We start from the raw sequence: 108,865 nt of genomic DNA, 5'->3' as shown, positions 1-108,865 counted from the left end.
TTTTAGACAGCATGTTGTTAGTCTTCCCATTAAGCATTTGTAAATAGTGTCAAAATACTTCATACATGTTTATAACAAACTGGATATGAGAATTTTAAAATGTTAAATAAGTGAATACTATTTGTCAGTGATTGCAACTTCATATATTAAAACACTGTATATTATTAAAACTGTGTTTTACTATATTGTTATTCAGACTGCTGTATAAACAGATCACTTATTTATTACCAAATACAACAATGAACGCTTATATGTGCTTACATGTTACTGTAAAGTGAAACACACAAACCTTAGTCTGCAGTCCAAAATCTCATTACTGACCAGTGCATGGAAACACAGTATATTTCCCTCTAATGTGTTGCATTAAAGTCTTGGTGGCAGTCAATGGTGGTTGGTCCAAAAATATGGGCAAGAGTGAGAAATTTGGGGTGTTCAGGGCATTTATCATCCATCCTCAGATTCTGAATCTGTTTGACTTTATAAATCCCATGACTGTTCCCTTAGTGCCACCAGCTGATCATTATTTATTCTTTTCTAAACTAAATGGTAGATTATTTGCCTCATAACAAGTCAAACATTTCATAAACCCAAGCTGATGTCATGAAAGCTCTTCTTTGTCTTAGCAACAGTCAAAAACAACAGTGTTCAGTGTGTCATCCAACTTGACAATCAGCTGCCTCACACAACTGAAAAAATGGCATATTTGCTGGAAAGTTTGCCTCAAAGAATAACTAACTCTTAAATATTTGATTAATCTTCTGTCAGTCAGTTTTGTGGTTAATCAGTTAATTGTGTCAGCTGTAATATTTGGTATTGTGGTGCTGAGGCACTTTGTGAAGGTGGTGGAAAACTGTATTCATTATACCTGCTGAACATTCAGGGCCAGTTTCATGAGATTTGAAACTTCTGAAGCGTGACTTCCAAATTTCCAAGTGTCAGTCATTTATGAAGCAGGGTAGTGGCAACACTTGTGTTTTAGTAGTGCTCCAAAAATCACTTTCAGCACACTGGCTTTTATTTAAAGCATGAACAACACGGAGCTACTTGCATGACAGGGACTAATACCAATTTATACTTTTTCACTGTCTTATTTCATTTATTTTTTCGGCTGTATTGACAGGACAGAAGTGAGAGAGAGGACAGGAAAGTGAGGAGAGTGGGTCACCAGCTCAACCTGATCAGCTAGCAGACCACCCTTTAATGTCTCATTTAGCTCTTCAACCACTTTCTGGATGTTTTGTTGGAACAACAGTGTATTAATTTATTGTCATGTATGTTAAGAACCACCAATACTGCAAACATACACTCTCTGCATAAATAACTATTATATTCCCTAAACTAAAGAAACAACAAGTCATTATGATACAAATGATGGGAATTGTTGCATCACAGCCTGTTCACACCTTGCTGATAGATAATGATGTCTCAGCCACAGGGGTGCTGCCCCAATCAAGGTGTTACGAAACACAAGTTTCACAGAAACACGTGACACATTCTCATCTCATCAACACATGATGCAATATTAGTTTGGAAGCTCAGAGGGTCGTATTCCCAAGCAGTGGGCTGTTTTGTCCATCAGACACTTTGGATGTAACACTGAAATCAGGGATCAAAGCAAAGCATGTGGAAAACAAAACACTGTGAACATGGTCCAGGTATGACGACATGATTGAGATTTTTAATGCACATAATATGAAAACTGCAGATTGATTTGGTTACATCTTAAAATACTGTGTCAAATGACTACCCAGTTTCAGGGTAGGATGCACTGGATGGGAAAAACTAACCAGTGATATGTTGGCGTGGCTCTAAGTGCCCAGGAAATGAATATTTTTTCTCTCTTTTTATGTAAACTATAAACTCTAGAACATCAAATCACCTTGTGCAACCACGTTACTGCAGCACTGTAGGCTTCAGTTTCATTGATAATAATGGATACGTTAGCATTTTGTGTAACCAGTGACATCAAACAGACATGCCAGGGAAGATGTTATTAATGACAAATTGAAGGCAAAACCAACAAAAGTGTTTTAGGAAGGTCTTATGCCGCCACATGCTGCCAGATTCTCTAAGTCTCTGGAACCGTACTGGAGGGATCAAACACCATCCTTCCAGAAGATGTTATCTTTTGTTTTGAAGATAGTGTGGGAGAGAAATCTATCATAGGTGTTTCACTGGGTTGAAATATGTTAACTATAAAGGCCATAATATATGACTAACATCATTTTTATGAAGCCATTCAGTGACCCCTTGTGCCCTGTGGATGGAACATTGTCATCCTGGAAGAGGCCACTTACATCAGTATAGAAGCGTTTCACAATAGGATCAATTTGGTCACTTTGTGTTGGTTTGCAGTGACTCTTCCTTGAAAACAATCACATCCCTTTGTCACATGGAGACAATTTACAATGACTTCTGTGTATTTGTAAGGCGATGGTTTCTATTTCAGGAAAGAAAACACCAAAGGCTGTCTGATATCTTTAAACATCACAGTAGGAAAAGTGCAATCGTAACTATTAGAGGAAATCATGACTGAATTTCATTTAGCTGTTAACTTCAGGATCCTGGTACTGTGTATGCAGGCTCACTGTCACACTGTCAGAACTCACTGGGAATCTATCAATCTATCAATCTATATATATACATTTTGTAATTGATAATATGATATTTGACAGCTTGGATGTAAACAGTGTAAATGAAGGCAAATACAATGTGTAGATCCCACTTGTGTATTCTTGGAATGTCTGAAATGAGGAAATACTGCAATGGAATAACGTCTATTATCTAGGACCTGTGTGGTGAAGACTGATACCTGATAAAAGTTGTTTTAGCAGCAGAATTGGTGTAAAAAAAAGGCCCCTACTGATAAACTGAGTGGACACAGATGAAGAGATACAATACAGAAAGACTCACACAGTCAACAAGATAACAATCGCCATTTAATGAAACATGGGCGAAATGGACTGCCTAAACAACCCATCATAAAGGCACTACAAAAACATACAACATATATAATATACAATATACAGGACTCTGACTATGTTGTATCATTAACTTGTATAGCCTCCCCTCTGGTATCAGTGTTTTGTGTTTTTTCTCTAATGAAAAGCTACATGAACTCACGTCTATCTAAAAACCCCAACATAATGGAAGTGAATAAAATTTAATTTAACCTACTCACAGCTTTGAAAAACTTCATTTCAAGGGTTGATTTGATATCTGAGTTAGTTAGAACACAGACCATATGGGCACATTCAGCCTGAGCAGCAGATCCTTGACCCAATTCCCAGCCGCCAGCAGCACCATAACATGTAAGTCATTCCTCCACTTTCTCTCCTCGGCTCTTCTCTCTCTTCACTGTCCCTGTCAAATCTGCATTATAAAAGCCAAAGATAAACCAATCAGGCATAACATTATGACCACCTGCCTAATATTGTGTTGGTTCCACTTTTCCTGCCAAAACAGCCCTGACCCATCAAGGCATGGACTCTACTAGACCCCTGAAGGTGTGCTGTGGTATCTGGAACCAACATGTTTGCAGCACATCCATGAAGTCCTGCAAGTTGCGAGGTGGGGCATCCCTGGATTGGACTTATTTGTCCAGCACACCCCACAGATGCTCCATTGCAAGTCAACACCTTAAACTCATTGTTGTGCTCCTCAAACCATTCCTGAACCATTTTTGTTTTGTGACACTGCACATTATCCTGCTGAAAGAGGTCACAGTCATCAGGGAATACCATTTCCATGAAAGGGTGTACATGGTCTACAACAATGCTTAGATAGGTGGTACATGTCAAAGTAACATCCACATGGATGTCAGGACCCAATGTTTCCCAGAGGAACATTGTTCAAAGTATCACATTCCCTTTGCTGGCTTGCCTTCTTTCCATAGTGCATCCTGGTGCCATGTGTTCCCCAGGGAAGTGAGGCACACACACTCAGCCAGACACGTGACGTAAAAGAAAACATGATTCATCAGAGCAGGCCACCTTCTTCCATTGCTCCATGGCCCAGTTCTGATTCTCACATTGTTGGTCTGTTGGTGGTGCACAGGGGTCAGCATGGACACCCTGACTGGTTTCCAGCTATGCAGCCCCATATGCAACAAACTGTGATGGACTGTGTATTCTGACACCTTTCTATCAGAACCAGCATCAACTTCTTCAGCAATATGAGCAACAGTAGCTGGTCTGTTGGATCAGACCACACAGTCCAGCCTTCACTCCCCCGTGCATCAAAGAGCCTTGGTCGCCCATGACCCTGTTGTCGATTCACCACTGTTCCTTCCTTGGACCACTTTTGATAGATACTGACCAATGCAGACCAGGAACACCCCACAAGAGCTGCAGTTCTGGAGATGCTCTGACCCAGTCCTCTAGCCATCACAATTTGGTCCTTGTCAAATTCACTCAGATCCTTAAACTTGCCCATTTTTCCTGTTTCAAACACATCAACTTAGAGGACAAAATGTTCACTTGCTGCCTGATATATCCAACCTACTAACAGGAGCCATGATGGAGAGATAATAAATGTTATTCACTTCATCTATCAGTGATCGGAATGTTATGCCTGGTTGGTGTAAATCTGCAATTTATCTTTGGCATGACAGTTAAAATGATCAAGGATAACGTCCCTTTACAATGTCTGCATCACTCCAGATATCCCAGAAAATGCTCTCAGCACAGACTTCACTTTCCCAAATGAGTTTTGTGTATCTTTTCAAATGATATCAATGTCCAGACTAAAACATTTCATAGTGCATCATACGGATTATTATGACATTTTGTGCAGATATTCATAGTGCCCTGATGAATTATTCATCTGATTTTCAGTCATTTATATGTCTTCAATTTTTGACACCAAAGTCTGGCTTTAGAAAGAGTACAGATAGTCCTGCTCTGAGTCATTTCTAAAGGTTTACTGTTGGCCTTTTTCATGTTTAGTTTTTCCTTCTCATGAAACGAGCAACAACTACAAAATAAATAATTACAAGGACAGTGAGTAAAGAAGGATGTGAGAGGTGAGGCATAATGTAGATGATAAAGACAGAGGATGAGAATGGAGTGGAGAGGTGAATGACGCAACTGGAATAGAAAAGTTACTGAGCAGCAGGTCAGCAGAAAAAAACAAGCTGATGAGAGGAAGTGTGTGACGAGGTAGACGAGGGAGAGAGAGGGAGGACAACAGGGGAGGGGATGGAAGTGGACGTGGTAAGAGATAAATATCTAATCTCATGAAAACACTGATCAGAGGGCTGCCAGTGCTCCACACCTGTCTGCTCAGACCTGAAGTCAGTGTCTGTAAAGATGGTGGAGACACTGGAGAGAGCTGCTCTCTGCATCCCCCACCTCAACGCCTCCTGTCAGGTGATGCCTGCTCCTCCCAAAGTGACGCTGATCAAATCTGTACTGTGCTGCATCGCTCTGCTCACTGTGATACTCAACTTGCTGGTTGTCATCTCCATCTCCCACTTCAGGCACGGACACTTTTCTTTACATCTTACAGTAAATTGTGTGTTGGGGTGTCAGATATGTCTGGAAGCTTTGTCACAGGACTACAGTTGGTTACTTTGTTCAATATGTTTTGATTGTGTTTTTAAAAAGACAAGTCAGAGAGTGCATGTAGTTGCAAAAGCACATGACCTTCTCAGGGTTTTCTGTGTAATTGTGTCACAATAAGCAGTATGTAGCATATAACTGTATTTAACATGTATTTTTACATTTACATCTGTGTGTATTCTCATAGTAACTGCTCTTATCTTAAACCTTTTGCATTGAATGTTAGGGACATGAAGAAAAAATCATTAATTCTAATCTCACTCTCAAGGCAGCTCCACACACCCACAAACTTCCTCATCCTCTCCCTGGCTGTGTCTGATTTGCTTGTGGGTGCCACAGTGATGCCGATCGCAGTCCACCTGCAGTTCTGCCGGTTTACGAGTAAAATCACATGTGATCTTTTCTGCCTGCTGTCCTTCATCCTCACCTCTGCCTCTGTGGGAAGCATGGTTCTCATATCAGTGGACCGTTATGTGGCGATATGTAAACCTCTGCTCTATTCCTCCCTGATAACAATAAGCAGAGTTACAATCTGTGTGTGTCTCTGTTGGATCTGCTCTGTTTTTTACTGCTTTGTCATCCTGAAAGACTACTTCACACTAACAGATATGTCCAATTCCTGCTATCAAAAATGTGCAATTAAGATACATTTCATTTCAGGGGCAGTAGACCTGATTGTCACCTTTGTTGTCCCTGTTGTTGTAATCATAGTTCTCTATATGAGAGTGTTTGTGGTGGCTGTGTCACATGCACGTGTAATACGATCTCAGATTGGATCTGTCAACTCAAAAGCAGTAGTTATTAAGAAATCTGAGCTGAGGGCAGCCACATCTCTTGGAATTGTCCTTCTTATATTTGTATTGTGTATTGTTCCATATTACTTAATTTCTCTGGCAGAACCAGACAGTTTCAGTACTAATCCATCACCTCAAAACTGGGTGTTCTGTTGTAACTCCACTTTCAATCCTCTGATCTATGCCTTGTTCTACCCCTGGTTCAGGAGAGCTGTTTCATTCACTGTCAGTCTTCAGATACTGCAGGCCAGCTCTCGTGACACCAGAATAATGAAGAGTTAAGCAACACATTGTTCATTAACTGTCTTATGTGATAAAGATGAACTCAGTCTAATTGAAGGTGAAGTAAACTCCTCAGTTTTACTGCCAGGCCTCAACACATTTTAATGAACAAAGTAAAAAGTTGAACATAGTTGATCTTTTACTTTGGTAGGACAGTAGAGAAAAATATATGCAGAATTTAAGCTGCTACACTTTCAAAACAAACTGTCAAAGCTCTTTCCCTACATGTGTCCCTTCAGTGTTACATTACAGTAGAATTAAACTGTAATGTTTGAAAGAAAGTAATCATGAAAGGTGTACATTTGTGTTTACATGATTCAACATACGTCTGTTGCCCCGTCCAAATCAGGTATGTAAGGTTTTATTTTCGATGTCTTAATTGTTGTAAATAATATTGTGCTTTATTTAATAACCAGCTGTATTGTGCGTTCATTCTGCTGAAGAAAGAACATGAAACTCTTCATGTTAAGGTCTTAAAAAGCAAAAAATCATATTTACAAAAAGTGTGCAGATACTCTGTGCTGTGTTCTACAGCAGCTTTTTGGTGTTTTAACAGGCTGCTGTAGATTGTATGATGAGATTCTTATGATAAAAGACAAATCAGTAATGAGCATTTAGTTTGCATAGTTCAGTCTGTTTAAACATCTGACTGAAAATCATTCTGCATGATATAAAGTTTATGTCTATATTTAATAAAAGAACTTTTGCGTGACTTTAAATTCTGACTGTTTTTTAACATTTCTGAAACTCACACCAGTCTGCACATTGATGAATTTCAGACAATAAAAAGTTCATATAAAATGACACTTTTTACCTTGAGTTAAATGAAGCCCTGCAAACTCAATAACTAATCCATGACCACATGGATGTATCAGATACACACACAGACTTTAAAAAGGACGGTTTTCCACACTGCATTTTATACAGGGGGTGTTTTAATGTTTCACAGATATTATTTTATTGCTTTTATCTGGAATAGTTAAAAAGATCTGTCAAAGCGTTCACAAAATGAGAAGTCATAGTACATCATAAAGAAAATATACTGCATGGTTTTAAAAATATTGCTTGATAAATTATCACTTTATTAGTTTACACTACATTTTTGGGCTTAAAAATCATCCAGAGAATCTAATAACCAATCTCAAAAATATAACCATTTTAGATAAATATAATCTCAGCAATACTTTATTACACAGCTATAATGTCACATGCTGCTATGATGTCAGTCACAATTATGAAAATGTATACAAATTATTGCTAACAAAGATTCATAAGCATTTAAATCTAAAGGTTCTCAAGAGGCTTGATCAGTATTTGTGTGTGACATGTAAGTGGTTCCCCGAATCAGAAGAATTTCATTATTGCTTTGTAGTTGTGATTACTGTGTTTTTGCAGTTATCCTGCTAAAGTTCTTAGAGATCAAACCAGCAACAATTCTGTTATGGCAGCTAATGAGTGGAGAAGACAAAGAAAGAACCCATATGATGGTATTTCTCTTTAGTCCAGTGTCAGTGTAAGTGATGCTGTGTTGATTTCATTAAGAGGCCGTAGTGTTTGTGCACTTGTGAGAGTAGTTGCTTTGGTTGAGGACATTTTTGGCTGCCACCTTAACACAGTATCTAGTCCAGGGTTTGAGGCCAGTCTCTCTGTGAGAGGTACCTTCCACACTTCTCACTACAGGTGTCAGGCTGCTCTGCTCCTCTCTCAGCTTCTCATTAATGACGAGTGTGTACTCAGTTGCGCCTTTCACTGCCTTCCATTTCACATACAAGGAAACTCCTTTTGCTGTTACCATCAGCTCTTCTGGCATTTCAAGATCTAACAGAGACAGAGATGAGAGAGAAACAGTTGATTGATAAAATGTATAAAACCATCTTCAAGTTGTGCAACACACTAACAAACCTACACTTACTTTCTTCTAAATGAGCAAAGACCTGAGTGGTCCGTAGATCTCTTCTTCTGCGAGCTCCCATTGGACCTAAGGAAGATGACACAACTTCACATTAGACATTTTCAGAAACTGCACTTGACTGGATGCATTCTGCAGTAGTGGAACGTAACATTTAATCAAGCTCTGTACTAAAGTAGATGTGGGAGGCCCTTGACTGCACATTGTTGTTCTGTGTCTGACCTGTTATATTTCCGTTGGGGTTGCTCTCCCCTACATCATTGCTAGCTGTCACTTCAGTGGCATTAGGACTGAAGTCGGAGACAACACAGGAGATCTCGGTGGTGTTGCAAAGCGTCCCATGGACTCCGTCCACTACGGAGGTGACTGTGTACCATGTGGCAAACACTGATGGATCCCAGGACAGCACAGCAGACTGTCTGTCACCAGTGTATCTTATGTTCTGTGGAGGGCAGTGAGGGATGTTATACTCAAAACATTTGTTATGAAGCAAAAATATGTTCAGCTAATTTTTAGACAGCATGTTGTTAGTCTTCCCATTACGCATTTGTAAATAGTGTCAAAATACTTCATACATGTTTATAACAAACTAGATATGAGAATTTTAAAATGTTAAATAAGTGAATACTATTTGTCAGTGATTACAACTTCATATATTAAAACACTATATTATTAAAACTGTGTTTTACTATATTGTTATTCAGACTGCTGTATAAAAAGATCACTTATTTATTACCAAATACAACAATGAACACTTATATGTGCTTACATGTTACTGTAAATTGAAACACACAAACCTTAGTCTGCAGTCCAAAATCTCATTACTGACCAGTGCATGGAAACACAGTATATTTCCCTCTAATGTGTTGCATTAAAGTCTTGGTGGCAGTCAATGGTGGTTGGTCCAAAAATATGGGCAAGAGTGAGAAATCTGGGGTGTTCAGGGCATTTATCATCCTCAGATTCTGAATCTGTCTGACTTTATAAATCCCATGACTTTTCCCTTAGTGCCACCAGCTGATCATTATTTATTCTTTTCTAAACTAAATGGTAGATTTTTTGCCTTATATCAGGTCAAACATTTCATAAACCCAAGCTGATGTCATGAAAGCTCTTCTTTGTCTTAGCAACAGTCAAAAACAACAGTGTTCAGTGTGTCATCCAACTTGACAATCAGCTGCCTCACACAACTGAAAAAATGGCATATTTGCTGGAAAGTTTGCCTCAAAGAATAACTAACTGTTAAATATTTGATTAATCTTCTGTCAGTCAATTTTGTGGTTAATCAGTTAATTGTGTCAGCTGTAATATTTGGTATTTGGTGCTGAGGCACTTTGTGAAGGTGGTGAAAACTGTATTCATTATACCTGCTGAACATCAGGGGTCAGTTTCATGAGATTTGAAACTTCTGAGCCGTGACTTCCAAATTTCCAAGTGTCAGTCATTTATGAAGCAGGGTAGTGGCAACACTTGTGTTTTAGTAGTGCTCCAAAATCACTTTCAGCACACTGGCTTTTATTTAAAGCATGAACATCACGGAGCTACTGGCATGACAGGGACTAATACCAATTTATACTTTTTCACTGTCTTATTTCATTTATTTTTTTGGCTGTATTGACAGGACAGAAGTGAGAGAGAGACAGGAAAGTGGGGAGAAGTGGGTCACCAGCTCAACCTGATCAGCTACCAGACCACCCTTTAATGTCTCATTTAGCTCTTCAACCACTTTCTGGATGTTTTGTTGGAACAACAGTGTATTAATTTATTGTCATGTATATTAAGAACACCGTACTGCAAACATACACTCTCTGCATAAATAACTATTATATCCCCTAAACTAAAGAACAACAAGTCATCATGATACAAATGATGGGAATTGTTGCATCACAGCCTGTTCACACCTTGCTGATAGATAATGATGTCTCAGCCACAGGGGTGCTGCCCCAATCAAAGGTGTTACGAAAACACAAGTTTCACAGAAACACGTGACACATTCTCATCTCATCAACACATGATGCAATATTAGTTTGGAAGCTCAGAGGGTCGTATTCCCCAAGCAGTGGGCTGTTTTGTCCATCAGACACTTTGGATGTAACACTGAAATCAGGGATCAAAGCAAAGCATGTGGAAAACAAAACACTGTGAACATGGTCCAGGTATGACGACATGATTGAGATTTTTAATGCACATAATATGAAAACTGCAGATTGATTTGGTTACATCTTTAAAATACTGTGTCAAATGACTAACCCAGTTTCAGGGTAGGATGCAGTGGATGGGAAAAACTCACCAGTGATATGTTGGCATGGTTCTAAGTGCCCAGGAAATGAATATTTTTTCTCTCTTTTTATGTAAACTATAAACTCTAGAACATAAAATCACCTTGTGCAACCACATGTTACTGCAGCACTGTAGGCTTCAGTTTCATTGATAATAATAGATACGTTAGCATTTTGTGTAACCAGTGACGTCAAACAGACATGCCAGAGAAGATGTTATTAATGACAGATTGAAGGCAAAACCAACAAAAGTGTTTTAGGAAGGTCTTATGCCGCCACATGCTGCCAGATTCTCTAAGTCTCTGGAACCGTACTGGAGGGATCAAACACCATCCTTCCAGAAGATGTTATCTTTTGTTTTGAAGATAGTGTGGGAGAGAAATCTATCATAGGTGTTTCACTGGGTTGAAATATGTTAACTATAAAGGCCATAATATATGACTAACATCATTTTTATGAAGCCATTCAGTGACCCCTTGTGCCCTGTGGATGGAACATTGTCATCCTGGAAGAGGCCACTTACATCAGTATAGAAGCGTTTCACAATAGGATCAATTTGGTCACTTTGTGTTGGTTTGCAGTGACTCTTCCATGAAAACAATCACATCCCTTTGTCACATGGAGACAATTTACAATGACTTATGTGTATTTGTAAGGCGATGGTTTCTATTTCAGGAAAGAAAACACCAAAGGCTGTCTGATATCTTTAAACATCACAGTAGGAAAAGTGCAATCGTAACTATTAGAGGAAATCATGACTGAATTTCATTTAGCTGTTAACTTCAAGATCCTGGTACTGTGCATGCAGGCTCACTGCCACACTATCAAAACTCACTGGGACAATCAATCAATCTATATATATACATTTTGTAATTGATAATATGATATTTGACAGCTTGGATGCAAACAGTGTAAATGAAGGCAAATACAATGTGTAGATCCCACTTGTGTATATTTGGAATGTTTGAAATGAGGAAATACTGCAATGGAATAACGTCTATTATCTAGGACCTGTGTGGTGAAGACTGATACCTGATAAAAGTTGTTTTAGCAGCAGAATTGGTGTAAAAAAAAGGCCCCTACTGATAAACTGAGTGGACACAGATGAAGAGATACAATACAGAAAGACTCACACAGTCAACAAGATAACAATCGCCATTTAATGAAACATGGGCGAAATGGACTGCCTAAACAACCCATCATAAAGGCACTACAAAAACATACAACATATATGATATACAATATACAGGACTCTGACTATGTTGTATCATTAACTTGTATAGCCTCCCCTCTGGTATCAGTGTTTTGTGTTTTTTCTCTAATGAAAAGCTACATGAACTCACGTCTATCTAAAAACCCCAACATAATGGAAGTGAATAAAATTTAATTTAACCTACTCACAGCTTTGAAAAACTTCATTTCAAGGGTTGATTTGATATCTGAGTTAGTTAGAACACAGACCATATGGGCACATTCAGCCTGAGCAGCAGATCCTTGACCCAATTCCCAGCCGCCAGCAGCACCATAACATGTAAGTCATTCCTCCACTTTCTCTCCTCGGCTCTTCTCTCTCTTCACTGTCCCTGTCAAATCTGCATTATAAAAGCCAAAGATAAACCAATCAGGCATAACATTATGATCACCTGCCTAATATTGTGTTGGTTCCACTTTTCCTGCCAAAACAGCCCTGACCCATCAAGGCATGGACTCTACTAGACCCCTGAAGGTGTGCTGTGGTATCTGGAACCAACATGTTTGCAGCACATCCATGAAGTCCTGCAAGTTGCGAGGTGGGGCATCCCTGGATTGGACTTATTTGTCCAGCACACCCCACAGATGCTCCATTGCAAGTCAACACCTTAAACTCATTGTTGTGCTCCTCAAACCATTCCTGAACCATTTTTGTTTTGTGACACTGCACATTATCCTGCTGAAAGAGGTCACAGTCATCAGGGAATACCATTTCCATGAAAGGGTGTACATGGTCTACAACAATGCTTAGATAGGTGGTACATGTCAAAGTAACATCCACATGGATGTCAGGACCCAATGTTTCCCAGAGGAACATTGTTCAAAGTATCACATTCCCTTTGCTGGCTTGCCTTCTTTCCATAGTGCATCCTGGTGCCATGTGTTCCCCAGGGAAGTGAGGCACACACACTCAGCCAGACACGTGACGTAAAAGAAAACATGATTCATCAGAGCAGGCCACCTTCTTCCATTGCTCCATGGCCCAGTTCTGATTCTCACATTGTTGGTCTGTTGGTGGTGCACAGGGGTCAGCATGGACACCCTGACTGGTTTCCAGCTATGCAGCCCCATATGCAACAAACTGTGATGGACTGTGTATTCTGACACCTTTCTATCAGAACCAGCATCAACTTCTTCAGCAATATGAGCAACAGTAGCTGGTCTGTTGGATCAGACCACACAGTCCAGCCTTCACTCCCCCGTGCATCAAAGAGCCTTGGTCGCCCATGACCCTGTTGTCGATTCACCACTGTTCCTTCCTTGGACCACTTTTGATAGATACTGACCAATGCAGACCAGGAACACCCCACAAGAGCTGCAGTTCTGGAGATGCTCTGACCCAGTCCTCTAGCCATCACAATTTGGTCCTTGTCAAATTCACTCAGATCCTTAAACTTGCCCATTTTTCCTGTTTCAAACACATCAACTTAGAGGACAAAATGTTCACTTGCTGCCTGATATATCCAACCTACTAACAGGAGCCATGATGGAGAGATAATAAATGTTATTCACTTCATCTATCAGTGATCGGAATGTTATGCCTGGTTGGTGTAAATCTGCAATTTATCTTTGGCATGACAGTTAAAATGATCAAGGATAACGTCCCTTTACAATGTCTGCATCACTCCAGATATCCCAGAAAATGCTCTCAGCACAGACTTCACTTTCCCAAATGAGTTTTGTGTATCTTTTCAAATGATATCAATGTCCAGACTAAAACATTTCATAGTGCATCATACGGATTATTATGACATTTTGTGCAGATATTCATAGTGCCCTGATGAATTATTCATCTGATTTTCAGTCATTTATATGTCTTCAATTTTTGACACCAAAGTCTGGCTTTAGAAAGAGTACAGATAGTCCTGCTCTGAGTCATTTCTAAAGGTTTACTGTTGGCCTTTTTCATGTTTAGTTTTTCCTTCTCATGAAACGAGCAACAACTACAAAATAAATAATTACAAGGACAGTGAGTAAAGAAGGATGTGAGAGGTGAGGCATAATGTAGATGATAAAGACAGAGGATGAGAATGGAGTGGAGAGGTGAATGACGCAACTGGAATAGAAAAGTTACTGAGCAGCAGGTCAGCAGAAAAAAACAAGCTGACGAGAGGAAGTGTGTGACGAGGTAGACGAGGGAGAGAGAGGGAGGACAACAGGGGAGGGGATGGAAGTGGACGTGGTAAGAGATAAATATCTAATCTCATGAAAACACTGATCAGAGGGCTGCCAGTGCTCCACACCTGTCTGCTCAGACCTGAAGTGAGTGTCTGTAAAGATGGTGGAGACACTGGAGAGAGCTGCTCTCTGCATCCCCCACCTCAACGCCTCCTGTCAGGTGATGCCTGCTCCTCCCAAAGTGACGCTGATCAAATCTGTACTGTGCTGCATCGCTCTGCTCACTGTGATACTCAACTTGCTGGTTGTCATCTCCATCTCCCACTTCAGGCACGGACACTTTTCTTTACATCTTACAGTAAATTGTGTGTTGGGGTGTCAGATATGTCTGGAAGCTTTGTCACAGGTCTACAGTTGGTTACTTTGTTCAATATGTTTTGATTGTGTTTTTAAAAAGACAAGTCAGAGAGTGCATGTAGTTGCAAAAGCACATGACCTTCTCAGGGTTTTCTGTGTAATTGTGTCACAATAAGCAGTATGTAGCATATAACTGTATTTAACATGTATTTTTACATTTACATCTGTGTGTATTCTCACAGTAACTGCTTTTATCTTAAACCTTTTGCATTGAATGTTAGGGACATGAAGAAAAAATCATTAATTCTAATCTCACTCTCAAGGCAGCTCCACACACCCACAAACTTCCTCATCCTCTCCCTGGCTGTGTCTGATTTGCTTGTGGGTGCCACAGTGATGCCGATCGCAGTCGACCTGCAGTTCTGCCGGTTTACGAGTAAAATCACATGTGATCTTTTCTGCCTGCTGTCCTTCATCCTCACCTCTGCCTCTGTGGGAAGCATGGTTCTCATATCAGTGGACCGTTATGTGGCGATATGTAAACCTCTGCTCTACTCCTCCCTGATAACAATAAGCAGAGTTACAATCTGTGTGTGTCTCTGTTGGATCTGCTCTGTTTTTTACTGCTTTGTCATCCTGAAAGACCACTTCACACTAACAGATATGTCCAATTCCTGCTATCAAAAATGTGCAATTAAGATACATTTCATTTCAGGGGCAGTAGACCTGATTGTCACCTTTGTTGTCCCTGTTGTTGTAATCATAGTTCTCTATATGAGAGTGTTTGTGGTGGCTGTGTCACATGCACGTGTAATACGATCTCAGATTGGATCTGTCAACTCAAAAGCAGTAGTTATTAAGAAATCTGAGCTGAGGGCAGCCACATCTCTTGGAATTGTCCTTCTTATATTTGTATTGTGTATTGTTCCGTACTACTTCATTTCTCTGGTAGAACCGGACAGCTTCAGTACTCCATACTGGGTGTTCTGTTGTAACTCCACTTTCAATCCTCTGATCTATGCCTTGTTCTACCCCTGGTTCAGGAGAGCTGTTTCATTCACTGTCAGTCTTCAGATACTGCAGCCCAGCTCTCGTGACACCAGAATAATGAAGAGTTAAGCAACACATTGTTCATTAACTGTCTTATGTGATAAAGATGAACTCAGTCTAATTGAAGGTGAAGTAAACGCCTCAGTTTTACTGCCAGGCCTCAACACATTTTAATGAACAAAGTAAAAAGTTGAACATAGTTGATCTTTTACTTTGGTAGGACAGTAGAGAAAAATATATGCAGAATTTAAGCTGCTACACTTTCAAAACAAACTGTCAAAGCTCTTTCCCTACATGTGTCCCTTCAGTGTTACATTACAGTAGAATTAAACTGTAATGTTTGAAAGAAAGTAATCATGAAAGGTGTACATTTGTGTTTACATGATTCAACATACGTCTGTTGCCCCGTCCAAATCAGGTATGTAAGGTTTTATTTTCGATGTCTTAATTGTTGTAAATAATATTGTGCTTTATTTAATAACCAGCTGTATTGTGCGTTCATTCTGCTGAAGAAAGAACATGAAACTCTTCATGTTAAGGTCTTAAAAAGCAAAAAATCATATTTACAAAAAGTGTGCAGATACTCTGTGCTGTGTTCTACAGCAGCTTTTTGGTGTTTTAACAGGCTGCTGTAGATTGTATGATGAGATTCTTATGATAAAAGACAAATCAGTAATGAGCATTTAGTTTGCATAGTTCAGTCTGTTTAAACATCTGACTGAAAATCATTCTGCATGATATAAAGTTTATGTCTATATTTAATAAAAGAACTTTTGCGTGACTTTAAATTCTGACTGTTTTTTAACATTTCTGAAACTCACACCAGTCTGCACATTGATGAATTTCAGACAATAAAAAGTTCATATAAAATGACACTTTTTACCTTGAGTTAAATGAAGCCCTGCAAACTCAATAACTAATCCATGACCACATGGATGTATCAGATACACACACAGACTTTAAAAAGGACGGTTTTCCACACTGCATTTTATACAGGGGGTGTTTTAATGTTTCACAGATATTATTTTATTGCTTTTATCTGGAATAGTTAAAAAGATCTGTCAAAGCGTTCACAAAATGAGAAGTCATAGTACATCATAAAGAAAATATACTGCATGGTTTTAAAAATATTGCTTGATAAATTATCACTTTATTAGTTTACACTACATTTTTGGGCTTAAAAATCATCCAGAGAATCTAATAACCAATCTCAAAAATATAACCATTTTAGATAAATATAATCTCAGCAATACTTTATTACACAGCTATAATGTCACATGCTGCTACGATGTCAGTCACAATTATGAAAATGTATACAAACTATTGCTAACAAAGATTCATAAGCATTTAAATCTAAAGGTTCTCAAGAGGCTTGATCAGTATTTGTGTGTGACATATAAGTGGTTCCCCGAATCAGAAGAATTTCATTATTGCTTTGTAGTTGTGATTACTGTGTTTTTGCAATTATCCTGCTAAAGTTCTTAGAGATCAAACCAGCAACAATTCTGTTATGGCAGCTAATGAGTGGAGAAGACAAAGAAAGAACCCATATGATGGTATTTCTCTTTAGTCCAGTGTCAGTGTAAGTGATGCTGTGTTGATTTCATTAAGAGGCCGTAGTGTTTGTGCACTTGTGAGAGTAGTTGCTTTGGTTGAGGACATTTTTGGCTGCCACCTTAACACAGTATCTAGTCCAGGGTTTGAGGCCAGTCTCTCTGTGAGAGGTACCTTCCACACTTCTCACTACAGGTGTCAGGCTGCTCTGCTCCTCTCTCAGCTTCTCATTAATGACGAGTGTGTACTCAGTTGCGCCTTTCACTGCCTTCCATTTCACATACAAGGAAACTCCTTTTGCTGTTACTCTCAGCTCTTCTGGCATTTCAAGATCTAACAGAGACAGAGATGAGAGAGAAACAGTTGATTGATAAAATGTATAAAACCATCTTCAAGTTGTGCAACACACTAACAAACCTACACTTACTTTCTTCTAAACGAGCAAAGACCTGAGTGGTCCGTAGATCTCTTCTTCTGCGAGCTCCCATTGGACCTAAGGAAGATGACACAACTTCACATTAGACATTTTCAGAAACTGCACTTGACTGGATGCATTCTGCAGTAGTGGAACGTAACATTTAATCAACCACTGTACTAAAGTAGATGTGGGAGGCCCTTGACTGCACATTGTTGTTCTGTGTCTGACCTGTTATATTTCCATTGGGGTTGCTCTCCCCTACATCATTACTAGCTGTCACTTCAGTGGCATTAGGACTGAAGTCGGAGACAACACAGGAGATCTCGGTGGTGTTGCAAAGCGTCCCATGGACTCCGTCCACTACGGAGGTGACCGTGTACCATGTGGCAAACACTGATGGATCCCAGGACAGCACAGCAGACTGTCTGTCACCAGTGTATCTTATGTTCTGTGGAGGGCAGGGGACTGGGAAAGGAAAAGTTAAAATACTGAGGGATGTTCTATTCAAAACATTTATTATGAGGCAAAAAAAATTTTCAGCTAATTTTTAGACATGTCATTCAAGTTTGCCTATTATGCATTTGTAAGTACTGTCTAAATACTTCATACATGTTAATAACATACTAGATATGGGAATTTTAATTTTTAGGGAAAAAAAAGAAAAGGCAATTTTCATGCTGTTATGTAAAGGTTAGTAATAACACTCCTTTATAAATAAAGTCAAGAATGAGTACCTGTGACTCCACTGAACACACTGGATGGCTTGCTGACCCCAGCTGAGTTTTTGGAGCGTACAGTCACGTTATAAGCTGTGCTACAAGGCATCGGAAACTCAAAGTACGGCAATGGCAGCCAATAGGAAGAGATGTTCATCAAGGTTTGTTGGTTGTTGTTGATTCGTCCAATTAATTCCACCAAGTATTGGACATCAGAACAATTGACTCTGTCCCACGATATCATGGCCCAGAACGTTTCGTCTATCCTCTGCATCCGGACATTCAGATAACTTGGAGGGCATGGAGCTGAAGAGGAAGGACACAGTATTTTATCAGTGAAACTAGAAATTTGCATTATGTAGGATTAGAAATAAGACATAAGCAGTGATTTTTTCTACAAAATCTGCTCCTTTATAAGTCACAGTGAAGAAATAGGAGCATTGTTATTCGACAGTTGCATGTGCGTATGATTCACTGTGTAATTAGAAATTACCTGCTCCCATCTGCAGAGGTGGACTAAATGAGCTGTTGCAGATGCCGTTTGAGGCTTGAACAGAGAAATTGTAAATGTCACCACACTCAAGGCCATCGAAGGTACAGGAAGTATTACTGCTGCCACAGTAGAGGGCGTCTCCCTCCATAGGCTGTGCACAGCTAAAATACTCCATGGCGCCTTCACTGGCATTCCAAGACAGCATGGCAGAGTTTGTGTGACAGTCGAGATCCACTGCGAGACCAAAGGGTGCACAGGGTACTGAGAGGAAAGAGAGGGAAGGATCTCTGTCAGGGAATCAAGCACGTAACCAGTCTGCAGTTTCTAAATTTAATTATCAAGGAAACCCGATGCATGTTTTCTGAACAGAACCAAAACAATGAGTAGCTATCCATTCAGAAAATCTAATCAGAAGTGTGAGTGCTTTAGTGATAACTCCAATGAGACACATACAATATGACACACTAGCTGTATATCATACCAGACCTACAGTATGTTGTCACACCCTCCCTCTCTCTCTTTTAGTTTCCTTTCTGCCACTATACTATCAGGTTTCCATTGATGAAGAACATACCACACCTTTTGCTCCAGATACTTAGCGTCACATGTCACTCCTTCACTCCATTTCCCAGGGTTATCCACAATTATTTTATCTTTTGTTATGTGCTACTGTCTGCCAGATCCCCCTCTTACCTTTTGTTGTCACACCTTTGCTATTTGCAATTATACAGCCCCCTCCCTACCCTTTGATCCATCCTCTGACATCCCTATAATATGTGTACCCTGAAAATGCTCTGGGTTGACTTTCCTTTGCAGACCCATACTCCGGGTCGGTAATTTCACCGTGTTACCGGAAATACCAAGAAAACACACCACTACAGCAAATTTCGAACGACTAAGAGTGAAATTTCTTCAACACCATCAAACGCAAAATATCAAAAACATTATCTTTAAATATGAAAACTACCTGTGCTCCAAATACATCATTTCATTCAGTATTAATACAGCAAGTAGCAGTAATGAAGATTATTACACAGAACAATAAAGGACACCAAGCTTCTAGGAAATCAATACAAACTGGTACCATATTACAGGATAAAATTAAACAAAAAGAGCATCATGGTACTTGCTGTCTTTGCACAGTTTCCCGGAAGGTTAAAATTAGAACTTTATTAGGGTGGCAACTAATAGGTATTGTCATTATGAATTTATCTACCAACTATTGGCAGTTAGTCATCTGATTGATTGCCACTGACTATACAAGGTGATTAATACAGAAAAATGCTCACCTTCAGAATTGTTGGCGAGTAATTTTCTATCAAATTATTAATTACTGTTGCAGCTGTGGTGTTTTTTTATCCATTACCATTCGTAGACTAATCTACAGTCAATACCCACTGAAAGCGCTGCTAGTTAAATTCATGGTACTATAGAAACCACTGAAAGTTAGAAGGAACCTTAAGCCTCCTGGTGTTTCTTCCAACAGAAAAAACTGAATTAAGAACACCAGAAAATAACTGATCACCACTGTCTTACCTGTTCTGAAGGATGAAGTGCTGGGATAGCTGGTGCAGTCGTCTCCCGTGGCAGTGATGCTAAAGTTGTACATCTGGCCACAGTGAAGATCAGCCAAGGAGCAGTTGTTCACTGAACTGCTGCAGTTCACGACGTGTCCATCTTCTCCTGTGGCTGTCAGGTGATAGGATAAGGCCACAGGCGACTTTGCCCATGTCACTGCCGCCCCATTCTCCTCACATGATGGCACTGCTGTCACATTTCCTGGGGCACAGGGCGCTAAAGAAGACAGAGTAACCTTAAATTTCTCAACAGCACTTAGCATCTACTGCGGTTTTTCCTCTCAGTGAGTAATTAAGAAGATAAGACAACACCAGTGAACTGAGAAATACCTGTTTTAATCTTCTTTGGAGGGCTTCTGAGGGTGCTGCACTTATCAGAAGAAGCTGACACTATGATGCTGTAGTGCGTGCCACAGACCACATTCTCGAGTAAACATTTATTTGAAGTGCTTTTACAGGAAATGGTGGTTTGGTCGTCGGCCTCAGCGGTCACCAGGTAGAGGGGCATGTCCACTGTATTCTCCCATTCAACCAGGATGGTGTCATTGTGGCACTCAGTCGTTGCATTGACGGATGTTAGAGCACAAGGCCCTAAGGGAAAGAGTGTATACAGAAAATAATATGAAAAACTGCTTCAGAAAATATGAGAAAAATAACATAACTAAAATGATTCCTAATCTTCCATAAAGGCTGACTTTCTAAAAGGCTTCACAGGTGCTTTCTAGCAGTAGTTCTTTACAAACTGCAGTCACAAGATGCTACACTACAATACCCTCGATGCTCACTGCTTTTGACTCTTCCAGTCAGCTGATGGAAGCACAAATATCAATTTGTAAGACACAAAGTTTCTGGAATTTTTAGCCTGCTATTGTGTTCTAATTACAATGTGATTACAAATGATCAATTGTTCACCTAAAACATCACCCAGCTCTAACCAGCTGAGGGGTGAGAAATATTGCGGGTGGTCACTGGATGAATTTGAAGGGTCACAGGTAAATTATTGCTTGACTGCAGAAACTGTAATACATTTTTTGGCAGGGGCTGCACAGTAGCTTGGTGGTTAGCATTGTCTCTTTGCAGCTAGAAGATCCCTGGTTCGCGTCCCGGCCTGGACCTGGGATCTTTCTGCATGGAGTTGGCATTCCTCACACAGTCCACAAACATGCTGAGGTTAATTGATTATTCTAAATTGTCCGTAGGTGTGAATGTGAGTGTGATTATTTGTCTCTATGTGTAGAACTGTGATAGACTGGTGACTTGTCCAGGGTGTCTCCTGCCTTCACCCTAAGTCAGCTGGGATAGACTCCAGCCCCCTGCGACCCTAATGAGGATGAAGTGGTGCATAGATGATGGATGGATGGATTTTGGACAGTTTATTCGCATCCTTGTTTTTTGTTATATAATAATAGTGAACAATTATTCAACTACAAAAGAGGTTAGTCGCTGATAAAAAATGTTTGCTGTGATACACGGAGCTACACACTGTTAGGGGTCACAACCCAAAGACGTCGATGCAGCAGTGTCGGTGTGCCAGAAAAGATTTATTGCTTTACTTTAGTCTTACTTAAGTTTTGATGCTCTGATCTGACAAAATACAAGAATTTTTCCAAGCAACCTAAGAAATGCACAAAACTACACAACATTTCACATAGCTGGTATTTTGAGAATAGAGATTCTTGTTGCATACCTGTCTCAATCTCAAAGGTGGCGCTGTGATTACTGCTGCAGTGCTTGTTCATAGCAGTGACATGGAAGGTGTAAAGTGTCCCACATTTCAGGTCTGGGACATTACAGTGGGAGGACGAGGCGGTGCAGTTGGAGCTGTGACCGCCGGCTGACTGAGCCAGCACGAAGTAACTGGTTGCTCCTTTTGAGTCGTCCCAGACTACCCAGGCAGAGTTTGATACGCAGTCCAGATCACCCTTAGAATTCATGGGCACACATGGGACTGTTGAGAGTGAAAGGCAAGACAATGAGCATGCAGTTTGAGAGAAAATCTACATTTCAGAGAGACAGTTGGGCAATTTGTTGGAAAAAAATGGGATAAAATTTGAAAAGGAAAAAGAAGAGTTTGTGTAAGTTATGCTTCTCCCTAAAGGAAACCAAGTGTAGTGTGATTCCTCTGCCCTTTCAACAATGTAGACTTCTAACATTCTGAATATAGTGAGAACAACAAGCTTGGATGATCACAAACAAGGAAATGTGTATTTTTATGGGACTTTAGTTTTATTTAATGCTTAGTCACATAGTTGTTGCGCTTCTCTCTATAATATATTGTCTTTTTACTTATAATTTACAAAATGATTTGTTGAAATATATCCAACACTGCCTTAAACTGAGCATACATACGAGCTTGTGAGTGCTGTTTTACCTAAACTTAAAAAAAAGATTCCATTAATGTGTACAAACATGAATAAAATGCATCATGTCTTCAAGACATCAATGTGTATCAGTTTGATATTTGAGAAAATGGTTGACTGTTTGAAGTTTACCTGAAGAGGTCTCTACCACTCGACTTGGTTTGCTCTCACAGTCATCTCTAACAGACAGCACAGTAACGTTGTAGCTCTGTCCACAAGGTAGATTGTTCAGAGTGCACATAGTGCCGCTGGAGTTGCAGTAGAGTCTCGCTATCGTGTTGCTCACTGCCGCCACATGGAAATACCTGGCATCAGGGTTGGGGGACCAAGACACAACCATGGTGCCTTCATCACATTGTGCATCAACGGTCACATTCTGAGGTGCACAGGGAGCTGAGAGAGGAGAAGGGGGACATAGAGGTAATATTAGTGGTTAGTAGCAGGGTCAATATACAACTGAGGGACTTTTGAAGTCCATGGGATATATCTTGCATACATTTTTATTAAAAGTAAAAAAAAAAAAAATGTTTTTTTAATGTTCATTATGATCATGTCTTTACAAATTCCATAATTATTTGTTATGGAAACAATTTAATTCAATTCAATTCAATTTTATTTATATAGCGCCAATTACAGTCAAATTGTCTCGAGACGCTTTACAGAACCCATATGCCTGACCCCCAGAGCAAGTCAATTATTAATAAGAAATGACTGGATGTCACTAAAATGTCAACTAAATAACCATCCAAATGTAATAACAACCACTTTCTAATTAGCTAAACAATAATAAAATGAGCTTATTCAAAAATAGTTTTGATTGTGTTCTTTTTATTAAGTTGAGATAATCATGACAGATATTTCTTTTTTGGCAAAATCAAAAATTTTATGCAGAAAATAACAAATTGTATCTGTGTCCGAGAAATCACTTTCAACTAAGTTCCCCATTACAAAAACACCTCTCAAGGAAGTGTGTTGATTCCAGATCGCATGACCTGCTCCACATGATGTCATTTCCTCCTGAAGAAAAGACTGGCCAGACTCCAAGGCTTTCTGAGTTATTTAATATAAAGTAGTGTGTGAGTCAAGTGTGGATTTATTGCATGTCAACAGGTTTACTACAATATCTTTATAAATAACTTTTAATTTCAATTTTACTCAATTGTGTAATAGAATATTTTAGAAGAATCTTCCATGTGGTGTTTGGTTATAGGCGGCCATGTTGATTTTAGAGCTTAAAACAACAAAAATGTCAACTATGATACCCGTCAACTATGCTGCGAAAAGTCCCACAATTATATATTGACCCAACTAGTCTTTAAAGTGGGTTCACATATGCCTCCCACAGTGTTTACAATACCTGTCCGTACGTAAGACCTGTCACTAGCCACGCTGGAACAGGACTCATCCTGGGAGAACACGCTTATGTTGTAGGTCTGTCCACACTGCAGGTCGGTTAGATCACAGTACGTCATAGTGTTGTTACACTCAGTCTGGTGACTTCCATCTGCTGCAACAGCCACTGCAACATAGGAGCCTCCTCCGCTGCCTTGCTCCCATGTGACTACAACAGAGTTTGAGTGGCAGCGTAGGGAAGCTTTGACACTGGTTGGCTTACAAGGCACTGGAAGAGGGGAAAAAGAAAATACAAAAAGTAAGATGTGTGGACTGTAGTTTATTAATGTGCATATATGACAAGTTAAGACAATCCATGTTACTAACATGTAATTATCCATAACAGGTCAACTTAATAGACTTCTCAGACACACTGTAAATATGTGATACTGTATGAGTCATACTTTTTGTCAATTAGGAGAAACTTTCATACATGTTAGAAGACTATTCATTTCTATCTGGATTGTTTTTCATTTTAGACTGGGCAAAAACCTTCACACACTGCATTAGATATGTTCTCAAAGACAATTAAAATCAAGGGGCTTCAAGGTTGGAGGAGAGGAAGAGGTCCGACCCACGTGGTGATAAAAGTGTTCAGAGAGATCTTGACTGAATTGGTTAAAATGTAAAAGTAGCCCTACATTCAATCTTGACGGTTTAGGCAGTATGAGGGATGGAAAATGAAATTAATTTTAAAAGTGGTCACAATTTTGACTATAGAAACATAACTGACTGTGATATTAAACAATAAAATGCGCTCCGCTCATGGAAAGGTCAGCTCTACTAATAGAAAATGCTGGGACCTGGGAAGGTTCACCACTGTTCCATGTTTCTCCATTTGTGGATAATGTGTCTCACTGTGGTTCTCTGGAGTCGCAGAGCCTTAGAAATGGCTTTGTAAGTCTTTCAGACTGATGAATGCTAATGAGCTTGTTTCACATATGTATCTGTTTTGAACGTGGCATCATGTGCTGCTTTTTGAGATCTTTCAGCTACTTCATAATACCAGACAGGTTTTATTTAAATGATGTTTACATTCAACAAGCCTGTCTGTAATCATATGTGAGTGTGGATGGTGAAAATGAACCCAATTGCCAAATGAATTTAATCAGTTGGTAGACTGGTACCTAAGAGGGCAACTTTTTCACACAGAGCAAGGTGGGACTGGACAGAACTTTTCCTTTTAAATGTGACAAATATGCAAAAATAGAAGAGATTTGTAGGATGGCAAATACTTTTTTAGAGGACTGGTATGTCACTACTCTTGAGACAGGACTGCAATGTTAGCTGTCAGCCTCCTGAATTCAATTTTTCAAATATTATTTTTTGGTCTTTTTAGGCTTCATTATATAGGACAGTGGAGAGAAGAATGGAGGGAGAGCCTGCAGTAAATGGCCATGGGCTACATTCAAACCCATGACTACTGCATTGGGGACTATAGCCCCAGTTTATAGGTCACCTGCTCAACCAGTTGGGCTACCAGGTCACCCTGAGCCTTCTGAATAACAATTAACAAAAGTAATAAAATCAGCCTCACAGTCCTGTGTGAAGGCAGCCATGACTGAAGGCAATGTTCTCATGAGCACCCGTATTTACCTGACTGCAGGGTGAGATAGGCGTGGCTGTTATCGCAGCGTCCATCCTGAGCTGTCACTGTCAGATTGTAGAGCTGGCCACAGTGCATGCTGGGGAGCTGACAACTGCCTTCAGTGCTGTGGCACTCAACTTTGTGACCATCTGGTCCAAAAGCTTGCACCTTGTAGGAAGAGACACCCTCCCCTTGTTCCCACGACACCACGCCTGTGTCACTGCTGCACATCATCTCTGCTGTTACGTTCTGTGGTACACATGGCACTGCAGACAGACAGGTATGAATAAAGAAGGGTATTAATACTGCTGCAGTGCAGAATACAGTGTCTGTTTATGTCTATCAAAGGTTCCACATTATATATTGTACGTTACATCTTGATTCTACCTGTGTCAATATCCACAGCAGAGCTTTCTGCACTGCTGCACATGCCATTTGAAGCACTAACAGTGATAGAGTAGTTGAGGCCGCACAGCAAATCATGAAACAGGCAAGTTGTTTCACTGCTGTTGCATGTAGAAGCATAGCCGCCGTTGCCCTGGGCGACTGAGGTGTAGTGTGTTCCCCCTTTACTTCGTTCCCAAGAAACTGCCACTCCACCAGATTCACAATCCACCCGGGCCTCCACCCGCTGAGGTATGCAGGGTGCTGAAAGAACACAGGGGGACAAATATCAGTGCTGAATAAAACAGATCCAGTAATTAGCTATACATGGAGATCGATCAGCATCATGAAAATACTTTATTGTGAAGCAGTACGTAAAACATCACAAAGATGGCATTTCTCTTTTTATAAATACTATGAATACTGGGTATATTATGCATAGATACTCCAATTCTGACCAAGCATACAAATATTTACAGAATGGCTTTAAATTGAGCTTTGTCTGTAACCCTAGTTGTCCATCATGCTGTTAGGCCCCATACGGTCACTTATCCTTACCTGTTTTGAGCTGTTTCACTTCACTTTGCGACACATTGCACATGTGATTAACAGCAATCACACTGATGTTGTAGGTGAAGCCACACTTGAGGTCTGAGAGGACGCAGGACTCTGTGACTGTCTCACAGCCAGTCATGTGTTCCTCCACACCGATGGCTTGGACAATGTAGTGGTCTGCATCGTCTCTGCGCTGCCATTGTATGTGCGCTGTGTTAGTAGCGCAGTCCAGTACAGGCATAACATCCTCAGGAGGACATGGCACTGGATGGGAGAGAGACAGTGGGAGTTGGAAAAAAAATCACTATGGAGGTTCTAGAGTAATGCAAGGATGTTGCAGCTACAGATGTAAAGAGGAGATGACAGGAGGCCCGTTGATAAACTATGATTGAACAGAACTCTAAAGTGATACTTCACATGACACCAAGCATAAATAAATTAATGACTGACATCCTCTAGCAGAGGGTCTCAAGTCTAATGTATCTCTAACCAAACTAAGCAGTTTGTCTGACTATGTAAGACTTGGGACTTTTGTTGATAACATCACAATCTTTCACAAGAATGCATATTAACTGAAATGTATGTTTGTCTTCACAAATATTTTCTTTCTTGTTAGGAAAAACATTCATGTTCACTATAGCTTACAGTATATAAGGCTTCATAACATTATTATAAATACTTCAGGCAACATTTGGTAAGGACAAAGAGAAAATAACACGAGTGACCTGTCAAATGTCTGAGTATCTAAACTGTAACAGTATTGTTTGCACTAATAATAAAAAAAGAAACAAGTTAAATGATATCCACTGTCATATTAGTACAATTTAAAATTCTGACCCGTTCTTATTTTGCACTGGTCACTGTTCGTATATTGTTAGACCTGTTGTGTGACCAGATGGTATATCTGATATGAAGAGCCACACAAAGGCAAAGTGAAAAGCTGGCTGTCACAGAAAGGGGAGTAGAAGCAATATTGTTTAAGTATGGGCATATTTAAACATTTTCAGTCATTTAGCTAAAAAGTCAAAGAAACACTTGTGTTATGTATGAAAAAGTTCCAAAGAGAAATGCTCAGGTGCTGGTTCCTTTACCACATCCACACTGCTGACTGAACACTATGTGAGGTGGATATTAGATTGTTGGTTTCAGAAATGTGTAGGAATAATCACAGACCATTCCTAATTTGATGTCGGAAAGATGTTGGGGGGAAGTAGGCTTTAGAAGCTACTCAACCATTTGACAAGCAGTTTAGACAAAGCGTTTTGACCTCTTAACGGCGATGTTAGGTATCGTATTTACTGATGCCCTCTAGCAAGTTTCTGCTGAAAACTTCAGTCGGTAGAGTTTGGAAAAAAGAAGAATTTCTGCTGGTGCTAAATTAAAGACGCCAAAGAAGTGGTACACCTTAGCAAATTGTTGCCTCATAACTTGCAGTCTGTTTTCAATGCTTAAAAGTGGGCTTTTTTTTTTTTTTTTTTTTTTTACCTGATTCCAATTGCAAACTCATGCTGTGAGGGCTGCTGCACTGGTCATTTGAGGCCACAGTGAACAGATTATAGGTCTCGCCACACTGCAGGCCCGGCAGCTCACAGAAGGTGAAGTTGGTCCTGCAGGTGGAAACGTGGCCACTAGAGGACCTGGCGGTTGCGTTGTAGGACATGGCGCCCTCAGAGTAGGCCCAGTCCAAGAGAGCCGAGTTTGTGTAGCAATCCAAAATCACTGAGCCGATGTCTGGTGTGCAGGGAACTGAGAAAGGGAGGGAGGAAGGACTGTAGTAAGATTTTCATTGCATGCACATGTTAAGAGCAGTACATCAGTAGCACGTGCAGATGTAAATATCTTGACATCCTGTTATTCTACCTGAATAGAAGTACACAGTTGGACTGGGCAAGCTTGAGCAGATATCATCCTGCGCCACCACCTGGACAGAGTAGTGGTGTCCGCAGGTCAGGTTGGTCAAAGTACACATTCTGTCTGTAGTTTCACAAAAGGACACAGATCCTTGTGTGCTCTGAGCCACCACTTTGTAAGACAGAGCCCCGTCGCCAGCACTCCAGTACACGGCAACCTCATTTTTGGAGCAATCAATCTGGACGTCCACATCAGTAGGAACACAAGGCACTGAAGAAAAGTGTGACAAGAGCAGGATGAAGTCGATGTAATCATCCAGTGACATCTCAACAAGCTTCAGTAATAGAAAGCCTCCCTTTTAAATATATCACATGTATCAGGTGAACCGAGCACAGAAAGGAATTACACACAAGGCAACAAAAAGAGAACAGTGGGACCATTTTACAGATAAATTGTGTACTTCTTAACATGGTTGACATTATGTGAATATTTATTGCCCATTTGACATTGACTCCTATCAGTTTTTTAAATGTAAAATATCACTAACTGTCACCAATATCCAAAAGTCAAATGAGCAAAGTGAAACGACACTGTGTTCTCTGAGTCTATGCACAATAAAATTGAGAAGAAAAACCCACACATATAACAAATATGGTTTGCAAATAATGAATATGGTTGTTGCGAAGACGAAAAAGCCCAAGAAGTGTTTGCCTTTGAAGTATTAGCACACCTTCTGTTTAAAAAATAAAAATACACTGGGAATGAGAATAAAACACAAAAAGAAGCACTGATTAACTCTCACCCGATTGCAGGTTGTCGGGCTCACTGGGATCAGAGTCGCAATTCATGTCTGAGGCAACGACAGTCACTGTATAGTTCTGTCCACACTGGACACTGGGCAGGCTACACTGTTGGCCGTCAGACATGCAGCTGTATGGCTGGCCATCTTCTGGTGTTAACGTGGCGGTGTAATACTTCCCTCCAGCTGAGCCAGTCCACGACACCATGGCAATGTTGGACATGCAGTTCATGAAGCTGGAGACGTCCGTGGGCGGACAGGGCTCTGAGGGCAGTATGGAGATCCGGCTCAATGAAAAGGGCATCACAACGACTATGTGACCTGTTTGCAAAGGCTGGGGCACAATTCACATGTTTGTGGATGTCTCGCTCTGTTCTGGTCTGCCTGCAGTTGTTCTCACTGAGATAAACGGATTATAGATTGTACAGATTTTATATCATTCTGATTTGATGATGGGACACAATGTCTACCAGCAAAAATTGTGAACCAAGTGTTGTCAATTGTAGTTTGTCTGTATATCTGAGCTAAGTGCAGGACTTTCACATATAATTATACTCAAGCCCTTGCAAAACGAGGCTGTCAGCACCAGGTAAATCTGTATGCATTTTGCAGAATACCAGAGTTTTGAATTTTGTATCTGTGGCTACATGACAATGATAAGTTTGTCCAGAAGAAATTTCTGATGCTACAGATGAACAAATGCAGCATAGAGGAAGGATAACAGTCTACAAGCATATGTCATAAGTAAAGGGTGGCAGTGTCTGTGTAATTATTCTCACTGCCAGAAGGGCCATACAAAAGCTCCTACATGCAGGTTTAAAGAGATAATTGCATTCAGATTAACACAGTTTTCCAGTGACAACATATATAGTAAGTTTAAAATTTGAAACCTTAAAAGATATATCTATTTTGAGAGCAAGTCTGTACTTGTTTTTTAGAAATACATATGTTCTCCCTTTTTTTTTAGAAAATAAAAACTCACTTCACAAAACTGAAGAAAAAGGACTCTACCTGACTGAAGCACTGAGGGCGGACTGGAGCGGCTCGTACACACAAAATCTGTTGCCTGAACAGAGAGGAAGTACTCCTGACCACACCTGAACTCAGAAATGTAAGTCCAAGTTTCGTTGGTGCTGAGTGACACTTTATGGCCATCGATGTTCTCTGCAGTCACAATGTATGACTTTGCAGTTTCAGTGGCATTCCAGGACAGCGATCCCACCTGACAAGAAGATTACAGAATAATTTGTACAGTCCGGCTGAAATTTACTAAATGCTTCACAGAGCAAAAATGATGAAAGACTAGATTGATCAATATTTACTGAGTAGAAACTTTTGAAAAACAGTTTAAAAAGTTAAAGTATTCACCTTCATACTGCAGTTAAAAGATGACATCAGGTTCTGGGGTATGCAAGGTGCTGAGAAAAGAGAAGACAAAAGTTCATATGGGATAGAGATCATTTTCATATTCTATTAATCATTTAAAAATAGTGTAAAATGTCTGTTATAATGTCCCAGAGCCTGCGATGATGCCATGTCTTGTTTTGTTCTACTGTAACAGTTCAAAATCAACACATAAGTTTACACATAAATAAAACTGAAAAATTGCCGTGAAGCTGCTTACTTTGGGGACGCTAGACTAATGACTGACTAATAGTTTAATCAGCTAATAGTACTGCCTCTATACTGTTACTTTTCACAGAGCAACACTAATCACCTGACATATTTGCTCTTTGTCCTACGGGACCTCTCTTAAATCTCTCATTTTGCATAATTACAATATATTATATTCTGCAGTGAATTTATTGATTTTCATGTCAGACCAACAAAAATCCCGCCAGAAATTTGCTTTCGCATAAAGCTCTAGGGTAGTTTGACTTGCTGACATGTACAGTTCAAAAGCTAGTTTACCCATCCGTATGGAGGTGCTGTTGCTCGGCATGCTGTTGCACAGGTAGTCGATGGCAATGACGTGAACGGTGTACACCTCGCCACAGTGCAGGTCATCAAAGAAGCAGGTGCTGGTGTTTGTGGTGCACATGTGAGTGTGGCCGTCCTGCCCCGTCGCCACGGCCACATATGACTCTGCTCCGGGACTCGTGGCGAAGCTGACCGCACCCACACTGTCCTCACACCGTGTAAAGCTCTGCACATGCTCAGGGATGCAGGGACCTGAAGAGAGGGACAACTGTTTAATAATCACCCATAATACATTGTACAGAATGAGACACAAAAGTACAAATGAAACACAAACCTGTCTTGTATTGTTCGGGTATGCTCGCAGCACTGTCACATCGGTTATCTTGTGCTACTACGATGAAAGTATATACTTGTCCACAGGGTAGATCAGCCTCTATAACTGTTTCATTGGTTTGGAAAGCCGTGTTAAATCCCAGGTCTCCGGAGGCTGTCAACACGTAGAGTAATGCACCTGGAGCATCAAACCATTCCACCTTCACTGTCTGCGTAGCATTGTAGCACGACCCACTGACCGTCAGGCCTGTTGGCTGGCAGGGCTCTGGTGAAGGAGGAGTTCAACACAAATATCACTTTAGAAACCTTAGAAAAAATCTGTTGTAGCTCAGATATGGTTTGTGCTGTTAATTAACTTGTCCCAAAATGTTTTAGTACCCCAAATTTTGGAAAAATGATATGTACACGTTTAAACAATTCATTAAGTATTATTATTTACAAAGTTTAAAGTAATCTGACAAAGGTATCTTCTTTATTTATTTCATAAATAGTTTCCTTGAATAATCAGTTAATAATTTTCTTAATAAACTGCTAGAAAAAGGTGAAAAGTGCCCATCACAGTTCTCTTAACTCCAGCAGTTCAGCAGCCAGAAATCCAAAGGTTTTCAGGCTACTGTCACAGAAAAGTGCATAAAAAACTGCATATATTCAAATTTTACAAGCTATAACAAGAGATTTTCAGTGATTTTTCTTTAAAAGGCATGCAGGATTAATAGGGATTTGTATATTATTAAAATAGTTGTAAATTAATTTGGAATTGTTGAAGCTTTTGTGTCATTGACTGTTTCAGTGCAGTAGTGATTCCCTCACAGAAGGGAAAGTTTAAGAAAATTAATAATGCTGGATAAATGCATTATAAAGTAACTGCACAAATTGGCGTGACAGACGCTAACTTAATTATCTAATTATGATGCATATTTTGAAAAGATAAATGAGAATCATGGAAGTGTGAAATTCTTGAAAATGCAACTTGTAACCACTTATTTTGGTTGCATAGTTTGTATGAAATAACACTGATCTAACTAGTTACAAAGAAAAGGATGAGGGAGAAAACCAATTCCTTCTTTATGTACAGGATACCCAACAGACAGGCAAATTAATAAGTAAAGAGGGCTATTAATCCCCCCCAATCAAAAACTAAAAACCAAATCTCTCAAAGAATCCATCTGAGCAGGCAGTTTGTTCATGATAATGTCTCCTACCGGTCTGAATCTCCACAGTGCTGCTGGTTTCACTGTAGCACATGTTGCTGTATGCAGTTACAGAGAACTCATAGGTTTCGGCACAGTTCAGGTCAGAGAACAGGCAGGTGGAGTTGGTGGAGTTGCACTGCAGAGTCATTCCATTACTGCAGGTTGCAGTCGCCATGTAGAGCTCCACTCCCTCTTTCTCCTCCCAGTACAAGTTGGCGGTACTCGTCCCACACTGCAGGTCCACTCCAACATACATCGGTCTACAGGGGCCTGGATATCATGTTCAGTTCAGTATTACAAAGAAGCAACACATGATTCTAGTTGTCATTATAGAATAGATTTGGGATCAGTGGTTCCAACCCCTCTGTTGTTAGATGCTGCTCAACTCACGTGTGGTGAAGGTGACCTCAGTGTGTGTCTCAGTCTGGCAGTGGTCACCAGTGCTTGTAATTGTGATGTAGTACGTTTGTCCACAATGCAGCTCTGTCAGATCACACTGGAGATCAAGATCGTCGGCCTCACATGACGCCTGGTAACCTTCTCTTGACACAGCAGTTACCATGTAGGAGATTCCTCCCCTGGCTGAGTTCCAGGAGACCAGAGCTGTGTTGTTGTAGCAGTCCAGTTCAGCTGCCACGTTTCCGGCTGCACAGGGAGCTACAGACAGAAGGGAATGCTGGTATTAGGGGTGAAACGATTCCTCAAGTTATTCCAGTAATTTGATCAGTAAAATTTTTCGAGGCGAAATTCTCTGAATCGAGGCTTTGTTTAATCCACTACATACTAGACCCCAGGCCACTAACTAGACCAGAACCAGACTCCATCCTATACGGACCCAGACCTATAACCAATAAATTATAAGGGGATTTTAAATTTGATGGGATGCTTCTGTTTTAACCGTCGCAGCTTTTCTAGTGTTTACGGCGTTTAGCAGATCAGAGGACTGAATTATGAAGGCAGTTCAACATAGTCAGGCTTTCTCTGTGTGAGTCGACTCGACAAAAACTAAAACCTCAGTCAGACGTAACAGATATGAAGGTGGTTTTCAGCTTTCTTTGTTAACTCAAACATACATATTCACTGAGCAGAACAGTAGAGATTCTCTTAATGGAAGACTAGCTGATGTCTAGTTTGTGTTTTGCTCTTCAAGTTAACTTCTTAGGTGCCCAGATTGCTGAACTGGTTGAGCAGGTGACCCATAAACAGCGGCTTGATTCCCTGATGCCTGGGTTACATTCCAGCTCCTGGCCCTTTGCTGCAGGTCTTCCCCCTATTCTTCTCACGACTTTTTCTGTCTGTGTCTCAACTTAGCCTTGTCAAATTAAGCTAAAAATGCCCCAAAAATAACTTTAAGAAAAAATAAGTTAATTTCTTATGGGCATAGACATTCTTATACCTATTATCAGAGTAAATATAGTTAAAAAAGACTATTCAATATGTTCTTAATCCGCAGCCTGCAATTTAAGATTATTCTAGCATTTTCTAAAGTTAGAGCCCTTCTTAGAGAACTCAACTCAAGAGAGATGTACAAGACAAAATTCAGTATGTTTTCTAAAATTAATGTGGTTTATACGGAATAACCTGCCTGAGGAGATAAGGCTTGTGGAGTCAGTAATTTCTTTTAAATCACTTCTAAAAAACCCACTTTCATAGACTTGCTTTTATTTGAAGTTTACTTTTAGCTCTATTTGGTTTTAGTGTTTTATTCTGTACTATGTCCTGTTTATTTTATATGTTCTCCCTTGTTTTATTTTAATTTTAGCTGCCTGGTTCTTTGGTGTGATGTCGTCTCTCTAATTCTTTTATTCTCAAATTTTTGGACTTTTAATTTTAACCCTCAATCTTATCCTTTAATCTTCAAATTGCCTAGTTCCCTTGCTTGATATGAGTGCTAATCTAGCTAATTTTTCATTTAATGTATTGTCATTTTTACTATTTATTTTAACTGACTGCTCTGACTTGTCTCCTGTATCTTGCTTCATTGTGTGTGTTGCACGTTTTAACTGTCAAAGCACCTTGTGAATAATGTTCTTAAGGGTGTTATATAAATAAAGTTATTATTATTATTATATCATCCTAATCTAATATATCTCAACCGTGATAAAACAGTTAAAAAAACTGCAGGTATAATGGTGTAGGAAAGAGGATTCAGCATACTACTCTAATAAAATAGCCAATAAAAGCCAGTGTGTGAGTGTATCGTACCTGCAACCAGCAGAACGGTGTCAGAGACGAAGCTGTTGAGTCTCTCTGAAGCAGCAACGACATTGGTGAGGTAGGTAACTCCACAGTGGAGGCCTTCTATGTCACAGTAGGTGTTGTTAGTGAGACAGGTCAGCACGTGGCCATCGCGCCCAGCGAGCGTAACCTCGTAAGTCACAGCACCGATACTGGCCTCCCATGACACGGTTCCCTGGTTCTCCTGACAGTTAACAGTTGTCTGCACATTGTCGGGCGGGCAAGGCTCTGAGTGCAGGAAAAGAGACAGAAAAGGTTGAATGATGCAAAGTGGATTCTGGAGTTTTCTGCTTAATGAAAACTTAAATACACAATAATATCTGAGAGTTTACATTTTTTATTTTAAAAATGACATACTGAGACTCAAGGTTCTTAATTATTTGACCATTCTGGCTCTAAAAAAATCCTGTTACAATTTCTCAAACTTAGCATGATGCTCCCAAAAGTTGTTTTGTCAACCCAAAGCCTACAGATGCTCAGGTTACTATACGACAAGAGGAAAGCAACAAAACCCTGATAAAAGACAGTTTGGTATTTAAATGACTATCAACAAAGTTTATGTTGCTTCAATTGAGACGGAACCAAAAAGTAATGTCAGTGTGTTTTACCTGTCAGTATTGTGACTGCTTCAGTAGAGGTGGACACGCCTTTGCACACATGGTTGTTTGCTGTGACTTCAACACTGTACATTTGGCTACACTTCATGTTATTCAATGCACAGGAAGTGTCATTAGTAATACAGGTGGATGCGAGACCCTCATCAGTTTCTGCGTTGACCGTGTAGTATTTAGCACCAAGGGTCATGTCCCACTGCACCTGGCCGATTGTTAGGCTATATTGATAGGTGATGTGTTCAGGGATGCAAGGCGCTAAAAGAGAGGATGGAGGAAAATTTGAATGAGACACATTCTTTACATTTTTGGATAGGTAAAAAACAAAATACAGTGAAATTCAGTTGATAATTAAATCATATCATTTCTGTATGACGGGTATGTTAAATCCTTAAAATGACTAATACACTAAAAATAAGTGAGGATATGTCACAAGCAGGAAAAATATAAAGCATGGTGTTACTAAAAATAATGTCCTGTGCTTGTTTGGTAATTATGAAGATTGAAGGTAAAAGTCTATAAAATAAAAAAAAGAAATCCTCTGACTAAGTCATATTTGAGGAGTACTAAACTTAAAAACTGATGAATAAAAACAGCACTTGCGTAAACATTATAAAATACTGACATTCATGTCTAGAAAATTCTTTAAAAATTAAGATTTGGAGAGGAAAAGGGTGAAAATAGAATTATTAATAAAAAATTGTAATTTGAAAAAAAGACGTTTTAGATTTGGAAATTATTTGATAAGGTGGAAGATGCTATATATTTAATTGACTTGATAAGCCTGTAATGTGCTGCTCACCAGTGACCAGCTGTTCCATCATGTCAGCCATGCTGCTGCAGCTCTCTCCTACAGCTTTGACGGACACAGTGTAGCTCTGACCGCAGCGCAGTCCTTTCAGCTCGCAGTAGGTCATGTTCGTCTGACAGGTGACAGTGTGACCTGACGCTGTGGTGGCCGTGACCACGTACCACAGAGCTCCATAACTCAGGTACCACTCCACCAGGGCTGAGTCCATGTAGCAGTCTATCACCGCCTTGATATGTCTCGGTTTACAGGGGACTGAAAGAGGGACAAGCAAGGCAGTCAAATTTGGCGTTAAATTTCTACTTATTTAATACGTAAGTACGTAATAAAGAAAGACAAGTCTATTGAATGTCAGGTGTGTAGGATTTAGTGAACTCTAGTGGGGAAGTGGCAGATTACAACCAACTAAATACCCCTCATCTCATCCTCACCTTCCAAGCATGCCAAAGCACCTATGATAGCCACTAAAAACTGTGAAAATGCAAAAGGCGCTCCCTAGAGCAAGTGCTTGGTTTGTCTGTTCTGGGCTTCTGTAGAAACCCAGCAGTGCATCACAGCGGACCTCATGGAAGAGGACACACTCCGTCTGTGGATTTAAAGAGCTCATCCTACAGTACATTATTCTTCATCCCTGCCAATACATCCCTCTAAATCTTACAAACTGGACCCTAAATGATGATAACAATTTTACATTGTTAACATTTACACGTAAAAGCAGCACAAATACAAAATAGAGAGAGGCCTCACTTTACAGAAAATTTAAATACAAATAGCATCAGTTGATGGTGAAAAAATGTGAAAAGAAACATTTATCACACTGTGGTACACAGCAAAAGTTACAATATAAACACACATTTCCATTGAAAAACCAGTGGTTTTTACCAAGAATAAATATTGATACTATGGAACACAGAAATAGATTTTTACATAATGCATGATTTTAAAAGGCTTTCATACTGTATAAATACATGACAACAAGATATGGCAACTTCAACTTAATTTAAAGCTCACTACACTTTAGTTTATGTGACTCAGTGCATCCATTTCCTCTTCATTACTGTTTTAACATGCATTCTTAATATACCTGTCTGTCACTTTAGTCCTACCTGAAGGTGTGTCAGTCACAGGAGTAGGCGGGCTGTTGCAGTATCCATCAGAGGAGACCACAGAGACGTGGTAGATCTGACCACAGGCAAGTCCTGTCACATTGCAGGAGCCCTCTGTTGTGCCCTGACAGGTTGTACCCCGACCAGTGCTGTCCTCCAACCTGGCCAAGTAGGAATCAGCTCCTGGACTATCGGACCAGTAAATAATCAGAGAATTGGTCTCACAGTCCATCATAGAGGAGGCGTTGGCCGGAGTGCATGGCACTGGTGAGGAGACATAAAGGTGAAGGTTTAAAGTGCGGCTAAAAGAAGTTTTTATTATTTTAAAGAGTTTGAAACTGGAACTCTGGAGAATATATCTGTTGCAAAGTTAGAGCAATGTTTTTTTTACTGGGAGTTAGAGGAGAAGAGCATGACCACACTCTGTCTGCACAACATATACAGTGGTGGAAAAAAGTTTTCGGACACCCCATACATTTACATGTACATTGCATTAAGAATCCCTCTTAGGTGCACTCTTCAAGTGCCGTTTCATTTAGTACAATCACAGCCTTAATACTAAACAAATCCAAAAACTTATTGATTGGTAACATAAAAATAAGAAACTTTGAGTATTGGGTCATTTTGGTAAAATTTAGTTTTGTTAGTTTTTCTCATAAACAATAAACAAAAAGATATAATTTGTATTTGTTTGTCTGTCTAACGCAGCCACACCTTTTGACAACACAAAAACGATTTTTCCACAAAATTTCATGAATATTTGAGATTGTGTAAAATTTTAAGGGTGTTCGAAAACTTTTTTCCACCACTGCATGAAGTTGGAGCCAGCAATCAATTAGCTTAGCTTAGCATGAACACATGTGAAGGCACCTAACCTAGTTCTGTCTGAAGGCAACAAATCCCTACCAAAAATGTTGCATAAAAACTGCAATTATGTGGTTTTAAAGGAGCTTATGAACATAGACTCACCAGATTTCCTGGTCTCTGCTGCTAAATTATTAGCTACAACTTGTTTTCAAGAGATTCAACAAACTGCACGTAACTTATCTTTATATGTGCCATAAATATTTACATACATATTTTCTCATCTAGCTCTCTGCAAGGAAAAAATGCTCATATTTCCCAAAATATCAAGTAGACAAATATTCAGTGTAACAAGATTTATGAAAAACAAGTCATTTCTTTCTTTTACAAAATGAAAGTATTCCAGATTTAACCATTTCAAAGTGCATACCTGTCTTGATCATCACACTGTCACTTGGTTTGCTCTTGCATTCACTGTCCTCAGCAGTCACAGTAGCTGTATAGTACTCTCCACAGTGCAGATCTGTCAGATCACACTGGTTCTCATGCGAACTACACTCGTGCATGTGGCCATCATCAGCCACTGCTTTCACCCTGTAGAGCTGCCCTCCATTGCTGTTGCTCCAAGACATGGAGGCCACATTGTTGCTGCAGCTCAGATTGGCTTTTAGGTCCTCAGGAACACATGGAGCTGAAGAGGAGATACATTTAGTTCTGCATTTGTTTTTCATTTCAGCCATTTCATCTGAAATTCTGGACACTGTAGCTATAATAATTTTATTCTCAGTTCTCAATTATTTAATAGTTTCTAAAATAGCTGAATGTGTACTGTAATGTATGTATCGTACCCGTCCTGGTGATGAGGCTTTCACTCTCTGAACTATTGCAGGTTCGTCCCTCAGCTGTGACATGCAGGATGTACATTCCTCCACATGGCAGATCTGTGATATTACAGCCAGAGCCCGATGTGGTGCAGCAGGTGGTATCACTTCCAGAGACCTCCTCCAGCGTGGCAGTGTACGTTATCGCACCGGGAACATCCGACCAGGTGACGGATATTGTTCCGTTCTCACAGTCCACAGATTCTCTAATGTTTATAGGAGGACAGGGAGCTGTGGAGAGAGCAATGCTTTGAGGTACAATTTAAAAAGAGCCGATTGAACATGTGTCCTAAAAATTTCTATTTATCACTACAAAAACAAAATAACAAACACATCCCCTTATTTATGCATGAATTAGAGGAAGGTACAAAACAACACACGAAGCTGTAAATACCGAAAAACATAAGGTGATAACTAGTAAGAAAAAAAGAACACAGCTCACATAAAAACCCTCATGACCAAGAAAAACTATTCTAAACTAAATTAAAAACCAAACAATTCTCTAAAAATACCAAACTTGGCTGTGTTTTCTATTAGAACAGACAATGCATCCTAAAAGTAGCTGATTTCTCGACCGATCCTACAGATCGAAAAAGAAAAGAGTGAATCTGAGGTACATTGTTACTATGAATGAATGTAACATATTTTAGGTTCTTCAGATGAAACTGAAGTTGATGCAGTTAAACAGTCATTGAAGTCAAATATGAAGGAAGTAAGAAGCTCTCGAAAAAATAGCCTATTTATTCATTAAAACATGTCATTTCAAATTAATTAAAATATGGAATTCAGATCACATCATAAAATAATTCAGTCAAATAAGTAAATAGATGTGAATTTTAATACAGTGCAGGTTTGTTAATTTTTATTCTTGAGGATCAGTTTTCGTTGTCAGCAAGCGCCCTTTGAATATTGTTTTAAAATAATTTTAACAAAGCAAAATGTATTTGTAAATATTGAGTCAATTTACAACCACAGTGCAGTTGGACATTGACAATATTACAATAGCACGAAAAATGTGTTTAAAAATTATTCCCTGGTTGACTGTTATTGACATTAGAATTTTTATCTCCACATTCATTGTTTTTTTTTCATTTACCTGTCTCAGTTGTGATGGCGTTGCTCGGTGCACTGGTGCACTGTTGGTCCTGAGCCTTCAGGGTGAAGGTGAGATTCTTGCTGCACATCAGCGGTGGCAGAGCACACATCCAGTCTGATGTGGAGTTACACTCGAATGTCTGGACGTTACCCTGGCTGTCTGTCGCCATAACAATGTAGTCTTTAGCCCCGGCAGAGTAATTATACATCACCCATGCAGAGTTTGCCAAGCAGTCGATCTCCACGTCTGACAGGTGAGGTACACAGGGAACTGGAGAGGAAATCAGAAAATGAGTTCCATATAGACCTCACAGTCTTTGAGTGAACAGATTATATAACTGGAAACTGTAAAGTTAAAAAAAAAAAAGAAGTTCAACATTTTTGGATATATTATTAGAAAGTTAGATGGGAAGATGGATACACTTTCACAAACAAGCACAAGCTGCTCCCATAGTAGGTAGCCTACATGGAGAAAAACAGAGACAAGTGCTGAATATATTACATATATTTGTCAATAATGACAAATTTGGAATTGCTGGTATAAATTTGCAGGTTTTGTTTAAAGAAAAATGACCTTATACCTTCACAGTGACATTTATTAATCTTCAATATTGTCAGAAGGTTGTAGGAGTGCATTAAACCTCTACAAATTAATTGTTAAAATTCTTTTCATTTTTCAGAACATCAAGAAATTATTGGCAACTCTGTGTTTGGGTAACACGTTCTGTTAAGATATTGACTGTGCATTTAAACAGCTGCTTAGTAAGAATGTTGGGTAGACGAAGAGTTACTTCAACAGTTCCTGCCACTGTGTATGAATTGTTAATCGTGAACTGCAGTTATATCAGGGGTTAATTTTAAGCTAAAATTACAAAAAATGAAAAATCTTTACATTGTGACAAATATTCTCAAATGAACAGGAGGTGAAAATACAGGTGACAAGGCACATGAATGCTGCATGAAAGACATACAGATGCATTAAGATATGTAAAATAAAACGCACACAAGGCAGTATAAAAAGACGTAAACAGTGTTTCAAGAAGTTAAAATATAACAGATGATTAAACAAATATAAATGAGTGTCAAAGAACAGTACGTCTCCCTCTTCATTTTAGTAAGATATAAGTATTTCTTGCCTGTCATGATCATTTTTGTTTGGCTGTCTCTGCCAACACAATCGCCTCTGGACGGTGTGATGGTGACATTGTACTCTGTCCCACACTTCAGTGTGCTAAGAGTACAGCCGCTGTTTGTATCACTGCAGTTGTGTCTGTAACCCATGGCATCGATGGCAAACACTGTGTACATAACCCCTGGCATGCTGTTGTTCCAGGTGACAGATACATCTCCGCTGCTGCAGTTCACCACAGGATGGAATGATGGGAGAGGGCAGGGAGCTGAAGGGGAAGGGATGGTGAGATTAAGATAAAAACAATGATGATGAGACAAAAGTAAACCAATTGTCACATAAAAAAACAAGAAAAGCACTCAGAGAGTGCAGTACTCCACCAAGGCTGCTCAGTCTTTGTATCCGACAGATGAAATCATTAATAAAACATAGACTTGTGCTGAGCACAGGCGTATGTTATGCATGTGTACGTTCAGTACAGATACTGAATCGCATGACCTATATAAACCTAAATAAGTGGCGGGAATTGATGGGACTCGGAAACACCCACACAATTTAATCAACTGTTCCTTGTATCATTTCCGACGGATAAGTCCTGATAAGTCTGCAGCGATTCATTTGTAGTCGGATCGCAATCGTGTGATCGTCAGCAGGCAGCTGACGTAGTGTTCACTTGTCATGGACAGAGAAATCTTTAACAAATCCGTGGATCCAGACTATAAGCCACATCACTGTCAAAATCTAATCAGGTGGTCCTTTTGTCATTTCTGACCTTCCCTGAAAATTTTATCCAAATCCGTTAGTCCACTTTTGAGTATTGTTACGTACAGACAGACGGACAGACAAACGTATGTCGACTGTCACATAACTCCGCCGTGTTCCTTGGTGGAGTAAATATCATGAATATCAAACACATATCTTCAAAAAGTCTCATGGTCTGCTGGTTTTCTAAAGGTCAAGACAGACTCTTTGACTTTCAGTCTTCTGGATGAACTCACAAATGTATGGTGATCAAAAACATGCTACTTTTTGTTTTCAGTGTTGTCACACAGCAGCCCCAGCTATACCTGTCTATGCTGCTATGTACATGTAATCAGATGCACTATAACTACCAACTGGAGCTTCTCCCTTACCTGAGGAGATCTGCTTTACAGGGCTGTGGGAGCTGTTGCAGTTCTCATCTTGAGCCACCACTGTAACGTTGTAGGTCAGCCCACACTGCAAGTTGCGTACTACGCAGTGGTGCTTATTTGTAGTGCAGATGCTGACGTGACCTCTGCTGCTCATCACTGAGGCGCGGAACTTTAGGTAGTGACCAGTCGACTGCCAGGTAACATTGAGGACACCAGACAGACAGTCAAGATGGTTCTGTACGTTCTCTGGTACACAAGGTGCTGGAGAGAGAGCAAAGAGAGCGGTTGGAGACAACTTTACTGTGACTGTGCAGTGATAGTAAGGAAGATGGTATGAAAGGAACTGGACACAGTATAATGACAGCATATACTGCCAGGAAACTATGTATCACACCACCAAAAAAAAAAAAAGAAAAAAAAGTGAATTTGGACTTGTGTTTCATTCCATTTGATTAGTGTTGCCTGTTTGTGACATTACAGTGTTTATATATTTTAGGAAAATATCAATTAATAAAGCCATGAAAAATTGTAAATTCTATGCAGATGTTTGGAAATACACACAACTCTACAAATGTATCGAAAAGTCCGTGATTCCCTGCGTGTAGAGATTGGAATGAGGCCACAGTCTTGTCTCTCCCTCCTTTAGCTGTCAGCTTCCCATCTATCTGGTAACCTTCCCTGTGTTTCCTGCCTATGTAAATGACCAGGAGTACTTCAGTCATACCTTCCAATTCTTTTGTGCCTTATTCAGTTTTTACTCTTGTTCTGGTATTTTGTATTGTAAGGGCAGACAGCACAAGAATAAAACAGAAATGTGTAAAATCTGAATGAGAAAATTCAATAAATTTATAAACAAAAATCCAGGTCTTAGTTTGATCTTGTTAAATAGACTGTAGTACTATTAATCTAATTACAAATTCATCTGTCACCCAATAAATGGTACCAGAATGAGATCTTGTTTTTGGTGAAACTTCTATGTTCATTGACTCAGTTCTACACCTCATTTTAAGACCTGACAAGGATTGCTTTCCCACACATTTATATGTATGAAGGCTAAATATAAAAAACTGCAAAAACAATGTGTGTATTTTCTAAAATACTGGAATTATAATACAAGTTTTTATGTGAATATAGCATCCAATTATTCTGATGTAATAAATAGAGTATACTGAAATGTATGGCAGTATGTGCTACTGTATGTCTCTTTTCAGATACCTGAAGAAGCAAAGTAAATAAAATAAAAATATCTCACGATCAAGTTGTTACTCATAAACAGTAATTGTGAAATTAAATACATTATAACTGCTGAAGCAATCCGTATTCAACCCCTTTCCTTTGAGAATAAATATTATATTCTGCTTTTCACAGTGAAAATCCATTTTCAATTGATCGATACCTACCGGTGCGAATCATTTTCATTTCACTCTTGGCTCCTGTGCACATTTCATCAATACCAACAACGTAGACCTTGTACTCCTGTCCACAGAGCAGACCAGACATGTCGCAGCTGGTGCCGGTAGTGTTACAGGTCCACCGGTCGCCCTGCGCATTTTCCACCACAGTCATGTAGGAGACGGAGCCCTGCGAGGCGTCCCATGACACCGAGATGTTGTTTGATTCACAGGAAGAGTTGATCTTCAGCTGGGTGGGAGGACAGGGAGCTGGAGGGAAAAGAAGAACAGTGTGTCAGGTCATTTACAGGCATCATTAGGGGCATACAAAGAGTAAAATACACCTTGGCTTTATTTTTAGACATAAGTGCTGATTTTTTAAATTAAATGGGATTGAATAACTGTTGGCACTGCTTTTAAATTATTTTCACTACTTTTCTTTGTTGTCAGTTTTACAGCTTGCAGCTTAATACAATAATAAAAAAACTCCTACCTGATAAGCGGAATTTTGACACTGATCAGCAAGCTGGCATTGCAGCTGAAACAGTTATCTATAGCTGTGAAATAGTTTTATTTCTGGATAGATTAAATAAATTGATATGAGGTGGGACAAGAGTGGCTGCAGTAGTTTATACATATAAATTATAGTTTGGATAGCTATCTAAAAGTTCTGTATAAACAGATGAAGGATTCACCATGTTTAAAGTAATGATTTTAAATGACTGAAATAAATGTAATACACATAGCTGCAATAATTTACTAACCTAAAGTAAGAGACGGTGTTAAGTGTGTGAAAATATGACTTCTTACGACTGCAAATTTTGCCACTGTACAGTAGCAATGCCAGTTTTCATGACCCAATTCAGCTAGATTAAAATATGAAATAAAAACTTTAGCAACATGAAATGAAGGTTATTTTAATTCATTCTCATTAATCTCTTGGTTGTTTTACATATCAGCTATATCTTAACTCAAAACTAGGGCTGTCAAAATGAACGCAGATTAATTCATCATCATGATTAATATGATTAAAAATTTTAATGCAGTTAATGCATCTGCAGCACAGAATGAATCCCTGGAACATCTCTGGCAACGCATTTCGTCACGCATGTGCAAATGGGCAGTTGAGCCGACCGGTAGTGGCAGAACCATAGGCCGTTTCTCAATATGTGTACTTGTCCATACTTGCGTTCTCGCATACTTTTGAAACGTCATCAGTCGGAGACCAAGTACTGTTCCAATTCAAAGTACGCATCTGGCCGAGAACGGATGAAAAACCCGGATGTGTTCTCACTCCGCCCACATTATCGAGGATGCATCAGACCAAACTTGTGTGAACTCGGGGCAGCTAAATAACCCATAATGCATTTCAGAATAAATAGTGCAAATGGCACACATATTGTTTAAAGGTGAATCAATGTCCTTTTTCCATGTCTTTTCTGATTGGTTGCTAAACAATATATCTGCACCATGTTGCAGTCAGATGGAGTACCTAGTATGACCTACTGGCCTTTTTTAGTATTACTATAATCTGAAGTTTGAGTTTGTGAAGGCAGATATCTTAGTTTCTTATTAGTTAACGAGATTGTACCCCGACCCCACCCAAAAGCAAAAAAGTTCAGGCTCAGGAATATTTTTCACTTTAAGCCCTGTAAACAGCACATTGGCCCTCTCAGTGGGAAGTCTGAAAACAAAAAACCAAGATGGAACAGTCGACCGACATACAGTAATATGCACACTCTGCAGGAATGAGTTTTCTTTTCACCGGAGCACAGGTGTTGAATAAACACCATAAGTGCATATATATTCCCTTCTTTCTTGAGTCTGTTTGCTCATGCAAAATGAAACGTGACTAATAAGGATTAAAAACAAATTATGTTCAATCGTGATGAATTGAAATTAATCCACACCAACTCTGTGATTAATCTGATTAAACATTTTAATTGTTTTACAGCACTACTCAAAACATAATGAACCTACCCGTGTTGACTCTGTCAAAATAATGAGCAGGACTGGGGCAGGTCAGTCCCTGTCCAGAGACCCTCACTGTGTAGCTTTGTCCACAGTGCAGAGAGGTGATATTGCAGGTGGATCCATTAGTTGTGCAGGTCCAGTGGTGTGCAATGGCAAAGGAATCCGCTGAGGCGTTATAGTAGAGGATGCCGCTTCCAGGAGTCCAAGAAACCTCAACTGTGTTGGTGGAACAGTGTAGTTTTGTCTTTAGATCAGTCTGTGGACAAGGACCTAAAGGGATAGAGAAGGGAAAGTAGATGTACAGGGAGAGAGAAGGACATGTTGGTATTCACTGTGGAAAATACATTTTATTACAATATTCTATTAATGAATTGTAAACGTAATTTTTAACCATTTGCCTAGACTTTCTAATGCACCCTGAGATGAAAACTATGTCAAGTGTGGGTAATTTCACTGATATCTATTGTAATCTAAATGGCTTTTATGAGAACTTTGCACCACCTAGTGACAGCAATAAAAACTACAAAATAAGCCATTTTTGAAAAGTTTCAATTCATCATTCAAAGGGTAAAGGTTTCTGCCTATTTTTTTTTTTTTTTTTACTTATTTACTGTTAGTTTTGCATTTAATATCAAATAAACCAAGGAAATGTTTGTGCAAAATAAATTCCTCTTAGGAAAACAACAGATCAACTAGCCTGGATAAGTTGGTCTAGCTAGTGTTTTTATTTAGTCTATTGAAAACTATTGATTTTTCATTTTTAAAAAGATGCCCATCTTCTCTATTGTCTGACATACTTCTCGTATTTTTTCTAGCAAAAATATTAACTTAACTATTAGCTTAGCTGCTAATATCAACAAAAGACAAGCTAGAGCTTTTAGTTAGCGCTAGTTATTATAGATATTTAACGGACCTACTGGCTAACGTACTGTTCCGGTGGAAGGAACCATGTAGCCTAAACAGAGAGGGGTGTTTCTGTGGGCTAGTCAGACTTAGCTATGAATGTATAAACACGCAGAAAAGCTTTTGGTTTGTAAATTTGACTTTGTTCTTACTTATTGGGATGACTACCTTCAAGACCTTGAAATTTTTGTACGTGAGAAGATAAGGTCGTTTTCGTAACTGTGTTAAACAGCTTGTCGGGCTGTATTTTGTTACCTGTGGACTCTGTGATGGTCTTGCTGTCCAAGCTGTCGCAGGTGTCATGGCGGGCCACCACTGTGAAGTTGTAGTCCTGCCCACACGCCAGGGCCGGGAAAGCGCAGGTGGTGTCGCTACCGTCCCAATGATCGTTGTGACCGAGACTGCCCCGAGCATAGACGGTGTAAGATGTGGCACCAAGTGATCCGTCCCACGTAACCGACGTGATACCAGAGCCACAGTCCACCCGTGCTGTGGGTTGTGTGGGGACACATGGAGCTGGAGGGGAACAGTCAGGTGAGTGAGTGGTTTGTTGTGACAGTTGTTTCCGGCACCACACAGGCTTAAAATGCACTACAATGCCCCCTTTAAAAAGGAACCCCATTATGAATTATATATTACACTTAAGTAAATCAATATTTATGTAAAAGTTTGACTGCACAATTAAGTATTTATATTTCTCAGTATAGCACCTGGATGCTTGATTATGATTGTGTGTACAAATTTATTGTTGTGCATTTTAATTTACATTAACAACCTAAAAAGCAGCACCTTGTGTAGACTGCAAATAATTACTTTCCTAACCAAGTTTATGAAATGGAGGATCGTTTTTATGTTTAAATAATTACTTATAAGTACTGTAGTTTGCATTTTTGTGATTCTTAAAACTATGCTATTGTTCAGTGTTTATCAACCGTATTCACATTTAAAATAAAGCTTTCTTTAAAACAAAAAATGTCATTTAATGCAAGTAGAAATACTCATGCTAAAATAGATTATTTACAATAGAATCTATAAAATCCCAGACTCCAGAGACACGCAGGTTAAGTTGCCTGGTGACAGTAAATTCTCCGCAGGTGTGAATGTGAACGTGAATGGTTATCTGTTTAGATGTCAGCCCTGTGATTACTATTCCTTGCAGGTATAGTTAAAGGATGGATGTTTTCATTTGTGCCACATTGTAGACCAGTTCATCTGTTACTAAATGTGTTTGGAAAATCACATTTAAACCTGTGGAAACGTCACTAATCAGTAGCCGTGTAACTAATACTACGATTCTGAGCAGCTCGCTGTACTTCTGCTAAATTAAAGTACCTGTCTTGAGCGGGTCGGCCAAAGCTGGTTCACTTCTGCACGTCTCTGTGAAGCCGACCACACTGACGATGTATGTCCGTCCACATTCCAGCTGGTCGAAGGTGCAGTTGGAGCTGTTGGAGTTGCAGGTGAACATGGTTTCGCTGCTGTCCACCGCTAACACCTGCTGGCTCTGGTCTGGGCCTGAGTTTTGCCAGGTGACCAACGCCACGTTAGTGCTGCACTGCAAATCCACCATCACCATGTCTGGTTTACAGGGGGCTGGTGATGAAGAGGAGGATAAATTGGAGAGGTGGGGTGTTATAGTTATTAAAAGTAATGACAAGAAAGGCCTTAAAAACAGAATTTAAAATGATTAATGTTCTTGTTCAACCATTTGCAGAGGAAAACACCATTTAAATGATTCCTTTTTGACAATAATCAAGACATGCAAGAATATTAGTTTCTGATTGAATTCTATTTCAAAGAATAGTTAAAGCACATAGCCCAAATATAACCACAATTTGTTGTATTTACATGATTTTGTAAGGACGATAAAACTAAATATGAAATGTCAATTACTGAGCTGTCAAGTGATGGTAGGTGGGTTTTATGATTCCAGCAGTTTCTGCCTGTTTCCACTCTTTGTGCTAAACTAAACTTAGCAGATGGCTGTTGCTTCATATTTATCAGACACTAGCATATTAGCTTGCTTGGTCTCTGGAACAATCCCAGAGCAAGAAAGCAAATATACATCATGCCCTGGTGGCTTCATGGTTTCAGGTAAATACTATGTAACCACAACATCCACAGGACTTTAGTTGTATGTATACGCCCCACTACGTCTCGCTGTTTAACACTGCTTTTATTCCATCTCTACTCTGACTGTTAGATTACATTTAAAAAGAAAATTATTCTGCAGTTTTCCAAAAATTTCAAACAATTCCTTGACTCCTGAAAATACAGATGCATATTGCATTTTACAGTGCATCAAGAAAAATGACACCATCTGATTTGCAGTGTAATGAAACAGGTTGATATATCATTCTATGTGCCTATAATACCTGCAGACACTTTCCTTTTCACTGATGGCCGTGTGCACTCAAATCAGCAACTTCACCTTCCTGTTAGTAATTATTCTGTTTGTTGTGCAGTAATTGAAGGGAAAACCGCCATTGAACGTTTGCTACCTGACTGCAGCTTGTAGTTGGAGCCACTGATGGTGCCACAATTGACCGACGACATCGTGACGACGATGCTGTAAATGAGGCCACATTTTAGGTTGTTTATGGTGCAGTTAGTGCTCGCGCTGTCACAAGTCTCACGTGACCCGTCACTGCCGATGGCGATTGCAGTGTACATGCCACCATCGTCAAGGGTCCTCCACTGCACCGCAAAGGAGTTGGCGTTGCAGTCCAGCTGTGCCTGCACACTGTCAGGCAGACATGGAGCTGTTGGAGGAGAAAAGAAATAATTGAGCGTTATTAGCTTTGAATGGCAAAACAGAAAGACACATTGAGAGCAGGTAAGGTGTCATTTACCTGAGTCAAAAGCTAAAGAGGCTGAAGCGCTGCTGTTGCATGTTGCACTGGAAGCAACCACGACTGCTGTGTACTGATGCCCACATTCCACGTGCACTGAGCAGGTTGTTGTGTTGGACGAACAGGAAGCTACGTCTCCGTGGTCACCGGTCACTGTGACTGTGTAGGAGATGGCGAGTGCACTCGGTGCCCAGGTGAACACTGCCATGTTGGTGGCACATTCAGTTTTGACAGTCAGGTTGGTTGGAGGACACGGAGCTGGAAGAGGAGAGAATAAGAACAAATCGTGATGGGACAACAAACAAAATCAGCTGCATTATTATTAGTACAGATCAAGCTGGAGAAAGTTACTGCAAATTGTACAAGACGGAAGATGAAAGATTTTCAAAGATACAGACATAAATAAGGACTACTAATAATGAGCTGGAATTTAAAATATAGTGAACTACTATCAATTAGATAAAAGGTTCTAATGCATAATTTTGATGAATAAAAAAAAACATGGAAGAAAAATATATAATTTTCAAGTGATCACATGGAAAGATTTTAAATGTTTTTCATATTGGCCAGAGCAGATTTTGACTTGTGTCCTGCAGTAGTGCAGCTGAGGACATTATGAATATTAATGCTAATAATTAAAATGTTTAAATAGCTTGCATTTGACATGTGATTAAATAAAGGTAGTGGCAGTTATACAATATTTTCTACATTCTTTGACAATGCTTCGAAACCATATGTAGACCATAATGCAGTGAGGCAAAATTTACTATAAAACATTACCCTGAAATGAATAAATATTGTATTCCCATCAAACAGGAAGATTACTTGTTTGTCATGTAACTATCCACTTATGAACTTAAGTAACAACAAGATAATGTCAAACGACCTGAAACATTAGTTATTTAATTAAATAACTAGCTGACAAATATGCTGATTATTAATTCATTAAGTCATTTTTGAACTAAACAGTCTAAGAATTATAGTGTGTATTGCTTCTTAAATGTGATAGAATCTTGAGAAAATTGAGAAAATAATTATTTAGCTTAGCTCAGAAGGACCAATAACTGTTGGTACTGTCAGAATAACTTTTGTCACTGTAGCAGCTCTGGGTTTCTACTGGTGATCAACAGTTCTATGACCAACGTTAACCTGTTTCAGTTTGTATCTGTTGGCTGAAGATGCTGGAGCACTCAGAGTCCCTGGCAGCGACTTTGATAGAATAACGTTGGCCACACTGCAGCCCACTGATCACATGGGATGTCTGCGTAGTGGAGACGTTTGCAACGGGCCCACTGTCTTCTTTGGAGTAGATGAAGTAGTCGACTCCGCTTTCTGGACTTGGCTCCCAGCCCACTGTGATGTCATTACTGGTGCAGTTTGTCACTCCAGTCACATTAGTGGGAGGACAGATGACTGAGGACAAGAGAGACACAGAGACGGTGTTGTCAATGAACTGGTTTGAATAAAGATTTTTGCTAATTAAAACCAACATACCAACCAATAACGAATATTATTAGGGCCCTATGATTATTACACTGCTTTGGAAAACATTATGTACAACATTAATTACAGATTAAAATTCTTAAATGAATTCCTCAATACTTTGGGAATTACAGTCATACTACTTTACTGTTTATGAAGCTCTATTCAGACATGAAATATGGAAACATTGTTGGATTCATCAGTCTGGTACAGTGACAGCATTCTATTTGTATAGTAATATAGAGCTTAAGCCAAGGGGTGTTTAACTCAGCATAAAAACAGGAAACAGGGAAAACAACCACAACTCAGGAGTGTTCTGCATTATTCCTAGACTGTTAACATGTTTCCAACCATGCAGTCACACCTGATAATTAGCCTATATTAGCTTCTTTTGTTGTGTTACATATCTGTAATAGTTTGTTATAGACAAATGCTGTAGTATTTGCTACACTTAAACTGACTGTATAATTGTAAAAAGTAATTAAGAGGATGTGTAGGGTTATGGTTAAGATTTAAGTTACAAACATTATTGTGATAATGATAATGTTGGTAATTGCATCAACTTATTACTGTGTGAACTTTAAACCCAAATTTCTGCATTAGTTGATTCAAGTTCAGGGAACGAATCCTCACTCCTCCTTACTGAACACTGGAGCAACTTTATTTTTAAAAAAATCGTCCAGCTTGAAAACTGTTCTTCATAATTATGGCAAATGAAGTACATAACAAGTTACTTTTAACATCATCGAAATACTGCTTGAAGCAGCTTAATTTCTGTGAACAATAAACATATAATGTTGTGTTTAAGCTACCGATCACTAATTACGTTGTAATTAATAATATCTTTAAATGGGGAAGAAACTGCCCTAACACAATGTAGTTTCTTAGTCAAAAAGATTAATGCAAGAGGTTGCATTAATTATTTTTGTTGAGTCCAAACATTATTTTCAGTAACAGCTGTAAGCAGCAGTGATGGGGGCTTTGCAGCCATTCAGAGGGAGGTATTACAACTGTCAGGATTTCACAATATCTCTGACTTATAACAATAATAACAGAAGCTTTGTATTAGTGTAAGGCTACTGCACAGAATTTGCTGGGCAGATGGAGGAGCTGTAAAGAAACAGCACATAAGTCCATCTGAACCCATCATTTGTGTTTGGGTGTAGATTAGAAAAACATTGCATTTAATGAAGTTAAAAGAGCTTAGGAGGTGTTTGTTTGAACACTAAAAAGAGTCATGCTGGCTGTTTCCTTCAGCTTCCAGTCATAAAGCCCGCTGTGAGTAGTATCAAAAACATCAAACCAATCCTTTAGTTTCTGTATTTCAGTGCTCTGACCTGATTGGAAAGTGTACGGCATGCTGGGTTCACTCCTGCAGCCTCTCTCTATGGTGACCACGCTGATGCTGACCGTCTTGCCGCAGTAGAGGTCAGTGAGGGAGCAGTTTGTTCCGCTGGAGGAGCATCTGTGGTCATGTTGGTCCATGACAGAAGGCACAGCTGTGGCCTCATACATATCAGCCATCGGGGCAGCGGTCCAGGTCACGTGTCCGACGTTACCGACACACTGCAGAGTGGCGTGGACGTCGGTGGGAGGACAGGGACCTGCAAGAAAGATGGCAGAAAGAGTTTATGGGAAGAGGGTTCAGAGGAGAGTGAAGAAAAATGAACATGCAGGCAATATCTGGGTGTGCATATGAATCCCTTTCTGCACCAATCCAGCCGTGTGTTGGTGTCTACAATTTGTTTAGATGTAAAACAAGCTTGTCATGACCAAAGTGAAGATCTGTATCAAATAAATGTAGCCTTCGGGATTTGTAGAGGCTTATTACCTATGCTTGGGGTTTGGGGTCACTTAAAAATGTCCTTATTTTTGAAAGAAAAGCTGTTTTTTCTCAATGAAGATAACATTAAATGAATCAGAAATCCAGTCCAGACATTGATAATGTGGTAAATGACTATTCTAGCTGGAAACAGCTGATTTTTAATAGAATATCTACATAGAGGTACAGAGGAACATTTCCAGCAACCATCACTCCTGTGTTCTAATGCTACATTGTGTTAGTTAATGGTGTTGAAAGACTAATTGATGATTAGAAAACCCTTGTGCAGTTAACACATGAATAAAAGTGTGAGCTTTCATGGAAAACATGAAATTGCCTGAGTGACCCCAAACTTTTCAACGATAGTGTATATTTACAAGATTTGCTGTGTATCAAATAAAATAGCTCCCTTCTGTTCCTGCCAAGTGTACCAGATGTACATTTAATGCCATTCAAAAGCACATAAAATAATTTTTCTTCAGTTTAAGCCATTAACTGCAGGACTGATGGTTACATGAGATGTTATTAAGCATTTATGAAATCCGGTGGAAACTTCTACTGTAAGAAACGGTAAAAATAGCAAATTTTGTAAGTGTAACAACTACTTTATTATATTTACACTCAAAATCAACTATATGACACACATTAGATATAAAATTAGAGCCTCTAGTGGTAGGTGGATGAAATGCACCAACATTTAGTCATGATAACTGGCCTAACGAGAACACCGGCACACTATTGTCAAAGGCCTTTATTGTTATTTTTCTTCTCTGTATTTGTTACATTTACTTTGATAAAAAGGCAGTATTAATAATATATTCTATATTATATGTGAATATATAAAATGACAATGGGTATTTTATTGAGGATGAAGTCAATCAGTGCGTTTTTAAAGTTCCTTCTCACCTGCAGTGTATGCGTGTGTGCTGCTCTCATCGCCTTGGCACCACTTAGAGGAGGGGGTGACGGTGATGAAGTAGACCTGAGCGCAGTGCATGTTGGGTAGAGGACAACTTGTGCCGTTTGTGGTGCACTGCTTGACGTCGCCGTCTCTGCCTCTTGCCATCACAGTGTAGGACACTGCTCCGGGACTGTGCTGCCAGCTCACCGCCGCTGTGTTGTTGTCACACACCAGGTATGTGCTGACATTCTTGGGAGCACAGGGGGCTGATGGGAAAATGAAGGAGAAACAGCGTTAGTCGTATGGTGATTACAGGAAGTCACAATAAGCATTTAATTAATCCTGTAAAATCCAAATGTAGAAATAAATCGGGGGAAAAAATTCACCCCTCAGATATAGGAAGCCTCTAATGTAGAAATTAGAGGGTTTTCAATGTTTTTACATTTGAGAAGTACATTTAGGGAATTGTAATATTGTAAAGTTGACCTCAGTTGGGAACAGAATTTCTGCACTTCTATTCACATGGTCTGAACAAATAAACAGGGCCATTTAGAGATTCTTTGTTACCTTTGTAGCCCCTAACAGTATGTATCATGGATAATAATGTGTCTTCATCCCAGAACACTTAACATGGCCGTGCCAAAGACAGTTGTTTTCCTCTGAAAACTGTCAATTTTGTCTGGTTCCACCTCAAAATCACAATTGCTGCTCATTCCTTGTTTGAGGATCAAACTGGCTGTTGGACAGGCATTATGCAAATGTGTTACATGCTGACATAGACAAGTAACAGAAGAAAAGACTGGACTTAAAATGAGGCATTTCAGACAGATAATTAACTTGCTTTAATACTAATAATTATAATAATACCTTTAATTTATAATGCACTTTACATATAAAATCTCAAAGTGCTTTGTTGTGGACTTGGGACTTCGTAAGTTTGCTGACCTTTCATATGCATAAAATAGCTATAATACACTAAAAAAAAACCCCAGAAAGCATAACATGGGCTCTTTAATTATGTCCCTACATACATAAGTGAAGGGAGACCAAAGGATGCAGAAATGGTGAAAAACACACATACTAAGGCAAAGATATCAACATGTATTGCTTCGATTCAATAAGGTCAGATTTGTAGTCAAAAAATAAACTAATCTTCCAAGCATTTTAATTCTATCTACTAAGCGAGATGGAGAGTAAACCCACAGAGCCTTCAGGTGACGCTCCCTTCACCTGTATCTACACCTCGTAGACCGTCCACCTCTTACCGGTCTGTATCTGGGTCACACCCGGCTTGCTGCTGTCGCAGTGATCAGCCACCGCTGTCACTTCTACTTCATACAGCTGACCACAGAGCAGCGAGGGCAGGGAACAGTCGGTCTGCTGGGCGTGGCAGGAGGCCGTGTGGTTCCCAGAGTGGGCGTAGACGTGGAAACTCTTCCTGCCCAGAGTCTCATCCCAGCTCACAAAGGCGATGCCAGTTCCACAGGAGTATGTGTGGTCCACGTTGGCAGGCGTACAGGGGGCTGTGTGGGAGAGATGTACAGTCAGTTTATGAACATGCTACCTAAACCTTAGTTTATCCTGAGCTCTGCAGTAGCAGGGATGTCCTCGCTTTCTACTGATGTATTGACATTTGGTCCTCAGTGGAAAGAAAAACGTCCTTCTCTGAATAGCAACTATCCAATCATAGTCTAGTGACTATCCAGGCACAGCAGGGTAACCGAGCTTTGGATATCATTTGCTGTGTTTTGTGAAACACACTGATAAGTTCTCATCCTGAAAGTTGCTCTCTTATGCTTAATAAAATTCCAATAAGTCTGTAAGCTTAGCAGCCACACAAGGAAATAACAGTCTGATGTTATTTGTCCTAGTCTTTATCATATTTATACTACTGTCTATTTCTGCATTGCAATACAGGAATAATGCTCCTTAATCTCCATGTCTTTTACATGGATTGTCACTTGATGAGGATGCAAACTTTAGCGTGCAATTTTAGCCTCAGTTTTTAGCACATTTGCTCATTTGTGCATATTTGAGAGACTTTTACCGTATTTTCATTTTAGTATTCGCCAGCTGCAAAGTTGCAATTTGTCCGCTGTCAAATGAGCCTGCAAAATGAACTGGTTAACACCACGAACTAAATACAAAATACTGAACTTAACACATACCTGTGACAATCTGAAAATCAGAGCTGGGTTTGCTCAAACACTGGACTCCATGTGCCACAGCGTGGGCGGTGTAGGTGTGTCCACACTTCAATTTGTCCATTACACAGCTGTTGTTGATGGAGGAGCTGCAGGACTGCGAGTCTCCCAGGGTGGAGGTTGCAGTGACTGTGACATTCATGGCATCCTCATCCTTATCCCAGCTGACCCAGGCGTGGTTGGAGGCACAATCGAGCGAGTGGTTGTGGATCATCGGAGCACATGGGGCTGGACACAATAAGTCAATATTTAAGCACATCTTTTTTAGAATTGTATTCATGGCAGTACAGAGATTACTTAGACTTATGTTTTAGGAAATATACATATTTAATTATATAATTAAAAAAATAGAATTATATATTCTTAAAATGATTATTTATCTGAATTTATCAGACATTAAAACCAAAGAAATGAAAGATTTTTAGAGATTTTCAGAAGTTGTTTGGGGTGTGTGTTTAGCGCATTTGTTTTGTCCATGTTTTTAAAATCCTGACTGACCTCCACACATGAATACACACTTGCACAGCTGAATTCACTGTTTTCAACACATAAACCACTTTTGCTCTTAACTGTCTTAAAATGAGTTACTGAGTTTAACCTACAATCATCTTCATTGTGCTTCTAAGTAAACTAAAAAACAGAATCTGCTCTCTACCGGTTGTTAGATTGGTTCTGGCGAGGAGGGAGCTGTTGCACTTTCCATCTCCTGCCAGCACCGTCACAGTGTAGTCCTCCCCACACTGCAGCTGGCTCAGCTCACAGGAAGTGCCGGGGGAATGACAAGAGTCCATGTGTCCGCTGGCCTCGGCAATGACGGTGTAGTTATTCGCTCCAGCGCTGGCTCTCCAGGTCACCGTCGCCACACCAGAGAGGCAGTTCAGTGAAGCAGTCACATTTGTCGGGTCACAAGGAGCTGCAGGTTAATAGAGAAAATCGGGATTGTGACTCGATTAACTCAGTAGAAAGCATTATTTTCGACTTCAGTTGTTGCCAGGTTTGGCCTCATTGCAGCGGTGACTTTAGATTTATTGGCTGTACTTTGAGCTGGATGCTGTCAGTGTTTGCCAACTCATGAAACATGCAGCAACTACATCGAAGCTTTAAAATGTTTTAAACTCATCTTCATCCTCAACAGAAGGTTCACAAAAAAACTGAATAAAATTTTCATTGTATTTGATTGGAAACCAAAAACAGCGCTTAATTACTACAGAGATAAAATGTTATACAAAAGAAATAATCTGAAATTAAGTAAACAAAAGTTTGTTCTGTTTTTAGCGTTTTACTGACATTAATTTATGTTTTAAATATTGTCAACAATCCCATAAAAAGACCAAAACCAACGATGTTAGTCCGTCTCTGGTTGCTCCCCAATGTCTGCAGCAATCTGCCTGAAGCCCCCTGATTTCTACTAAAGATACAAATCTTTAAAAACAAGTCACAAATATGTAGTGTTATTTGATTATTTCAAAAAAAGGCTTAATTAAAAAAAAAAAGGACACTATAGTTTGATGCACTCAAACAGGACTAAAGAGGGCATAAATTGGATCAAGACAGTGAATGAACATATCACCGGGTGCAACATGTGGTTAGTGATATGTTTTTAGTATTTTTGAGCAGCAGTGGAGCTCAATGACACATTTCATCACTGGTTTTGGTCCTTCTATGAGGTTCAATGACAATGACAAAAACACAGCCTTACGCTGCTGTCCAAAATATACCAGCTGCATATTTACCGGTTGTTGCTGTCATCATGGCGCTCTTTGAGCTGTTGCACCTGTCGTTGAGGGCCACCACCCTGTACATGTAGGTCTGAGCACACTGCAGAGCAGGGAAGTGGCAGCTCTGGTTAGCTGTGTGACAAGAAGCAGAGGATCCTCCTGCTCCGTTCAGGGTGGTGATGTAGGACTGTGCACCAGGAGCTGCATCCCAGGATGCTTTCAGCGTGTTAGTGGAACACTCCACCATGCCTTGGACCTTCATAGGAACACAGGGAACTGCAAAAGAAATGATGTGGCTGGTGAAGAGGCAAAGCACAACTCCCTGCTCTGATGATTTAACTGATAAACGTACCTGAATTTACAGTCTGTGGGGGGCTGCTGTGTCCTTCACATGTGCTGCTCATGGGTGTGACTGTCACAGTGTACTGCTGTCCACACTGTAGATCCCTTATTGTGCAGCCTGACCCTTCTGTGACACAGCGAAGCACGGTGCCATTTGCAGTCACGGCGGTGACGCTGTAGTTTACCGGCATGGATCCAGGCATCCAGCTGACGGTCAGTGTGTTGGTGGTACAGCTGAGGGTTGTGTTCACATTCTGAACAGCACAGGGGGCTGCACAGGAGGGAAAAGTTACACTCAGTCTAGGTAGTTGTTGCTAAATGATAGATTTAGTTTTTTGGGCCACTTGATGGCAGAAAAGAAATCTATTTAGTAGCTGTTGTTGAGGTTTCATTTATCTCACAATTGTACTCAACAAAGGGTATTTTGTCAGCTGTAATACATTATATATGTTTCTATTTCGGGCTGCACAGTGGTGTAGTGGTTAGCACTTTCGCCTTGCAGCGAGAAGATCCCTGGTTCGCGTCCCGGCTTTCCCGGGATCTTTCTGCATGGAGTTTGCATGTTCTCCCTGTGCATGCGTGGGTTTTCTCCGGGTACTCCGGCTTCCTCCCACAGTCCAAAAATATGCTGAGGTTAATTGATTACTCTAAATTGCCCGTAGGTGTGAATGTGTGAGTGATTGTTTGTCTGTATATGTAGCCCTGCGACAGACTGGCGACCTGTCTAGGGTGTCCCCTGCCTTCGCCCGAGTCAGCTGGGATAGACTCCAGCCCCCCCCGCGACCCTAGTGAGGAATAAGCGGTGTATAGATAATGGATGGATGGATGTTTCTATTTCCATTTGTATGTTCACAGTTGAAGTTAAACTAAATGTTTTTTGTTTTGATCTTGATATTAAGAGTTTGATTTTTAGGACCCTATTTGGGTTAGGGGTATTTGTTTTCAGTTATTGTCATGGTGGTGCAGCAACCTTCATGATGAGGTTTTTTGTTTCTGACCTTGAATTTTTATTATTTTGGCGCACAGGTGGAGGAGAGGCAAGCAAAATACTCGGAGAGAATATATAAACAATGGTTAAACTGTAAATCAACAAATCAACTTATTCATTTGAAACAGTCCCTGACCACGTGCTCTCATTTACGATCCACTTAAGCCAGTTTTTGTGCATTATCATCTGCTGCACATGAAACAAAGTAGCATGTGTGCTTAGATCTCCCTACCAAGTTGCACTTTTATTTACTTGTCATTGTAATTGTGCAGTTAAAGTACAGATCTCAGTCTCAACTTTTACACTAAAATATTTCAAATATAGAGCTAAAATATCATAATGAAAAGGTAAACTGAGCTGAGATGATGTGACAGAATCAATGCTTCAGATCTGCTACCAATAATATTGTTTGGGCAGGTGATGTTTTTGGATTTGGGATTTTGGGAAACACACAACCAGTCAAAGTTTGGACACCTTCTCATTCAATGCTTTTTATTTTTTTGTATTATTTTCTACATTGTAGATTAATACTGAAGATTAACACTTTTTTGTTTACGACATAATTCCATATGTATTATTTATAGTTTTGATGTCTTCAGTATTAATCTACAATGTGGAAAATAATTAAATAAAACCATTGAATGAGAAGGTGGGCCCAAACTTTTGACTGGTAGTGTATAAATGGAGGAGCAAAATGAGACCATTAAATGGAGTAAGGGGAAGAAAGAAGCTGAACAGTACAAAAATTGATGCATAAGTGAATGAGAGATGTTGACATGGATTAGTAAGAACGCATTTGGAGCAAACATGGAGCAAACTGAGGTGTTTCTGCCTCTCACCAGTGGTATGGATGACCGGCTCGCTGTCAGGACTTTGACAGTAACCATCAGAGGCCGACACGGTGAAGGTGTACTCCTCACCACAGTGCAAACCCTCCAGCTGGCACCTGAGATTCATTCCTGCATCACAGGTCACATTATGTCCGTCTGTACCCACTGCCCTGCCAGCGTAAGACACTGCATTGGGGCTGCTTTTCCAGGTTAACATGGCAGAGTTTCCGCTGCAGTTCACTGTGGCCATCGGCTTTGTGGGAGGACAGGGCTCTGCAGAGGAAGCACACAGGACACATGATGGTGAGAACATGTCCATACTCCTGTTAGAAAACGTGTTTTTCTGCCAGTGCGAACCTGTCAGCAGTTCCACGGTGGGGCTCTTCGTGCTGCTACAGGTGTCATCTACAGCGACCACACTGACATTGTAAGCTTTGCCACACATTGTGTCCTCCAGCCTGCACCATGTCATGTTGGATACACACTCCAAGCGGTTGCCGTCTTCATCCTCGGCAGTCACAGTGTAGTTTTTGGCACCACGGCTTGCTTGCCACATCACTTTCACGTAATTCATGCCACAGTTTCTCTTTACCGTCACATTAGTGGGCACACAGGGCACTGAGGGGGTGAAAACATACGATCAGCTCAGTACATTTAGATCCACCTGCAGCGTTCTGAAAGAGCTGACTGCAGTGCACCATCACTGTCAACGCATGCAGGAATGACCGTTTATTCTTACCTCAAAATAATGTTTACTTACTTAAAATACTTAATGAACAAATGAATAAAGAAACGACTAAAAGCCTTTGATCTAAAACAATTACTGTCTTACTTAGATTTCAGCCATATTTTTTCGTTATGTGTAGAAATCTAAGCTGACACAGAATGTGAATTCAAGCCCCCTTCGTCTGTTAAACCCCCTGAACCCAAAAACTTGATGGTGGCTTTGAAGGTGCATTGTGTTGTTCAGAAATCACTATCTTACTAACATACACTACTTAGATCCAAAAACAGAAGAAACTGTCTGATTATCAACTTTTTCACAGTGTTGAGCGACTCATCTTTGGCATGTCTTTCTGTCAGGAAAACCGACCAAATCGAGGCTTATAGAATAATCACAATATTCCATCAAATTTAATTTCTTCTGCTACACTAATTTTTAAAAAGACCTCTAAATATATAACCTTAATAAATCTATTATTAAAATATTAATATTTTGCCAAAAATAATTCTGTAAAAAACTAAAAATTCTATGCCACTTGGAACAACCAGAAAGTGGTGATGGACTCAAATTCAAAGATTTTTCACCTGAACTGGGTTGAACTGCAGGCTGTGTTCAAACAGAACAAAAAGAAATGAGGATGGAAGCAAATGAAAATATATAGTCAGATATCTATGAATGTGGGTAAACCAGTATTGTGTTGTATTGTAGGTATATCTAATATTGTGAACACCTGTGGGCACTTTGCTGTAATAAGTCATGAAAAAAAAATGGTGTTTCATTTTTTCCCCCTTTTTTTAAATTCATGGCATTCTATCATACTGCACAGAAGCCATTTTAAAGTTTTCTCTACTTCTTGCTATGGTTGTGCTCTGTTTTCATGGAGGTGCAGGAATTTATATTGCAAAATGAACCCACAGTGAGTTAAAATATAACGTGCAAAAAATGCCCAGAAAGTGATCGGTATTTAAAGGCTTTATACTAAATATTCAGATGTTTTTCTGGGAGTAAATTTGACAAACAGGACTAGTTCGTGTCAGCATCACTTGTCCAACTTCACCACTAAATATAAGGCACACAGACTAGTGTCTCATTAGAAATGAAAAGCCTTTGCAACATTAACTTCCCTCACCTTCCTTCAGGTTTGTCTCTGACGACAGACTGACACAGCTGCCATTGACAGACATCACCTCCACTGTGTACTCCTGACCACATTGCAATGTGTTCACGCTCAGCTTCGGCTCTGTGGTATTAAAAGTCATCTGCATGTTTCTATCTGAGATCACAGTGATGTAGCCCTCTGCGTTTTTGGTTTCATTCCAGCAGATAGTTGCTTCTCCGGATGTACAGTTCACACTGGCGTTCAGGTTGGCTGGACCACAAGGAACTGCACAGAGAGCAGACGGATGGGGGAAGACAGGCAGCCAACACATGAGATGGTGATTCTCGCAGTGTGAGCATACACTAAATTATCTACTATGGTTCTTTTTGTTTAAATCTGATGTTTCTGTCAGAGTCAGCACATGCAGGTTGTTAATTAGTGTATTAGATTCTCTGCTAGTGGAGCAAAAAATGAACACCGTAACTTGAAGGTGGTGCCAGAGGGAAGGCCATGCTGTTAATTCAAAAAAATTACAGAAGCCATTTGAAGAGTCACCTCAGCTTTACCTACAGCGAGCTAAACAAAACTACACTTTTGTAGGGCCGTTCTACATGACAAGGGTAAATAATAATGCAGGTACAATCTTACAGGTTCAGTTCAGTCAAATCACATGTAGCAGCCTCTCTGATGGATCTGAGTGTACATAAACTTACAACCTGTCTCTTTTTTCGTAATTAAAAGGTGTTATATTTAACTTTTTGTTCATATCTATACAATGCCGTTCAAAAGTTTGGGGTCACTTAGAAATGTCCTTATTTTTGAAAGGAAAGCATTTTTTTTCAATTTCAAGATCACATTAAATGAATCAGAAATACAGTCTAGACATTGTTAATGTGGTAAATGACTATTCTAGCTGGAAAAGGCTGATTTTTAACCCTGCTGTTGTCCTCATTTACGGCCACCAAAAAATATTATTTCCTTGTCTGAAAAAAATCCCAAAATTCTGCCAAAAATTCCCCAAATTTCTGAAAATGTGCAAACCTTTGAGGAAGAAAATTCCAATAATTCCTTAAAAGTTTCCCTTAAAAGTATTATTTAAAAAAAAAAAATCCCCCAAATATGGCAAGAAAATTCTTGTAAACATTTACAAAAAAATAGTAAAAATCTTCAAAAAAAATCCTAAAAATATCTAAAGTGATTACATATATATCAGTAAAACTTCTAATATTTTCTTTAAGAACATTCACAAAAAAACTAACCAAAATCCTGTGAATTTCGCTGGATTTTGGTTGATTTTTTTGGTGAATGTTCTTAAGAAACATTTTTAACATTTCTTTTTTTCCACCCAAAAAATTTTCAAAAATTTCCCAAAAATGTTGAAAATGTGGACATCAGAAGTTTCACTGTGAAAATTTTTTTTTTTTTCCACATTTTCAAACTTTAAAACAGGTCAATTTTGACCCACAGGACAACACAAGGGTCAATGGAATATCTCCATAGAGGTACAGAGGAACATTTCCAGAAACCATCACTCCTGTGTTCTAATGCTACATTGTGTTAGCTAATGGTGTTGAAAGGCTCATTGATGATTAGAAAACCCTTGTGCAATTACATTAGCACATGAATAAAAGTGTGAGTTTTCATGGAAAACATGAAATTGTCTGGGTGACCCCAAACTTTTGAGCGGTAGTGTATGTAGATCCACATAGGAGATACATTAAGAATATCTTACCAGACACTGTCCACAGTCTAGAACAGGGGTGTCAAACTCGTTAGTTCAGGGGCCACGTTCAGCCCAATTTGATCTCAAAGTGGGCCGGATCAGTAAAATCATAACATAATAACCCATAAATCACCACAACTCCAAACGTTTCCCTTTATTTTAGTGCAAAGTACATCCTGAAAATGTTCACATGAAATGAGCTATCGTTTTTACAAAACATTATGAATAACCGGAATGTTTTAAAGAAAAATACGTGCAATTTCAACAATATTATGCCTCAGTTTGTCATTTGAGTATCACAACATACAGATCACAGTGTCTAAAGGCACAAAACATTGAGATGCTGGTATCTGGTACTGAACAATGTAGTATTCTACAACTTGTCAAGATCTAGAAATCATTTTCATTTCCACATCTGTGTAGTAATCCTGATCACCTGAACTGACAAACCACACAAACTAAAGTGGGAACTATTAAGCAAAAGCTTAAGTTATCCCCCTGCATTGTAAATGTATAAAATGTATACGTAAAAAATACATAAAAGTTGTGGCAGTGCATGAACAATAGGGTTCCACCAAACTAAACTCTGTCTACTGAAGCTGGCGACTGACGTTTTATTGTTCAGTGTCCAGTGTCTTTAAATATTTTCACAGTAAGGATTCATTTTCACCTTTGTAATTTTTACACTTTGCAAAGTGATCCTGCGCGTCGGATTGGACCCTCTGGTGGGCCGGTTTTGGCCCACAGGCCGTATGTTTGACACCCCTGGTCTAGACCCTAATTTTAACTAATTTAACTTCAAAGGGAAAGCTAAATGAAAGGGTACATTCCCAATTAAAACAGTTAATAAATACCATGTTATCAACTATTTGTGTTCTTTATAAGCCTCTAAGCGTTTTATTAAAGCTTTACTGATCATATGAGAGACACAGTGAGTTGAAGGCAAGTGAGAATGTATACGAATGTTAAAGAGCAGAGGGGTCCTACCAGACTCCATGTGGATGGGCTCAGAGGGCATGCTGGGGCAGATGCCATCGTGGTAGCTGACAGTGACGGTGTACAGCTGACCACATTTCAGGTTGGGTATCGCGCAGCTGGTTGTAGTGGAGCTGCAGCTGAGAAGGCCTTGACCTTCATCCACGACGGTGGCGGTGTAGGAGTTCATGTTGTGTTGGCCATGCCATGAAATGAGAGCCTCATTGGCTGGACAGTCCAGGGAGGCAGTGAGATTATCTGGTGGACAGGCAGCTGGAACGACATCAGAGTGAAACAAAACATCATTAGGCTCAGATGTGTTTGAAAAGAAACACGTGTACAGAATTTAATAATGCAAATCATAATTTATGGCGGTAAAACATTCAGCAGATGTATGTACATAACAGAGATTTACTTTGTAGAAATGTGCAAAGTACAAGCTTGTTACTATTTTTGACACTTTAATCCCTAATGCTGGCTTTCCTTACACCTGTTATCATTTTTAAAACACATTTCATCAGCTTTTCAGTGAAAGAACCCAGGAAATAATGAATAAGCATCCTCACAGTACCTGTGTCTACGGTGACTATGTCGCTCACAGAGCTGTTGCACATGAAGTTGGAAGCAATGACATAGACTTTGTATGCGGTGCCGCACATCAAGCCGTCGATGTTGCAGGACATTTGCACGGAATTACAGCTATGAATGACGCCATCACTGTCCTCCGCTATGGCGATGTAGAACAATGCGTGAGAGAAAATGCTCCAAGTCACGCTGATGGAGTCGGTTCCACATTCCTTCACAGCTGAAATGTTCTGGGGAGTGCAGGGGACTGGAGGAGATGGAGGGCATAAATTGTTAATAATTCCAACTTTAAACCCTTCAGATCAGTCACAGCAATCACAGTGCAGGGACTCAGTCCATCCTGAGCTTAAGAATCACAACCATGGTTACTATGTTACTGTACGTTCTACAATTGTCTTCTGATTATTTTCTGGACTTTTGAAATACTAATTTGGTATACAAAACACTTTCCATGTGCCAAAGATAAAAGGTCTTCAGGGTGCTTATGTTGGCCAGGTAAAGTCATAAATCTTAATACATTTGAGTTATAGTGAAAATAAATCAAAAAAGCAGTAAACCTTCACATTTCTATCAAAATAGTGAATGTTTGTTTGATTAATTTGCGAAATATTAAATGATTAAAAATAGATTTTTCAGATCTTCATTCTTGTCACTGTAGAGAACTGAATTACTGAAACATTTATTAAAAATATAACATACAGCGGTGGAATGTAGCTGAGGAAGGAGATTTTTTTAATACTTCACTTGAGTTTGACCATTTAATGTCACTCCCTAAGTCATTTTGTACTTTTTGTTTACACTATGACATTTACAGTAATAAAAATGCCTGAATATAACTCCGCCTTTACTACTTACACATACAAGTGTTATTAATAACAACCTAATGTATGTTAATAACACTGACTACATATTGAGCTTTTTTAATGATACTTTTCGTATTACATAGCGCTTCTGCTCATTTAGTATTTTATAATGTCATAAGTACAACATATGAATAGTTCTTCCACCTCCCTGATGTTTAATAAACAGCCCCTGACAGCTTTTCCTCACCTGTCTCAGCCGGATGGCCCAGCATTTCTGGACTGAAACATTCATCATCATAAGCTGTGAGGCTGATGGTCAAGTGCTCCCCACAGTGGACGCCCTCCATAACGCAGCTGTTGGTTTGTGTGCTGCAGCTGTAGCTGCTGTTTTTCTTGTTGCCGGTGGCGTTCACGGTGTAGTGTAGAGCCCCCTCAGCGTGGTCCCACTTACTGAGCAAAGCTTCTGAGCTGCAGTTGGCTGATGTTTGCAGGTTCTGGGGGATACAGGGTGCTGGAGAAAGAAGAGAAATAAGAGAATGCTTTACATACAATTTGTAAAAGCTAAAACAAGCTCAAATAATGTTGTAGTAACAGGAGAAACGCATATTTATCACTGATTGATTTTATCATCTGAAAGACATCCCAGTAATAGTCATGAGCAGTTTTTTTTTTTGGCATTTTATCGGTTTTATTGGATAGGTGCAGTGAAAGAGAGACAGGAAATGGGAGAAGAGTCGGGGGAAGACATGCAGCAAAGGGCCGCGAGAGCGGGAATCGAACCCGGGCCAGCTGCGTCGGGGACCAGCCCCTGTACATAGGTCGCCCGCTCAACGCGTTGAGCTATACGAGCGCCCCAGTCATGAGCAGTTTAATGAGATTTCCAGCAGAGGGCGCTCTCACAAACTGAACCTGCAAAACATGTTTGACAGACGCACCAAAATGTGTTTCTGAAAACATTTGAGGTGAGAACCAAGCTCCCAAATCTGTCTTCATTTTCAATTTTCACTTTTTCTGAGATGTCCAGAGTCAGCAGATCCTGTTTGATGTTCCTGATTTGCATAAAGCGGACTAGACTTCATCTTTATGCAAATGAGGAGTGGGCAACGCCTCTCAAAATGCATTACAATATTGTCTGAATGCTTTGCACAGCTGCCCACATAGATAAAGAATAAGAAACGCTGATATGACTGGCTTGACGTGCATTAACTGAGGCCACTTCGGTTTAATTGCAGAATAGCTGCCGATCTGTAGACTCTCAGGCTCCATTTAAACAGCCGGTTAAATGGCTGGTTCCTTATAACTGCAGATGTACGTTGTCTTACCTGTGCGGATCCCCACAGTGGAGCTAATCTCACTTTTGCAGCCATCTGCGATGGAGTAGACTGTGAAGTCATAGTATCGTCCACACACTGTATGTGTGAAATAACAGGAGTTTTCTTCAGTCAAGCAGTCTTGGACCACTCCCTGGGAACAGAGGAATCACATCATGTTTAATACATACACTCTAGTCATTGCATCTTTAGAGGCAAGGTCCAATGCTCTGGAGAAAATAGTTATTTGTCGTCTTGCATAGAAGTAGATGAAAAAATGTACACACTCATTGCCCTTGCAGTGTGTCCCTTCATCGTGTTAGTGAATGGCGTTGAAAGGCTAATTGATGATTAGAAAACCCTTGTGCAATTATGATAGAACATGAATAGAAGTGTGAGATTTCATGGAAAACATGAAATTACCAGGGTCACCCCAAACTTTTGAACGGTAGTGTATATTCAGATTACAGAAGTCATCAGTGGTTAATTAATTGGGAATGACTGAAAAACCCAGAGGTTCTGCTGTTCTGGCACCTTTTACAGAATCAAAAGAGACTCTTCTAACCATCTGGATGAAAAAAGATTTTATTCAGTCCACCAAGGGAAAGTTCTTCAGTCTGTGTTTTCTTTACAGATACAAACAACGCAAGACTAACAAACAATTCACCTGAGGAATATTTTTCATCCAGATGACTAGAAGAGTTTAGGGGGTTATTTTTTAAACTGTTCACTGTTATTTTATAGATTATGCCTGTTCTGCTAAACTACAGATATTATCTATTACAATCACAGAAATAAGTATCGATCTACACGTTGATTGTAAAAAAGAGAGAGAGAACGAAACTGTATAAAATGTCCCCATCAAAATCAGCATTTTTACTAATTAAAATTAATTCCATTTTTTATAGAGTGTTCCCATAAAATCACAGTTTTACTGTAAATCTAAAATGTCATTGTTTAACAGATATTATTATCTTGGGTGTTTTTACAGTTTTTTTGAACGTGAGAGTATTCCACTGTTTTTTTCTGACACCCTTTCTGACGGACATTTTACGGTTTTTCTACAGACTTTTTTTACAGTGCAGTTTCGCACAAAGGCTGGAAACAAGGAAAACATCCAGCCCAGTTCTTTGAAAAGAAGATGGGATTAAGAAATGATCGATCTTATCTCATCATCTAACACTCAGTGACTTTTTTCATATGAACATGCTGATTATAAATAAAGCGTTTTGAATGCAGTATACGGTACCTTGGAGTCGACTGCCTTGGCCATGTAGTGGTCTGTGTAGTGTGTGTGATTCCATGAAAAGAGGATGGCGTGGCTGGTGCATTCTCGGACCAACATCAGGCCGCTGGGAGGACAAGGGACTATAGATAGGTAGGTAGATAGATAGATAGATAGATAGATAGATAGATAGATAGATAGATAGATAGATAGATAGATAGATAGATAGATAGATAGATAGATAGATAGATAGATAGATAGATAGATAGATAGATAGATAGATGACAGTAAAAACAAAATAAGTAAATGAGATTAAATATCAGCATCAAAGGCGAGCATCTCAAATCCCACTTCAGGTTAAAACGCCCTGATACTGAATATTGCGGTCCAGTGTTGCTTTTCACTGTATGAGGTTTCAGGTTTCATACACACACTGGCTTATTCTTAGCAGCACAATATGATAAAGACAGTGGCGCTCAATAGGAGACCCAATTTTCAAAGGAGACACCTACTGATCATTCAAACGTGTGAACTTAGACAGCAAACAAAACTTGGAAAGAAAAATCTTGTAAACAAGTTTTCCCAAATGACGCCAGACTGATATGACCCCAGCAATTCTGATTCTGAGGTAGAAACAACTGACGGTTTGATGATGTTTGTACATCTTGACCAAAAAAAGTTTCAAAAATCATCTAAATTGAACAATGCTGATCATATTTCCACATTCTGTGAATCAAAATACTGTAAAAAAATATTTTAATGATACACTATAATTGGAGGCTACAGAATGTCACCAACAGATCTATTATTACAAAACGGGATCTAATAATGCTGCCTCCTTGTTGTCGTGCCTTTAGACAAAAAGGTGTTATATTACCTGAATGAATTATTTCTGGATTAATTTCCAGGTATTAAATGGCTCAACGTGTAACAGGCACTTCAGAAAATCATATTCAGCGTCATCCAAGTCGTGACACCTTAGTGTGACCCAGGGGTGGGGCTGGACAGAATAGCTTGACCAGGCTCTCCAACAGAATGGAGAGATGTGAGATAATAGGATTATCTGCCTGCACAAAATAGATGGCAGGGTGGAGCACGAAAAATGTTTGCCATCCTAAAATCTAAAAGGATGGTGTCATTCATTTGAATGACACTGACTGAGGGGTTGGATTACCTTGTATTCTGCAAAATAATCACCAAATTTACTGTGTTTGGTTGCTAAGTGTAATCTGTTGTTTTTGTACATGGTTTGTCCATTTCTTTCCTGTTCATCTTTAAACATTGGTGCATCTGCTGATACTCATCTATCAGTTTTGCAGTGTCGCTGTGGTATTAAAGCTAGGCTAAAGTAAGTTTCACACATTTATCCTGGTTAGTCGGGATAGAAAACATGAAAAGTCTAAATCTCAGTCAGCAGTATTGACACCTAAAGCACTTAATCTACATCCCATACATGCAGCGCTTGGTTTATGGTATTGGTGTAAGTATTCTTCAATCAGCTTTCATACAACAGAGACTAAAGATTTGTTTCACTTGTAGTGTATAAACCTCTGATCAGCTTGTGAAAACAGTTGACTACTGTCTTCTGTAGCTTGTTTCTCTGTCGGAGCTCTGAGACATTGATAGTAGAAAGCCTCAGCGAAGAGCTAGCAGAGTGGAAGTTGCAAGATGTGGCCATTCAGCAGGCAGTGAGCATCCAATGAAAGATGCTACTGATGCTTTCAGACTATCTGAGCCTCTGCCGATGATTATACTGTTGAACGTGGCTGTCACAAGATGCCCACCTCTGTGACTCTACCATGTCCCTGAAATACCTCTTTAAGGGCAACCTGACACAGAGAGTCGGGCCTGATGTTTCTTCCCCTTGTTTCATTTTTAGTTTGGGTTCAGGGGGCAGACATGTTCCCTGCTTTCACAATCAGGCTCGAAACATTTCTCTTTGATAAAGCTTACAGTGCAAGCTGGATTAGTTGACCCTAATTCATCCCTTAGGTATGCTGCTATAGGCCTAGACTGCTTGTGGATTTCCCATGATGCACTGAACACCTCTCCCTACTTTCCATACATTTCTTAGCCTCCATTGCATGCTACTAACTTTGTGTCTTCTCTCCCGTGTGGTTTGTGCTGCAGGTGCGTCTTGATCTGATGCTACATGGTTTGGATCTTCAGTTACTTCTCCTCACTAACATCTCCAGAGCTTATTGTTCTCTTATGTGTTGTTTGCCTGTTTCTCTATACTATCCCTTTCTCTCGCCCCTTTCCCTTCACCCCAGCCAGTAGAGGCAAACGTCTGCCCTCCCTGAGCCTGGCTCTACCAGAGGTGTTTAATAAAATATTGTACGGTCCTCATCTCATTGCGTGAAACACTCTGAGATGTCTCATGTAGTGAACCGAAAATAAACAGAACTGAAATTCACGTTACTTCTGAAGTCACAAATAAGCACCTCTCAGTGTCGCATGCTAAACTTCAGCACTCTGACTCCTCCTCATTTACAGTGAGGTGGATGAGATAACGCTAAGTCACTGAAGGAAAACCATCCACTCACTAATGAAGTATTGACTCTAACTGTGGTTGATTATAAGAGGGTCACACTCTCTGCCTAACAAACTAGATCAAAATGTAACTTGGAGAAGATGTCAGTGTTTATTCATGTATTTATTTTGGGTCTCACCGGTATGGAAGGTGGCCGAGGTGGCGTTGACCATGTTCTTGCAGTTCTCTGAAATGGGCGTTACGTGCACTACGTAGATTTGACCACAGCTCATTCCGGTGATCCAGCAGTTGGTGTGATTGCTCGTACATGACATCTGTGTACCGTTTTCATTCATTGCCGTGGCCGTGTAGGAGTCGGCCCCATAAACAGCCAACCAAGACACCATGACAGAGTTAGAGGTGCAGGTGTAGTCCACCGATACCGAGGAAACTGGTGTCAACTCTGCAAGTAACAGTAGATTAAGTTTAGTTTAGCATAGATGAGAAACGCTTTACATCAGAAACAGTGTAGTAAACGAGGTCTTTGATGGGTAGTATGCTGTAAAACAGTCTCCTTAGATTTCATTTTTTCAGGTTTATGTTTATGTGCTTCAACCACAAGTAGGTTGTCAGGGCATCTGAATCCCTTTTTCCCTGAAGATCATATTCTGCATGTCTGAAAGGGACGCCTCAGAGAGAAAAGCTGACCTAGATCTTAATCACCAAGTTATTGATATTGGTTTGGCTCTGCTGACTCACTGTTGGTGGTGTACATGTATTCTGTGGGCTCGCTCGGCAGCAAGAACATGCTGAATGAGGACACTGCTATCAGATATTCGGTACATGGGAGGATGCCGTCAAAATCCAACTTGGTGTCTGAGACATTGTGCATAGACGGCTTGCTGGTGGGGTCATCGAGATTCCAGATGGTGACTTTGTACAACAGGACGTCCTCCACTGGCTGCCACGTTATTCTCGCCGTGTTCTGTCCAGTCTGTTCTACTGTAACACCCATCGGAGGTGATTGCACTGAAATCAGAAACAAGGATTTACTCAGGAGAGGAAGAAGATTCAGCTGATGATTCATGTCATCTTTTAGATCTCAAAATCTAAAAAGGGTCACAGTTGCCATTTTATAAATTCATATTCCACTATTACAGCCAATGACAGCTTAGACAGTCTTAATGCATCAATTTACATAAGAATACATCATACACATGTTTACCTATTTACTCAGAGGAGTTTCAAGCCATGATTACAGTTTGCACATTATAGCTGAAGTTTTAAAATGCCTGCCTCTGAATCTTTGGAGTCAAATTTCTGCTTCTAATTTGGTGACGACACCATGTCTTCCCAGACATATACAGTCCACATTACTGATAACTCACACACCTCACAGTTTCTTTCAGACCAATTTCATTTGAAGACAGTCACTCCTACAAAAGCTGCCCAAAATCAGTTTACCATCATCCAGAATCACCTGGAGATTGGTTACTGTATCGCTGAAATCTTGTGATCTGTGATTATAACCCTGTTTTATTTTATAGCAAATTCTGGTATCAACAATAATGATATTCCAAAACCCTGATAAATGCACTGAAATGCTGAGTACAGTTTTTGTGCTTGATTTAAGTATTTAAGTGAGAAACTAACACAAGATCTGGGACCTGTGTTGCAGCCACTTTAAAGGTTAAATCAGGGATCATACTGTAATGTTGTACATGTCTAGAACCCCTATTTAGGCCAATGCTGAAAATCAAGACCCAACTTTGAAGGAGCATTTTAAACCACAATTAACACTAGTGTTCTTATAATATTTCTAACCTACTGCTAAATCATATAACATTTCAGTGGGAGTTTATTGGCATGAGGATACGTGTAATTTAAGTGTTGTCGCTACGAATAAAATGCAGTAAAGCAAACTTATAAACTCTCCATCTTCTACAACTAATATGATTACTTGTAGCTTTTTGAATCACAATAAGGGGACATTTGTGAGAACATGTAAATCGTCTGAGTAATATCTTCTTTGATACATTTACTGAAAAAAGCAACATTAAGCTCTAAACGGACTGACTCGGATCACTCACATGTCCTGATGGTCCTCACTTTGCTTTTCTCTCCCTTGCCACCTTGGTTCATTGTGATTACGTAGCAGTCATAGTTGGAAGAGGGCTGCAAGTTTCCCACCGTAGCCGAGGTGTTGGTGAGGGTATAGTTGACCATTTCCCCAGTATCCTGAGAGTAAACCTCCAGGCAGTAGGACTCCGCCGAAGGTACCGTTTTCCACGTCACGGTGATTGAAGTGCTTGAAGATGCCCAAGAATTTAATATCTGCGATGTGTCAGGGACTGGGAGGAAAGAGCAGATGAAAATACATCTTTGAAGGCGCTACCTGGCAGCAATGCGTACGCTCAGAGCGCAGAGTGTCTGTGCGTAACGGTGCGTAACGGTGCGTAACGGCGCATCTCTGCGCGTAAAGACTCAGTTCTGACTGGGCTATGTTTGATATAGCTCATATGTTGAATAATTTATTCTCTAAACAACTCTTTTAGCAGCTCATTGCGTATGTTATCTATTATTCTTGAAGTGTAAATATGGCTGATCCATATTTTTAAAAATATATGTGTTCATTCAGAAATAATATTCTCAGTCACGACCACCAGTGTGGTTACGGCAGTGTTGGATTTACCTGTGATCGCCGAAGTTGAATTCACACACTCCACAAAGTAGAACATAAAAACTTTGAGAGTCACACTATATTCGGTCCCTGGTGTCAGACCATGTACATACGTCTCAGTCTTGTCTGGTGACATAGTCACCACAACCGGTGCAGAATCCGAAGAGTTTTTCTTTCGAAGATCCAAAAAATAACTTGTTGCCCCCGGAAATTTTTCCCATTTTACAAAAATTGATGCAGCGCTTGATGAAGTTGCTGACAAGATTTTGCAGCCTGAAAGAGATGGGAATACACTGAGACCATAAACTTTGTTGCTTAAGTTTACTGATCAAGAAACAATACAAATGCACTAAAACAACATAAGGGATTTTCGCCGTTATTACATTGAAGGACACAGTAACTTTAGTGATCCATTCTAGTCATAATATAATGCTCATTATTTTTTTTAAAAACCCAAGTCTTGCTAACACACATATAGGGTTTAATGTTGTTTAGACAAGCTTCCTTCCTTCTCTTACCTTCTGCACTATGGTGTATCTGTAAAAACACACAATTAGGTTAATCAGTAACATACTATAAGTATTTTGATCATTAGTTAGATCCATACACTTGATCAGTTTCACAGATTTTACCATAAAAAATCTAGTTACCTGAGATAGAGATACCAATGCTAACGAAAAGCCTATAGCTCCCAAGAATCCCATCTTTGACATTGAGAGCGGGATTAAAATTAGTTTAGTATACAAGGGAGTCAAACACAAAAGGTGAGCTGGATTCTTTTGAGCTTTAGCTCAGTACGTGTGGGAACCAATCAGTATTCCCCAAATGGGGGCAGGCTGTCCCACCAACAGCCCCAGGCAGTCAAAGCTGCCCTGAGAACACAGCAGGAGGGAGGGATGGAGGTGGGATGGATGGAGGAATGGATGGATTTAGGAGAGTTTGGTGGATCTACCTGAAATGAGAGGATAAGGTCTCTCTATGTCACGCAATTACAAGTTTGCTTAACTATCATTCAGGCAGTTTTCTCTCATAACTGATCAGTCTGTGCGGTTTTAGTGTGAAAGTAAGCAACACTTTCCAGCAATACTGTTGTCTTCTTGTTTTGCATTTCTTTTTTTTGAAATTTTATTTAATCAAATTTCAAGTTATTTGTTTCTTTTTTTCATACAGTCGTCTTGCACTGGTCATAAATTGATGTTTCAGAGGCACTCTATAGAAAATTACACTTTTGTTTTATTCAGGACTTCACATAATCAAATATAGTCAAACAAAAAAACTGACTTTCATCCATTTTATATCTTTAATATGTGTTGACAATACTTTCAGTTTAAACCAACACAAACACATTTGTGTGCCATTTGTTGGTCTGGATTTCTGATACTGAGTTTATTCAGAAGAGATCAAATCCCAAACTTACAAGCTCTATGCAAAATAACGTTCTGTAGATTTCTTTGCCCATGAATTACTTTTTGGCAACCAAGTATACTTATTTGTGTATTCATGCACAGCCACTACAACATAGAAAACATTATGCTTTGTGGTGTAATAGCAATGCTCCATGGACCATACTATATATTGCCTTCATCAAATGTACAAGTCCAGTTGGTGAAATAGTGAATAATTGACACAATACTTTTAAAAATGTGTTATTAAAGTCAGAACCTGTGGAATCGTTCATCCAAGGAAGTGGAACCAATGTTAATACAGACACAGATGCTACAGTATCTTTCCAACAGCCTTGTTTATCCAGACTAAGTGTACCTGACTGGAAAGTCTGAAGTTTGGTTTCACTCACTGTCTAGAGCGTTCATCAGCAGATGCAGTTTACAGTGAGAGGTCTTTTGTTTAATTTCTTTTTTTCAAGTTCTGTTTCTAAATGAACTGTCACTCTCAGCTAAAGTCTCTGTTTTATTCCCATAAATTCCAGGGCTCTGAACCTGTTCTATATTTAAAATACACACAGTATGATATGGCTACATCGCGGGAGGTTTGCGGTTCAGTTACCTCTGTAAGTCAATGCGCTTTGTATTAGATTTAAAATCTGTTCTAAACTTTAAGTTAATTAACTGGTAAATATCTCTGTGGCGTTTTGCTTCAGATGCTTTGGATGTTGATTTTAAAACACTTTACGTGTCAAGTTAGAATGTCAGATCATTCGCAGCGAAACTTCACTTTGATGACTGTTGTCGATCAGTTAATGTCATGAAAGACTCAAATGGAAAAATACAAACTGATCCACTTTAAACTTTAGTGATTCAGGTCAAAGTGATCAAAGGAGCCTGGCCAACATTGATCTTATCGCTGCAGTGTCATAACTTCAGCACCCAGAGGCCACAGTTTACATGCAGCTTGACTTTACTGACCTACTAACACAAACCGCCCCCCCTCCCTCTCTCATATCTCTCACAACATCAACCCTAGAAAGTGCATGTTGTAAACTGTCAAGACAAACCATATGTAATCCATTTGTTCTCTTTCTGTCTATTGTTTAATCCTCTCTTGTAAGAGTACCTCGTCTTGTCTTTTTTCTGTCCACCCCTCCCCATTCAAGTTACTGTAAATGTAAAGACTGTAAAGGCATGCTGCGACTTCACACGTTTATGCGTTTTCATCACACTGACAATACATGAGAACACAGTGAACGACCTGAACCAAAGAGATAAAGACTTGGGAGGGGCCGCCTGAGCAAAGGAGACAAGTGCCACTGAAACCAAAGTCAGAAATACATACTTGGGAATTGGGACTTCATCTAAATGGGATGCACTTACAAAACATGCCATGCTTGGAGCCGTTACTAAGTCGTGTCTCTCTTAAACTGTCAGCTTTTAAGGGTGTTTGGTTGAGTATTTGGATGAAAAGTTATGTTCACTTCTTCCTAGATAGACTAATTCCTGAGCTGACTTTATGTAGGCTACATTCTGGACTGAAAAGGATCTTTTATCAGAGGTATAAAGGACTATCCCCTCCTAGTTCCTCATCGTGTATTAGAAAAAAGGAAGTCAACATGAAAGTGGATATGGGCCATAAACCTGCCAGGAAACTTTAGCTGCCCCGCTTAAACAAAAGAGCAATTTTCAAGCGCGGTGAATAAGGACAAGTGATGCGAACGCCTTGATATGTCATTGTATTTTTATGCAGGGGCGATATTGTCCTCAAGTAGACTCTGTTACAGGTCACAGCTGTTGAGCATCTTGTGATGCAACTTCCCACAAATTTTTCAAGTCCTCTTAGTCATTCAAGATGTGTGATCTGGACCTGGTCCTAAAAATGATAGTACAAGACAGTAAAGTTAGGTTGTTTTCTGCTGGGGAATCACTTGAAGTGTTATTGGATATAAAATCAGAGATATGATCACTCGAAAAAGAGAAGCAAATGTTTAGTCAGTCACATGTAGAATCAATCCAGAAACCCCTAAAGTGCTCTTGAAAAAAGAAAAGAGGACTTTTCTGGAGAACCAAAGTTCCTACTGACTGAATATCAAACTTGCAGCAAGTAATACGGTAACTAGTGAGCATTATTTTTGATGTTCTGCATGTCAAAATAAGGAATACATTTGCTTTACAACTGAGTATTATGAATACAGGCCACTTTGAAATTACTGTATTTCAGTGAAAGACATGTCCAAGCTACATGAAGAAGTCCAACATATTTTAAACACATAGTTGCATGTTGGTTTGACATTAAGAACCTTTAAAATTACCTTCAGTCTTAACCAGATTTTTTTTCATCTGAATGTCTAGCAGTTACTTCAGCTACTGTATAATTATTAGTAATAGTATCGCCGTGGTATGCATATGGGCATGTTTTCTTCAAACAGTGGCACATTTCATACCGTCTCCAGGTATTCTATTATCGTTTCATGACATACCTGCATGCTTTCCCTCTTTGTGGCACAAAGATAAGCAGCCTCTCAGTATAAAGTAGGATAAGGACTGTTGCTTGTCCAGTGCAAACACAGCTGAGTGGCCTGTCTGAAGCTGTCTACTCCACTCTTGTTGATTAGTGTTTGAAAGAGAATTTGAGAGATGTCTTCATGAAATGAAGCTGTTTTCAGTTCTAGTTATTTATCACCTTGCTTGTTAGGTGGAATTATATCCTTAATATCATGTACAGATTTCAGAAAAATTTAAGGGGAAATTGAGACTGTATAAATAGGAACTAAAAGCTGGTTCTTTATCCAAATGAAGGTGCAGGTTGATTTTTTTTATTCTTGATATTTATTAATGTACTACTGTGCTTCCTTTAATAGAACAAGTGTCTCATGGAACCATTAATGATTCTAACTATTCCAAACTGATGGTAACTATTTAGGATTTGTTGTTGTTTTACAGTGAGTTTCCCTGTCACTCTTTCCAGCACACACAAATGGTGGCAGAGTCGCCATACAAGGATCTCGCCTCCATTTGTGAGCAACTTGGACTTCAGTGTCTTGTCCAAGGACACTTCGGCATTTGGAGAGGCTCTGGTTCAAACAGCCAACCTTGCAATTAGTGAACAACCTGCTCTGGCACCTGAGCAACTCATCGCTGAGTTTCCCTGTTAGTCAAACAATAAAAAAACCTTGGAGTCATTTTTGACAGTGAGTCAAGACTTGACAGGCAAATTGCTTCTGTTGTCAAGACTAGATTTTTCCAGCTGCGTCTCCTCAATAAAGCCAAGCCCTTTCTTTCCCAACACGAACAGGAGAAGGCCATTCACCCTTTTATGAGTTCTCGCATCAACTACTGTAATGCACTCTATTTCGGTATCACACAGTCATCACTCCGTCGATTACAGCTGGTTCAGAATGCAGCTGTCCGTCTTGTAAACCACACAAATAGACGCAGTCACATCACCCCCATCCTCTCCGCCCTCCATTGGCTCCCGATCCATCGTCGCATTGAGTTTAAAATTGTAACATTTGTTTTTAAAGTTCTTCATGGCCTTGCTCCATCATTCTCTATCTGAGCTTTTAACCATCCACTGCCCCAGCAGAGCCCTCCGGTCGTCCACTCAGATGGTGCTGGACGTCCCCAGGTCTCGGTACCAGCAGTGGAGTGATCGTTTATTTGCTGTTGCCGCTGAGACTCTGGAACGCACTTCCACTGGAACTTCGTGTTACGACCGACCTGTCGCTAATCAAGTCCAGACTAAAAACTCACTTATTCAGACGTGCCTTTGACTCCTAGGACTGTTTTATTTTCATGTTGTTCCAAAATGCCTTATTTAAATGTTACTGATTCATCTGTGCTGCATTATGGTTTCATGTTTATGTTTTTTATGGTTTTATGGTTTTATAGTAACCAAAAATGGAAAGCACTTTGGTCTTCTTTTATGTTGTTGTAAAATGCTCTATAGATAAATTTGATTGCTTGATTGATTGATTGATTGATTGATTGATTGATTGATTGATTGATTGATTGATTGAGCCCTTAGCCTCTTATATTATAAATTCAGGACGTTTTTTTTCTTGCTTTTTTGCCGTTTTCTATAAAGAATGGATTTAGAGATTGACAAGCCTCTATAAAATTGAGCTTAATGATGGCTTATAATATAAAAGGACATCAGTAAAATGTGTTAAGTCGGGGAGCTAGAGACAGGCTGAGGTTGTGTAACCAGAATTTACTCAACCATGTGGCTAAAATGAGTAGTTACCTGCAGTGGGAGATGCTAGCTTACAAACTCCACCCCTTTAACATCCAAGTCATTTCTAAAAATGTACTTGAAGAAAGTAATTGAAATAAAGCTTCCACTTTAATGAAAAAACTTACCAGAATCGGAGAGAGATCAAATTACTAATTATACCGTGACAAAACATCCTTCCCGGCTCAACATGATGGAATGAGCTCACATTAAGTCTGTAAACCCTCAAGAGACACACAATTGTCCAAAGCAGGCTTGAAAACACAAAGAAAAACAGGCTGCTGTCCATGAGGGGACTCAGCTTAGGTCTGAAATCATTTTACTGCCACAAACCATTTCTTCTCCTGGTTTTCAGGAAAGCAGAGATTTCAAACCATAAAAAGAAAATCTGAAAATTCATGTGTATTTGCATGTGTGCATGTGTTGCAAGTAAATGATCCACAGAAGAGTCTGCGGTTACCGCAAGAAATGTTGTATAAACTATCTCACTTGGTAGATATTCGTACAGTGGAGTGTTACGTAAGCTGGTAAAAGATCTCCATATCTGCGTGTCTCAAAGAAATGCCATCTCCCTGGCTGAGTCATGTCCCATCTTTCAGCTCTGAAAGGCAATTTTTTCCCACAGGGCACCTCAGTATTATTATCGATAAGCTATACTGTTCACAGTGCATCTGGGGATAATACCAGAGACATCCCTTTTGTCTTCTGAGGGATTGAAGCCAACTGAAACTTTTGAAAAAAGGCCACAGCGGCACATGTTTCTGAGACAGGTGCCCTGTGAAACTTTCAGCTGGGCGTGTTTAAAAAGGCAAACCGTAGACGTTTAGAGGAATTTTTCATTGTCAGAAGTGCATTTGGCTCTTATAAAAGGAAGAACAATGGCATCCAGATCCTGGTCAGTCTGGTGGTTAACTTGTGTACTGGAGGATAGAAAAGTATTCTTTAATGTACTTACCTTTCCTGGTGGCTGTGTAAATGACTCAATGTGACGTCGACTGCCAGTAAAATAAAAACCAACAACTGAGTTCTTTGTTAAAGTTCTGAATATAGAAGGAAGGCAACAGTCTGAACACTGAATCAGAATCCAGTGAGCTTGTTCTGTTTCTACACTGTTGAGAGGAGACACCCAAACAATCCTTGTGTGAATCAAAATCATTTAATAAAGTCTTTTAAACACAGTTTGGCTCAGGAGCAGAGCAGAGAGGCAGCCCTGAGTGGGCACTTCTACCACTAACTAAAAGGCTAGCCATCCCACACAACCAACAGTAAAGCCCTTAGACGGCTGCACGTCAGAGAACTGGAGTTACGTCCTGCAGCTCCTGTTTTTCGTGCAGAATATTCGACTGTCAGAACAGCCATGCTTTGTATACACTAAACACTCTCATTGAACCACAACAAAATAGCTTTGACCAAACAGATTTAGACTTTATTGTCACTGAAAAGCATATAGAAAGTCTAAAAATGCATCTTTGTTTTTATATGCAAAAAAAAATGTGATTGTAAAGTCGATGTTTTCTATGTTCTATTATTAGGGCCTTCTGCTAGATCATTTTGGATTTTCTTTCAACTTTTTTATCATGTGCAATTGATATTTGAAATTATTTTAGCTTGATATAAGTTGAATACTTTCCATTGCACATTGTTGGACATTATTTTACATGATTTTTTTTAAGATGCACCTGAATAATCTGCAATATTGGACTTGTAGATCAAATTAAAAACTGATTACAGGTGAGTTGAAATGTGACAAATTGTGCCACAAAAACAGAAATACTGTTATTGATCTAACACACATGACCATTGTGAAAACTGGCATTCAAGACCTATGTTACAAACTGGATGTTTTACACAAAGTTATACTGTGAGTACGTGAATATTTCTAGTAATTACTTAAGAGTTTACCTTAAAGCATCTTCTCCACTAAGTATATGAATTCAGTAACTATTATAGGTAAAGTCTGTTTCACCATCCTACAAAGTGAGGCATGAAAATGCAAAATATGCTCACAGAGAAAAACAAAAAACAAAACTTAATTATATTTGAAGAACCATTTTGAAACTCCAGACCTTGGTTTTACTTTGCTTTGGCTGTCAAGCAAATGAAAATAGCTTGTTTTTCATTTTTGATGTATCACTAGTTGACTTCTGCATTATTTTTTTATTGTTAATGTCTGCTTCAGAGATGAGACTTTTCATGACAGCTGCATTTTTAAAAAATATTTCAACTCACCCATAGTCACAGATTGTTTGATCTGCTTGCCATCTACAATATTGCAGAATGTGAATCAGTGATGATAAATAACATTTCTTGGACATTTCTTCAATAGTTCCTGAGACACTGTCATAGAAGCATAGCCTCAAATTTCAATGTGCAAAAAACATGCTGAAAGTGGGTCAATGGGTAAGTTAAAAACATATCTTGGAAAATGTTTGATATATCAAACACTTTACCAAACTTTATCAAACACATATTATACATATTCATATTTTATGCTATAAAATTTCCAGCTAATCAGAAATGCTTAAGCAGAAACTGTTCTAAAAATGTGATGATGTGAGACAGAATGACCCTTTTAGTTTAAGTGTGTGGGATTTAGGTTTAGCTCCAGATTTAGTAGAAGCTCTTGTACAGACTGCAGGGATAAAATCTACTTTGACGAGATGAAGGGCTGAACCATGCAACACTAACCCAAAACCTGCAGCCATAAGACAGAAAATGCAAAACAAAAGTTGGACACAGTGTGATGTGTCCACTAGGTGGATGTCCTGAGCAAAACAGGGAAGCTTGACATAAGTCTTACATGTACTTATCTTATGAAATATAAATCTCAATCATGTTATCAGCTTAATTAACAATTAAAAACAGCATAAGTTTATTAGCATTCCAGATTTTTATTTTTTTAATCAATCAAGGGTTACATAAAGAGGCTTTTAAAACTGTATCCACTGTGTGTGAGTCCTCATGTACTTCTACACATGAAAATGATAAAAATGAGAGACCAAAAAATGTCTGTTTGGCCTACAGACACGTGCACCACAAAAATGTATTAAAAATAATAATAAACAAGACTGACCCAATGCAAGTAATGGTCTCACTCATTAGTGTAATAACTTTGTGCCTCCACCACTGTGGACAGATTGTGCCTGTTTTAGATGTTGCTTGTCATTGTTTGATATGAAGAGATGATGATGGTGGTTGTGCTTTTGGTAACCAGTATTTATTTACAGATGTCTCAAAAACTTTACCCTGATAGCTTTCTGAGGTCTAAAGGCTTTGCTAGTACCACAATTAAAACAATAACATTTTATCATCAGTAACATCTGTCCATCCATTATCTATACACCACTTAATCCTCATTAGGGTCACAGGGGGCTGGAGTCTATCCCAGCTGACTTGTGGCGCTTTTCCATTGGCACCTACTCGACTCTACTCTACTCGGTTTGTGAGGTTTGCCATTAGGACGTAGGTCGAATCGATAATGTAACGTCTACAGAGTGCAGGCCACCGATTGGACAGGAAGTGACGACACACAAGAGCGACTCCTGCACGAAAACCAAACTCGCCATTAAAAAAAAACAAAAAACAACTGGCAACAGCGGTGGTGCTTTCCTGACTCTCTTCTTTTACTTTGAATCTGACAAAAAGCCATAGAACGAGCAGCAGGTATACCATCACCTTGATGTCCTCCATTGTTGTGTTGCGTTTGTGTTGCACACAAATGACATTAAGGGACTTCCGGTCTGCCGTGCTATGACGACTCCACCCACGATGAGGTGGTATTATATTCAATGTAATGGAAAACCACCTAAACTGAGTCGAGTCGAGCCGAGTAGGCGCTAGTGGAAAAGTGCCGTAGAGACAAATAATCATACTCATATTCACACCTACTGACAATTTAGAATCACCAATTAACCTCAGCATATTTCTTGACTGTGGGAGGAAGCTGGAGAACCTGGAGAGAACCCATGCATGCACAGGGAGAACATGCAAACTCCATGCAGAAAGATCCCAGCCCCAGGCCGGGATGCAAACCGAGGATCTTCTAGCTGCAAGGCAACAGAGTCACTGTGCAGCACTCATCTGTAACATATTTTTTCAACAAATTTTAATAAGATACACATTAACTAGTTAAATAAACAAACTGAATGCTCCCTAAGTTCAACTTTATGTGGACTACATACAAAACAAACCAAGAAACACACAACTGATGCTGGGAATTCTTTATTAGCTGAAATATGAATCAGTTTTTCACAGCGATACATATTCCAGACAATTAAATTCATCCTGAGAAGAATAAGCGGCACACTGAAGAGTTTTTACAGGATGGTTCAGTTAAAGGTGCACATTTCAATGTCTGTCACTTCTTCATCAGAAGGCCTTCTACTTGGGGCTGGAGCTAATAAGAAATATATTAATTTGTTAAACTCACCAATTAACACTTGATCACATGAACTGAAGGGGAAAAATATTCCATACATTGTTTAATCTGTTGTCATTACGGTTTTTCCAATTGATTGTTTTTGTCATTTCTCTAAATTAATTGTGTGCTTTTTAAAAACACAGTACTCCAGAGATAAAACTAATCTGCATTTATCCCAATTAGACACAACCTTTTCAGTATAAGGCTCATTGTTAGTGTTTCAAATGTTACATCAAGAGAATATTTTTTCACTTTTTTCACCAAATATTTTAACCTGACTTTATCCTATGATACATATTTTGAGCAGGACACATAAAATAGACTCTTGCTGTTCTCTTAGACTTGATTTGCTCATATTTAAGTGCTTGATCGTGAATGTTGAGGACACAGTGTCAGTTTTGTTTGGCTATATTACATGACACAGTATTTAAAGGCAGGTTTACAACAACCAGTAACATTTATTTCTCATTATTCATTGTATCATGGATAAACGGTTTGTTCATTTAGCAGTTCTTCTGTTTAGTTACAAGAATGGCTTCATTCCAGTGGGACAGAGGTGATGCAGGAGGAAGAGGGTGATGAAGACGATGTGATGCACGTTGTATCTGGAGAAGAAGCAGTCGAGACAGAACATTAAGACTGCATTCAGTTTGCAGTAATTCTACATTTATTGTAGGTCATTTACTAAAATTTACTCAATCTAGTAACAGTGATGTTATGGGACTATATGCTGCACAACCGTCTGTTAAAATACGGGTAATGTGTGGTTGTGGCCAGCAGAGGGAGACATCTACATGCAGTTTCGAACAATGACTACTTGACCCAAGAGTTATTTAAAGTATTGGAGTAGAAATAAATAGTTTTATTATGAAAAACAAGCATGTTATGACTCAAAAGAGTGTGGTAACATGCAAACATAAATCAAAAAAACTGGGGATGATTTAGATAAGTCTACCATGATCTCCCATACTTAGTAAATGTGTGTATATTAGAGTTTTGGCATCCACTTTTTCTGTTTACCATTTATTCTTTATGTCTTGCGTGCATTGCTTTTTTAAAATATTTATCTTAATATTTGTGTTTCATAATGGGTCATCTTTGAGTTTGCTTCATTGTCACAAATACTCTTTTTGTTTTTTAGGATGACAAGAAAAAAAGTACAAAACAATAATGACTGCCTTCACAAGAATTTACATTCCTTCTTCAGTCAAACACAATCATCTTTATTTATTACTAAATCCAGCTACAAATCAGACATAACACACTGACTTACCATATGCTAGTCCACACTTCTCTTCCCTCTGTAAATCACTGCAGGAGAAAGATTGAAGTGATATTAGACAAATGAAACAACATTTAGAATGTTTTACTAACACAGTGCAACTACTGAAAACTTCAAATGGTCTCATCTCTAATTTGATGAATACTGGAGTGCATTAAGATTTCAGCCACACTCACCTGTGCCAACTTTGCTCCCTGAACAAGTGACTGAAACAGCGGAGACAGAAAAATCAAATTAATCAGATCAAATATTTACAGTATTCAGATGGAATAGAAGGCTGGTGAGATTCCCTTAATGCTCTGCTTTAATGCTGTTGTCCTCCCCATTGAAGTTCATTTGCACTTAGAAATGTCCTTATTTCTGAAAGAAAAGCTTAATTTAATCAGAAATATAGTCTGTTAATGTCTATTCTAGCTTGAAACGAGTGATTTTTAATGGAATATCTCCATAGGAGTACAGAGGAACATTTCCAGCAACCATCACTCCTGTGTTCTAATGGTACATTGTGTTAGCTAATGGTGTTGAAAGGCTCATTGATGATTAGAAAACCCTTGTGCAATTATGTTAGCACATGAATAAAAGTGTGAGTTTTCATGGAAAACATGAAATTGTCTGGATGACCCCAAACTTTTGAACGGTAGCGTATCTCAAAATACAGCTACTGCATTCATTTGCATCTTTGAAAAAAGCATCAGGAAAAATGACAAGCTATTATAACCTAGTTAAAGGTGAAAGGTTAAATGTTAAAATAGCCCTCAGAACAAATAATCCTCCACCATCTCACGTGAGGGCTCTGCTGTCCTACCTGAGTAAAATCTCTGGGGGCAGAAGAGGACTTTGCTGCCCTCTGCTGTGAGTGGAGCCACCACCACATGGTAGACGTCTCCACACTGGATGTTGCCAATGTCACAGCTGTTCTCTCCTGGAGAAGCGGTGCAGGTGTAGTTGTTGATGATGCCCACCAGCTCTGCCACGGAGCTGTGGCTGCTGCCGCTGCGCCAGAAAACCCTCAGAGAGTTACTGGCCATCCTGTACAGCCTGACACCGGACGGACAGCAGGCACCTGCAGGACAGACAGACTGATGAAGTGACGAGTCTGCTGTGATTTTATTATCTCAAACAATACCAGTTTGTGATTAACCAGTGATACTTCTGCTAAACCTGAAGTCATGTTAAAGACTGATGAGAAATTATACAATAATATGACTGTGTTGGAACCATAGATAATAACAGTGTTTAGATTTCAAGTGATAATGTGGACATTTTTGAAGAAGTTCCCATTTAATTTATTATGTTCCACTTCCATTCAGTTACTTAAAGCCTTAATGTCACTGCTCAGATGTGCTTTTGTTGTTTTCTTGAGACTTCTATCAGTGTGCTCATAATGGTACTTGTACAAATTCAAAACCAATCAGTCAAGATCTCTTTTTTTAACATAAATACATAAAATAAATTAGTTTTTTAGAAACACATAACTTGAATTAGTTTTATAAATAACACAACAGCAACAAAATTACATACACTAAGCATGACATCTTAGAAATGAAAAATAACACACGTCTCTAATTTCTTCATTATTGTCTCTCAGCTAGCAGGGAATGTTCAAATAACTTTGGTTTACATTATCTACAATGATATTTCTTTCAAAGCGATGTCTTCATTTCTATTTTTTTGTGGTCAGATTATGTTTTATGAATATTTATCATTTCAAATAATGCTTCTCTAAGTTAAAATTTGACCAAGACATAATGTTTTAACTGCAACATTCAGATCACGTTGTCAGGGTCACAGATTATGCTACAAGATAACATTCATTTAGTGTGATATATTAACAAAAGTAGAACTTTTTGCAATGTTCAGAGGATGTTTTGGGGATGTTGTTAGCACAATAAAGAATGTTCTTCTATAAAACATTCCCGCAGTGTTCCACACGATAAAAAGAAAAGATGTTCTCAATGCAACATTTAGAAAACTTTGTAAGAGGTTGAGCGCATAATGGTCTAACAATGTTATCACCAAACATTTTTAGAATGTCTTCAGCAAACTAAAAGAAAACTTCCTGCTGAAAACATTGCTAGAAGTTTGCAAAAGTTTGCAGAAGTTCATGAAACATTTTCAGAAGGAAGAAATTCTATCTGAGTTCTTGGCTGACGCATATTTAGGAAAAAAAATATATAATTAGGGTCCGTCTATCATTAGTACAGTTCTACTACTCTTAAGGTCCTGAGTGTGAGTTTGTTTGTTTGTTTGTTTGTTTTTGGTTTGCATAAAAAATGATAATGCACCAGAACCAAAGTTCCTGTTAATCACTGGCACATGCCAGACTGTGATAATCAAAAAAATAATTTTCTATATGGAAAATAAATCCTTTTACATTTTTTTTGTTAATAAAAACAACAGCAACAAATGTGGCATCATGTAAGCTGCCATTTAAAAGAATCAAATCCTTAAAATGAATGAATGTTTGGTTATTATGATCAGGACTGATTTTCCTTAAAAGTAATCAGTAATTGAAAGTGAAAAATAACATTAATATACACTACCAGTCAAAGGTTTGGACACACCTTCTCATTCAAGGGGTTTTATCTAATTATTTTCTACATTGTAGATTAATACTGAAGACATCAAAACTGTAAAAGAACACGTGGAATTATGTTGTAAACAAAAAAATACTAATCTACAGTATTAAATTACAATGTAGAAAATAATACAAATAAATGAAAACCATTGAATGAGAAAGTGTGTCCAAACTTTTGACTGGCACTGTAGATGTTTTTTTGGGGGTTTTTTTGGATTGGTTTTGACATGGATGTTTTTGTCTTTAAGGACTTCCATGCAACTTTTTTCAGTGACACTTAAGGATTAAGTTTAATGTCCTCTGATGACACTTATTCACAGGTGTCACCATGTAAACAGGAACGTCCTAAGTCACTAATATGTACATGACATGTACACAAACTTAACCTAAAAGTCATATGTAATGCACAGTGTGTGTGTAGAAGCCTCTCAGGTTTTATGACATCCTTGTAGAATTGTTTTTTCCACAGCATTGGACAAAGGGACCAGTATCATTTTATTCCCAGTGTGATGAGTAGTCAATTAAAAAGTTACTACTCAAAACTAAGTAGCACATTGAAATTTACAACTCAAAAAATCAATATTTTTGTGTATTCATGCTATTTCTGGCCTCCCCACTCGTAGAAAGCATCACCACTCACTGGATGAAAAGCCCTGGTAGGTGCAGCTGGACTTGTGGCCGCTGTGGCTGACTGCCTCCATGGTGACGGTGTAGTTGGTGCCGCAGGTGATGCATCCCATGAGGCAGTGGGAGTCCTGGGTGTGGCAGCGGGCGTGACCACGAGGTGAAGTCAGGGAGGTGATGAAGGAGTGAGCGCCTTTAGCATGAGACCAGGAGACGTTGGTCATCGCCTGAGTCACCTGATCGACTGTTAGATTCATCGGACAGCAGGGTTCTGTAAAACAGGAGGATGTATGTAGATGGGGGTCAAATAGTCACACCGTTTAGTGATTATTAAAATATTCATGTATAAACACACAGAAATCTAAAACTTCAAGGGTTCCTTAAGGGCGTTTTAGTGATCAAATGTTGCTGCTGTGAACATTCAGAATAAAAATAGATGTGGTTAAATTAAAGGGGCACTCCATTAATTTAATAACCAGACAAGCTTTGATATGAAAACTAAAGGGTTGTTGGGCTGCTAAGTCACATGGGATAGACTCCACCACCACCACCACCACCACCACCAGTCTCATTAAGTGAATTAGTTTTGTAACAATAAAGGTGAAGATATCTCAGTCTCTGCTGAGATATCTAAATGCATTTTCTACCACCTTTCTTTCTTCTGGAGATTAAGCATTATCGATCTTTAGAAAGACTAAAGTTGTAAATCAATGATAAGCAGCTCTGCATTTGTCACCTCCAGTCCGAAGCTTCGACTGCTCACCTGTTTCCAGAGAGTCGGTGTAGCTGGGTAAACTCTGGCCGGCGGCGCTGGTTGCTGTGACGCTGACTTGGTAGGTGGAGCCACAGGGAAGGTCAGTGATGTCGCAGGTGGTCCCGCTGGTGGTGCAGGAGTGGATGCCGTCGTCTCCACCTGCAGTCACAGTGTAGTTAGCAGCTCTGTTGTTTCCTGTCCAGCTCACACTGATGCAGGAGGAGTTCTTCGGATTCAGCATCAGATTCATTGGCATGCAGGGAGCTGATTAGGAGGAAGGAAGGAGGAAGACATTAAATGTTGACTGAGAATGGCCATACTCTTGAAGGTTTCTACACGATTATAAGAAGGTTGTATGCATCAGTTTGGGCATACACTACCGTTCAGAAGTTTGGGCTCACTTAGAAATGTCCTTATTTTTGAAAGAAAAGCATTTTTTTCAATGAACGTAACATTAATTTAATCAGAAATAAAGTCTGTTAATGTGGTAAATGGCTATTCTCACTGGAAATGACTGATTTTTAATGGAATATCTACATAGGGGTACAGAGGAACATTTCCAGCAACCATCACTCCTGTGTTCTAATGCTACATTGTGTTAGCTAATGGTGCTGAAAGGCTAATTGATGATTAGAAAATTCTTGTGCAATTATGTTAGCACATAAATAAAAGTGTGAGTTTTCATGGAAAACATGAAATCGCCTGGATGACCCCAAACTTTTAACGCGCTTTCTTCCAACTGGTCGCTCTTTCTTGAGATAAACTCCTATTCAAAGCTATTATAGATTTCTGACAATGAAAGGAGGCAATACATTAACCTCATAGTCTTTATATGACACACTGTATAATTATACAGTTAGGTCTAATATAATGCAAATTGTAGTATCAGGACTTGTCATTATATAGTGGGGTAATTTCCAATCATAAAAGATAACTCTGACTTTTTGAGTCATACTGGTATCCAGTGTTTTGTAATTCTTCATTCAAAAAATGTTTTTAACCTTAAAACAATCCAGATATCTTTAGCAGTGTTGGGCCTTTCTCACTGAACCTCTAGGTGGTTTCAATATGAGTTTTATATTTTTAAATAAACAAGTTATTTGTATCATATTTGACATTCTACAGTATCTGAGAACCGAAGTTGGCTGCAAAGCAACTCTGCTACAAAGACAAGCAGAGGTTAAGTGTAAAATGTGACTGTGTATTAGGTGAAATCATGCAGATATGAGCAGGGTCTATACCTGTGCCTTTGGTGTGAGCTCTGCAAGCACGGTTACATCCACTAAATTCATTGCAGGGTGTCACCACCACAGTGTATTCTCTGTCACAGCTGAGGTCAGACAGGGCGCACACCGGTGCTGTGTCATTACACAGGATGACCTCTGAAGTGTCTGCAGCTCGAGTCTCGTACACATCTGCTCCCTGAGAGGCCGTCCACATGATCTCCAGAGTGTCAGTGCTCACAGAGGAGACGGATACGTTCTCTGGACAGCAGGGCACTGAGACACAGGAGACACACATGTATTAATCATAAAGAGAGTAGAAGGAAATCTGTCTCACCTCTGCTGCGACTTACAGGTGGTGTAGTTGAGAGGCTGGCCTTCAGGGCTGCCGCCGGCCTCGTTGAACGCCAACACAAACATCACGTATGTGTAGCCACACTGGCAGTGGAAGGTGCAGTTGTTGCTGGTGGTGTTGCAGGTCCCCTCGCTGCCGTCATTTTTCTTGATGAAGGCCGTGTAGCTGTCAGCGTGAGGTACCGTCTCCCACCTCACAGTGCAGTTTCCTTCTGTTGACTCCACAACAGCCAAAGACTGTGGAGGGCAGGGGACTGACAGCAGAGACAGCAGGGAGGTTCATCACAAACTGACATGTTACTGACACTGAGTGCGAACGAAAAGACAAGTAAAATGAGATGAATGTTCAAGCATTTATCTTCATGAATCACAAACAAATGCTTTTAGTTTTCAAATGTCCTCATACATTCATACGTTGAGCACAATAGCAGCAATAATAGTACAGCATTTTCATTACTACATTGTAGTTGTCAATTTTTGTTTGTTAAATGAGTAACAAAAGAAACCTGGAGCAGTAATGTTTCAAAACTGTGAAAACAAATTAATATAATGGCAAATATATGTAGAATAATGATTATTTTTTAGCAGATTGAAACTGTGTAATTTTATGGCCACAAAAAAATAAAATAAATAAAAATACTATTTGGAAAATACAAATTTTTAGTATGGATATTGTTTACAGTTTTGACCTTTTTTTGGAGTTTACATTTACATCAATACATTTTCCTATCAATTTTATTATTTGCAATTTAACAAAACATGATAAATTAGTAAAATAATTGTTACATTTTTTTCTCCTTAAAATACATATTTATCTCTTTGAAAGATTAATATTTTTTGCTGATTTAAATACAGCAACAACAACAAAAAAAGACTTATTTTGCAGTCACACACTGGGAAAGAACAAATTAGGATTCATAAAAAAATATACATTTTTAATTGAGACATTGACAGTTTTTGGTATTTAGTTTTCTGGTTAACTAGCAAATTAAAACATTTTTTCTATGATTCAACTGGTACTAGTATCTAGTACTCTCTGTAAAGTAATGAAACTGAGAAAGTCTGTAAAGTAACAGGAAATTACTGAAAATGTTCTCTCTTCTTCACATTTTAGTTTCTGATGATTCATCATGTATTCCTAATATTTTTAATACTTAAATGCAGCTTTTGGTCAAAGTCAGCGGCAATAAAGATAAAATCTTATCTAATCTTGATATTTTATATCACAATAGTAATTACTGAATAAATGGGAATCTTCCTGACTAATGCCGTAAATTGAGTATCTGAAAAATCAAGTTATGACAATAATTGATATAAAACTTCAGAAAATGTTCATTAAGCTAATACCTTTTCCACAAAAAGCTCTGCTCACTGACTGCCTATTATGGCCTGTTACAACCAGATAGTTACTTTAATAGAAACAGTATCTATCAGAAACTGTTGACACATTCATATCTGTGCTACTCACAGGTGATGAAGACCTCGGGGCTGGACGGATGGCCGGGTCCGGCCTCGTTGGAGGCGGTGACCTGGATAGTGTGAACCTCTCCGCAGCCCACTGCAGGCAGAGTGCAGGAGCTGGATGTGGAGTTACAGGTGAGGTTCTGGTCACTCATCACATGGTACATGATGGGTCCATGAACAACCTGGTCGATGTTCCAGGACACAGAGAGTCCTGCAACATGATTATTCTTCACCACAGACACACGGACAGAGGATGGAGTTGGAGGTCCTGTTCAAAGACAAAACATAAAGACAAACCCAGTAAAGGACTGAAATCAGAGTAGACAAGAGTACCAATTTGATATACTTTGACTATATGCTTTTCTCTACTTCATTTTAGTCCAACAATAGCTGTTTAGTGCATCCATCAGATAGCTGTTGTTACTAAAAATCTTTTTAAATAAAAATTTTATACCAAGCTAGTAAAATGTGACATGTTTCCATGAATTGCCATTCAAAACTAAGCACATTAATCAGTAAATTAATCATTTATACAATAATCTTAAAGGAGACATAGTTTAAAGTGAGTACGTTTACTGAAGAGACTTGGGTGAATTTTACTGCTAATACTTTCTGGTCAGTATGTAGAATATGCTTGCAAAATAACATCTCTGAACTCATTTTTGAATGTGACTGTGCAGAAATGTACCAATCCTATAGAGGTTTTATGATAACCTCTAGCTGCATTACTATCGTTTATTGGCCATCATGTCATGACTACATGATGGTCATGATGGTAAGATTTAATTTTAAATAAGATTTTGAATTCTTTTATCAATATTTACATTTTAGTGTTTATCAATGCTTATGGACTATTCCTTCTGATAAAATGACTCTTCTTAAAATATAAGACATCACTTTGTATTGGTGGCATGATCATGGTTTAGTCACCTGACACTGTCACGAATACAAAAATATGTAAATGAAAACATTCTTTATCCAGAAATGACATGGATGTTAATGTATAATCTCACGTTGTATTTAACACAGAGGTTAAATTCCCAGTGCTTCCTTACGTGTGATCTGGTTGATGTGCAGGCTTCCTTCTCCCTTGCGGCCCTCGGTGTCCCAGGCGAAGACCTGGATGACGTAGAGGGATCCAGCATCCAGACCGGAGATGGTCATGTTGGTGTTGGAGGTGTTGTGGATGCTGCTGTTTGAGCCGAGCTTGGATATAGACAGGGAGTACTGGACGGCGTGAGTAACTGGGGCCCAGGACACGATGATACTGTCGTTGCTCGGAGAGGAGGAGGAGAGCTGAGGAGGAGGCAAGACTATGGAGGAGAAGACGGTTTAAAAGTTTACATGAGATGTTCTGAGGGACGATGACAGCATGAACACTTTATCTAAAGGCCGAGAGGAGAGAGTGAAGTGGAACAGAGAATCTGAATAGTTCTTTTTACCGTAGTATATTTATTTGATTGTAGCTAAAAAATATATCTATATGTGACTTCAAAGTTCAAAACAGCACTGACACAGTATCACATCATCACACTTTTGCATTTAGAGCTATTTTTTTATACTTGTTTGATTTCTAAACCATGTCTTAACAACTGACAGAATGTTTCGGGTCTTTCAGCAATAATCAAATATTGGAGTTGTGTGGCTGTAAAAGACTTAGCAGTCAGGTGTGATATATTTATTTATCAGTATTTTTTCAAGACCTAAGTGAGGCAGAAATTCAGCATTTTAATGTTTTTTTCCTGTCAAAGATGAATTCAAATTAAAAACCCTGATTTTTTTTTCTTCATGGGTGATGAGATGCCACAAGAACATGTTATTTTCTGCCAAAGTGGGAACAACCAATCATTTCACCTGTTACAGTCCTTTCAGTACTTAAGATTTGAAGCTTTTGAGGTTGTCGGGGGTCTTTAGTGAGTCATGTTCCATGTAAATCAAATCCCACAGGAAGACTCAGGCCCTCATTTTTGTCTTCCTTAAATCTTTGCCACAGCACATATTATTTGGTACAAATGAATAGGAAACTCTCTGTTAGTTGATTGGTCATTGATGATCTGTACATTGAGCTCAGTCATCATTTCACTGGCATATGTCTGTGTGTGATGTATAGTACAGCTAAATTAAATCTAAACTAATAAATTCACATCAGTTTGTTTTGCAGATGTTTTCTATAGCTACATCATAAAAGAGAAACAACTGGTATAAAAGAGATGATAACTCTGATTGTTAAGCACCTATCTAGGCAATAATTAAGTCTTATGATGTATTATATTAAACTGTTTTTTCACCTACGTGTTTCTGAAAGAGAGAGATAATGAGTGAGGATAGATACAGAAAGAGTACATTTGTTTAGTAGATCCAAACTGAAGATGGAATTTTTCAGGATCTGCTGACTGAACTGAGATTAGTAACTCATTCCAAAACCAAAGGGCCACACATCAAATGCATCAGAGATATTAAATCTGTAAAAAAATTATATATGATTCATAATATCAAACACAAAATTGTGAAATTGTGTGTTGAATGTTGCTTTGTGTCATGTAGAACAAATGTTCCCTCTGGGGTGGGAGCGGAGGCGAGGGGCGACAGCTATTTATCAGGATGAGGTCAGCTCTTTGTGCTTGCTACAGAGGTTGGTCAGGTATGGTTACCACCGATACAGGAGAGGTCCTCTGGGGCACTGATGCATTTCTTGGGAAAGACAAACCTGGATTTGCACTCATGATGTGTGTGTTACATCCCCTCACAATACTGTATGTAGAGGCTCAGCCATGGGACAATAAGACAGATCAAGTGACCTCTGCAGGGCATGTGGACTGATGAGAAATGAACATGAGACTTGTTTGTGCCCATACAAAACAGTCCATGGGTGTTATTTTTTTTTCCACTGAATGTGTATATGAGGTTTTGTTTCCCAGCTATTGAAGTGGTAAAATATTAGAATCCAATAATCTGCACAAGATTAGAGATGATTTGATGACGAACAACTGCACCTGTCTTTCCAGTCACAGAACTTGATGGCTGGCTGGGGCCTGCGCTGTTCTCCGCCAGGATGCTGAGTGAGTACTCAGTGTACGGTGTGAGGGACTCGATCTCAGCGGGGGACGAGGACACTGTGTCCTCTCTGAAGAAACCATCGCTGTTTTGGATTCTAATGACGTACTGTGTTGCCCTGGCTTTCGGGTTAAACACAACAATCAAGGTCCTGCTGTCTTTCGGCTTCACTCTCTGGATGGGCTCCATTTCATCGGGGGCTACAATTGTCACATGCAATTCAAATAAGAAATGACAGAAAACAAAGACATATATTTTAAAGTTAATAGTGAAGGTATTGGATGTTCACTACATTCAGTCTTCTGTGTTAAGGTCAGATTTTAGGGGTGAAGAAATAGGAAACAAGACTGAATTTCCTCTGAATCACTCTGGCCACATTTTGAAATTTTTCACTGAATCTAGCTGTAAAACTGTAACACTTGGTGGCAATTTCTATCATAGCTAAGGGGCACAGATATCTATTTATCTTGGAAAATAGCAATAACTCTTTTGAGGTCTTTGTTCAGTGTAAACTGACAAATGCCCACCTCAGCCTGAGAAAAAAGTTTGGATATCTCAATTTAAACTGTAATATTAGTTATCATACAGTTCCAAAGCCAAGCTCACATAACACCATAGTTCTAAAAGTAAATGAAGTGAAATGACAGGTATGGACATAAAAGAATATTAAATGCTGTAACAGTCCAGGTATGGACAGAAATGGACCTCACCTGTTGACGAGTCAATAGATGCAGTGGCCAGTGCTGTTTGGGAATCATCCAGAGCTTCAACTGTGAAGGTATACTCAACGTTCTCTGACAAAGACGTGACAGAGCCCATCACTGTGTTTGGCCCAAATGTGGCAAAAGCGATGAAGTTGTTTGGTGAGTTTCGGGGGGCAACGCTGATCTTGTACGAGGTGGCTCCTGAGTACCCGGTCCATCTGACAATGACGGTCCTGGATGTTGCAGCGAACACAGATGCTTGAAAACCTGATGAGAGCAACGTAAGAAGTGCAGATTATCATCTTGGGACACAGATTCTTTAATAATGAATAAATTATGTGGTCAAAGAGTTGTGCTTCTACATTCTTATATGACTGTCATAGTGGTATGTATGGAAAAAGAGAACATACAGTACCTGATTGAGCTGCAGCCTGCAAATTCAAATGAGAAATAATTATTACATAACAGTCTAATGTGATAGAACCAAAATGTTATGCTCTATTGATTGAAATGATTTTAAAATAAGCTTTCATCTTAACAGTTGTATAGAGTATTACTGTACCTGTAAGCATACGCCCAGCAAGAATAAAATCACCAACCACTTCATGGCACTCATTCTTCACGTTTGTCTCTGGAAACACTCCTCTCACTGTTTTACACCCGTGGCAGCTTCTGTTTGATTATTACTTCTCTCTAGCAGTTTTAACTTTTCTTAAACATAGGTGCTGTCTGTGCTAGTTACCTGCATTTAGCTCCTCCCACTGGTGGTCAAACTTCCAATCCTATTAAAGCAAAGAGATGCACCTTGGGGCAAGTATAGGTTGAATAGCATGAGAAAGAAACACCTCGGTATAGTTATAGGCATGATATTCTATATTCAGGGATGCATTCACAGCATGTGGCATTAATATGGGCCTGGCAAAGGAACTGGACTTTCCTTAGACAGACTATCTATCTATCTATCTATCTATCTATCTATCTATCTATCTATCTATCTATCTATCTATCTATCTATCTATCTATCTATCTATCTATCTATCTATCTATCTATCTATCTATCTATCTATCTATCTATCTTTATATGTATGTATGTATGTATGTATAGCTAGATAGATAGATAGATAGATAGATAGATAGATAGATAGATAGATAGATAGATAGATAGATAGATAGATAGATAGATAGATAGATAGATAGATAGATAGATAGATAGATAGATAGATAGATAGATAGATAGATAGATAGATAATGTTTGTCAGTTTTGACTTAATTCCTCAGAAAGTCCCACGCAGTTTTCCAGCCTGTGCAACGGGATGTTGTTTAGTTTGCTTTTAGATACTAATTTCTACTGTGGTTTATTTGGTAATTAATATTTTTATTTTGTGAATTTGTAACCACTATCGACTTAGCATCTCATATATTTGCTTTACCATGAGCGTTTATTCAGTATCTTGATAAAAACTACAGCAGCGCTCCGTCGCACACTTGTTGACGCAGCTGACGTCAGAGAACAAGGACGCGGGACCGACAGGAAGAGGCGCAGAGGGAAAAAAAATCAAGATGGCAGCAGGCTCAGATCACGGGCTGAACAGGATAGTTTGGAAAAGTAAGTTCTCTCCAACAGGAGAGTATTTATTGCGTTTGTAAAACAGCAGGACACTTCCTTATGAACTTACAGTTGTATGAACTGCGTGCTGTTTGTATTAACGTCTTCCTTTGTGACTTCATGTGACACTGAAGGTTCAGTTTCTGGGTTGTTTTTGCAACGGAGTTTACAAAGTTGAACTTCAGAAAGAATCGATAAAGTAAACAACACAACAACAACAACAGCGGACTGAACTCAAGTTAATACTGTTGGTTGTCTTTACTGTACCGACTCCTGTAGCAAACCTTGGTGAGGGCAGATAGTATGAGGTCACTGTGTCGCTAGGAGCCCCACCTAATTTCTGTAGTCTAACACAACACTGGTAGAAAGGTCCACTTGTGGTAAATAAATCTGCTGTCAGCTTTTGCTACACTAAAGTCTGTTTTCTCCTCCGGATAACGTCTTCGGCTTTCAGGTTGGTGGTAATAATGTGTCAGAGAAGGCTGGCTTAGGTTGAGGCTAACATGAAACATAACATGACGTTGTCCTCAATTATCCGGTTATAGATCCATCCAGAACGGATTTAGTCTATCCGATAAGCTCTAGTGAAGGTTATAATATTCAGTTTGACTTGATGCAGAAGTGTTAATTCAATTTTACACACTACAAATTGCAATAGAGGCTTCACAGGAGCATGAAACAAGCCAGAGACTTTTATTTTGAAAAATCGCCATAACATTCACTAATTGTGCACAAACGGTAAATTAATGTCGACAAGGCACAAATTACTACAGAGAAATTCCCCTCTATGAAATTAAGGGTTGAGTACTTACTGTATCTCCTCAATATTCAAATTAAATTTATGTTCATGTTATGATATGTATGTATATATGTAGTTTTAGTCAGGCACACTTAGGAGGGTAGAAGATCACTGAAGTGACAGAACCTTGATCCTTAATACGGCTGGTATGACATGCAACTCTATTGATTTACTTCCATTGTTAAAAACTGCTTTGAACTCATTAGTCATCTCTCTCCTCATTATATACAGTAGTTTGTTTTAAAAATACTCAAAATGATAGCAAATTACCATTACATTTAGACAGAAACCCAAGAATCATATGAACCACATCTTGCAAGCAGTTGCACACTTTAAGCTGTTACCAGTTAAATGCATGTACTTTTGTTTGATCAGTGTCTTAAACAACTAAGTAATGGACTGTTGATGTTGTAATCCCTTGAATTCCTGCCCATCATATGTGCTTCAATGCTAGAACCAAGACAGCTTGAATAGTCATGACCTAGTGAAGTATGATATTGGATGAAACTTACACTTTTAGCTTTGAATGGCTTTCAGATCTGGCATTACATTAATCATATAGAACTTTGTGCTGATTTAAATGGCCAAACAGACAGAGTAGCTGTTATTGGTCAACATCATTCTTTCTGTAGCTGAAATATTTCCATACAATTTACTCATTTCTTTGTGCAACCAAATCTTCCTTTTATGTGTTTTTCCTGTTTCTTGTTTATTGTGCTGTGCACATGTGGAGCCATCATGTCAGTGAACTTTGCACATTGGAAAAAATGAAGTAAAGAGCTCTCAAATTGAAGTAAAGGCTACTCTTGTTGTTTGGTCATGGAAAATGAGAACCATGTGAATTTTCTTTTTTTGTGAAGCAGCAAACAAAAAGTTTCCGCATGATGTGTTTGCCTTATTTCATTTTGCAGGAAGTGCAGTGTGAATATTTTGCCTACACACATCCCAGAAATGATATATTGTACAGCCTTAATACGGTTAAAATAACATTCAACTTTGAATCTTTGCTTTTATTGATGAAAATTGCTGTCAACCATTTAATCATGATCTTTGCATTGTCTGCAGTGTTGCTTTTAAAAATCCCCAAATTGCACAAATACCCACCACAATTTTGCAAATACCTTCAAATCATATGAAACACAAAAGCATGCAATTCTGTACATGAAGTTGTAACCAGTCTAATAAGTGCTGTTTCATCAGTGTGATAAATAAAAACAATAGATTGTTGAAGTTGTAGTCCCTAGATTTTCTGTCCGAAACAGGTTTTTCAAAGGTAGGACCGAGATGCAGTTTAAATAGAGTTGTAATGAACAGTAAGAGTTTTCTGGTTTTAGTAAGGTTGTTCATGTTGTCATGTTATTTGTTTCTTACAGGAATAAAAGACACAATAATTACAGACTGCAGAAAATCTGAAGTATGGAAGGTAAGACCATCCCTGATGCCTCCAGACTCTAACTGAATGAACCTCCACATTACAGATTAAGTTTTATGTGACTGATTCCACCTATGCTCTGTACAGAACTGTATTTTCTCATGTTTTCAGTGCGATTCATTTTTATGTGATCCTACACAACCTTCCTACACATTACAATATGATACGTAATTGACTGACCACCACTTTGTTTTCTCCCCAGATATTGATTCTGGATCCCTTCACCACCAAGCTGCTCTCATCATGCTGCAAAATGTCAGATCTGATGTCAGAGAAAATAACAAGTAGGCTTACTTTCTATTTCAGGGAAGCACTTTTGTCATACAGTTATTAAATCAAACTAATTGAAGCCTGCATGAGGATGCTTGTAGCTGCTGTTAACATTCATGTGTTCTTTCTTTAGTTGTGGAGGACCTGTACAAAAGCAGAGAGCCTGTTCTAGAAATGAAGGCCATCTACTTCATGACGCCAACTGCTAAGGTTTGCCATTATAAGCCTGCAATGATCATATTATATTTTATTTTTACTTTAATCTTAATTGTTTCTGCCAAACTCTGTTGAGATTTCTTAAATGTGTTTTATTTTCATAGTGTGTGGAGGCCCTCATAGCTGACTTCAAGCCCAAACCTAAATACAAAGCAGCCTATGTTTATTTCACTGACTGTAAGTTACTTATGAGTCAATACTGAAATCTACTTTAATTGCAAAATAATTGACAAAAAGACACTGAAAGCTTTTTGGCCCCACAGACTGCCCCGATGAACTGTTCAACAACATGAAGCTGTACTGTGCAAAGTACATACGCGTCTGTAAGGAAATAAACATCTCCTTCATGCCACAAGAAGCACAAGTGAGTGGATGCAGCTTGCAGAGTGTGCTGTTTTAGCTTGTTTTGTAATGCTCCATTTCCTCATTTCTAACCAGACTATGCGTCTACTTGTTAACTGAAGGGAAAATTCACTTGTTTCAGTGTGCTGTAGGTCATGTGAATCTTTAATGGGTGTCGGCTGCTTTAAGCCATGATGTAACGAACTCTGTGTTATGATCGCAACTTAGGAACAGTAACTGGTTGCTCTCTGTATTTTGAAAACCAAAAACACCTCAGGATTTTAAGTTATTTTAAGATTTCTTATGTACTGGTAATAGTCAGGCAATTAGTTCTGAATAAATTATTTGACATTAAAAAGATCCATGTGCACATGTTTGATTGTAAATGACACACAAGTTGCTTACTGAAAGAATAGTTCTTTTTACACTGCTGTCTTGATTGTTTTTAAGGTGTTCACATGTGATAATCCGGAGGCTTTCCAAAGCATCTACAGTCCCCACTGTCAGGACAAAAAAAAGAAGACACTGGAGACGCTCGCTGACCAGCTCGTCACTCTGTGTGCCACGTTGGACGAGTACCCAGGAGTCAGATACAAGAAGTAAGTCAAAGAGGATTCAGTTTCTAAGCTTATAACACACCTTTGCCCACAAGCAGACTGACACCTTTTATGTTTTTTTGAGTTTAGAATGTGTTGCTGAACTGCGTCTGGGAAATTAGGGTGAGGCTATACAAGAAAAGTGGTTGTCATCCGTAGTTGTCTGAATGGATGTACTGGAGTGAATAGGCCGCCTTCATAGAGAGGGAGGAGATGTAATGTAATTGAACCATGGAGATTGTACAAATCAGAGGCTTGTGCTCCTGGAAGTCATTCATAGTGTTGCACTGAGCTGTTCACGTAAAAAGTGATAGAAAAAGTTGATGAAAGATAAAGAATTTCAAACCCGGATTCTTTTCTTGCACCGTGTCTCAGTTCAACACTAAGTAGGGACAAACTAGTTAAAAATTGATGTATGAATGACTTTGTTACAGCTGTGCTTTTTAATAAAACCAGTTTCTAGCTATCTCAACTTTATTCATTGGCCTGTTCTAAGCTCTGCTGTTTCTGTGGTCAACTAAGCTTGACCAAATGCCTGCCGCAATCACCATGAAAGTCACTTTGATGTATGATATGCTACAACTGCTGAATTAACTAATGTTGATATCAGTGTGACATCTATATGCATTGCTCTACCTGTGACAACTCCTTTTATTTCAAAACTAGAGACAGCAACATGGTGAATGCCAAAACTCTTGCAGAACTGGTTGACAATAAGTTGGCAAGACACTACGAGATGGATGACAGTGGTAAGAAAAAGGTGAGATGTCCGCTGAGCAAAGAATGCTGACAGAGTAAACAAAGTCTTAGCCCTGGTGGTAGATAGGAATCTCTATATACAGTGTTTTTTTCTAAGTTCTGAACACATGGTATGATGGTATGAAAAGAAAAGGCCAAACCACACTGTTAAACAGCAACCAGTATTTTTATATAAACTGCTGTGTTCAATCTAGTGTGCATTTCACCTTATTCACAGGGAAAGACACAGGCCCAACTGCTGATAGTGGAAAGAGGTTTTGACCCTGTGAGTCCAATCCTGCATGAACTGACCTACCAGGCCATGGCCTATGACCTCATTGATATCCAGAGCGACACGTACAAGTAAGTAATATTACTTTTCTCTACTCCCTGTACTCACACCAACCCACACTCTTCTTACTTCGCCGTATTGTCATGCACGTACAGCAAACATGTCTGTGTCATTTTGTGGTCAGATACAAGTCCAAAGATGGCGCAGAGAAGCAGGCCCTGCTGAACGAGGATGACATGCTCTGGGTTAAGCTCAGGCACAAGCACATTGCTGAGGTCTCAGAGTAAGTCTGCAACACGTGAAGGATGGCAGTTTCCATTTCCAATGTCCTCGCCCCTTCCTTAACCTGTTTGTTTTCTTGCAATAGACAAATCCCCAAGATGGTAAAAGAAATATCTGCGAACAAGAAACAGCCGGATGGAAAGGTAAAGTCCTGTGGTTTCTGCTAATGTGCTTCTATGAGTTTTTGAACTGTGTATTTTGTACTGAAAGTGCATATTTTCAACAAAGATTTCACTTTTTTCCAGATCACAATTAGCAATTTGGCCCAAATGATGAAGAAGATGCCTTCATTCCGTAAACAGCTGACTGAGGTATGGAGCACCTGTATGTTTAAATGGCTTTTGGAGATGTAACTGTGAAACCTGGTTTACCCTGACCTTGATGATACTGATACAACTTGAATTACCGGAAGGGTCGTGCCTTGCCACTAGTTTTAGGGCAGATGTAACACTGATACAATTTGCTTTCTACAAGTCGTTACAGAACTAGGAAATCATTATGTTGTGGTTGGGTGTGGTGCCTCCATAGCCTGTTATAGCCTGTTTAGTGAGGTTGACCTTCTTAAGTTGTAGAAGCAAAACAATGAAACCCAGTAGTTTCTTTGCTAAATATATTTCATTGAATGCACGTCTTACATTGAACCGACTCGTTTAAGACTCCATTAACAACATTTATGTATCTGTTCTTGACTTTTCTGTCTGAATTCTAGAAAACTGTTCATCTGCAGTTGGCTGAGGACTGCATGAAACACTTTTCAAACAACGTGGAGAAACTCTGCAAAGCTGAACAGGTCCAGTCATCATTTTTACTACTTAACTTTAGTTAGTTGTCAGGTGGTAAGTTAGTGAGTATGGACAGCACTTGCCAGATAGAAAACCTCAGGTCTTTGAGAGAGACGCTGGTCCAATCCCAGTCTCCACCCTAAGGCCTAACATCTAAACCCTCACAGATTTAATTGACGTCACAGCTGTAGTGTTAAAATGCGAGGGGAAGGAGGAATCTTTAGACTTGTATTCATTTATAGTTTAAAAACCTGCTCTGTTTGTTGATCACTCGCTGTTTGTGATTACAGTGCTTCTACATTTAACAGACTACAAAAAGGCGTCAACTCCATGAACTTCTGTAAATCCTGTGCAAAATACAAACAACTCTACAAATATTCAATAAATAACAACAGCGAGAAGCCAAATGCTGTCACTTACAGATATACTACAAAGCAAATGTCTTGTCTACACCATCTATGCTTAGTTTGTGTACATTTAGTTGGGTGAAGGAAACCATGTAAATGCATTAACAATTTCACTATGAGCCATGGGCAACTCGCCTCAAAGGCTGTAAGTGTGAAGATGGGGATTTGGTCAGTGTCTCCCTGTGAACTGCAGAATACTTTCGTGTTGCTGAATCAACCTCTAATCTTCTGATCAGAGATTCAGGACAACTGTGTCAGCTATACTTGTCAATTTCCAAATGTAAAATATGTCGTATGTTTGTGTGCAGGACCTGGCAGTAGGTTTGGATGTGGATGGACAGAAGGTGAAAGATCCTATGAGGACTCTGCTGCCGGTTCTGCTCCACCCGTACAGTACCCATGACAAGATCAGAGCTGTGCTGCTCTACATCTTCAGCCTCAACGGTAAACCACTCTTCCCCTACATTCTCCGCTCTCTTCACTGTTTGTTTAACCCTACACCACTACTTATTCCTTTAAATAGTTTTTGCTGTTAAATGAGGACATGATGTTGTGTTGCGGTAGATTTCATGGACTAACCTATTTGTTGATTTAATCTGAATAAAAACCCAGAATGTTTTTTTCCAGTATTTAGTTACAAACATACCCTGTCATACTTGTGAACATGGTGGTCATAGCAGATGATGTGGATTTAATTTTCCAGTTAAAAGAAACTTCCTCCTGAAAGACTATAAAATGGACCTATAAATACAAATTTTATTTTTAGACTAAGACCTTCATAATAATAATAATAATAATAATAATAATAATAATAATAATAATAATAATAATAATAATATAATAATAATAATAATAATAATAATAAATTTTATTTATAAAGCGCTTTTCCAATAACTCAGAGACGCTGTACATAAAATACAATAATATAAAACAAAACAGTTAATTAAAATCAATAAATAGTAAATCAAGTTCAAGATAAAATACAGAATCAGTTAAGGAAAGCAGATCTAAAAAGGTGAGTCTTTAAAAGGGATTTAAATGTGGTGAGGTTGGTGCAGTCACGGAGGGCATGGGGGAGTGAGTTCCAGAGTGTGGGGGCGGCAATGGCGAAGGCTCTGTCCCCCCAATGTCGCCGGCTGGTCCTGTGCGTTCATGAACAATTACTGTTAACAAAAGGCTGCAGTCCTGATCAGTGATCAGATTTTAATTCTTCGTTTGCTTGTTTGGTGTGTGTAAACAGGAACAACAGATGAGAACTTGAGCAAACTTATCCAGCATGTGAAGATTGAGGACCAACGAGAGTTTATTCTGAACTGGAAAGAACTGGGAGTCCCTATAATTACATCGGTATGTGGAGAAGATGAGTCGATTGTTCATAGATTCAGTGCTTTTGATTACAGTTCATTGTTGATGTGTGTACCCATGGTTTAAAATTACAAATGTTAAAATTGTAGCTGATAGGTTCACTTAGGGCTTCATTTTTGGATTCTGTGTGTGGTCTTGTTCCTGATCTTTGTTGTACTTTTGGACCTAGTCTAGTATCTTCAATCGCAAACCACCCCGACGGGATCGCTCCCAGGAGGAGAAGTACAACCTGTCAAGATGGACTCCTGTCATAAAAGACGTGATGGAGGTCAGTGAGAGCAGATCTCCATATAATTTCTTCTATGAGCAGCTATTACCTCTGTATGATCACATATCATTTATATTGCTACTTCCTCCTTTTTACATGCACGTCTTGAAAACGTAATGCCGTCCCAACATTCAGATCTATCTAGGTCACTGCGATACTCCAGTTCTCTGAATTGTATTCGTGCGAGAAATGCTGAACAAAAACGTGGAGTCGGAACAATAGCAGGTTATCAGATTCAGGTCATCTGATAGGTAGTGTCACATATATGTTTGTGTGGTTTCACACCTCTTTATCCATTTGTAAACGGCAGCATGTTTGCATCTGTAAAGTACAATAAGGCACCACTTGTCTGTTGATCCCAAAGGACGATCTCTCTGTTTCCTCCTCAACATCCTGATGTTCAAATGCATTTGTTGCATGTTAAATGTGTTCCACATAAGAGGTGTTTATAGTAAGGTGAGATTATGTTTTGTGTTGAAACTGAGGTAGGATGTCATTGAGACCTGCTGTCTTGTAAAAGATATGTTGAATATGCAGCCCTCTCATTTTCCTTTTCGCTTTGTCTTATTAAGTTTGCTGGTGGCTGTTTCTTTTGAGTGTGGTAAGTTAAATGAGCTGTAAAATAAAGAAAAAATAATAGTATACCAGTTTATAAAACTCTGCTGCTGATTCCAGTTCTTGGAAATGGATGTGGAACTGAGAGGAAGAGTTAAGCTGTTATTCTTCCCTAAACTCATTGGTTTTCTAATTTTCAGCTCTTTCTGTGCTTTTCTTGGTAAACGAATGAAGAGCTCGAGCTCTGGCTGAACTGTAACACAAGTAGTTTTGTGTCTTCTTCTCACTTTCACTTCCTGTTATTACCTGAAATCATTTCTCAGTGTTCATTTCATGTTTCACCACATGACAACCTAGTTTCCTGTAAAGTTGTGTTAAAGGCTTTATCTAGCAGCAGAATACAGAAAAGTTTTTGATGTGTGACAGCAAAAAATCTGGTTGAAATATTTTGAAACCAATCTGCTTCTTCTGTCTTAGGCTGTATGTGTCCATAAAAAGTGACAAAGTAGATCAACAGTGAGCTTGTTGAGATCTACAACTTAAACTTTCAAGTTTCTGAGACCAAGAAGTGCTTGACAGCAGATTGTTTCTCTGTTTTACCCTCTCTGGCTGCATGTTGTAGTTGACAGCAGAAATAGTCGTGTAGTTGTATGATGTTCCCCACAGTTCAAGTATCAGTCCTTCTTTTGGAGTCTGGCCTGTGCTCAACAAACTCTTATTTCATTCTCTGCAAATGAATTCTTTTCACCATTAATGACTTCCACTTGAAGTCAGTGCACTGAGTGATCTTCTACTGTCTTTAATAGATTCACAAACTTCCTGCTTTTATATCATTAAAGTGAAGGGTCAAATTTGTGTTGGCATGTCCATGACTACACAGAGATATTTGCTGAACATTTTGGCGTTAACACTCTCATAACAGTTATAATGTGAGCACTGAGCTTGAACTACAAAAATACATTCCTTAAAGGTTCTAGATTTATGTGCATGAGTAGGAAGCGAACGCCAGTATAATATAATATAAATGTTACTGGGTTGCCACAGAGATCAGCTCTTTATGGGACTGAGCTCATACCAATGTCAGATGAACTCAAAATCTAATATTTCCAGGATGCTGTGGAGAACAAACTGGACACCAGAGAATGGCCGCACCAGTCGGAGTGTCCCGCTGCCTGGAATGGCTCTGGGGCTGTCAGGTGAGTGGTCATGCTTGGACTGGGTTGTTTAGTTTCAGAACATAACAATAAATTCTGCTTCAGTTGCTTTTGACAGACATTATTGTGAGTATCCCATTACCAACGTAATCTGAAAAGTTTTAGTATTGTCTGTTTTGTTAAAAAAAAAAAAAAAAAAAAAGCCGTGTCTGGATGTTGTGTACCACAAATTTTGATTACATTGATTATATTTATGCTAATATCTACTTAAAAGTGATAGGCAGTTGTGTTTTTTCGTTTTCATCTGACAAAAATGGAAGATCACTATTCCAAAGACATGTTCTATTCATGCAAGGTCCCAATTTGCTTTTAGAGACAAATGTAGACAGTAACAAGGTGATAGGATGGCGCCCTCCGGTGATTATGTTTTTAACTACAGTCAGTTTCATCTCAGCCTCCCTGTCTTTCTTGACAGGATGCTGATTTTGCAGTTCATTCCACCAGCTGATCCTATTGTACATGTTAAATGTTGTCTGAGCTTCTGCTCTGCTCCACAGTGCCCGCCAGAAGCACAAAGCCAGCGCTCAGGATGAACGTCGGACCGGCTCACGTCTCATCATCTTTGTTATAGGAGGAATCACTTACTCTGAGATGCGCTCTGCCTACGAGGTCACCCAGGCAGTGAAATCCTGCGAGGTCATCATAGGTGAGCAATAACACAAGACTACACTTTGATCTCGCTTTGTATTTCTGAACAAGTTGCAGTCAGTCAGTTATACCATGAAAATACCGTTAGTTTGCAAAGAGTTGTTGTCATTCAGTCAATCTAACGAAAGCTATGATTCTAATGATAAACTGTGGTTTAGCTGGAAGGACACACTCAAAATTTTATTTCCAGCGGTTTTACTCCCTCTGCTGGAGCCAGTCAGAATTTTAAAAGAATTTTTTGATGTAATTTGAGGTTTAATCTTTTTTTTTTAATCCTGTGTTTCTAGGGTCTTCGCACATTTTGACTCCCACCAGTCTCCTGGATGACATCAAGGTCCTGAGCAAAGGCCCGATGGAAGTATTTACAATAGATGAAAGGAGCAACGCCTGAGAGATTTTTCCCTCTACGTAGCACCTCCCTAAACTTCCCCTGTTTTCCTACATTTCATATCGCTCAGCACAGTGCACTCAACTCACCTTCCTGATGGAATACTGAAGGGAATTTACATTGTACTCATCTGTTTGTCTTTTTAAGCCTGATGCACATTTATGGTAGGCATGAGGACACAGATTCTTTTAACTTGGTCTTTTTAAGTAGCAAATTTTCTCCTGACAGCACTATGGCCTGCCTATGATGTGCTCAGCATTGACCTTTGATGATACTGATCATGTTAAAAGTATTTTGACCTCATCCTACTAAGAGGATTTCGTGTAAAAAAATGTCTAACCTCCCCATGCCTGTTTGTCTTTGTTATAAGTTGACCGGCCTCTGAGATACCTTTGGAGGCAGAAGTGGTGGAAAGTAGCACAAAGCTGATGTATATACTGTATGTAAGCACTGAGTCCCTGCTATGCTATTTTGACTTGTTCAGTCACTTCTCTTTGTAATCACATAATGTAATTTGAAGAGTGTTTTTAACATAGAGTATTTACGTCTTTCTTGAATTGAACAACTGACTAATAAATGGATGAAGTGGTTCAAATCTTTAAACCTCTTTGTAAGTAATGTTTCCTTTGTTTGCAATCTCAGGTGGTGCTAAAGTGCCAATACCAACATTGGAATTTAAGAAATTTACTTAAAGGCCTGCACAATAACGGTAAACCTAAATGTGTACACCACAAAGGTTATTTGTACCATGTCTGATTTGGATAAATGGTTTGCAGTAAGGTGGTAAAAGTACTTCATCACCTGGGGCTATCAAAACAGTAACTCAATATTCATCAACAGGAAAACCAAGGCCTTTTATACACCATGTGTTCAGTAGATGATTCTACAGGAGCAGCCATTGTCCCATTACCATGCCACACGTGTACGTGCTGAACAGCCTCTAAGTGGACTTTATGGGAGGATATTATGAGGTTTCTATGTCATAGATAATATCTGGCCTACTTTTCCCTCTGGCATTATGCTTCACTTAAATGGCACTTTGG

At 39.2% G+C, this 108,865-nt stretch overlaps 6 protein-coding genes across 6 annotated transcripts; 3 read left to right on the top strand and 3 right to left on the bottom strand.

Moving 5' to 3' along the window:
- The first annotated feature begins 5,275 nt into the window (after positions 1–5,275).
- LOC129350997 (trace amine-associated receptor 13c-like) lies at positions 5,276–7,356 on the top strand. Its single transcript, XM_055019486.1, has 2 exons — positions 5,276–5,479; positions 5,830–7,356. The coding sequence occupies exons 1-2, from the start codon at positions 5,310–5,312 to the stop codon at positions 6,635–6,637; spliced, it is 978 nt and encodes a 325-aa protein (XP_054875461.1). The 5' UTR covers positions 5,276–5,309; the 3' UTR covers positions 6,638–7,356.
- Positions 6,702–9,991, bottom strand: LOC129350703 (uncharacterized). The gene is made up of 4 exons (XM_055018075.1): positions 9,914–9,991; positions 8,769–8,988; positions 8,550–8,615; positions 6,702–8,455 (listed from the first exon to the last, which is right to left on the bottom strand). Exons 1-4 carry the CDS (start codon positions 9,989–9,991, stop codon positions 8,175–8,177), a joined length of 645 nt encoding a protein of 214 aa, XP_054874050.1. The 3' UTR covers positions 6,702–8,174.
- Positions 9,992–14,338: 4,347 nt separating this feature from the next.
- Positions 14,339–16,389, top strand: LOC111588461 (trace amine-associated receptor 13c-like). Its single transcript, XM_055005325.1, has one exon. It carries the CDS (start codon positions 14,756–14,758, stop codon positions 15,668–15,670), a length of 915 nt encoding a protein of 304 aa, XP_054861300.1. The 5' UTR covers positions 14,339–14,755; the 3' UTR covers positions 15,671–16,389.
- Positions 16,390–16,499: 110 nt separating this feature from the next.
- On the bottom strand, positions 16,500–74,329 carry LOC111588473 (uncharacterized). The gene is made up of 59 exons (XM_023298884.3): positions 74,194–74,329; positions 74,062–74,080; positions 73,556–73,816; positions 72,954–73,214; positions 71,623–71,892; positions 71,063–71,326; positions 68,415–68,533; positions 67,178–67,319; positions 66,103–66,366; positions 65,039–65,299; positions 64,480–64,740; positions 61,800–62,054; positions 60,304–60,564; positions 59,956–60,219; positions 58,139–58,399; positions 57,802–58,062; positions 56,724–56,981; positions 56,033–56,296; positions 55,130–55,387; positions 53,870–54,130; positions 52,479–52,745; positions 50,809–51,072; positions 49,660–49,917; positions 49,309–49,569; positions 48,140–48,400; positions 47,063–47,323; positions 45,911–46,174; positions 43,940–44,200; positions 42,540–42,800; positions 41,414–41,674; positions 40,279–40,548; positions 39,150–39,413; positions 38,732–38,992; positions 37,498–37,761; positions 36,386–36,646; positions 35,581–35,841; positions 34,940–35,200; positions 33,125–33,391; positions 32,744–33,004; positions 31,543–31,806; positions 31,200–31,460; positions 30,657–30,706; positions 30,300–30,510; positions 29,292–29,552; positions 28,499–28,759; positions 28,124–28,384; positions 26,642–26,902; positions 26,087–26,347; positions 25,708–25,965; positions 24,077–24,340; positions 22,852–23,112; positions 22,047–22,307; positions 20,690–20,950; positions 20,319–20,576; positions 18,783–19,043; positions 18,308–18,595; positions 17,802–18,038; positions 17,583–17,648; positions 16,500–17,488 (listed from the first exon to the last, which is right to left on the bottom strand). Exons 1-59 carry the CDS (start codon positions 74,254–74,256, stop codon positions 17,208–17,210), a joined length of 14,304 nt encoding a protein of 4,767 aa, XP_023154652.3. The 5' UTR covers positions 74,257–74,329; the 3' UTR covers positions 16,500–17,207.
- Positions 74,330–83,370: 9,041 nt separating this feature from the next.
- Positions 83,371–96,326, bottom strand: LOC111588459 (fibronectin type III domain-containing protein 7-like). The gene is made up of 14 exons (XM_035943173.2): positions 96,185–96,326; positions 96,038–96,053; positions 95,629–95,889; positions 94,858–95,118; positions 92,920–93,177; positions 91,869–92,132; positions 90,400–90,654; positions 90,065–90,322; positions 88,833–89,087; positions 88,086–88,340; positions 85,673–85,930; positions 85,044–85,073; positions 84,859–84,896; positions 83,371–84,190 (listed from the first exon to the last, which is right to left on the bottom strand). Exons 1-13 carry the CDS (start codon positions 96,236–96,238, stop codon positions 84,865–84,867), a joined length of 2,457 nt encoding a protein of 818 aa, XP_035799066.2. The 5' UTR covers positions 96,239–96,326; the 3' UTR covers positions 83,371–84,190; positions 84,859–84,864.
- An 806-nt stretch (positions 96,327–97,132) lies between these two features.
- stxbp3 (syntaxin binding protein 3) lies at positions 97,133–108,425 on the top strand. The gene is made up of 19 exons (XM_023298871.3): positions 97,133–97,228; positions 99,401–99,450; positions 99,662–99,743; positions 99,863–99,939; positions 100,050–100,122; positions 100,209–100,309; positions 100,738–100,886; positions 101,550–101,643; positions 101,860–101,984; positions 102,098–102,196; positions 102,281–102,338; positions 102,441–102,506; positions 102,905–102,985; positions 103,693–103,828; positions 104,625–104,731; positions 104,919–105,017; positions 106,683–106,768; positions 107,284–107,432; positions 107,722–108,425. Exons 1-19 carry the CDS (start codon positions 97,183–97,185, stop codon positions 107,823–107,825), a joined length of 1,782 nt encoding a protein of 593 aa, XP_023154639.1. The 5' UTR covers positions 97,133–97,182; the 3' UTR covers positions 107,826–108,425.
- The last annotated feature ends 440 nt before the right edge of the window (positions 108,426–108,865 follow it).

The sequence above is a fragment of the Amphiprion ocellaris genome, chromosome 2 (genome assembly GCF_022539595.1).
Source record: "Amphiprion ocellaris isolate individual 3 ecotype Okinawa chromosome 2, ASM2253959v1, whole genome shotgun sequence".
Taxonomy (NCBI): domain Eukaryota; kingdom Metazoa; phylum Chordata; class Actinopteri; family Pomacentridae; genus Amphiprion; species Amphiprion ocellaris.
Note: the sequence above shows the minus strand (reverse complement) of the source record. Positions and strands in the feature narration are given on the sequence as shown.

Coding starts and splice junctions, on each gene's coding strand:
- LOC111588473 (XM_023298884.3), bottom strand. CDS start 74,256: ATGTCAAAGATGGGATTCTTGGGAGCTATAGGCTTTTCGTTAGCATTG. Junction 60,565..61,799: donor AGAGACAAACCTGAAGGAAG/GTGAGGGAAGTT, acceptor TCACCCCCTCAG/TGCCCTGTGTGCCCACTAAT. Junction 22,308..22,851: donor AGTGGTAGAGACCTCTTCAG/GTAAACTTCAAA, acceptor CACTCTCAACAG/TCCCATGTGTGCCCATGAAT.
- LOC129350997 (XM_055019486.1), top strand. CDS start 5,310: ATGGTGGAGACACTGGAGAGAGCTGCTCTCTGCATCCCCCACCTCAAC. Junction 5,480..5,829: donor ATCTCCATCTCCCACTTCAG/GCACGGACACTT, acceptor CTCACTCTCAAG/GCAGCTCCACACACCCACAA.
- LOC111588459 (XM_035943173.2), bottom strand. CDS start 96,238: ATGAGTGCCATGAAGTGGTTGGTGATTTTATTCTTGCTGGGCGTATGC. Junction 90,655..91,868: donor CCCCGAGGTCTTCATCACCT/GTGAGTAGCACA, acceptor CTCTGCTGTCAG/TCCCCTGCCCTCCACAGTCT. Junction 85,074..85,672: donor CCCCCAGAGATTTTACTCAG/GTAGGACAGCAG, acceptor CCGCTGTTTCAG/TCACTTGTTCAGGGAGCAAA.
- stxbp3 (XM_023298871.3), top strand. CDS start 97,183: ATGGCAGCAGGCTCAGATCACGGGCTGAACAGGATAGTTTGGAAAA. Junction 101,644..101,859: donor ATGACAGTGGTAAGAAAAAG/GTGAGATGTCCG, acceptor CCTTATTCACAG/GGAAAGACACAGGCCCAACT. Junction 103,829..104,624: donor CTACATCTTCAGCCTCAACG/GTAAACCACTCT, acceptor GTGTGTAAACAG/GAACAACAGATGAGAACTTG.
- LOC111588461 (XM_055005325.1), top strand. CDS start 14,756: ATGTATTTTTACATTTACATCTGTGTGTATTCTCACAGTAACTGCTTT.
- LOC129350703 (XM_055018075.1), bottom strand. CDS start 9,991: ATGACTGACACTTGGAAATTTGGAAGTCACGGCTCAGAAGTTTCAAAT. Junction 8,616..8,768: donor CCCCAACGGAAATATAACAG/GTCAGACACAGA, acceptor CATCTTCCTTAG/GTCCAATGGGAGCTCGCAGA. Junction 8,456..8,549: donor CTTTGCTCATTTAGAAGAAA/GTAAGTGTAGGT, acceptor TGTCTCTGTTAG/ATCTTGAAATGCCAGAAGAG.